General features: G+C 37.5%; 3 protein-coding genes across 3 annotated transcripts; 1 reads left to right on the top strand and 2 right to left on the bottom strand.

Annotated features, from left to right (window-relative positions):
* The first annotated feature begins 60960 nt into the window (after positions 1-60960).
* LOC129261379 (prokineticin receptor 2-like) lies at positions 60961-94336 on the top strand. Its single transcript, XM_054899443.2, has 2 exons — positions 60961-61409; positions 92213-94336. Exons 1-2 carry the CDS (start codon positions 60961-60963, stop codon positions 92973-92975), a joined length of 1212 nt encoding a protein of 403 aa, XP_054755418.2. The 3' UTR covers positions 92976-94336.
* Positions 94337-97866: 3530 nt separating this feature from the next.
* On the bottom strand, positions 97867-102708 carry LOC129260187 (prokineticin receptor 2-like). Its single transcript, XM_054898215.2, has one exon. The coding sequence runs from the start codon at positions 102684-102686 to the stop codon at positions 101967-101969; it is 720 nt and encodes a 239-aa protein (XP_054754190.1). The 5' UTR covers positions 102687-102708; the 3' UTR covers positions 97867-101966.
* A 38239-nt stretch (positions 102709-140947) lies between these two features.
* LOC129261380 (prokineticin receptor 2-like) lies at positions 140948-141813 on the bottom strand. Its single transcript, XM_054899444.2, has 2 exons — positions 141272-141813; positions 140948-140984 (listed from the first exon to the last, which is right to left on the bottom strand). The coding sequence occupies exons 1-2, from the start codon at positions 141811-141813 to the stop codon at positions 140948-140950; spliced, it is 579 nt and encodes a 192-aa protein (XP_054755419.1).
* Positions 141814-144179: the final 2366 nt, after the last annotated feature.

Here is a 144179-nt window from a genome sequence, read left to right as displayed (position 1 = left end):
AAAAACTTTGACGAACCGGTGTACAACACAACACCAGTGGTTTTACATTGATGTTTAACTTTTAGTGTTAGTTCAACACCTGTTATGTGTTCTTACAACACCTTTGATATTTACACTCTTTGACGTTACGCTCAAACTCTAGGGTGTAATTTGAACACCTCATGGTGTGGCCCTATAGGGACACCAAAATGGTGTCAATTTTAACACCACTGAATTGACAGTGTAGTAGCAGTTCATCAGACTCAATGCCATTAAATTAATGAAGTCGTGGACAACTTACAGCCAATGTTTATTTCCTAGAACCTGGAATCCCGTGGGTAAAGCCGTCATGTATGCTCTTAAATCTTATTGCATTGGACAGGACAGCATGCTTCCGATTCCAAAAGAAATCCTGTTCTGTCTCAAGATGTTATTGTAATACATGACCACGTGACTATTTCGTCACATGACGCAACTCTTATGCTACACTGTGGTAGTCATAATAGTAGAAATTGACATTTGAAGGGCACAGTCGACAAGCCTCGAAGCATGATCAACATAGTAAGACAATTACGTTATATTCATTGAATTAAAATATATTATGATAATAATGATAATATCAATAATAATAACAATAATAATAATAATAATAATAATAATAATAATAATAATAATAATAATAATACCCAGGGTAGCCACTTAAGTTCCGAAAACTGTTCTCCCAGCGGGCCCTGCTATTATTAATACCCCGGCTAAGCTAGGCTACCTATTCAGGTGCACACAGCTTTTTTTGAGGAATTACTTCCTGCCGGTACCCATTTACCTCACCTGGGTCGAGTGCAGCACACTGTGGATGAATTCCTTGCTGAAGGAAACTACGCCATGGCTGGGATTCGAACACACGACCCTCTGTTTCATATTAACATGAATTACCGAATCATCTTAGGAATACATAGGAAGAGAGGATAGTTGAATTGAAGATAGGAATCAAACTAGTAATAATTACAAGTAAAATAATAAACCAGGTATGGAATTAATTAGAATGATCCGGAAGGGTATTATCATCATTACACAATCATTATTAATAGTTACACGAATTTAAAACAAAACAGCTAAGTTTTAAAGACTGTGTATCATATGTGCATATCGGCTGTTTGTCAGAGCTCTCGAGTAAATAAACGTGTAGAGTCTAACATGCCCATCGTCTAGTGTATCTGGACTGTAGATTAGAAACTACGGGGTTCGAATAATCGAATCCCATCACGACACTACTTAAGTCCTTTGGTAAGGCATTGATGCACATTTGTGATTGGATACCCGGCGAGAGTTTCTTTAAACTTTAAAAGCGCTTTATGGACAACTTATTTATATATATCAAAATTATCAAAATCATCTATCAAAATTATCTGTGGTAATAATAACTAAAGACACATCGCCAAAAGTGTCATAACTGGCAGCTGAGCGAGACACCGGGAAAAGAATATTGGTGTTGATTGGTGTGTAGAGGATTACACCAGTCATTTTACTCCGGTGTTAACGTTGGTGTTAGTTCAAAACCTATGGGCGTTATTACAACACATTTGGTTGTTACTTTTACACTCTTTTGTGTTATGATCAATCTCTAGGGTGTAAGATTAACACCCAGTGGGGGGTCCTCTATACTGCAAAAGCGCCGGTGTTAATTTAACACCAGCCTTGTATCTATACCGGTCTACACCAGAGAGGTGTGTGTTGTTTCAACACCTCTCTGGTGTGGACCGATATAGATACCGAGTTGGTGTTAAATTAAATTAGGTGTTTTGCAGTGATAAGGATACAAACTAGTGTAAGTTTTAACACCCCAGTGTAAGAGAACTCACCATTATAATATTATTGATCTTTATGTTAAAGCATTCCAGGGGCATGTCGAGTTTTTTGGATCGATTTTTAGGTGATCGAATTGGGGTGGTCTTTCCGGTCACTTAATTTGTCACTTTTTTGAAGCACAAAATATTTCTTTTTTCAGGAATTTATTTTCACAACATATCATTGATCCAGGAGATTCTTCCTTCCTTCCTTCCTTCCTTCCTTCCTTCCTTCCTTCCTTCCTTCCTTCCTTCCTTCCTTCCTTCCTTCCTTCCTTCCTTCCTTCTTTCTTTTCATTCTGTCTTTTATTACTGTTTTCTTTCTGCTTCTTTCCCCTTACTCCTTTTACTTTTGCCTCCTTTAAGCCCCACATCAAAGTGGCACTGGGGCACTTGCACTCCTCGCCGCCCCCCCCCCCCGATGCTGCCGAGTAAATGAGAAAGAGAGAGAGGGAGGGGGGAGAGGGAGTCAGGTAGAGTGTATAAGCACGGAACTATATACATGGTATAAGTAAGGAATCAAAGAAGGGGGGGGGATGAGAAGACGATCCAGGGCATAAGTCAGCATCTGTCGGTATGATGGTAGTGTTGCTATATAGGATTAGAGAGCTAGGTGGTTTCAGACCGCCTCGAAGTTCGCCAGTTCCAGGTATTCTCTGATCGGGAAATTTACCCCGATCAGAAAATACCAGGTATTTTGGCGGTCTGAAAGCAAACTACGCGTAATATCCCCGAAAGAAAATACCCGATAAATAGTAGGTACTTGGCGAAATTACGAGAACTTTCGCGGGGATTTTTCCAAGGTCGTGGGTATTTTGGCGGTCTGAAAGCAAATTACGGGAACTTTTAGCCCAGCGTGTCGTTGGGTGCGGCGCCGTGCATGGGTTGCTGCTGGGCTAGTGATTTTGAATTTCGCGCCTTGCTGCTTATCAGACCATACTGCGCATGCTCGTAACTTCAGGAACTTATCCCGAAGGGTATGTTTCAGGGCGGTGTGAATGCAGGAATAATTAATGGGTATTTTTCAGCCTAAAAAAGTTCTCGTAATTTAACGGGGATTCTTGTGATCGAGGCGGTTTGAAACAAAGAGGCCTTCGTAACAAGATCCGATTAATTGATGAAGTGTAGTATCCATTCATTCAACGTTCCATTGACCCCAGAACTTTACATCCTATCTTCACTTCTTCTTCTTCTTTTTTCTTTCTTTCCTTCTTTCTTTCTTTCTTTCTTTCTTTCTTTCTTTCTTTCTTTCTTTCTTTCTTTCTTTCTTTCTTTCTTTCTTTCTTTCTTTCTTTCTTTCTTTCTTTCTTTCTTTCTTTCTTTCTTTCTTTCTTTCTTTCTTTCTTTCTTTCTTTCTTTCTTTCTTTCTTTCTTCTTCTTCTTCTCCTCCTTCTCTTCTTCTTCTTCTTCTTCTCCTTCTTTTCTTCTTCCTTTCTTCTTCTTTTTTTTTTCTTCTTCTTTTTCTTCCCTTCCTCCTCCTTCTTCTTCTTAATGTTCTTGTTCGTCCTCTTCTTTTTATTTCTTACGTCCTCTCCTTCTTTTTCTGCTTCTACCTCCCCTCCCATTCCTACTATTTTTTTCATAATTTTCTCCATCTTTCTCCTCCAATGTTCTCATCCATGTTTTATTCCTCATTGATAACTGAATCGGGTGCATATTTGGCCGTTTTATTGATATATTGTTGTTGTTTATGAATACTCATTTTCGTTTATAATTTCAAATTCACTCCAACGATAAATAAAAATACAATTACCCATGCTTCTGGTTGGCATATAAACCCACATCTTCCCGTATAATATTTTGATTTTGAAGTCGAGGAGGAAAGGATTGATTCTTTTGGGAGAGACTAATGGTGTGACCCGAAACGTCCTTTCATCAATAGAGATTAATAAGGCGATATCCGATGATACACCACGATGGGATATCTATCTACTCCCAGGGACGAGGAGGACGAGTCAAACATTGGACCACGTGACACAAAGCGTTGCGATCGATTGTATGGCTGATTCTAAGACTGATTTCATTACATTGGTCACTCTGCGTTATACGAATCAAAGGTTAACAAAAATCTAGCGTAAACAAAAACGTTAAAAGCGGAGGGATTTCAGCGCTCGTCTTGGCGAAATATAATATAAAGTTGAAATTATGTTGCGAAGGCGAAATATCATAATTATGTTATAAAGGGGCGCAATAGCGTCGAATGTTGAAGGCTTAATATTTCTTGATACATCAGTGAATTCACCCCCTTCTCTTTCTATCTCCCTTATCTATATAAAATCATCATTTCCCCTCTTTTATACAATGTACATGCATTTGTATGTCCATCTTTACCTCTTTCTGTTTTTTAAAAGTTCTTTCTTCAATTAAGTATTTTAGATGTGGAACATTTTTTTCGCATTTTGATGGCATGTAATTGAATGGTTATAAAGCTAACCTTGAGTTACGAATATAAATTATTTCTATTTCCTCCCTCATTTAATTGGTAGAGATTATCTCAATTAAACATGTTATATACTGCGCAACACATGTCGGCTACCACCTTCCTCTATTCCGTCTGCATGCTTCCAGTTTATGAATGTACACGTAAGTCCTTGCCTTTTCACATTTCATAGTAAGATCTTAATGGAGTAAAACGAAGCCTGGAGTATTAAGACCCAGATAATCATAATCACATCATCTTCCTATTACCCCCTCATTCTCGTTTTAAATGTGTTACCTCTGTATGAACTATCCCATTCCTCCATACCCTTGATAACCTGTATCGCCATCTGCAGATGTTCAGCCTTTCCATCTGTAGGATCAAATTCGTTTAATTCCTTCCCGCCAAAGATGCGAGCCCCGTAACGAGAAGACACAACAACAACATAGGAGCTGACATGGGGGTGAACTGAGGGGGAATGTGGGGGGGGGGGTGCGGGAGGGGGTGCACAACAAAAATACTGTGGTGTTGTTGATTAGTGTACAGTACACAGAGGACTACACCTGTCATTTTATTTCGGTGTTAATTGTTTGGTGTTAGTTCCACACCTATGGGTGTTTTTACAACACCTTTGGTGGTTACTTTTACACTATGTGGTGTTATGTTCAACATCAAGGGTGTAATATTTATACCTCAGGGGCACCTGACCGGTGTCATCTTTATAATACTCCAGAATTTACAGTACGGGAGGGAAGGGTTGGTTTGGCTGACTAGCGTGAAAATATGTTTTGTTCTAGCAGAGATTCATAGACATGATAACAAATTTCAATTCCTGCTATTTTCTCCTTTTTAGGGGGGGGGGGGTGTAGAAAAAGGTGCTGTGGAGGAAGGTTTTCTTGGTTCCCTTTTCGCTTGATACGCCACAAACAATCGGTGATGCAACAGAGCTTAGTTAGGGCGCCCTCGTTGAGACTGTGGGCTGTAGGGCACGAAACGAGACACGTCGGATCAAGTGTCTTGAACAATATTTTGAAGAGGGTCCATATTGATAATGTAGATTAATTGCGGTGGGAGTATAGATTTTTTCCTCTCTTTATTTGATAATGTCAGACCTAAGATCCCACTCGTCACGCCTCTGTTATGCTTTAAGGGGGTGTGGGTGTGCAAGCGTGTGTGTACTAATTATATTCCTCTTAAAAACAACCCATACTATTCAGTATTTTTAGGTGAAAAGTATTTTTTTCACGAAAACAGACTAAAAATAGTTAGGTTTCTTACCCTTTTTCGATGTGTGATACAAGATGATGGACCAGTTTGGTTGAAGCCGGAAAAACAAGAAAAGACAGACATGTACACTCTAAAATTCTTTATTACCCCATTTTCTCTGTGATGGAGTGGGGGGGGGGTGTCTCAACTATTTCCATTGGTGTAACTTATATTTATGTTTTAGTTGTATTACATTGATATAACATATGCTTGAAATTATGAACAATGTTTTATGACAAACAATTTCAGTTTCATTGGTGATTTGATGTTGATGAGATTCAAAGGGTGTGCGCAGAGATTGACATCTTACCAAATACAGTGCTATATTGGGATTCGAACGCAATACCTTTAGATTGTACGGTAGAAGTCTGAACCACTACACCACGGTGTTACATTTCATTTTAATAATGCATATACCTTATTTCTACTACTCAATTCATCATGTAAAAGTCCGGTATGAAATTGACTAACCATACCACCCTCCCCCTCTTATTAACCCCGAGACATAGTGTCACGTCGCAATATACCATCGGAAATTTCAAAGTGAATAAGGGAAACATGCTCAAAATACATTTCCTCAACGCAGAGAACATTCTGAAAATTCATATCACAGGCGAGGGATGAATGAAACGAATATTCCAGAAATGTTTTTTGAGGTCGGTATACCTCGCTGCCCCCTTCGTAAAAAGTACACAAAATATGATGTGATGTATTTTTTATTGGCCTACCCCCCACGCAACCCGAACTCTCATACTGTAAATTACTTTACCAAATATATTTTGGGGAGTGGTGGAGAATGTGATATACCATTATATATTCATAATGCAATCTCTGCTTTATTCGCGTTGTTATAGAATTTATCCTTGTTCTTCAATTAATATCATTGTTATCATTATCATCATTATTAACATTCATATACTTTATATTATAAAACTATCCTAAACTGTTATGATACGATTGATTATGAAATAAAAACAGGTTTTTAAGTGGATGTGTTTTGCTATTTTACTTGAAGGGTTGTTTTTTATTGTTTAAAAGTAAGTGCAGACTTTTTCTTGATTTTTAGTGATTATAAAACTACTTCTAGAGCGTAAAACGGGCTGACAATGATAAAATGTTATCTTTCTTTGTAATTGTCTGATACACAGTCGCTAAATTTGTAAGGTAAGTGATAAAGTTGTACCTCCTTTAAAACAAATAAAAGCGCCCTATCGAAAAAGGGCGCTAGGCAACATTAAAACTAATTTAAAGGGGGGAAAACTCAAGGGTGGAAAAGAGAATTAATAGTTACTAAAGGGATCCTGGTTACAATTTTAGAATTAGAGATTACAAATTCTTTAGTCAGCCTTTAAGCAGAATGAATGTGTATCAACTATCTGTCAAACTGTTAACAGATTGATAAATAAAATAATACATGAATGTTCTTCATCTCCACCTGACAAATAACTATTCTCACTTTCCATGTTTGCGCCGCTATCTTAATCCTGGATCTCAACATTATTTGAATTGTCTCATGGTATCTACATGAACATGAGGAATGTGAATATCATAGAACACTGATATTCATCAGTCAATTTCATATCATTCAATCGGTTTTCTAATTTCTTTTTAATTCAATTGTCTGTCACAATAATGACGTGTCTGTCGTCAGTGGTATTAGGGATCAAATACACGTATGATAATACACGTGGACCATAAAATAATTGAATAAAAAATCCACTTATTGAATGTTTTGCTCATGAAACCTTTTTAAAGTTTTGTTTGATCAAATAAATCTAATGTCACTTAAGTTTAAAGATATTCTTGTGGATCGGCAGGGCCCCCTTTGTTATTATTCTACACAATTATATAACTAAGTCAATGGATGAACAAAATACGATTTCTTAAAGGAAAAAAATAAAGGTCTTTAATTGGGCGGTTTCTAGTTCCAACGTTTGAAATTTGTTGATAGTGGACTGATATGTTCGCGATGATATTCAGATTGAAAAAAAAAGTTAAACAAATGAGTTTGGAGTAAAATTGAAGTGTGACTGTGCAATACTAATGAGAGGGACTCAATGGCAATATTCCAAATAAATGGATTATAATTGATATAATATGAAAGATAGCATATCAAATTGGTGACATGAATTTGCCACAGAGACACCTGAAACCCCTGTTTTCGATCATAAACACCCATGTATTTCCCCCTAAGATGCTGCGAGGAATGATTCAATAGATTACGCATCTTTGTGCATTCTTTCTGCTGAAAGATCTTGAAATATTGACATGGCTGGATATGAATGTGAGATGAAAATTTGTGATTAAGTAACAAAACGAGTGACAATTTATCGCAGTTAATCGAAACGTAATGACAGATTGGTATGTTACAGAAGTGGCATCGGCTGTAAGTAAAATGGGCTAGAGGCTCTATAGGAACGTCAGGTTGGTAACAGTGGCGCAACAGGGAGGGGGGGGGGCTCGGGGCGATGTGCCCCAAGTGCCCTCAAAAAGCTACACGACAAAGAAAAGGGGAAAGGAAAAAAAAAATAAGAGAATAAATGGGAAAGGGATGAAAAAATATATCTTGTTTAAAATTATGCCAGAAATCTCTGCCAAAATAAGATTTTCTTCATAGAAAAAGACGTAAAAGAGAAAGGAAAACAAAAGAAATGGGAAAGAAATTCAACGAAATGAGATGAATTGGGTGTGAGCAATGTTTTCATTTCATTGACAGAAAGGATGTAGGAATATAGTGGTTGGAATATTTTTTGAGAAAATGACATTTTGGGGAATATATATCTTACGACATATGAAGGACCTGATTGTCTGCGACGAACAAAGTCAACATTTTACAAATTGATAATTCCATTAATTCATAATTCTATTATTGATAATTCTATTGAAAATTCCATTAATTTATAATTCTTATAATCTTTTGACGGATTTCAATCAACCTTCACCAATCTCTCTAATTTTTCTGTTTTAATTCAAAGCAGCTTAATCGGCAGAGTGAACTTCTCCTTTAAATATTTTGTGAAATTTGCGGAAAGACTATTATACATGGTTTACGTGTTTTGATTTATGTAAAGAAAAAAAGGAAAAAATTCATGAGAAAATAAACCTGAAAAGGGTCCTCACCGGAATATCAGGCTTTGGTTCAATTTGGTTGGTTAGATCTTTACTCTCATTATTGTTCTTCCTATTTATTTCTCTTGGTATGCTATAGTTCTTTTGATTAAGCCAAGAGTTTTCTTAACAGGGGCCCGTTCCAATAAAACGCAACCCAAGAACAGTCGCGTGCCGTTCGATCTACCTACCGCGTATTAATTCAACCGGCACGCGTACATCAGATCGCTCCAAACAAATTATGACAGTAGTCCATCTCAAAGACGTCTACAACTCACTCTCCTTCAACAAAATATTTCGGTCAACTCCAGCGGAGAACGCGAGGGGTCAAGAGAAATATTTTCGGCAAGATCATCTTTCAGTTACCCAAACTCGTTCTCTCTTTGTTTCTTCGCATTTCGCCGTCTTTATACTTTGCTCCTTTCGTATGCCGTCAAGATAGTCTTGACAGGCCTGTTATAGCTGGGAGATGTGTTTACAAAAAGCGTCTCGAAATTCTGACAAGTTAAAAGGTCCTGATGTGCTGGAGAATTTTGTTTCATATACATCAAAGCGGAAAAGGAGTTGAATGTTTATATCGTTTGAAAATTCCTAGTATTTTAAAAAGTTGTTTTATTTTTGTTTAAAATATGAAGATTTGTTTCTTGAAGATAAGATGTAATTGTTTTCACTTTATGTTGCTGGCGGACAGGTACGGGTGCAGAATTGAAATACAAAGATTGCACCCTATCCCCTAATAGTAAAGGGTATGTGTGTGGGTGTGTGTGAGGGTGTGTGACAGGGTGTGAGAGTGTATGTGTGTGTGTGAGGGAGGGTCAATGCATAGAATTGACTCATTTTAAACTCAATGACTACATATCTTATGGCTAAATCTAGTTCAAAAGCCCAGATAATCTGCATCTTTTGATTTGCTCAAATAAAAAAAATAAAGAAATGAAACCAGATCGAAATAATACTTTGGTAATATGAAACCACAAACCCGGCCTTCTTTTGAAATAGTGTTAAGACGACCTACTTTACTTTACGTCAGACGGGAGAATAACAATCGTTTATAATGGATTGGGCTCGGTTTAAAGAGTCGGGGTTTACACATATATATATATATATGAATTCAGTATTTCTGCGAAATTGAAATGAGCTCACCGTGCTTTGCTCATCTTGTTAATGCAATTTGGAAACATTATGTAGGTTGACCTATTTGCTTTTGCTGAGATATACAGCAGATCTATGATGACCCTCTTTTTTCCTTGTTCTCTACAATGCTTACTTTCCCCTTCTGTCTATCTCTCTCTCTCTCCTTTCGTATCACTATCTCCCCCTCCCAATCTCTCTCTCGCTCTCTCTCACTTTCTTTCCGATTTAAACGATCAAACTGACCATCGTGATCTTTACATTTTCCTGTGCTACAGAAGAATTTTTTTTCGACCATTGTATAGCTTATATAGGTGAAAGTATACATTTTGTGTAAATTTCACTGAAACAACATTAATTTTCTTTTTAAAACTTGTAAATAGATATCCAATCTTCATATTGTCCTTGATCTTGGAACTCTGATAATAGTAATAATAATATGTCCATTTATATAGAGCAGTTACTATGTGCTTTGATACTTGGTATCATTATTACCCCGGCTGTAGCTAAGCCGCCATATGTATAGGCGCTGAAGCGTTCAAGGAATAAATCCTACCGGGTACCCATTCACCTCACCTGGGTCGAGTGCAGCAAAATGTGGACATGGCTAATTTGCCGAAGGAAATTACGCCATGGCTGGGATTCGAACCCACGACCATCTGTTTCAAAGTCCGGAGACTAATCCACTGGGCCACATTGCTCCATGATCATGGAAAAGGAATATATGAGTACGCATTGAAATCGCTCCGATTGATTTAAACAAAAGTCGTAAAGTCATCGGGTTCTCAGACGCCTTAAAACATGCACACACAAACACCCACCTTACACAAAACACACACTCTCTCAGGCACATACACGCATACGCGCGCACAAAAAACGACTTTAATGGCGTTCAAAAGCGAGGATGCCATTTTGAACTAAGTTAAGTGCACCTCTTTCCTCAGCCAAAATCTGACTGATTTATCCTTCCCTCGCGTGCTTTTTGCGATGTATACTTCGTGATCTGGATATCATAACGGCAATCCAACCCAAATACATCCATCTTTTTTTATTTGAAGTTGGAAATGGCAAAGAGCGATTCACATTGAAATGTGCCCTTTCTAGCCTGATTGATTCAAGTCTATACCAAGTTTGTCTCTCGTCACTCCTTGCTTTTAAGGTATTTATTTTAACAGACTTTTCAGAGTTTGCTCAATTTATTTCTTCGGATCTTGCATCGGTAAAAGCGCTGTTCTCCTCTTGATCTTATTCAGCGTTCGCATGGTGTAACGGCAAACAGTTATAAAGGCAGTGGGCTCCTATACGAACATTGAAAATAACCCTAAGACTATAAGGCCCGATTCTGAAGTCTAGTTTAACTCACTCAGACCATGGTCTAACACTGTGCTACAGTTATGGAAAGCCAAGTGTCAAAATTTTTATTACATTGTATATTTCATAAGTTTATTGTGCTTTTTTCTGATTCTTCAATGGTGAAAGCAATCTGCTTATTTATACTTCCTGGAAAATTGAGAATGATTTAAGAGTCAAATGAGCTTAAATATTATATCTCTTCTGTTAGTGAGTTATTTCATAATTGGCTATCCATACTTAAACCCCAACTATAAACCTGAGTTTAAATTAAACCCGACTTCAGAATACGGGCCTAAGTGTTTGCGCGACAAATATTGTTTTTTTTATGGGCAGTAGTGATTAATTCAAAGAGAAATGATGTATTAAATCTTACTGACTATTGCACAGTCTTATAATCGATTTGTATTGACACGACTGGATATTTCCTAGATTTATATTTCGTTGTAAATAATGAAATGATTCTGCAATGCCCGTTTCTTATAATAGCATGCTTAAGTTGAAAAAAAAAAAATTGGTTCGTGTAGAATTGACTTCTGTCCCGTATTCGCGAAAAAAGGTTTTAAAGAACATCACGGGTGTGATAAAATTATGATACAGAGACAACAACAACAACAACTAGTACTCGATATCAACCCTAGCGCCAGTCTTCGATCATGTCGGTTGTCAACTGTTTCATATCTAACCATGATGTTGAAGTGAAGGCACTGTTAGGTTTATTTTCACTTGGTCCAATGCCAATTCGTCCAATTGCCAACTGGTTTACTATCATTTGGTCTTTCATCAGTTTATCCAATATCCGCATGGTCTAATTGCCATGTCGTCCACTCACCATTTCGTCTAATAACCAGTTGTTCCAAGCCATTTTAGTCTATATATATATATTTGGTCCGATTAGACTAAGTGTTAATTGGGCAAAATGAATTAAAAAAACAAATCTTAGACCAACGGTTATGAGACGAAGTGGTCATAGACGAAGTGATGATTTGACCAAATGGTTATTGGACTACATGCTTGTTAGACGAAATGTTGATGGACGGAATGGCATCAGACTAAATAAAGGTAGACTTTGTGGTGAGTAGACGAATTGGCAGTGGAAGAATTGGCAATTTACAAGAATTGATGGGAGGGGGCATTATGGGCAGATGTGAAAGGGACGGGAGGGAGGGGGGCATTCCATATGGGCAAGGGTGAACGGGAGGGGGTCATTAAATATGGCAGGGGTGAAGGGGGAAGGGAGAGGGAGAGTAGATTCGTTATTGCTGGGGTGGAAGGGGGATGGGGGTCATTACAAATCGGAAGGGGTGAATGGGAGGGGAGGGTGATTCCATATGGGAAAGGGAAGAAGGGACGGGAGGGGGTCTTTCGATATGTGTAAGGGTGCATCCAGGATGGGGCACGCAAATGACCCCCATTTTATTTATTTTTTGTTTTACTAATCATTTGGAAAAGAAAATAATTAATATTTTCCATTTCTAAAAATATACGTATATAGCTGTCTTCCCGGATCTACATCCTCTCTGAATCAAACAAAACAATGTTCTTTAATACTCCGAGAGGAGGGGTACTCTAAAACATTGGAAGCATAACGTGCAATCTTGGGCAAAAGGACTGCATGGGGGCACTGGCGGATCCAGGGGGAGGGGGTTGGTGGTATCGGCTCGTGCTTACCCACTCTTTTGAGAGCCATAATCAACATTTGTAATGTAAATAATTATGACGTTTTGCTGAAGTTATACACAGGCTTTTTGCTTGTCAAATTTTTAAAGGGAAATGTGTCCCCCTCCTCTTTTGGAAAATCCTGGATCCGCCCCTGCATGGGGGAGTATAGTCACAGTCCCTCAGTCCCGCATGAACCCTTGCCTGGGCAATGCTGGGTGTAGGGGGTGTCAGTCGGTATTTCGCTTGATCTGATTTTACGATTCCATTTCGCGGGGTAGAATGATAATATGGGAAGGGGAAAATATGTCAACGTGGACCATCTTGATTGAATATGGCGTGAGGAACGCGAGGAAGGTCGTTGACTAACGCCCTCTCCCGGGGGAGTTCAGAAGTTGAACATTATAGGGCACACATGAGTATTACAGACCCCCATTCACTCACGTGTTATATCATAGCTCATCAAAAAATCATTAAAAATCAATCCCTCGATAGATTTTGCTTTAATTCACTGACATTAGTTACAATTAACAGTACATTAAGACTTGATATGTTAATCAGGTACTTGCCCAGCTCAATCAAAATTTAAATGGCCTGAAATAAGACTAACCATAATTTCGGCCAGTTCATTGCCAGAAAAACCAGAACTGCATTGTGGGTAATAATAATTAAAATGAAATACAAAAATGCAGTCTAGCCTCCCCAAACGCCTTAATTATGAAAGAGTATGAACATAGCATTATCTCTATCGTTTTTCTTTTGATATACAAACATTTGATCTATATTTTTAATGAATTATTTTAATCAATAAAGTCATGTGATCTTTACTTACGCCTGTCCGACATGCTTTGCGCGCAGATGAATTACTCTCGTGTGCCCAATGGTGTGCTACAACAAGATGGGGAGGGAGAGAGAGAGAGAGAGAGAGAGAAAGAGGGGGAGAGGACTGAGGGTGGAGAGACTCACAGAGGGAGAGATCATTGGTTATACAAGCTACACGGTGAGCAAACGAATGATTCCAATACAAGAGAATTACCAGAAAGCAAATCTGATCAAGTTCTTTGAATAGTGTTTTGATATCATGATTGCTACTTCCACTTAACTTTATTTTATTGTGGTTTATCGTAATTTTAGAACAATCCGTATTTTTTTAGATGGGTACTTTTTAAAGACACCAAGTGGTCATCTTATTTTTTTTTCGTGACTTTTTTTCCATCAGCAACAAATGTACACTCGGCAAAAAAAGTTCTTGGACACTTATACAAGTTAAAATATTCCAGATAGATATTTTATTAAAGGCAAATTATTGTTTGCAAGACAATATTCCTCTTCCAGTATGACATGACATTTTCATGTGAACAGTCATGCATGGGTGGTTAAATGCTTTAAACAATAGCAATGTCAGTAAAAGAAAATTGCAAGAAATTGATCAGTCAGTGCATGGCTGGTTACAGGCATTAAACAATAGCAATGTCAGTAAAAGAAAATTGCAAGAAAACGATCAGTCATTCTTTCAGTTGTGAAAGTTTGTATGGCATAAATATCCATTAAACGATAAAAGCAAACTTAAAGGCAAATACCACTCTAAAAGTGAAGAGAAAGTTATCCACCTTGGATGCATCACTATTCCACTGGAATTTTAAGTCAAAGTTAGTCGATGAAAAAAATGTCAAACTTCAGTATCTTGGCATAAGCAAAATAAAATTATCCTTATCCTCCTATCTTCTGCAGGGGTGGTGGCCCTAGGCCGACCACTCCTAGGGCGGTCTCTAACTTCATCAGTACCCAAATACTGCTGGTTCAAATTTGAAATTGTTGTTGGTGAAACTTGGAAATATCAAGCCACTTGTCTAAATGACTGCCCAGACTGCAACATTCCGATTGCTCTTGCATGTCTTGGTTGGAAAGCTTCATCTTGAAAGTGAGTGTCCAAATGATCCATCTCAATTTGCGTCTCATGATGCATCCCTAAGCATTCAATTCAAATGATAACAATCTGTTGAAATTGTTGAATGTATGCCTACAGAATGGCCATGATCATTAGCATTTGAATGGTCCATTTCTTGTAATTTTCTTTTACTGACATTGCTATTGTTTAAAGCATTTAACCACCCATGCATGACTGTTCACATGAAAATATCATGTCATACTGGAAGAGGAATATTGTCTGGTCATAAAGACATACAATAATTTGCCTTTAATCAAATATCTAAATGGAATATTTTAACTTTTATAAGTGTCCAAGAACTTTTTTTGCCGAGTGTATATAGCAACAAAGATGAAGCCTTTAATCTATTCTACACAAAATCTAGCCATTCTAACTCAGATTTTGTTGACTTTTTTCTTGAAAGGTGTAAGTCAGGCAAACTTTGTTTTTACTAGAGTGGCACCACTTCCATCTGTGAATTGCACTCGGCATAATTCACCGGATCGATCCCTCTAAGACCTTTATCTGGGGGTACATGCGTGAGAGCCCTTTCTCCATCATCGGCTCAGTCTACCAATCACTTTCTACAATTCGAAACAAAACATCCAGAAAGCGCCCGCCACTTAACTCATGCGCCTTACAAAAGCCTTTCCAGAACTCTGTAACGTTGGATACTTACTAGATGGAAAGAAGCGAAAGAGTATTTACAGTATTTAGAACTTTGGAATCTCGGCGGAAGACACTTATCCACACTTTAATGAATCAAACATTTCAGTTAAGACACTTTACTTGATATGGTATAGATAGTCGTACTAACACGCGCTTTGCTTATTACAAAATAAGAAGAGTTCCAAGAGAAAAGAAGTCTGGTAAACCGGGTGCAGAATGTCATTATTTCCTATTTCGTTTTCGTCAATCTTATTTTCCTCTAATTCTTAGCGTTACGACATATTCGGGAATTATGTTAGATTTTGGGAATTTTCTTTTGATCGTTCCAAAGCCTTCCAAAACGAATATGACCGAGAAGTAGAAATTGATAAATGGATAATTTTTTTTGTACACATCCCCGTTTTGAATTGTAGATTATGCCGCAGATCCTGAGTTTATTGTCATGCGCACAACGCACATCTCTGAAGTTTATCGTCTGCGTTTGCTGAAGTTATACACAGGCGCCCTTCTCTGAGAATTCTTTACTTGCCAGCGAAACAAGAGCGGTAACTATAGCCGAATCTTGAGGTGATAATGTACATCATTGTATATAAAATATGGAATGGAAGTGGAAGGTTGGTATCTCACAACTAATTTGATTGATTATTTCGATATCAAGACATTAAAATATCGCAGCAACCGGGACAATAACAAAATCAACACGGCCCTTCAAAGGATAAAAAACGCCTTTAGCTCGAACTCACACTATTTCAAGCATGTAAGTCATTGTCGCACATGCGTATTGAATTCTAGCGCCAAACCCCAATGGTCCTTTACCTAGACAGTACACCACGCAGGTGCAGTAACATACACCCCCTCAACAGCAATGACAAAATATGGAGTTATGATGTTTTACGATGATATTTAATATTTTAACAAAGACATTATTACCGAATAAGGGCGGATCGATTATAGTTGTTAGATTTCAGTGTTGATTTGTCGAGAATTAAATTCTGGTGGAATTATCTCAAGTAGATCGGATTTCGATAAGCATGAGGAGGGAATTCATGTCGAAGCAAAAAAAAAACTCCGCAGTGAAACTATGGCCTCAAGGTCAACAACCTTAAAGATGCAGTGCACGTTGTGGGTCGTGTGTGTGTGGGGGGGGGGGTGCGTATGGGTGGGTGTGTAAGTGTGGATGGGCACATGGGGCGGCTTAGAAAACATATTCAAATTAAAATTTTAAAAAATGACGAAAACTACGCAGATTTCAGAAGGAACATTAAAAAAAACTATTGTTATCAAACCATAATTAGAGGGGGTGCCCCCTTTGCACAACTACCCGCTCTACGCCATAATATCTTATTTCAAATAAGTGTCGAAATGGCAACTTGGGAGGTGACTTAGTTTCCTCCGTACATCTTTACTTACTTGACCAATTTCATGACGATGAGTTGCGACGTACTGCGTCCTTCCCCCCTCCCCTCCCACCCCACGCGATCATCGTAATCAGGGAAGGAGGATGTTGGAGGTTGATCAACCTCTGCCTTACTTGTTAAGGGAGCCAATGGTGGGGGTTTAACCCCTTAAACCCCTCTCTGGATCTGCCACTCTCCTATAGCGCTCTCATCATGCGCCAATGTAGCTATCATTACGAACTGGTTTTCGATTCCACGTCCCTTTCTTCCTCTCCTCACCCAAATCGCCGCCGGCCCGCTTATGATACTGCTCATCCAAAACTCAATGCAAATCACCACAAGGCCATCGCGCAATGAACTTAACAAAACAGTAATTTATTTCATTGATTTTCATCCTAATTCTTGGATCAAATGTCGAAATAAAAAATATGTTCCCTAACCAAATATGTAAGAGTGATAGAGGGGAGTGATATGCCTTAAAGGATGTATCGTGTGTCTATCAGAATGTCTTGAGAACCTTAATATCCGTGAATGGCGTTATCATGAATATGCGTTACTCAAATGCACTGGCGCTGTTGAGTATTCGAACTCCCCCGATTGTTGCATTAAGTTATGCCCTTCTAAATGCTATCACTTCAACATATCTTAATATGCAATGTATCGCATATTTCTCTTTATTTAAGTATATGACTGAATGGTTACGAATAGATTAAGAAACCGAAGCGAGGTAACTATTGTGGTTTTATTTCACCAGGAACTCCTTTCGCCACTGCTTGATAATGCATGTTAGCTATTTCCTCTGAATACGGTACATTTCATTCATTGTAAGTACATGTATTATAAACACAGACAGAAGAAATCGTTTATATTTCTATAATTGTAGATCGATATACGAAATAATTATTAAGTCTAATGCATTAATAGAAGATTATGTAACACAAAGACCTACTTAAATTTGAGAGCCCATGTGCGTAGGCCCCATCCTTTGAAAATAACCAAGTATTTTGACTGGGCTACAATAAACCTAGACAAGTCTTAACCTTTAAGCGGCGTTTAACCTGGGTGTGATATGGAAAGTCCTAAATTGATAACCATCACTTGGCTCTAATGTCCCTTTTTATTCTCTCCTCGAAGCAATGGTTTATGCTTGTGTATACGAGTTTTAATAGAGGCCCACTTGTAACGGGGCAACGCATAAGGGTGTGGGGGTAATCATTCTTCCGCTTCTCTGGCATGTTTGACGAGCAGTAATGGCCCTTCTAATGTTAATTTGGCGAGCTCGTCGGGTGCTAACTTGAAATGCAGTGTTTTCATATCTAGGCAAGATAGCCATACATTTCCACACTCTCAATTACAAGGATTTAATATTGACTAACCGAATATTAGATTTATATTTACACATTGTGGATTAATATAGAGCTAGAAGATTTGAACTTAAATCTTTTGAGATTTAAAAGTCAGTTTTTAACATTAAAATCGATCAAAATTTACATTTTATTCAGTTCGAGTCATTTATTCAATACTTTCTTTTAAAAGAAAATATATATACATAAAAAAAAGATGGTATTGGCATCGACTTCGGTTAGGAATTTTGGCTTTAAAAATCGCCCAAAATTCATAATGAATTTATAAATCGATCATTTCATTTATCTTTTTGTTCAAACAGGTGTAAGCGTTGATTGCAAGGATACCTATACGGAATCAGTATTAAAATTAATATGGGAAATATTGACACTAATTAAAACAATAGGGCTGCATTTATATAAAAATGTGATTAATACGATACTGTAAGAAAATACACATTAGAGAGGAAACATTATGGTATATTAATATCGAAGAAGAGGCCTATGTTAAAGTAATTTCCATGGTCCAATTTCAAGGCCAAACGTTTATGAAACATGAATAGCAGGTACAGTAGAAAAGTTTATCAAAACAAAAATCAAAAAGTTTGTAAACCCCACAACCACACATGCTGTAATTCATTATCGACTAATATTTTAGTTATCGTGAGAAAAACGTAAATTATACACACATGCGTGGCAATGTAATGTCACAAAAGATTTATTCCGCTTTAGCAATTAACCTTTAATTTCAGTGCAGAATGTACGTCTGCTGTTTTTCATCTCTTCTGTATGATGGCATGATTTTAGTGATTCGTTATTGTGAATAAATGCAAATTGTGTTCAAATAATTTCGAACATAATTTTATAACATAATTTGAAACATTTTGAACACAATTTAAACAAATTAAAGACTCGCCTTGTTGTGAGACTACTTGTTACTTTGATTTCCAACTTAAACTGCTTGTGTAATTTTTCTTGTTAATTTTGTTTATATTTCTATTTATGTATTTATTTCGTTTTCTTTATTGTACACTGTTGGTCATAAAGGTGGAATAAAATATTTTTGAATAAAAATCGACAGTTTTGTTGGTATTTGAAAGGCTACGCGTAGACAAAATGGTAATTGAGTGATTACATAATGTTTCCCCATTACACAGGTGACATTATAACATGATAAATTTGGATTTAATACGTAATAAATTATTTTGTTGTAGTCTGTAGACTATAAAAGCCTAAGCATATGATATTCTGTCCCTTTCCCTGATTTAGCACTGTGTATAAGAAGGTTGCATTTTTTCGAGTTCCTTGTACCGTTTGAAATAAAAATCGGTAGAGACGTTCCCTGGACTATGCCTGGTCCAACGGCAACAGCAACACGCGAGAGAGTGGTAGCACTGCGACAGGAGGGCTACAAGCAGACTGATATCGCAGAAGTCCTAGGGATATCACAGAGTGCAGTCTCTAAGATCCTGAAACGTCAACGTGAGGCGGGGAATTTGCGGCCACGGAAATCTCTAGGACGTCCCAGATTGACCACAAGAAGAGATGATCGCCAACTGTTGAATTTCAGCCGCAGAAACCGGAAATTGCCCACGAGCCATCTTCGTCGCTTGTGGAGGAGATATCATGGTCAACCGTTAATCACAGATTGCTCCAACATGGTTACCGAGCACGACGGTTGACCAAATGTCCATGCCTGTCTGTTCGCCACAGAGTAGCTCGTCTTCTTTGGGCTAGGGAGCACAGAAGGCTTCATCCAGGACATTGGCAACATGTGGTCTTCACGGACGAGAGCCGGTTCATCCTTGACCGAAAGGATGGGAGACAACGAGTTAGTCGATTAGCCGGGGAAAACCTTCGCGATGAATGTATCCACGAGACGACTCAAGGCGGAGGCGGCTCAGTGATGATATGGGCCGGCATCCATTATGGAGGGAAAACGCCACTGGTGGTTCCGGACGGAAACGTCAACGCCGCCGCCTACAGGGATATCTTGGAGTTCCACTGTCTTCCATGTGCAAGACGAGTGTATGGGCACAATTTCCGACTGCAGGATGACAACGCTAGACCGCACAGGGCCGCTGCAGTAAGGGAATTCCTGGAGGCAGAGGGCGTCGTACAGTTGCCATGGCCAGCATGTTCGCCGGATATGAACCCCATAGAGCATGCATGGGATACCCTATAGGCCGAGCCATCAACGACAGAGAGGTCATTCCTCAAAATCTGCAGGAGTTGGCAGATGCTCTGAGGAAAAAATGGGACGCTATTCCTGTTGACGTCATCAACAAGCTAGTGGACAGCATGCCACGACGTCTGCATGCGCTGGTTCGTGCCAGGGGTGGACATACCCGATACTAGTGACTGAGTAAGAACAATGACTCAAGTTTGATGCAAATTTGTCCATGAAATCACAAAAAAGAAGTCATCTGGAAAACTGAGAGAGATTGAAAATAAATATCTCATGATCCTTTAATTTACTGTATATTGTCGTCATTGTTCTATGCTCATGACATCCATCGCTTAGGACATAAACTTGTAAAATATCACTGTCAAACGTGTGTAAAAGGCAGAATAATAAAGTAAAGTGGTTATCATGCACCATAAATGCCATATTCAAATCATGTTGTAATAATTACGCTGTGAAAATTTGGTTAAAAAAAATATTCCACCTTTATGACCAACAGTGTATAAATTTTCTTGGGTTCATTGTGCGCCTTGAGTGTCATTATCGACAGATATGAGAGCTATATAAATCTTAAATTATTAATATTATTATTATTATCAAATGAAATCGTCGGCGAGTTATGAAGTTAATTCATGAATTATGTCACCAGAACCACGAATAACCTTTAATTTTTGCCGAAACGTTTTATTTCCACCGTACTTTCAAACCACGTGGAAAATATGAGAAGATAATGACAGAAAGGTTAATGGCGGCATACAGCTGCTATTAATCGTCACTGAACGAGCCTGATAAAAGACGCGCGCTGATAGCTTCGTCTGGGCAAGAAAACAAACGATACTGCTATACATGCAACAATAAATAAATGCAAGTGAGTAACTGTGGTGTGTAATCGCGGGAATTCATCGAAGAGACGAGGTTGTTCCGTTCATTAGAACGTAATTAATTATTGGGTGCGAAGTGAAATAGTTTTCCCCCATTTACATAACCAACTTACAATTAAAAACTACCCGCAATAGCAGTATGGTCATTAAAAGCTTTACTAAATGGGACACTTTAATTAAGAAAAATCCGCATATTGTTTAGTCTCATTTATGTTTGTTTTTTATTATTATCATATAATATCTTACTTTTAGTACAAATTTGGATATCCATCATGCTGTCATAAATAGTTGCAATGTGGCTATTTATTGATATTGTCATTGGATACTTAAAAAGGAATAGCCAATGCGAAGTAAGTTTGTCCATGTCGATACTTTAAAATATGAAACACCCACCTGGAACCACTGGCGTACCAATTGAGGACGGACTCCGCCCCCTCTCCCCCAAGAAAAAAATCGTGACAAGAAGAAAACGAATAAAAAGCAAAGGGAAAGAGATGGGTATGTTATTTTCTGAATATTATGTCGAAATTCGTCACAGAAATAAGTTTTTTACTAAAAAGGTACAAATGTCAGCTCGATCGCTTCGCTTGCTCACATGCCCTACACGCCATGTCTGGACCCCTCAATTTTTGTTTTGCTCATCACGGAACCGTCCCAACCATCCACTCCCAAAACAACTGTAATAGCTCCATGCCCCAAAAACATCCCAGCACCACGCGCCAGCGACTGACCTGGATGCAGAGGTTACAGTAATTCAATCATCCACCAACTCCTTGCCTATTCTCCCCAGTCGTATGCCTGCCTCACCGAGTTCGGTGATAGGCTCTTCTTGCTAGCGTTAATGAGTAATGAACGTAACGACTAGAGCAGACCCTTCAAACCTACCAAGTTATTTACCATGCATTACATACCGTGTTTACATGTGATCGGCTTTTGCATCGGCTCGGGGCGGTTCTGTACCGCGAGCCGATGCAGCATCGGCTTTTTCATAGCGTGTAAAAGCGATTAACTTGTATCGGCTCTCGGTTCAGAATCGGCAATTTTGCACCATCAAAGTAGTAGGTTCCGAACCGCGAGCCGATGCAGAATCGGCTTTTTTACTACGTGTAAACAGAAAGCCGATTCTGCATCGGCAATTGGTGCGCATTTCATTTACCATTTACTATACCATTGTGACGTAATTGTAAGCGCACGGATCCAGCGCGCGTTGTCTTTTCAGTCGGAGTCTGTGTGGGAATGCATCCCCTCCTATAATGCTTTCGATCATTGGACACCCATGCCCTTCCCAGCACGTGCATTGTGCAGGCGTTCTTTGTAACCTCCCCCCCCCCCCCCCCCCGCCACGACCATTGACAAGGCAGTGGTTTAGTCTTGCCACTCTCAACCCAGGTGCCAATGGGTGAACCATGAGCGTCAGGTACTTAGTGCATGGGGGAATGATGTTGGATTAATGTCAAAGTGCGAGCTTCACATCGCGATAAATTGTTCTTATCGCATTTATTAGCATTATTGACATTACATGCATTTGTATCATTACCTTTATTATCATTAATAATGATAATTATTATTACCATCATCATTATAATTATAATCATTTTTATAATATATCATAATTTTTATTATTATTGTTGTTGTTAATATTATTACTATTATTATTATTATCGTTATCATTATTTACAATATTATTGTAATTAGTATCATTATCGTTGTTGCTGTTATTCTTTCAATAATGTTGAAAATATGTATGTTCTGGATTTAAGATCACTTTTCTAAACGGGCAAAACCTCGAGTATCAAAAATTATATCCAAAGTAAAAAAAACACAACCAAAACATGCTTTTAAACAAAATCATACTTAATGTATAGTCTTAGACCTGCCTTACCCCTTACAAATTATCTTTCCGGTTACTCTGTTAAGCACATCATACAACTCTTAATCTAGTCTCCTTCGTGTTGTACTTTCATATTTCGTTTTCCAAGTAATTCCCAATGACAGATGAGAGGGATGTTGAAGTTCAAACAAACACGAACACGTACCTAATTAATTAACTCCCTCTTCAGCATTACGCGAAAGTCTCGTAAATCGCGAGACGAGATTAACATGATTAATATGAAATGGCCCGTGACGTTCAGACTTCGTCGCCTTGGGTACGTGACCATACAGTAGTACGTGAAATACATGTGTTTCATGATGGATGGATCAGGGGAAGGTTTCACGAAATAAAACAGTCTTTGATTTTCACTGATATCTGTGACAATCTAGTGAAATAGTTTAATTTGATTGGCTAAGAACGAATTAGTCATTGAAAAGCATTGTTTGTTTCATGATATACACCATGACAAAATAAGATTACTGATTTAAAAACGTAACATATTCTTTTTCATCATTTTCGGATACCAATAACGTTAAAAAAAAAAAAAAAAAAAAAAAAAAAGGAGCTTACTTACTGCGATATCGATCCCTGTATTCCGTTTCATAAAGACATGTTATAAAAACAAATGCATCGGTCAATCAAATCGAATGATTTCAGTAGCTTTTAACGGTTATCGGAAATTCGCTATTGTAAGTGCACTGTAAAAAATGAAGTGCTAATTTAGCACTTACAGTGCTTGTATAGTGACTGCACTACGAGTGCTGATCTTCTAGTTTAAATTTGAACTAGAAAATCAGCACTCGTAGTGCAGTCACGAAACAAGCACTGTAAAGTGCTAAATTAGCACTTCATTTTTTACAGTGTGTAAGTGTTACGAAACAGGTGCAGGCTTGACCTTCATGATTGTTGCCAACACCGTATTGATTTAACTTTGCACCTTTAACAAGTCTGGGGACAACGCTTACTGGTGCAAAATGCACCTCTCTGGACTGATAGGTGCAAAGTTACACCTAAAGAAGTTCGCAAAGACCATAAAGGTGCAAAGTTGCACTCTTGTACATGACACACGCCTTTCCGGTTTGGCACATTGTTTTGAATGTATGCAATAAAGCAGACACACGATGATATATGAATCGTAAGTTATTAGTAACTGAGTACATGAGTGACTTGATTAATATATGTCAAAGAGAGTGGATGAAGACGTTTATCATGACCGAATCAATATACGATTTCTCAGATGAGCAATGACATGAAAGTTCTGAATTCGCAGAGAGGCCTATGTAGTTCTCCAGAACTTAAACAAATTACTTTACTCGGTATCGCGGTTGGGTTCAACGTCTAGTATCTCTTGATTTATGTTCACTTTTTTCTTCATCTATAAAATGTGAACTCTCAATGTTATATTTTCTCATTTCCCGTGAACTTGTCGAAACGTAGAACTTAACTACCTGACATGGTAGTGATGGTTCCGGATCGGGTCAGGTTCTAAGACTATTTTAACAGCTGCGGAATGTTGGTAATCATTAGATGTATTGCTGGTCTCATTATTATTATTACATTCGCAGTGATTTCTCGCAGTTCTCCATCAGGAAGAATCGCGTTATATAGGGCGTTTTCGCACCGCATCGCAGAACGCTTTCAAGAACGTAGAAAATGTATTGTCAAATGCCCTTCATGACAAAGACCAACCAACAAGTCTTTGTCAAAAATTAGTGAATCAAAACAGCAGGTTCGTCCTGGGATGTGGACAAATACCATATTTTGTTATTTTTTCGTCAGTTCCGAAACTTAGGACGAAAGTGCTGTTCAAGTTAATCAAGAAAAATATTTACGACAAAGACCTCCCAGCTGTTATTTTTCATTTGACGGGCATTTTAAATACATTTACTGTGTACTTGGGGATCCATTCCGCGTCGCGCATAGAAAATGAAATGTAGCAAAACGAGAAACGCATGTGGCGAGATGCGTGGTGTTGTGATTCAGTGCCTCTCTCTCCAAGAATTGTGATTCCAATTATCGTGGTACTTCAGAAGCACGGGATCTAACTGCCATTTGAGCGATCCCAACATTGTGTGATCGTGAGAAGAGCATATTCATCTTTGAACTTTTAATATGACCCCAGGCAAGGACAAGTCACTGTGCGGATGGGGGACATCTCAGAATTCCAGAACCTATCCATGGAATATTACGAAATTTATTTCTTATCTTTCAAAAAGTACCAAGGTCGATGCTATGTCAGACATTTCCCGGTAATATTTCCTATAGAGATGAGGTTAGATATGGGTGGATATGATTAGTATGTCGCCAATAGTACATCGAAATACATCTACCGTACGTTGTAATGCATCTACCGGACTTGGAACTGCATTTTCCGGACATGGTGGCTCAGTGGTAGAGCATAAGCATGCATGAAATAAAAACTAATAGGTTCGATCTTCTGCGGGGTTATTCCAAAGACATTTTGGCTTCTTCTCAAGCACGATTACCAGAAAAAAATAATAAAAAATAATGAAATATCATATCGATTGTAAATATCGGCGTTAATTGGCATACTGAAAATGTCAACTCACACCCTAGGTTATTTACATTAATTATTATTATTTTTATTATCATTATTATTATTATCATTATAATCATCATCATAATACATTATTATTATTGATATCATTATTATTATCATTATTATTATTATTGTTATCTTTGTCATTAAACCAACATCATTATTATCTACGATACGCCTTTGTCTCTATAAACTCATGGCACCAGAAGAATAAAAAAGGATTTCAATGTTATTACCCATAAATATCAACAAGTTAAAGGTTGTGTTGATATAAAGTGTGTCTGAGTTCAGGCAAATGACCTGCGTGTGGTCATTACTGCCGTTGGGTTGTCGGACTAGCGAACCTTCTATCCACTCTCTTTCTGTTTCAACGCGGATATCTTGATTTCCTTTTCAATTGATTTTTATCTCTTGAAATAGCCTCCAACCACTTTACAACCTTTCTCATCCAATAGGTGTAATTTCGTGTCTATCAGCCACTTCGAGAGGAGTATAGGAATTCTATAAAGCAATCAATTTTGAGAACAATAATATATACCTTTTCATTTGCCAAAGATCAAGCCGGGATTTTTTTAAAGTCTCGAATAGTTCTCGGTAAAACCAATGCGATATATGGCGGAGTGTCATGTGATTCTCTTATTATTTTGAGTACCTAGAAGGAATCAAAGTTAAAAGAGAGACAAAAGGAGATCGATTTCTTTCTATTCCAACCTGTATATGTGGTTTTTGTTTCTATCTTTATTCATGTCGGCTAGGTAGCACTGCCCAGGCCTCTTGAGACGTTTTTAAAAGACCTATGTCATTAAGGATTTATCAAATCATGAATACTTTTTAAATGTTTTCCTCCGTGATGCTTTGAATTGGAAACGCCTCCCGTGTTTCATGTCATAAATGGAATAAAATGTTTATGTAGTGGAAGCTATACCATGTATACCGCATTACTTTACTAGGGCAAAACTTACCAAATGGCTGAAAAGGTAAAGACTACATATAAATACGGTAATTAAAACTAAGAATTAATAAATAGATGAATGATAACGATAATGAAGCAAACACATTAATTAAATCAATTAAAAAGTGAAGATCTAAACATTAGTGCCTAAATTGATATGATGAATGATTACATTTATACAATAAATGAATAGATAATAAATGAATGATTATGTGATTACGATAATGACACAGTACGCCTTGTAGCCATATAAAAATCGTTATACTCTATTGCTACTTTTGATAAAATAATAAAAGTAAAACCTAAAAGGCTTACATAATTGGCAGTGCATTTCCCATTGTCCATAATATCATGTCTAATTCAAGAACAGCTATGTGCTATTTAAACCCCGGTATGCATAAAAATCATGTCAATCATAAATGCAAAGTATCTTTAATCCGATGACCGGGTCAATAATATATCGTCAAAGCGATTATACACGTCGTTCCGATGTATTAAGCGGTATATAAAAACGGATTTATTTTTCAACAAATTTACAAGCCAAATGAACGTCACGAATTCAGTACATACCAGGGGCCGCGGAATGGTTTTCAAAGTAGGGGGCTGAGCCAAAAGTGGGGGGGGGGGGCTGACCATGCAAAAAATCACAATCATATGGTCATTTTTACGTTTTTGTACACGGTTTTGGAAAAAAGTGGGGGGGGGGGGCTGAAACCCAGCCCCCCCCCCCGCTTCGCGGCCCCTGCATATATCTGAAATCATATTTTTGCTTTGCACTGAACAGGTTTCATGAAACAACTATTGAGGAAGAATAGTATAGCAAAGAAAGAGAACAATAACACGGAAGAAAAAATATATACATGTACGTCCGCGGAAAAGGACGTACCAAAATTTACCACGTCATTGTTCGTCTCCTTACGTCATTAGGGTGTGGCACCGCCAATTTCTAATAGAACTTCCCGATTTCATAACGGGCCTACGTATTCTGAAATCATGTAATCCTCAAAAATGGTTATATCGTTATCAAAGCAGAATAGTCAACTAATCATTAATCTGAAGTCCTCCTTGAGCGAGAAGGACGACGACTCCCGGTGACACAATAATTCCCACTGTTCTTTCTTCACTAGAATGAAAAGAACATGAGCGTGATGGGGGGGGGGGGTAATGTCGTTTCTATGACTACCTAAAGTTTCAATGTATTATTTATATACAATCCTGTATATAAGATTTTTTTTTTTTGCCCCTTTCGTTATCTTCATGTATTCCTTTACGTATATTTTAAATATTTTTTCTATCCTAACTTTTTGAGGGGTTCACATTTTACAAGCTTTGCTTTTCAGTGGACCCCTCCATTCTTCTCATGATATATGATTATATTGATTTAATCATATTTAATTATATTGATTATATTGATTTAAATTTGACATGCATGTTAATTTATATTTGAATCACTTATTGAATATGTATATTATTTATTCAATGTTGAATTTTGTTCATGCTTTTATTTGAATTGAATTGATTTATCATGTAATTATTTGTATTATGTTGAAGAATGAAAATAAATTGAATTGAATTGAATTGAATTGAATAGACTTTATTGTATGGTAAAATAACATAATACTCCATAATGGTTGTTTACAATATGCTTGGATATAGGCTTATTACACTGTAAAAAATGAAGTGCTAATTTAGCACTTACAGTGCTTGTATAGTGACTGCACTACGAGTGCTGATTTTTTAGTACAAATTTAAACTAGAAAATCAGCACTCGTAGTGCAGTCACTATACAAGCGCTGTAAGTGCTAAATTAGCACTTTATTTTTTACAGTGTACAGTACCATGGATACTACGCAATTTGCTGCTTCACGTAATCGTGATCAAATTATACACATAATCATACAAATAGCATCTTGATGGAGAATTTCGCCATGAAATGGTGTAGAAGGTTTTAGAATTCAGAGACGAATTCTTTACATTTACTTTGTTGTGAAAATGTCTCTCATATTTCAGTATAAATGAATGAAACAGAGCAACGGCACCAATGTTGATTGTACATCTACACTGTAAAAAATGAAGTGCGAATTTAGCACTTATACAGTGCTTGTATAGTGATTGCACTACGAGTGCTGATTTTCTAGTTTAAATTTGAACTAGAAAATTAGCACTCGTAGTGCAGTCACTATGCAAGCACTGTAAGTGCTAAATTAGCACTTCATTTTTTACAGTGTAAGCTTTACAATGGAAAGAGAAATCATACACTGGGTGGGAAAAGGCCGCTAAGAAAGATTTGAAAAGAAATTTGTAACACCAGTACCGCTGACAACTTCTGAAAATAACGCATTTGTCACAAGCCATATATAAAGTGCATTTTCGTCCCAAGTTAAAAGGATTAGCAAATTTCCTAATGGTTGCATTCAATTCAACAAATATCATATTGGAACTACCATGACGAAGTTTTATTAATTCTCTTACATTTAAAATGGTGATTTATCATTCAGTTAAGCTCTGGAGTAAATAGGCGATGCCAAAATAAGATCATTAAAACGGAGAGCTATGTGTAAAAGATTGAGAGATGAAAAAAGGAGAAAAGGAAAGATGAGGTCTGAGGAGATGGGGAAGGAGCTGACACAAGAAAATAGAATAAGAAGAATATGAAAAAGAAAAATAATATTAATGATAATGTTAATAATGATAAAAAGAAGAAGAATAATAGTAATAATGATAATAATAAGAATACTAATAAGAAGAAGAAGGAGAAAAAGAAGAAGAAGAAGGAGAAAAGGAAGAAGAAGAAAAAGGAGAAGAAGAAGAAGAAAAAGAAAAAGAAGAAGCAGGAGGAGGAGAAGAAAAAAAACAGAAAAGGAAGATGAAGGAGGAGGAGAAGAGGAATAATAAGACGAAGGAGGAGAAGAAAAAGAAGAAGATAACGGATAAAGCATAATATCAATATACAAAGAGGAAGTGAATGGGGGGAATACGAAGAAGATGACGAAGAATGGAAGATAGTTTAAAGAGAGATAACATAGCCGCGGGGACGAGACGGGGGGGGGGGGGAGGGTTCGAGGAGTTTGAGAACGATGAAAAATCAACAGTCTCACAAATTAATTCCATCCCATCGTCCCAGGTAGCAAAAGTCATTTTCTTCTCTGAATTGAAAAAAAAATGAACAGACTGATAGACCATTAACCCTCGATGTTCACCCTAAATTGCTTTTTCCCATTCCAAAGGCGATGTATTATTGACAACACAATCTAATCCGCCAAGTGGTTTTGAAATCATTCCCAGAATTCATTTATTTCCGGGTATAGGTTGGAGTTCACTTATTTCTCCAAATCAATTGCGTGTGGATAAATGGATAAAGTAGAATAAAACAAATTTTGAGGTTTTTTTTTTCATTGTCGCCATATCATAATGAAAATAAAATGTTATGTTATGTTTCGGCGAATCTCGCCTGTCGTATAATCCATATTGTTAATCGAGAAAAGGGGAGAATATAGATTTTAAAATCCTCGAAATATGAAGTTGCAATGGAAATAATTAAAGCCACTCTTTCGATGTTTTGTGCTACACTGTGATGGTATCTAAATAAAAATGAGTATGACAATTTTTTTTTATTATTGAGGTTTACTGAACTTATGAATCATTTATGGATTGGTTGATTTTAAGTATTAGATATACGTATAGCATACACCGTCATCGAATTTGGAGATCATTTATAAAAAATCAAAATCAGAGAATGTATATTGAAACCAGGGGCGGATCCAGGATTTTCCAAAATAAGCTAATTTTGTCCCGCTCAAAATTTGTTTAAGCAAAAAAAGTCCCCATTTGTGTACAACAGTACAAACGACTTGTTCCCATGAAATATTTGCTGTGACTCTCAAGGGGGGGGGGGGGCACTTGTACATGAACGACATATTTAGATTATTAATATGGACTATTGGCTGGAAATGCCCCCCCCCCCTTGGATCCGCCACTGCATGAAAGGATAATCATAAGGTCTTTGAGCTTGAAAACGACATCCATCAGAGAGGAAGCACAACCCTCTTCACTTTTTAAACCATTCTGATTCAGTGGAAGCAAATCGCTTGATTGTACAATAATAATCGTCTTATATTGATTGTATTATATTAGAAAAGTAATTTGATTGGAAGTGATGTTAACACAGTTTGTTAAAAATGATTACTTAAGACATTAAACCTGATGAATATTCCGTCATATTATTTGTAGGAATTTACGCTAAAGATTCGATCATTTATCATGTTTATAAATTGCAAAACGACAAGTTTTTTCTAAAATGTTCATGCAAGGCACGGATTAGGAAAGATTACACCAAGGATGATAAAATAAAAAGAGTAACAAAAACGTAAATATCAAACATTGACAAAGTGTCTGACGCTACTTACCCCCCCCCCCTCCCCCCCAAAAAAAAAAAACAGTGCCAAAAAGAACGGTTAAAGAAGATGCGCATCATATTTTATTTTTAATTTTGAACTCTTAATTCCAGTATATCGCGCGTATCAAATCTAAAAATCATACCCAATACAAGAACAGTCTGTGAACTTGAGTTCACATGACAAGTCTGCGAACTTGAGTTCACATGACAAGTCTGCGAACTTGAGTTCTGCTGAGGGACATTAATCAAGGCAATTTTTTTTCATTAATATCACTAACCAAACATTTACCATGTTTGCACGTGATATTGAAACTTTTACAATTTGGAAGCCATCATAGTTTTTCGATTCGCTTTCTCTGTGCAAGATGAATGTTCACGGATTTTAAATCTTAACAAAATATCATTTTAACGGTTTAAGGGCAATGTTCTAGCGTAAGGCACCAACTTCACACTGAGTATACTATCATATTACATCCATGGCAGACTGAACAAGTACATTAAAGTATTCCATCGAATGTTAAAATGATTCGATTTCACATTGGCATAGTCCACGGGAGGAAACCAAACCTGCCTTTTTCTGTTGTTTGGCATAATAATTCGACCCCCTGCGACAGTTTGGGGGTAACTGAATGGGATGTTCTGCAATTCAAACCGAACCCTCTTCAACATTGAAGTGGCTTGATTCTGTAAAATATTTGGAGCATGTGAAAATTATGGGTTATAAGCCTCATTTTGGGGGGTAGTCGCTAAGCACCGAGGGTAAGTTGAGAGTCCCTTGGTCCACTTGTACTTGGTCGTTAATGATGATCAATTATTCATATCCCGCCCAAAAATGTATGCGGGCTTTGCACATCGTCAGTTTAAAGGTCATGTCATTAGTTTGGGATTGTTGAAAGGATCTGCATTATTCTTGTAACGCCGTGTTAATTCCTTTTAAACATCGTAAACGGTGAAATTAAAAATGTGCGTTAATTAAATATGCACTCTAAAAAACGAAGAGCTAATTTAGCTCCTAAAGAGCGTGTAAAGTGACTGCACTTCGGAGTGCTGATTTGTCTAATTCAAATTTGAACGAGATAAATCAGCACTCCGAAGTGCAGTCACTATACATGTTCTTTAAGAGCTAAATTAGCTCTTCGTATCTCTTCGTTTTTTAGAGTGTGGCCATTTTTTTGTCAAACGTCATGCTAGGCATTGTCCACTGAATTCAATGTATTATGTTAATATACGATTTGTGGAAAGGAGATATATATTTTTATATCTACATGGCAATGACTGCGATTCGGTCCGAAGTAATTATTCAAAATAATCATGATTAAAAAAATATGGCGTAATTTGCGCGATGCTTGACGAAATAGGCAATGTAATGGGGGATTATACCACGTATATTGAAGTGACTGAATTTATAATAATACGCAAGTATATAAGAAACAGTAGAGTAGATGAACAAATACAAACGCAATGCCATAAAATATTAATCAATTGCCAGTTAACTTTCCTAGACAAATTTGTGAAACCAGTTTGCCCCAGTTTCATATCCTTCAGCGAAACAAGTCAATGCAACTTACTTTTTCTCCTTAAACTTTTGATACATTCTTCTAGAAATAGGAGTGTATTTTCGTTTTCAAGTGAAACGTTTGCAAATAGATTGCAAAAACATTGTCGTCGACGACTTCCGCTTGTGTTTTAGGCGTGAACAAAACCCAGATCGAATCGAACGACCGTGGGCTGCATGACTTCGGTGGCGTATTGGAATCTCGCAATGCCTTAATCGTCTGCTCATTTGACCCTTAAGCTGTAAGCAAGAGTGAGCGCCACATCGCTTGGTAGACTGCGAGATTTCGTTTTACACAGCAGCAAGTATCGTCGGTTGGGAATGCTACAGTGGCAAGGCGCGGAGGGGTGGTAGAAATCCAACACTACGCGTGGCATTGCCTTTCTTCGGGCACTGCCGCCGACTGTTTGGAAGTACACATCGTAAAGAAACTTGGTATCAATTTCCTCCACGCTTCGTGTCCGTGCTATCTACCTTTGATGTGAACGACATTGCCAACTTTGTAGTGAAATTAGGAATATGGACAACAGATATCTTGATAGATGCAATCGTGTATTCCACGACATTTTATGCTAGAGAGACTTAGATTTGATTTCAGTATATTTTCTTCAAGTTTTGTACGTGGACTCCCGTGGCCATTGTGTGTGCACAGACTTGAACCAGCTAGGCTAGAGGACGAATGTTAATAACATTGGTAAGTTACACAACAATTAAAAGTGACCTGTTCACAACAATCATTGGATCAATTTGTGTTCACCTAATTTCATATCAATCTGAGATGACATGCGTGACAATTATATTGATTTTCATAACAATTTTGAAAAAGTTAATTAATTTAGGGCTTATTCGTTCATTTTGTTTATTCTTATTTATGTATTTATTATTTGTTTTATATTATATTGTGTGCGTGTGTGTGTGTGCGCGCGCGTGTGGAGGGGGGGGGGTATTATAATAATATACACGTCTCATAGAGCTATTGTAATATAAGAATATCATAAATTTTGGTTCCATGATGGACGATTTTCATCCCAAGGGTAACTTTTATCATGGCTTTGATATTGTTTGAGAATTATGCCGACGTTTTTTTTTTTTTAATTTAAATGTATGTTCAGATTATCTTCTGTTATCTTCTGCTTTCTTCTGCTTATTTCACGATTTCTAGTAATTTTGATTAAATTACAGAGTACTAGGAGTGAAATATCGACTCTCTTTCTGAACATTTTCGTGGCCTTTTTCTGTGTGAAACTAACTTTTGTGGACCGTCCTTCTCTCTATTCTATGCACTGCAAAAACACCGGTGTTAATTTAACACCATGGTATCTATATCGGTCCACACCAGAGTGGTTTGGAAACAACACGGTTAGGAATCAAACCGATTTTTTGTTTAACACTAATTGGTGTTGCTTTAATACGAAATTGGTGTTAGCCTAACGCCAAACCGGTGTTGTTTCAACGCCTCTCTGGTGTGGACCGATATATATTAATGTAGATACCAGGCTGGTGTTGAATTAACACTCGCGTTTTTGCAGTGTGACATTGGTTAGCGACAAGACTGGATTGATAGCCTTATAGACCTACGGTGTATCTTAAATGGTTAAGGTTGATATCAGCATGTCTCAGTGTGCCTCTTATTTCTAAGATATATATTTTGATATTTATAGATTTTTATCATCATTAATCATCACTCTGAATACTACTACTACTACTACTACTACTACTACTACTACTACTACTACTACTACTACTGCTGACTACTGCTACTACTACTACTACTACTACTACTACTGGTACTACTGGTACTACTACTTCTACTACTACTCAGTGGCGTACCTAGGATTTTCCAAAGGGGGGGCAAATTCGTCCGCCAAAAAATTGGACAAGCAAAAAAAAAAAAAAAAAAAAAAAAAAAAAGGTCTTCAACCCCTAATAAAGGATTTCGTACCAGAAAAAAAATTGACAAGCAAAAAAAAAAAAGGTAATCAAGATCAAAGAAGCCACTTATGACTCATCAGGGGGGCAGGGATACATGTACGTCCCTTACATGGGTTGTGACTCGTCAGGGGGGCAGTCTTCCCCCTCTGCCCCCCGGTAGGTACGCTAATGCTACTACTACTACTACTACTACTACTACTACTACTAATGTACTAATATTAATATGATACAATAACAGTGACAACTATTATTCTTATTAGTAGTAGTAAAACTGGAAAAGAAGGAATAAGCGGTGATGAAAATAATTACGATTTTGACAATTATAATGTTGTCATTGACGATTTTAATGATGATTGTCCTTTCTATATTTCCACTTTCCTCTCTTTTTCATCTCCTTCATCAATGCCATCATTTGTCATCATCACATCTTTTCTCTCTCTCTTGAAAGTTATCGTTTCTTATCAATCCTCACCATTTTAAAAAGTCAATTCTTCTTCTTCTTCTCCTTCTTTATCTCCTACTCCTCAGCCTTCTTCTCCCCTCATTCTTCTTCTTCTTCTCCTCCTTCTCCTTCCCCTTCTCCTCCTCCTCCCTCTTCTTCTTCATCTTCTCCTTTTTTTCCTCTTCTTCTTCCTCTTCTTCTCCTTCTTCTTCTTCTTCTTCTCCTTCTTCTTCTTCTCCCCTATATCCTCCTCGTCCTTCTTCCCCCTCCTCCTTCTTATTCTTCCCCTCCTTCTCCTTCCCCTTCTCCTCCTCCTCCCTCTTCTTCTTCTTCTCCTTCTTCTTCTTCTTCACCTCCTTCTTCTTTTCCTTCTTTCTTTCCTTCTTCTTCTTCTTCTTCTTCTTCTTCTCCTCATCCTCTCCTTCTTCTTCTCCTTCTTCCTCCTTTTCCTCATTTTTGCTGTTATTGTTGTTCTTCTTCGTTCCCCTCATCTTTCTCCTTTTCCTTGTTCTTCTTCTCCTCCTTTTTCTTCACCCTACTCCTCATCCTGTTCGTCTTATTCCCCCCTCTCGCCCTATTCCCCCACGCATCGAACCGCACCAATTAACATTCATCGTGATTGTGCTTTTTACAAAGTGATACTCCAATCATCTATTTGACCTGCTATTGTAAAATCATTGAGGAGTATCGATTAAGAGCTCCATAGCCTTTCCCTCAGGCTCATGTCGCCCTGGCCATCTGCGACGGATGAAGTGTGGCATAAACCAGGTCAATATCGAGATATTAATGAAATAAACAGGGGAAGGGAGTGGAATGAAGACAGTATAGGAAACATAGCGAGAAATAAAGAGAGTGGAGGTAGAGAGATGGGAGGGAGAGGGGAATAGAGAGAGAGATACATCGAGAGAGAAAGAAAGAAAGAAAGAAAAAAGAAAAGAAAAGGGGGAGGCAGAAAGCAGAGCGGAGGAGAGGGGGTGCTTTTTTTGTAAATCGTACCTTAAAAGATGAGTTTTGTAATGAAAATCTCAAAGATTTAGGGGTATTTATTTTTTTTTTTGGGGGGGGGGAGTGCCAGGTATTCACAATCAAACGAAAAACAAATGATTATCAAATCAATCATAAGTCGTGAAATCGATAGCAAATTTTCAATTGATTGCTGCATTGATTCAAGTAACAGAAGTCTATTTGTCTGTAATTGAAAATTGATCGATTGACTGCAGATAGGTTTGTGTAAGCAATCTCTTTGACTCGATATAGGTATGGGATGTATTCATCTCAACGAGCATGACTGTTAGGGACCCCCCCCCCCAAAAAAAAAAAAAAAGTCCAATAAAGCAACACAGGACGTGGTAGTGTTGGTCGATTGACGGGGAAAGGAGAGAATGGAAGGGCCGTTAAACTTTAAAGAGAAGTTGAAATGAATGTGATGAAAACTATTCAAAAGAAAATACAAGGCAGGGAAAGAGCGAGAGAAAAATAAAGAGAGAGGGGGAGGCGGAGGAGCGAGGGGGAGAGAGACAGTACCAAACCACCCCCCATTTATATTTTTACGCCTATTACGCGTCGTAGTACTACTGAGACAGACACCATAGTTGAAAATCTACGGAATTCGACTGTTCAAAGAAAGCATTTATAGGATTAACACTATTGTATGCCTTGGACCCGATAGAAGGCCTCTGTAGCCTTGGATTCGAACCAATGACATTTGCTGTGTAGACACATGCGATCTTCCATCATTGCATTAAAATATACACACCCACACCAAGACCCAGACCTACTTTCTAGTCAGTATATACAGAGTGAGGCAGAAAAAATACACTTTTTGAATTGTGTATGTTTCTAAAGTTGTGGAGTATATTTGTAGTTTGGTGATATGAATTGAAATTGATATAATATGCAACATTTATATCGCGCTTAGTTCACTGAGTGTTTCTAAGTGTTGCATATTATTACCCCGGCTTTAGCACGGTAAACCTGATCGGACGCTCGAGCATTCAAGGAATTCCTTCCCACCGGGTACCCATTTACCACACCTGGAAAGAGAGTGGCAAATGTAGATAAACGCCTTGCCAAAGGACAGGAGTGCTGCGTTGGGATTCGAACCCCGGACCCTTGTGGTTCAAAGTCCGGAGGCTTATCCACTGAGCCACAGCACCTCTGTAGAGAATAGATCAAACGTCCTTCATTGTGTGGTATCATTTCTGTTGGGTATTAGTTCACGGTTGAAGGCACAGTGGACAAAGTCAGCTTACAAATCATACAACATGCACATGATGCAAAAAAATCATCTGGAATGGATGGAGTCTAAGGTCAAGTAACTATTCATGATGAAAAATCTGCGATCATTGTGCAACCGCTCAAAATCAGGCAGGACATTGTTTGGAGTTGGCGCTAATTGGTTTTTAACCAGTCGACCTGGTTCAATCCTGTTTTTATCAACCGTGAATGATTATTTTAATAATTATGATAAAAATGGTAATAAATGGGATTTATTTTAATGCGCCAAATCCACTCTACAGAGTGCTCAAGGGACAGAATAGGACCCCATTCCCAACAAATTTGGCATTGGAAGAAATACTGTCTAAATACGCAAAAATAATTTTTAAAATACAACCCCCCCCCCTTTTCATTACCGGTTGATTCTATAAGTTTAATTTTTTTCTGACTCAAACTTTAGTGTCTGTTCCCTCATTCAAGTCCGTCTTAAGTCCGCACAATACTTGACTACTAATATAAACTTTAATCGTTCTATTATTTTGATTGACTTGTGAGTGGGAGCGGTTGTTGATCGTGCACCTGAAAGCGAGTGTCGTCTGTTAATCATTTGCAATTGCCAGAAATGTTAATAAACTCGACGAAACCTTTCAGAGTCACATGCACTATAAAAATAAATAAAAGTATGGAACAAGACACTTGCTGTGGTGGAGGTTTCGGACTTCTCAACCAGCGGACATTTTTCTCCAAATATATCATTTAAAAAGACCGAAGAGTAGAATATTTTGTTTCCCCTTCCCCAAACTGGAACACCCCTTTAGAAGAGAGAGGAAAGAGAATTACCTGTAACATATGAATAAACGAAAGGAACCAGCAAGTACGGTTTTTCTTCAATCAAAACAAACATGAACCGTAAATTATGGAAGCTTAAAAGTGCCACCGAGATGTTGAGATAATTATCTTGGGAAGTCGACATCATGATAGCAAAAGATCAGATGACGATATCCCGGATCTCATCGTGTCAACATCTTTTAGAAGAGATGATGAGATGACAAGATCCCGGATCTCGTCATGTCGACATCTTTCAGAAGAGATGATCAGTTGACAAGATCCCGGATCTCATCATGTCAACATCCTTTTGAAGAGATGATCAGATGTCAAGATCCCGGATCTCATCATGTCGACATCTTTTAGAAGAGATGATCAGATGACAAGATCTCGGATCTCATCATGTCGACATCTTGTAGAAGAGATGATCAGTTGACAAGATCCTACACCATTCATTGCGAACATAACGCGGCGCTAAATTATGGAACGCCAGGCTGGACACAATTCGTCACCAACAGTACATGGTACATCCGCCAATTGATGTGTCCAGATAGCGGAACATAGTGTGATTTTGTTGAAAGAGTAAAAGAAGAAGAAGGAGAAGAAGAAAGAGAACAATAAAAAGAACAAGAGGAAGCAAGCGCGGTTCTACGGGTGGGCTATGAGGAATAAAGCCCCCCCCCCCCCCCAATAAAAACAGGACCACAAATCCTCTATAGGTCGTGAGTGCTCTTGAAAACATTTACAATTCACATTCGAAAATTTTCTCGCTCGGTTGTTACACGTTCCCTCGCAAAATAATATCTAAGCTTAAAATACATTAATGCTCTATTGATGTGCGACTATAGTCAGCCGATAATTTCCCTGTACGTACAATACAGTAAACTACTGTGGACACACCCTGTTGGATATAACCGAGTGTCAGCAATAAGGAGTGAGAAACATTTTTTTTTCAAAGTAGCTCTCCCCTCCCCCGTCCCCGAAAATCAAACTACATTTAGGCCTACCAATGTAAAATAGATGATTAGACCCTTTTTTTCTATCTTGGCCAAAAGTGCTGTGAATTTTGCCATTCTTCAGTAGTTTCTCTCACGACCCGTTCGCTATCATGCTCTCTGACCTACTATTAAAGTGCCCGAGGACATGTCCCATTGAGACCTGTAGGCCTACAGCATGGGCGAAAATCATTTTTGAAAAGCACCCTAAACGGGATATCAGGAGCGATAGTTTTGTTACCCTAAATGGGAAAAATCACTTTAAATCACCCTACAGGATCAGTAGTTTTGATACCATAAAACCGGGACCCTAATCGGGGAAAAATGTTTTCAATATTCAATTTAATACCGGCCCTCGACGGATAGTTTATCTTGAGTGTTATTTAGTCAAGCAATTGCTCGTTCGCTAAGCTTTCTCGCGTATGAAGAAGTTGAACGCCTGGAGAGGGTAACAACACAGACCTCCTCATTGCCAGTCTTGCCCCCCTTATCATGGAACTAAATCACTGGTCCAGGGTGTTATACATGTTGATGTGATTTTATTTCGCTCGGTCGCTACGCCCCTCGCATAACAACTAAAACTAATTTATCACCGGGACGTGATGGGCCAATTTTCCTTGTATTCAAATGACCAACGTCACGCATTTATCTAGAAGACCCCCCCCCAAAAAAAAAAAAAAAAAAAAAAAAAAAACCTTTTAGTCTAGAACCGCGCCTGGATGAAAGAGAGGAAGAAGAAGAACAACAACAACAAGAGGAAGGAAGAGGAGAAGAAGAATTAAGAAGATGAAGAAGAAGAAGAAGAAGAAGAAGAAACAGGAAACGCAACCAACATCTGGGATTTGTTGATGTTTTCGAGTAGCCTAACACTTTAAATATTTTTTATTCTTGCATTTTCCAGCATTCTCTGGAAGCCATTTCAATCAGACTCTAAAAAGGAGTTTAATGTGATTGACTTGTATAATTTTAACCAAAGATCAGTGTAAATTGTTATTGTTGCAAATCTAAGCAACTAGTGTCCCTCTCCCGATTTTTAAAGCCTTGTATTTTTTACCAAAAAAAATGAAAAGGTATAATCCCAGTTATTCAAAGCAATGCAAATATATCAAATTCAACACAAAACACTGTGGAAACAAAATCAATTTGGTGCATTTTGATTGGTCTGTTAGTTATAACGTGCACAACAGGGATGTGGGACCGATTTTTTTTCCTGGGGGTGCTGAAAGCATGACAATGTATATTGCATGTCAGAATTCTCTGGCAAGCAAAAACAAAAATCAGCAATTTTCGGCCGTGACTCTTCACTCTTCCTCTGAAATTCACGGTTGTCCTGAAAACAGATAATGTCTGGTTTATCAGCAATTTATGGGGCAGCTTTGGGTCTGAAACGGTCACTCTTTTAGGCTACAATGTTTTATATATCTTTTACATGTTTTAATAGCCCCCATAATATAATCACACTATGTTCCGCTATCTGGACGCATCAATTGGTGGATGTACCATGTACTGTTGGTGACGAATTGTGTCCAGCCTGGCGTTCCATAATTTAGCGCCGCGTTATGTTCGCAATGAATGGTGTAGGATCTTGTCAACTGATCATCTCTTCTACAATATGTCGACATGATGAGATCCGAGATCTTGTCATCTGATCATCTCTTCTAAACGATGTCGACATGATGAGATCCGGGATCTTGACATCTGATCATTTCTTCTGAAAGATGTCGACATGACGAGATCCGGGATCTTGTCATCTCATCATCTCTTCTAAAAGATGTTGACGTGATGAGATCCGGGATCTTGTCACCTCATCATCTCTTCTAAAAGATGTTGACACGATGAGATCCGGGATCTTGTCATCTCATCATCTCTTCTAAAAGATGTTGACGCGATGAGATCCGGGATCTTGTCACCTCATCATCTCTTCTAAAAGATGTTGACACGATGAGATCCGGGATCTTGTCATCTCATCATCTCTTCTAAAAGATGTTGACGTATTGAGATCCGGGATCTCGTCATCTGATCTTTTGCTACCATGATGTCGACTTCCCAAGATATTTATCTCAACATCTCGGTGGCACTTTTAAGCTTCCATAGTAAATCATTCCAATGATGATGTTAACATACTCCCCCGGCATACTCCCGATTCAACGATGAGCATTTAAACTCAATACAATTCGAATTCTCACACATTTTTCTTTTTCTTCTGATCTCCTCTCCATTCTTTCAAATAGAAACCTTATGTTTACTTTCTCAACCGTATCTTTAACATATACTGTTATGGGCGTCAACCCAGAGGCGGAGGGGAGGGGGGGGGTCGCTTTACTTTTGTAAAGTATGTTTGGATGAGGGTGGAAAACATAGGATATTATACACGTAGCTTAATTCGTGATGAAAATAATACCCTTTTTATCGTGGACTTTGCTCTCTCGTAATATCTAAATCAAGGTAGTTTCGACAGCGGGTTGTTGCCCCATACCCCACCCCCCAAAATGAAACCGGACTGGCGCCCATGACTAAGGTAGCGAAGAAATATGCCGTGTGACGTCCACGATACTGTGTTGATATATTTCTTTCTGTCATCAAATCGGCGATTGTTGCACGTGCGATTTCATTCTATCAATAGTTTGGGGCAAGCGACCCAACCAAGTAGGCGTGCACGATGCGATCGATTTTTTGAAATGTCTTTCATATTTTTGGAGGGTGCGTTTGAGGTACAGCTGAAATACATCGTACCACAGAAACGAATGATCAAGAGGATCCTAACGTTCAAAACATTTACAAGGGCATGAGGGGTGGTCGTTGGCTGTTGGTTGTCAGATAAACTTGTGGAATTTTGGGAGCAATCAAATTACGTAAATTACTGTCGCCCTGGTAGTGTATAAAGCATGTTCATATGATTATAGAGTAGATGATTCTTGATTTTTTTTAATTGATTAGAGTTATTTACGCTAAGACACTCCCACTATTAATGAACCGTTGTGATAGTTCATTTAGCATATTGAATAGGTCACTAAGTGTTCGTTAAATCGTTTGTAATTCATAGGCGTTAACCCTAGAAGTTGTATTTCCCGAGGGTCCTACATTTATCGCCAAACTTAAAAGCTTCCATACAGGATAAGAGCGTACTTTACCTTTCCATTTGAAAGAGGGGAGAAAATATATCAAATTGTCTTATTCATTTGAAGATGTATATTGTACATGTATATTTGAAAGGATTTGTCCTGAACTTTTTTCCTTTGTCATTTTTTGTTTCCTCCTCTGGGTAAAAAACGGAAAGAAAACGATAAAAATTGGTGTTTTGACAGAAAAGGTTTGTACAAGAGACTAAGATTCGAACCCAGGACCTCTTTATTCATTGAGTCATGAATAGGTTTACCACTATACAATGATAGTAAGACTTTTACCGACCACTCAATCTGCACACGATTGCAATGGTTACAAATTGTCGCACGACTAATATTGAAGATGCTTTACACATCTTGTCACACTTAAACCCCCCTCACGTTTCAACCCCCTTCATTTATTTCTTTAAAAGTATTTGATTCCTCTAATCTTTATCAAATATTCACTATGATATTAACATGTATAATATAAGCCTTTGTCATTAAATACAAATGTCACCACTATTACCGTCATATATTTCTCTCTTTCATCTTTCAATAACAAAATATATTATCATAAATGACAAGTAAAATTTACGCCTCATTAATCCCTTGCCATTATTCAACGACTTCAAAAGGATGTCTGCATCCATTTCTTTTCTGTATATCTTCAGATCTGATTCGAGCACCTCAAGAAATGACGCAACCATTGACGTCATCATGTCCTCAAAATAGACGATATTAATTGCAATAGGATTATGTACAGTTTTTTTTTCCTAATAGTTGTTGTGATATTGAGATTAATTCACGAATTTTACATATGATGGTGGGCCCCAAGTCTGCGCACCTAACAATTTGAATTAAGATTTAACATGAATTTCTTCTTATTTCACAAAATATTTCACTTAATAATGTTCCTTGTATTATCATGAGTAAGTGTACCAGATTTCTCATTAAAAAATGAAAGAAAATATAGGATTTTCTTGAAAAAACCTCGGGCAGTCATTTCAGATTGAAAAAAATAATGGAACCTCAAGTCTGCGCACTCATTCACTTTGCACACGATTCGGGGATTTTGATGAGAAAGGATGCATTTTGAGGCCGTCACACGAAATGCCCTAAATTCATTATTTTTCCACCATTTTGAGTCGGATTTTTTTATGAATACCTGTCTATGTATTGCATGTGTAATGTTCGTGCTCGTTGCGTATCTTCTTCTACTAGAATCGCGCAGATACGCGTGTGCGCAGACAAGGGGGACTGCGCAGACTTGGGGGAACTTGCCATACATACTGAATGTCACAGCATGTTACTTCGTTTCAGCGAATGTAATTCACATTATTTTCAGTGTGTGTGTGTGGGGGTGAATGGATGGGAGTGCGCGCAAATGTCTGTGTGGGTGAGGAAGCCTACGTGTGTGTGTGTTAGGGTGAGTGTGTGTGGACAATGTATTGACTTTAAAGAGATATTGATGGTTACAAGCACATTCGTCACGCCTTAATATCATTTCCTTGCATTATCATTATGTGTAAAAAGTAACTCTTACAAAGTACTCTGAAAAAAGTGAAGACCGTAAATGTTTTGCTCATCGAATCATATCCTATCTCAAAATATGATTTTAAAAAATGAACATGGGCTCTACAACCTATGCGAAAAGTCGGATTAATAATTTGTTGGTGTGTAGATCGTAAAACCGTGTGACAGGTTAAGATCATAGAAATGCTGATGCTAGAAAACATTCTGACGAAGTCCGGTGGATTCTTCGATTTCCTTGGCATTTCATCGATACGTGGTGTTCGATTTTCTTTGACATTTAAATATTTACCATTTAGAGGAGAAGGAAGAAATAAAGGAATAAAACTGAAAATCCCTTTTAATATCCTGTCAAAATGATTCATGTTATCTTTAAAGGGAATATCCTTCAGTCATATTGAATAGTGGTAGCTTGGATCACGTATTGCTCAATCAATTCCTTGTTCCTTACCCATAATGCAATAAGTTGTCTCATGAAGTCTTGAAGCCTTTTAAATTAATTCATATCTATACACTTGGCTATCAGTGTTATCATTACTATAGTGTTATAATCATTATCATCATTGACACAATTCTTATTGTTATCATTACTATTCCTTTGTCTAGTAGTAGTAGTAGTAGTATCTTTTTAATGATTGCGTTTTCATTATTATTAATAATAATATGATAAATCTGTATAGCTTAGCCACTATACGCTTTGGTTACCCCTATTGCTTATTACACTGAAACGCTTCCCAACACACATGTGTCTTCACAAAAACAGGTACAGATTGGGCCATTCTAATTCCAAGGGGAAGTTGGTTCCTCAGTTTTGGAGCTGGGTAGCTAAATTTACAGTCTCCAAGAGTTGCTTTGATTTTAGAGTGGGGTATTTTCAACAGGAATTTATCTTTATCACCTCGCAAGTTGTGTGAGGTTGATGGCAAACTAGGGGATTGGCCATTCAATGCTTTAAACACAAGTAAAAGCATCTTGAATGTATATTCTATAATTAAGAGGTAACCAATGAAATTCTTTCATAAAAAACTTGGGTGGGTTAGTCACGAGTCTACCACAGGAATTTTGAAGACGCTGCAATTTTGAAATTTGTTAGTATCATTAGTATGGTTATTATTAATAATTTTATTATTTTGGTTTTATCATCATTACTATTATTATGCTATTATAATTTGTACTATAAAGTCGAACTCTTAACCCAATGTTAAGTTTTTGAAATGTCATCATAACGTACATGAACCTAGTTCATACATAAGTGTAATCAAGGATTACTGAACATCCTGCCTGAGTGTCAGGCCACAAGGTAATTTAGGGTCAATGAACTTAGGCCATGTTGGGGGAGTCAAAACGGAGTCTCAACCAAGGTTAAGATTTTAATTGTCACAACTTTAAAAGTATATGGATCTATACACAACAAAAAAAGTAACTCCCCCCTTAATCGAATTGCTGTAACTTTTGAACGGAATTATTTGGAGATATGATATTTCGTAAGTGGTTTTCTACACTCATTAAGCAACTCCTTGGGAAAAAATGAAATTGATCGGTTGAGTCATGCATGAGTAATTAAAGATTGAATTAAAAATGACAATTTTTGAAAGTCACAAGAGTCGTTTTTCAGATTGTGTAAATACAAAGTTGGGCAAAAATTGTTTTTAGGTGAATTTAATGGTGTTAATGCTGTTTAACTATCCATCATTTAGTATAGCCACTCCACACACAATTTTGATATCGTATGTTTATGGTTGAGTGAGCACAATGTATTGTGACGATAGGGGTTTATGGTAGTATCCTCTGCAACTTGTAAGAACATGTTAAAATTTGAAAATGTTGGTGGCTCCCCCGATTATAGGCCCCTCCCCCATTCTAAAATTCTGGATCCACCACTGATTTGTCCATAAATTCAACTGATCCCGAGAAATTGTTCGGAAAATAATACATTTATGCAGTATAAAGAGTATTCATTCCCAAGTTTTCGAATGTGCTCGCTCAACCATGAAAATGTCAAAATTTCGGAAAGTGTGTGGTGATAGAAATGATGGATGATAAAAACAACAGCGATTAAGTCACATTTGAAACCGAATTTGCCCCCAATATTTACTTTATTACCCTTTAAAATGAGTCTGTGACATTGAAAATACCCCTTTTCCCACTTTGATGCGTGTTCACTCATCCATAAATAAACATATCGATTTCATTTTTGCACAGAAATCTGCCCATAGGTTGATAAACATTACTGCCAAATGACATTGCTAAAGACAGCCTTGAAAAAAGTTCCACCATATTGAATAAGGGGTTCCTTATTCTTAAACATATTCACCCATAATGTACACAATGTCTATGAGAGAGGAAGTCCAAATTTTAACAAATGTTAAATGAGGGCTTGTTTCATGGACGGTTTTTGTTACTTCTGCCAATAGTTATTTCATGAAACTTCGCACATGGCTTCAGAGTAACACTATCCAAAAGGCGCGCACACCAAACTAACCATTTGATACGGCACAGAGTGGGGCCAATGCCTTGAACTTTCTTCTCATTTGCATAATTTTCGAATATTGTGTGCTCACTGATGCATTAGACGTCGGGAATTTCTTAAAAATCAAATCAAATGAACTATGCAAGGAGGTTTGTGACAGATATCCATAGTTAACAATTGCATTTTTTCCAATTACATAAAAAAGAGCTAATCACATTCCACATGTTCATTCAAGCGTGAATATTTAATTAAACGCGTTTGAATCATTGAAGCATTTTAACTGGTCATGAACATCACGAAAAAGTTGAGAAAATATCATTTTCAGTTTACCAAAATTAAACAATACTTGCCTATGATATTTGAAAATCGTATTTTTGTTTTCAATAAATGTTCATTGAACCGTGAAATGATGAATATTGTTGTAGATACTCTTCCCAAAAATAATTGTCATCATATTTGATCATTTTTTATCGATAGAAATGTGTACAAAATCCATTTATAGCAAATTTGGACTTGTGATTATTCAACCGTGAAATTTAGCCAAATAAGTTGTATCGTCTTTTAGAAAGTACCTTTTGACTATTTTTCATGATGAGAATGTGGAATTCGTTCCAAAGAAGTGAAATCAAAGTCATGATATTTGGTTTGTGACTTTTGAAAAGTGACATTTTTGCCTTCTGGCGGTGCTCACTGAAGCATGACGTAAAATACGTCCATAACAATTACTCAGAGGGTAGCTTATAAATTACCTACACGCTCATGTAAAAATATATTAAAAACTCGCATTAGTTCGGAAATTATTGATGTTTGTTTAAGGGGGACTTATTTTTTTTTGGTATAGTTCATGAAACTTAAACATTAGAGCAATGAAGAACTATTAGTAAACATCCTGAGTGATTTTCAGGTCACATGACCGAGGTCAATGAACTTTGACCGTGTTGGGGGTAATATTTTGTTGAATTTCCATCGTAACTTTGAAAGTTTATGGATCTAGTTCATGAAATGTTGACATTTAGGTAATCAAGTATCTCTAATCATCTTGCACAAGTCTCCGGTCGCATGATCAAGGTGAAATGTCATATAGGGTCGATGAACATAGTAGGCCCTATTTTATTGATTATAATTATGAATGTTGTTTTTGTGAAAAAAAAATTATTCTATATTCGTTTTCAAAGTCAGCACTGCTGCTATATTGAATCGCGTAATGCAGGCGAGACTACCAGAGGCGTTCCACTTGTCTTATTAATAAAGGCCTCTAAGTGGGTGTGTTTCCTCACAGTTACCACAACTGGAGTTTTCATTTAATGTTTTTGTTGTTTTTGTTTCCTCAATTAATTATTCACCTCATTTTTTACTATTCATTATACACGATACGGTTTCGATACCTTTTGATCATGTTTCAAGGCCAGGAAATGTGACCTGTTTGGAGCGCCGAACTCAGTGATTGAGCGATGAACATTAATGAATGATAATTGGAAAGAGTAACTCATTTCCCCCTTTCACAAGGTGTAAACATTACCAATAAATAATGGATGAATGAAGCGGAACATTAGACAAAAGCCCCCAAACATTAAAACATTGAGAAAATCAGGGAAGGTTTAATATCCCGACGATACACCGGACAAGCTATCGTATCGCCATCAAGGGAGACATTCTGAGGCTAACCCGATATCTTGGATAATTTCCATATGTATGGCTTGGCCCAATAAAATCGAATTGGAACGTTGAAGATGTACACATTTCGGAGCTCATTTTCCACATCTGTGTTCCTCGATTCTAAATCGAGTCGAAGTCGCCCGGGAGCGAAATTCGATTTGGACTCTAGGTATATCACAACGATGCGGTATCTACTACACGGAGGTACCAGGCATGCTTAGCCGAAAATTAAGACACCATGGGCTCCATAGATGCAAATTGTGGGCTTCCTCAGAGGGGCACGAAGGGGGAGAGGTGGGGGGGGGGCACGGTGATCAATTTGAGAGGTACCTGGTAGGGGAGTGATGTTTTGCCTTGGAGAATCGGGGAGGGGGGGGTGGGTGATCAGTGAGGATGGGGGACAGTGGGGAGTGCCAAGTCTAAAAAACGGTGCCATACATGTAATTTAATTGACTTTAAAAAGTATTTTAACGCCTGCACCGACTCGGTACCGAACCCAGCTCTCTGCATCCCGAGACCGTCGGGTGCTAAACCACATGAGATTGGGAAATGATGTCGGACGGGGATGCATAGGCCTATTCTAATAAGTAGAATAATTTCGTAGAGCAGGCTTTCCGAGAATTTGTCACAACATAAGGATGGCGTATAAGGGCATGGGAGAGAAAGTTAACTGGATTTCACTGATAACAATAAACTATTAAACAGACATGACAGGCAAATTATGTGGGGAATGTCCCACGTTATGACATGTGGGCCAGACTATACGTAATATAGTTCCAATATAAAAACAAATTTCATTGATTCATTCATTTAGTGATTAAAAAAATTACAAAACAGGATATATAAATTTACAGCAATATTCAAGTTTAATACGATACAACTTAAAATAGTTAGGGGCCCAAAAAGCAGGTTAGGGCACCCAACACATACCAAATACGAGTTGATTATCAAAGGCAAGAATTGTAAAAAGCAAACTGATCTACATACAACTTGACTGAAAATGACAACAGGAAACTAGGACGAATATTCCGGGACATATGCCGATCTATGCCCCCGAGTTATGAAATTATCTACCCAAGAAACCCAAAGGCCAGAATGAATAATATCGTTTTATGCGTATATGTACAGTACATCTCTACGACATTTTTTGTATTGATTTTCATTTATATTGTATAATTTCCATTCTCTTTTATACATAAAACAACGAACTACTAAAATGTTTTCTAGAAATGATTATTATTCATATAAACGAATGCAATAACATTGTTACAAAACATTTACTCAACAAAATTGACACTACGCTAGTAATGATCGATTTCGCTGATTTTATCAATGACGTCAAAATAATGACCGTACTTGTTATTACGCACACCACGCAGGAGACAGGGGTGCAGGAGAGAGGCATTTAGCGGCTAAGCACTATGGGAAATAATCGATAAATGTCATATTGGATGTTTGGCATATATCTTTTCATCCAGGGAATTTCCCCAGCCAGCACACCTTTACCCTCAGGTGTCGCTCAAACTGGAGGCTCGATTTGAGATGACCGATATACTCGGCGGAAACCTGGTAACAAGGTGCAGTTTGATTCTCTGATCAGGCAAATCGGGTTTCTCTTCAGATTAGCCAGGAAGATTGACTTTTTAAGACTGTGGAGGAAGGAATTAGTAGAAGGGGTAGAGAATGGGGAGAGAGAAGAGGAAAGAAAGGAGAAAGGTATTAACAAGAAGAAAGAGGAGGAGAAGAAGAAGAAGAAAAAAAAGAAAGAAAAAAGAGGAGAAGGGGAAGAAATAGAGGAGATGGGGGAAGAAGTAGAACCAAAGGGGATCAAGAATAGGACGAATATTAAAGAAGAATGATATGGAAGTGGGTCAAGAAATGAACATATAAATGGATATTAAGAAATGAACATATAAATGGATAGACAGACAAATAGATAGTTAGATGAAGAGATTCTAATTTTAAGAAGATGAAGTTATAAAAAGCAATTACAGAATGTAAGTTGTCTTTAAATGATCGTAAAATTCAGGTTTGTGGGACGAAAAAAATCGAATAATCGGAGCGAGAAAAAAAAAAAAAGATGGGGAAGATAAAAGATTGCAAAGAAGTGTCTCGAAGGATCTTTGAGCAATCTGAGATGTCCATTTCTTTGAACTTCTTGCTGTATCCCGTCAACCCCTTGTTCATAAATAAACACATCGCTGGTAATCAGAAATCAAGTTTACTGCTTCTCAGGGAAATTCCCAAACAGAAGTTTGAAAAACTACATGATAACCCGTTTTCACTTGTCAAGGACTCCAGATCAAGCAATCTTTATCGCCTTAAGAGATACACATGTATGCACAGTTGTTCTCGTTTATCATCCTCGCTCTTGAATTTTTTTTCGGGAAAATTTACAAATTCAATATTTTTTTTTGAGGATTTTCGTCAGTTTGTTAAGCGTTTGTTTCTTTTCATTCGTTTGATGAGATTCTTGGGAGTGCTTGGTTAATGCTATGATTGAGATACTCGTTAGTGAAAGACAGCTGCGAGAAAGTAGAATGACAAACCAAATCACATTATCTGCCAAGTTAAATGTCGAGGGATTCCAGTACAATGTCTACCTCGTTATCAATTTGGCGTTTGCCTTCATCTCTCATTTCATTCGTGTCATGTGTCTTCCTCCCCTCTCTCTTACTCTCTCCCCTTTGTTTACCCCTTTCTTTGGCTTCCTTATCCCTCTCTTCTTTTGTCTATCTCTGACCCCCCCCCCTCTCTATGAATTTCGCCTCTCTCTTCCTTTTTCCATACCCCTCCCCTCCCCTCTCTCGTTCTCTTTCTCTTGTATCCCCCTCATTCGCATTCACACTCCTATCATTCTCGCCCATGTTGATTTGGTAATGTATGAGGATTCAAACCTTTCGGAATGGGAAGGGGGTGTCGCTCTCCTGCTACCCATCCCTGTCCAACAACTAATACACCCTAAATGGCGTAATCTACATAACCAAAATTACGTCCCTAAATGGTGTAAGGCATGGGAAATGCCATCCTAAATGGCGCGAACAGGGAAAAAGTGGTGTGGACGGGACCTCCCTATATTGGTACATAGTAAAATCGTGGAATTTGAAACCCTACCTGCCCTAAAAATACCTATCAAAGTTTTCATCTCACGTAAAACACTTAATTCTGGGGTTTTCAATAAGTTTTGTTAGGTGTGTTATTTTTTGGTCGAAACTCTGTTCTGTACCACCATCCAACATTGTGTTTACGAGCGAACGAGTGGAACCTCAGGGCATTGGCTACATGGGCACGCTCAAGGATCACACAGGGTTGGGGGGGGGGGGGACAGAGCCCATGTTGAAGCAGAGTATGAGACCTTTTGTGAAATTGCCCCAAACTGATATTAATGTAGAAAAAACATTAATCTAAATTCATGAAAATATATATTGTTTTCTTTTTGTTATCGGTTTGTATTACTTTGGCAAGTTGCAAGGCTTGAAGTGTCACAACTCGCTCGCGATCCGCTAATTGAAACCCCTTGACTTAATTTATCAAGACACAGCCGATGGTACTAGTAATAATATTGATGAATAGTGTTCTTGATGAACAGACATTAAGTTGCACTCTTGGATGGGGCAATCTGCATATTAACCAAATTAACAACTTACGATTTATGACGGTGGTGGCATGAGAGTAATTTTAGATTTAATTGTGCTCAGTGAAAACCAACGGTGTTTTACACACAGGTTATTCACGGATGTTTAGCTGTTAATAATTTTTCGGAGTACGGAAGCCAATTTCATAACATATGAGCATACAATTAGTATGTAAAATTCTTTTAAAATCCATCTCTTATCTTTGTTGTATGAGACAAAACGTGAACTCGTTATATTGTTAGTTTAGGCCGAAGGGAGGGGTGGTAACACTCGCCCTCTGACCCCCTTGTTTACCCCCCCCCCATCTTTCTGATGAACATTCCTATGACATATTGTATATTGTTGATAGACTTATGGATTTTCCATTGACCCCCCCCCCCTCCCTCTGCAGTTTTGGACATCACCCCCCATACATTCTTACCACCGAATCAGGTTCATAATACTACTAACCAACCTACCGATTTTCACTTCATATTGCACGCGATAATGCCCTCATGATTCACGATAACTGATTGAAAGAGAGACCGTGTCTCGTTCATGGGCTCGTTGAATGGAATGCGACGTCAGCTGGAATCGCATTTCTCATCGATTAGGCGTATGGCAAACGGGGTTGCCAGATGTCCATGGGACCATTATCTGTTAAAATACAAGTCAGTGGCGTATTGGAACTCCCGGGTCGCTGTGCGCACCCTTCCCCAGTTCGCGTGCCCGGAAAAGTGCAAGTTGATGAGGAATAACGTTTTTTTGTCTCGCCTGCATTGCAGAGGGAGATTATCGGCGCCGCTTTTCCGACGGCGACGGAGACGTCAACATCGATATCTTAATCAACGTTAAGTTTTTGAAATGCCATCATATCTTAGGAAATAAATGAATCTAGTTCATTAAATTTGACATTAGAGTAATCAAGTATCTATGATCATGTTGCAAGAGTTTCGGGTCACATGACTAAGGTCACAATCATTTAAGGTCAATGAACTTGGACCATGTTTGGTCATTTGAGTTTTAAGTTTTCATTTTACTTCTTTTCAAAGTCAGCTCTGCTGCTATATTACCAGAGGAGATCCACTTGTTCATAACCCCTAACGGAGTGAGTTGAGGGATCAATCAATCCTTTCGGGAGTGAGATTTGCACCTTTTTGAGAGTGGATTTTACCGCTCTCTGGAGTAAAACTTCACAGTTCACGGCAAAAGGGGCTGTATTGCACTCTATACTGATGCACAGTTCACTCCAAAATGACTGGATCCGACTGGTCACTCCGAGAGTTTGATTTGGGATTAGATCAGCTCTTTCGTATATATATAGAGAGTACTATCATACGACCTTCTTATTTCCTTCTTTGAAATTGGCTAAAGATCTTCTAAGGACAACAGTAAAAAAAAATCCATTGCCCTGTCGGTAATAATATGGATTAGGTCACGAAAACTATCAGCACGGAATATTCGATTTAATAAACAGAGAATTCTCTGGGTTCGATGGAACACTTGATCGAAATCTACGTCAATGTGAGAAGGGAGGGCTTGAGCTCCAGAACTCAATGAACCTTGAGCTTCTCAGAATCATTCGTCAAAGTCAAATGGTAATTCGCGATGAATTGCCTTAGAGACTTGCACCAATGGCAAGGTCGTGTCATGCTCTGTGGCGTATCAAGGTAGGGGTGAAGGCCCGGGGGGGGGGGGTGGCACTCAGTATATAATGCATAGTGGGTATGTGCCGCGGAGGGGACCCCCATTTTTACACCCAAATTTCCGTTCCAAGGCATAGCATTTTTGTCTTATTGAGACAAAGAAAAAAGAAAGTCGCTCCAAAGCATAGCATTTTCTTCTTATCGAGGAAAAAGAAGAAAGAATCCGCTCCAAAGCTTCGCATATTTTTCGTTACGCCGTTCCGGCCGCATTGATCTGCTACGATGAGCCGCAATTTTGGTGAAAAGCGGCCGCAAAGCGCTGTCCGACCACCCGGCGGGTGCACGTATGCCCGTTCCATAGGAATGAATACGCACTCACGCGAAGGCGACCCGTTCCAAGGACCCCCGTTTTCACAAACATTTGTAGTTCCGAAGCCCGTTCCGAGGACCCTCCTTTTTACAATAAGCCCGCTCCAAGGCCCCCGTTTTTTGTCTCGCCCGCGGCACAGGCCTACTACTTTTTTGGTCGAGTGCCCCCCCCCCCCCCGGGGGTGAAGGGTAGGCGAGTTGCATTATGGGCATGGTAACCCGTGCTCATAATATCAAAATTGAACAGTGTATTCAGGGGGCACCATGAAATGTTGTATGGGGTAAGACGTCTTAAAGGTGAGAGGTGACGACATTCTGTAAACGTAGTTCCACGTCCGAGCTCTTTAAAATATTATTATTTCTCTTTATATTCTTCCGTTTCTTCCTCCTACCGGTATATATATTTTTACTGAGGGGTCATCACTCAAAAAAAGGGGGGAGAAAAGAGAGAGAGAGAGAGAGAGAGAGAGAGAGAGAGATAAAGAGGTGGTCGCACCTGCCTTCAACGGTGTTACTAGCCTGTTTATTCATATCCCGTGTGAGGGACAAAGGATTTGATGGTAGCGATATGACCCCTCCCTTATGAATCACATCCAATGGTAAGCGACAAAATTCAGTACTTTTTTATCCTTAAGATATCAACACAACAACACGCTAGAACAACGCTTCCTCTTTCTTGCCAATAAATAATCCTTCTAAATTTGCATTATGTATATTCATTTAAAAACCGAAACGATAATATATGTAGCCTACACTCGCATTTCTCCGCTAGAAATGCCGCTCCTATACTGGAAGATCAAACTGCCAAGTTGATGGGTAATGCAGCGTGTATAGTTAACTAATGAATCATATCATGACTCTCATATACCAGGAAAAAGATATTCATCCCATGGCGTACATGAACATGCAATGCATACCACCAATGTATTTCGGTGTAGGATTAAATTTGTCTTACCTAGAAACGGCGACATCTGGTATGTCGTTCATTGACCTCACAGAATTATCTTCATCTATTAATCTCTGGACATGATCATAACCGACATTGTAGTTTACTGCTTGGTTAAAAAACTTTAAATCATTTCCCGTCTCCCTTTTATTGCATCTATCCCATTTACCATCATGTCCTCTGCCATTTTCTGGCTCCCACTTTTCTGGATTGTGAACAGTGCAATTAGGCCTAATGATTTCCTATTATTTACTTTGGAAGGAAGTTCTTTTATAGAAGAAAAAAATCTGCTTATTAGTAGGATAACATAAAAGTGAAACTAAACACATTTCACATTCATACTATCTGACCACGAAGCGTGGGTGAGTTTGTAATTCCGTAGTTCAATAGTTTAATGTACTGCCTTTCGAAGTCATATCAACACTGACACAGTGGGGCCTTTTCAACGTACCTTTCCTTGCTTTTGTTTTCAACCTCCACATTGAGAGTTACATGTAGGGTAATGTATTAAACTGTAGATGATTGCCATACTGAGTAAAAGAGTTACTTTGGACGGATGCGTTGGGTAAAAACAAATCAGGAAGATGAAAAGTGATTGCTGAACAAAATGTGATATAAAAATACTGTGGTTGAGTAAGAGAGAGAAGAGAGAGGGAGGGAGAGAGAGAGAGAGGGGGGGGTCAAATTAGTCCTAAGTAAAAAGAGTTCACTAAAAAATGAAAGTCATTTTGGTTATATTTTTCAATTTTTACACATATTCCAGAGTACCTAGGGGTGCTGCCTATGGGGAATAATACACGCAGCACCCTCAAGGAATTTTTGGGGGGTGCTTCAGCATCGGCCCAGCACCCCCTCTTCCCATACAGGGCCACGGAGAGAGAGCGAAGTCGACGACGAAGAAGAAAATGAATAGTAGCGTACACGAAGTCATACCACGAATTTTCATTGCGAACATTATCTTTTATGAGATTTCAGTTTTTAGTTTATGGCTCAATGTTCGTTCTTTCATGACTTACAGTCATGCTCCCCGAAACTTTTAACCATGCCGACTATTATGACTAATTACTGTCGATTTCCAGATCGATAATGCATAATAACCAATCTATCGATGCTTTAACGTCATCGTAAAAGTTTGCATAAAATCGTGATGTCAATACCAAGTATGATTTTACCTTCCGATTTGATGGTACAACGGCACTGCTCTAGACTAAGTGTGTGCGTGTTTTTTTTAAATATCCAAAGGAACAATTTGTTTCCAAAAGCACTGGAAAACACCATATGAAAATACAATGACACATTAAAAAATGTCCCTTTTCCACTGCGCTTCGCGCAAAATTTTTCTTTTCGCTTTTGCACGCACAATCTGAAAATGAAACGATGCCCCTGTTCTGGGGCTTGAAAAATGTGTGACGTTGGATTTTCAAATCCGCGTGTATTTATTTCTACCAAAAAATATTATAAATACAATACATTTCAATATAAAAAATGGCTAACTGTTCCAACTAACATGAGGACTTACCGTCTCGTATCTTTCTGATGTAATTTAAGAGATGACGTGGGTGTTGTTCCAATTAAACATTTCATTGTTCGGAAGAAAAAAAACGCTGCAGGCGATACTGCGTAAACGTCATTTTTCATCATGAATGTCGAAGGAGCACTCAGACTGGTCGTAAGGGGCCGACGCCAGATCTAAATCAAACGAACATTTCGAAGATAAAGTGATGATGTCGCCATGCTATGAAACTGTGAAACGTGACATAATTTTCTCTTTTTTTTTCAAAATAACCATGAAACTTTTTCATAAAGAAATGAAAATCAGTTTTCATTTGTTTTATTAATTCACATCTGTATTCATAATACAAACGTTATGAGAAAAGTTAGTGATTAGTACCCAGACGACAGGTGACTTACCGTTAATCTTATATAACCCTTGCATTTAGAGACGAGCTTTTCCAATCACGGCACAATCATCTAAGTAGGTTTTTCTATATGTGCCATTCTCTACCCGGTTGTACATAGAGCAAGACTGATGGTCCTGGGAAGTGAAAGAGTAAAAAAAAACATGAAAATGGAATAATTTGAATGCTGAATCGCGGAGGACACATTGAGAGGCATAACTTGTTAATCAGGTAGTATAATAATAATAAGTAGTCGCGAATAATTATTGCAATAAGTAAATGAAGTCAGACAGCAAACATGACAAACCCTTTATACAATTATACAATATCACAGGGTACGAGTAATCCTACTGAAATTTGCATATTATGCACAAACTCCTTTGATTTGGCATTTTTGCGATTGTCATATTCAAAATAATGTATAACAAAATAAAATAGGATGACTTGATTGATGGTCTTGTGTTGTGTATTATATGGCAACTCCTTGCATATCGCTTTCATAATTACCCTAAATAATCTCTGCTAATGTACCGTACTACTCCAGAGATGCCGTTTGGATATTACTTAAAGAAGGGGGAAAATGCAATCATTCAAACGAAAGGGGTGGGGGAGGGGGCATACGAAAAGCTACTTTTCGTATTATTTGTTAAATCGACAAATACTGCCGTAAATATAAGAAGATTGAACATAAAAGTTTTACTTAAAGTCATTTTTCTTTAATATGTTTTGTGTTGTAATTAATTTTGTTACCTATTGTTAAATAAAAAAATGTTACTTTTATTTTGGAACAAAATCAATAAACTTTTTTAACTTGAATTTATTGTTTATTTGTGGGAGCATTCATAGTGACAGAACATTTTTTTTTGAAAAAAGGGTGTTATTTGAGAACTCTTTCCTGTTTGCATTGGATATCCATTACCACTAAGACAATAGAGTCTACACATTACATAATTGTTTATAGTATTTTTAAATTTTGGACGGGGAAGCATCTGGGATGGAGCAAAGGTTCTGGCGGGGGTGGGGGTTATCTCCATCCCATCTCCCCCCTTGGTATTTTGACTGCAAACGAAGTCTGTTTTTTCTCTAATTTTGAAAGGGCTCCCCTACAGTCTCATACATGATATATGACAAGTCCTCAGTGCAGTGACGAATTCCTGAAGCGTGTATGAATTCATGCGATTTGCAAGAGGCATTAATGTCAGACATAAAGAGGATATGATTGATATCATTATTGGTTAATATAGAGTAGAAGATAAAAGGAAAGAAATTGACAGACAGAGAGAAGAGGGTGTAAAGGAAAGAGAGAGAGGGGGTAGGGGCAGTTGCCCTCTCCCAGAAATATAGAAAACATAATTTTTCATAAAATTCACTGAAAGTGTGCATGAAATCTTAGAATTTTACTATAGAAAATGACAAGCGCTCCATTACAAGCACGGTCGCTTCGCTCACTCGCTTTCGATTAAAAAAAATATAAATACGTCTTGCTCCCCCCCCCCCCCTCCTCCAATGAAAGAAAAAATGTGCGTACGGGAAAAGGGGATTCTTGTATTCTTATTTTCTGAGTAAAAGTGACGTAAGCATAGCCAAACGTGACACTTATTTCTGAAGGGCGGAGCCCCCCCCCCCAACAAAAAATGAACCTACAGTATACACCTATCTCCCTCTTTGCTATTTCCTTGGTTGTGGTTTATGGAAACACTATTTTGGTTAACCTGCTTGCAGATGGTGTAGATTCGATTCCCTGGTTAGAAATCAACACATTGTGAGCTGACTAAAACATTTTTTTATCGAATAGACACGTTTAGTGGAGACTGGGGTAATTGTAGCCCCTGGGTATTTGTGCCCCTTTCTATTTAAAAACTTGAAAACTAAGGTCTATACTGATCAACACAAACAGATACGCTTCCATATTCCTATCTTGATAACAGAGGTGCAAAGACAAAAGCCGAATCAAATTAAACATGTAATTCCTGGTAATTATGAATAATTAAATCAAAATATGTTTGGTAAATGATGATAAAGAATAATCTGTTGGTTTTGACAGTATGTCTCAATACAAAAAAAAATACGATGCAGACAAGACGAACAGTAACTTTTCAGCACAGAAATAATAGAGTATAAAATGAATTGAGTTCTTCAACTGAGTAAACCGTCACAAACATGACTTCAATTAGCTGCTCCCCTAACCAGCTTATGCAATATTTAACATTATTTTATAAAAAATAAAAAAGAATTAAAAAAAATCATCGTTTTCGAAATTCTTATGGAAAATTAATATTCCTATGACTATTCACAGCTAAACCTTGTTACCTAATTTCCTAACCTTAAATACATCAGACATATTTGTATAAGTGAGACATCATTAATACGTTCTTGTGGCGGATGAAGCGCTGCCCGATTTCTCATTTTTGAACCACATTTTGTCTGAAATAACAAGATCATTCGACTGCTCACGCACCAAAACGGATTACTTTCAATTGTCGCATCCTCGTTTTTTCTCCCTCTCTATCTTTTTGTCTCTCTTTCCCTCTTCTGTCTCTATTTTTCTCTCTCTTTCTGACTCCCTTTTTCTTTTGTATCTCTCTCTCTCGACCTCTGATCTTCATTTACATCCGTTAAAATGCGTTAGTGTTTCGATCTCTAAATCCTGTGCTAAAGATTGTAGTATTTAAAAAATAAATTGTACATTTTCATTTCTCACATTTTTCTACATTATTTGGGCTATATTTTTCAATATTCTTTCCGATTATGCAGCGTATTTCATTAACAGTGTCTTCCAAAAGCTGTTATCGTTCACTTTCATATAATAAAAATTACGAAGTTGCCACAAGCGATTTGACGCCTTTGCAGATTTGTAGTTAAAAGGGAAAGTATCCCATCATTTCACTGTTGTCTATTTTGTTTGTTTGTGTTTGTGTTTAAATATGTCTGTAAGCGTATGAGCGCGCGCGTGTGTGTGTAAGTGTGCGTGTGTTTATAAGGGTGTGCGTAGAGAATTTTATGTGCGTCTGAGGTTGGAAGATGTTAAGCGCAAATATTGTGTGTTTAGTCCTACGAGTGCATGGAAACTACGTATTCATACCTCAATCGTTTGTGCAAAAAAAATGCATTAAAACAATGCAGTGAAAGGTAAAAATATCTCCAGAGACGGAGTCAATTATTGTTACAAATTATGCCCATAAATGGCTAGGCAGCTCTTGACTAGCAGGGACTGAACGAACACGAATTGGCGCCATTTTGGATATAAACTCCAACAAGAGCGAGCGATCATACTTCCTGGATAATGGCACTGACCCAAAGAAAAACATATTGACAAGGTGCTGTCCAAACTTCAAAGCAACTCTTAAAAAAAGAACAGTGACTGCCAGCGGGGTTCTAAAATACAAATGCATATGAGCCCCACACCGATGCATATTCCTACGGGACAGTGACCTCACCTATCCCTGTAAATATGGCGCCACGCCCGGTGCCTGCGTTGATTCTCTGGTAGAATATGTGTGTTAATAGGACCGTAAGTGGGTAGCAACGGGAGGTCGAGCCCGTACCTATACAGTGACCCCTGAAGGCCCTTCCAGCCAGGTCATAGCCCAGTAGCAATTTTACCGAGTTGCAATGGAGAGATTACTACGAGATACACACCCATACACACTCATCTTACTTATCTGCACGTGTCTGCATGAACTTGATTTTTTTCTTTCCTGGGTGTTCTTTTTAATCAAAATGAACAACACATATCAAAGTTTAGGTAATTAACTAAGGCCTTTATAATGTGTACACATGTCGTTTAAGTGGCTACACCGAGAATTTAAATTCTACACGCTTTATTCACGTACAAAGTACACAGCTACATTTCATTCAGCACTATATATTTATCTAAGTTAAGATAGCTGTGATTCATTTTTCAAGGTATGATTTTTAAAGAAAAAAAGTGGATTTGATAATCTTCGTAAATAATTACCCCCGAATGAATAAGTATAAGTAACAGATGCGTAATGTAAAACATTATTTTTGTAATGTTTTTTGTTTTCTTCATTTAATGTCACTGTATGAAACACTATAGAAATTCACTGTTATTTCTAGTCGTCTATAGTGATTCTTAGAAAAGTTTGTGATATTGACAATTTATGAAAAATGCACCAAATATCATCAATTTAACAGCTATTAGGCCCATAAATATCAATTCTTCTAGCCATAATGATGCATGTCTCCTTGAAGCAGGTTTCTTAGGAAATTCACCACGTTATCATACATCTTCAGTAATGACCGGATGTTAATGTCCATTGAATGTACACAATCAAAGATCTCTTCCAATTAGCCTTGTCAACTGTTTTTATACCCTCCTATTAAAGGAATGGCGATCCGCACCAACGGTGAAGTACGAGGAAAGGGCTCTTGCCCGACTCGTGATTTAAGCCAATGTCAGATCGTAATTTTGTTTATCAAATTTCCTGCAATCACCGCTATTCTATTTTTTCGTTTGTACAGAGACGGGAGGGTGCTTGACCAGAGCTGCGCTACCAACGGCTTGAGTGGAGATTGGTGATGACTGGATGAAGTGTGGTCTTTGACGGTAATTATTGTATCGAACAAGACGGTATTGAGGGGGAACCACACAGCGATGATGACGTAATTGACTTCCCCTCTGATTCAAGTGAAAGCGATGATCTCAAGTGGACACCTCGAGGTAGACAACTTCAAGTGGCTAAATTAGGAAAATTACGGTGGCTGTATTCTAGTTGAAGTTGACCGAACGAACAGTCACATGGGTGACCACTTCATCACACAATCTGAATCCCAAAACATAGCGAGCATGAAAGACGATATGGGGATCGATTTCAAGGACACATCCTCAGCTTCTATGGGTGCAAGCTTTCCAGACTTGAACTCTTCGGTCTGGGACAACTTGGACTATCCGTCGTCCTCTGGAGACGAACGCGGCTGTTACGCAACGGACTATGACGTCTCTGAAGGCGTCAAAGTATTTCTCACAGTGTCTTTCGTCTTGACCATTGCCGTGTGTGGTGTTGGCAACTCCTTGTTATGTTTCCTCATCATTAGACACAAAAGGCTTCGGAGCGTCACCAATCTCTTGATTGCCAACCTTGCAGGATCGGACGCGTTGGTGGCGCTCTTCAGCGCGCCCTTGTCACTGCATGTGTATCTTCAGCAGAACTGGACGTTGCCTTTCACCCTATGTCCTATTGTCGGGACAGTCAAGAACGTTTCACTCTATGTGTCTGTCAACACACTCCTGGTCATTGCCATAGACAGGTAAGATTCACAAACATCAATCATTCCACAGACTTTGATCTAAATTAGTGTTATGAAAGTAAGTTGTCCATCATTTGGCCCTGATTTAAGGCCATAATTACTCTGTAACATTTTAAAAAGATTTACAGTTAGAGCATGTATAGCGATAAAAGTGCCAAATAAATATTTGAAAGTTTGATTATTTAGCAGAAATCAGTGGTATTGTAAAATCAGTGGTATTGTGAACATAATTTCATTTTGAAACCCCCAAGGTCTTCACTTTTGAAACGCCCTCTATAGTTTTTAATATTAAAGTTCAAGTCACACTCCAGAAGAGCTCGAGAAGAACTTAATGTCGATAGTAAACAGATGGTGATAAAACTGGGGTGTTAAACCGACACCAGTTCGTGCTTCGATAGGAACATACCCTGAGACTGAACATGATACCAAAGAGTGTAATCATAAAATAAACGACCAAGGGTGTAATGCCAGTCAAAGGTGTTGTAATGACACCAAAAGCCGTTGTACAAACACCCACGAGTGTATAACACCATAATGAACACCGGAGTAAGTTGACTTATATGTACATCATTCAACATCACAATTTCTGTTGTGTATATATAACTTAAGTGTAAGAGTAACCTAGTGTTACGGTGTAAACGTGGTGGAATTAGAGGGATGGGGTATAGGGGTAGTTATGAAGTGAGAGAGACAGAGAGAGGAATGGAAGGGATGAAGTAGAGGAAGATTGAGAGAAAGACAGACCGATAGAGATTGAAAGAGAGAGATAGAGTAAGAGGGATAGAAAGAGGAAAGAGGCGTACAGAGTTGATAGATGAATTCATATCTTTGGTAGACAGTCGATTGTTTACGAGGGCAGTCGGAGATCATTCAGATTTTGCTTTGAACTCTGTTCAGGAATGGAAGAGATAGAGAGGAAGAAGTTCTAGAGACAGACAGACGGACAGAGACAGAAAAAAGAAAGGGAGGCAGACAGAGAGGGTGGGGGTACTGAGTTACGTGATGAGTTCATATCTTTGTTAGACAGTCGATGGTTTATGAGGGCAGTCAGGGGATCATTCATATTTTGCTTTGAACTCTGTTCAGGAATGGAAGAGATAGAGAGGAAGACGATCTAGAGACAGACAGACGGACAGAGATAGAAAAGAGAAAGGGAGACAGACAGAGAGGGTGGGGGTACTGAGTTACGTGATGAGTTCATATCTTTGTTAGACAGTCGATGGTTTATGAGGGCAGTCAGGGTATCATTCATATTTTGCTTTAAACTCTGTTCAGGAATGGAAGAGATAGAGAGGAAGAAGATCTAGAGACAGACAGACGGACAGAGATAGAAAAGAGAAAGGGAGACAGACAGAGAGGGTGGGGGGTACTGAGTTACGTGATGAGTTCATATCTTTGTTAGACAGTCGATGGTTTATGAGGGCAGTCAGGGGATCATTCATATTTTGCTTTGAACTCTGTTCAGGAATGGAAGAGATAGAGAGGAAGACGATCTAGAGACAGACAGACGGACAGAGATAGAAAAGAGAAAGGGAGACAGACAGAGAGGGTGGGGGGGGGGGGTACTGAGTTACGTGATGAGTTCATATCTTTGTTAGACAGTCGATGGTTTATGAGGGCAGTCAGGGTATCATTCATATTTTGCTTTAAACTCTGTTCAGGAATGGAAGAGATAGAGAGGAAGAAGATCTAGAGACAGACAGACGGACAGAGATAGAAAAGATAAAGGGAGACAGACAGAGAGGGTGGGGGGGGGGGGTACTGAGTTACGTAATGAGTTCATATCTTTGTTAGATAGTCGATGGTTTATGAGGGCAGTCAGGGGATCAGTCATATTTTGCTTTGAACTTTGTTCCGGGATGGGAGAGATTGAGAGAAGATTGAGAGACAGACTAAGAGAGGGAAACAGACAGAGATAGAAAGAAACAGAAAGAGGGAGAGAGAGAGAGAGCGGGAGAGATGGCGAGAGTCGAGAGAGGCACACAGAGTCACAAGATGAGTTAATATCTTTGTTAGACAGACGATGTTTTATGAGGGCAGTCAAGGGACCATTCAGATTTCGCCTTCTATTTTGTTCAGGGTCTTATTAGAAGGTCGATAGTCAATGCATTAATACCATCCACTGGGGTAGCCATGAGGGTAAGGAAATAGGTTTTGATACTACGTATGCAACATATTACGTTCAGAGACTCGTTGCGCAAGAAGTTGTATAAAAGATAAACATTTGTATTTGATTTTGGAGTTGCGTTTGGTTGCAACAATAAGGAGTTTTCCTCTCAAGAACACAGTAAATGTATTGAACATTCCCACCAAATGACAAACAACAGTTGAGAGGTCCAAAATTGGCGAACCGGAACAGTGTCGTCCTAAGTGCCGGAGCTGACGAAAAAAATGCAAGTATGTAGTTTGTGCAGAGTCAAGGACGAAACTTCTGTTTTGATTCACCAATGTTCGACAAAGACTTCTCGGTTGTTCTTTGTCGTGAAGGGCATTTGACAATACATTTTCTCTGTTCTAGAACCGCCTGTACGTTGCGGAGCAAAAAATCTTTTTAATGCAACCTGCAGTTGTTGATTTATTGAAAGCTAGTGAACCTTAATCTAATTTTCGAATATTTGTAAAGGGTCAGCTTCGAGTAAAGTTCAGGTGTAAATACACTGGTTTCATTTTCCAGGAACAAACTGTATTCAAAGTTCGCGAAATTTGATTTTTTTTAATTAATGTTTGATGTTTCAATAAAATTACTTATCAGAAAAATAAGAGTTACAGTCATATCTCGTGACCAATCCCATGTTGTGCTTTGGGGAAGAGACTGATGTTCGATTTCTTTTTTAAAACTACAGTTTGTTCAAGGGGTAGTAATATTTTCTGCAATATCTACCTTTCCCTAGCGATTCCTGCTTTATTTGATTGGAAGAAAATAATCAGATCATTTCGGGTGCCCCAGTTAAAAGCAAATCATTGCGCCGATTTCAGAGTTACTACCTCTCTAACCCTTTTAGATTATTATAGGCCTAAAAATTTATTGATTTTTCATCTACAACTTAAATTTTGCCGGTTTTTTTTTCATCCTGGCACCGTTTCTCGTCTTCATAATACTTTTTGTCTCCTTCTTTCTTCTTTTTGTATAATTTAATTTAGAACGATGGCGTTTTCTATTCATCTTTCTCCTCAATATGTCCATATCATTGTTTCTCCCCCCCCTCTCTAACTCTCTCTCTTTCTCTTTCTCGTTAGTCCTTCGGGTTTTTGCTTTCATCGATTATTTTTCTCCTTCTCATTGATATAATCAGTCGTTGTTCAATCGACCCTAATATCCTTTTTATTTAAATTGAACTTTTGACAAAGTAAGGATTTCTTATCACGCTTATACTTAATGTCACATCCGCCAACGATATCCGCTTCCTTTATTACATATATATGTGTGTGTGTGTGTGCGTGTGTGTGAGGGTATAAGGGTGTGTGTATATATCTATATAATTAAGTAAGTTATTACTGAGTTAATTATCATATATTCCTTCTAATCCAATACTTCATATATCTTATTTTAATTTTCTGTTGCCGACAAATTCATGGTTCAATATTTCAGACCGAAAATAAGATCGACTTCAATCTGTGAAACCATGCTGGTTGTAAATTGAATCCGCGATTGATTTTCAGTTTCTACCTGAAAAGGAGAACAAAATCGTATTACAATCCCGACTCCCCTCGATAACTCCACTAGCGGTCATTCCTCATTTAATAACACCCGTGCTTACTGCGCGCCATGTCGTTGAAATCAAATTTTTGGAGGGTTACACTGTGTCGTCTGCATGACATATTTTTCGGATTGTTAACTCACGTGTACATTGGCTGGGAGACGCCTCGCTACTGACAGTTGTTGGTTGATTTATGACCCGTTTGTATGGATGGATGGCTGGATTAAAGGTCCGAGTCAAATTAGATTTGGAGGCACCTATACGGAAGAGAGATCGATTTAGAAAGTATGGAAATTAATGAATTATTACTGCAATTCAACATTGCTAATAGCGTCAGTAGGCCCCTTCAAAAAGTAAAATTATACTAATCCCCAACACCCCCCCCCCCGCAACAGAAAAAAGGTTTTCAGGCTTATGATTATTGATATTTGATAATGATACAGCCTTACAATTAAAGGATTAATTAAATATACCATACCCTATACTTGAGCAGCGCCAAAAGATGTGACAGACACTATTCTACTACAAAAGAAAGCTGTTATCATTATTATGCCATGCATTTAGTCGATCTGTACATTAAAAAAATTGTCACTGCATTAGCCCATAAATCGATCTGGCATAGCCTACCAGATATCTGCAATTCTTTGCCACATAGTTTTCAAAATTGAAAAAAAAAACAGTACATGAAAGTTCATCTTAGTGTCATAGCTCAGCGTTATTAGTAGTGATAAGACGAATAAGATTTTTATTTGATGCCGGTGATGTTTTTCCGTTGTTTCCACATACATTTGTAAAACTTTTCTTAATTTGTTGCAGAAAGTATCGTGTTTCGACTAAAATTTTCACTGTAAACACAGTGATGTTAGACCTGACACCACTCTTTGTTTTAAGAGTACCACACCATTAAGTGTTAACTTTACACCCTTGCGATTGAACAACACCTGAGTGTAAAATCAACAATCAAAAGTGTTTTAAAACACCCATAGGCGTTGAACAAACACCTAAGATTTAACACTAGAGTGAAATAAATGATATGGTCATGTACAACAATCAACGCCAGAGTTCTTGCTGGATAAAATGAAAAAAAAATGCCCAAAATGCACAGTTCTAATTGATTGACAATCAAATTGTGATTGATTTTCAGGGTTTAGTTTGATTGCAACTATTTCTGCAACAGGGCCGTCAGAAACTGCTTGCAACCTGAAAGTATTGTAGAAACCGTAACTGTATTGCCAATTCAACTTAATTGTGATCAGTTGATTTTCCACTGAACTAAATAGTTTTTTTTTTTTTTTTACATAATATTCAACATGCAATAGAACATTTAAAATGGAGGGGGGGGGCTCTCAAGCAATGAATTACGCAACTAACAAATATATGGACAAATTGTAAAGAAAAAGAAACAAAACAATTACAGTACTTCATGTAATGGAGAAACTGGTTACGAAATACACAGGATAAAAAATCAATGTGTGTAATGACAAAAATCAATGAGGGGATAAAAAGACTGCTGCATAAGACATCCTTGACCTTCTTTGCCGCAAGGTGGACTTAAGAATAAAATCAAAGAAGGAAATAATAAAATCTTCCGGCGCGCTATTAAATATTTGCTCTTCGTCGAGTCTTTTACATGTTGTCCCGCTTTTGATTCTAAAGGACGCAAGAATTTGTATACCGGAGTTTCCGTCAAATAAGATCTATCGATCAAGCATCCTCTTTTTCGAGATAGACGTCTTTTAAATCTGATTTCTACCATTGAACATATCTATTTTGATTGTATCGCATTCGACTTCATATTTTTCATTTCTGGAAAGTTAAGTGCTAAAATACTCCCTCCTATTTGACAACTCGTTAGATCTAGGATGAGGAAACGTTAGTCGTAATTCTAATTCATTGAAGAAATAGTTTCTGAACGTGACAACAAAAATATTAAAAAAACATTTGCCCAAAAATGGGGAATTTTGCATAACATCTTCAGTTTTCCTCATTTACTTCTTTATTAGGCTTAATGCCTGTTTTTAGTTTTGAAGGGTTTTACCTTATAGTATGATTTAGTTGTCAAATGGAATAAAACGTATGAAAGACTTGATGTTAAATTGATAATCATGGGTGTAATTCTCTGTTAATGCTGTAATATTCACTTTCCCTTGGCCTGCGTGCAAAATCATCGTTATTTGTTATATTCTCTGCAAGTTTGTTTTTTTACTTTTTATATAATTATATACTTAAAGGTTATCCTCTTTCAAGTTATAATTATCCGGGATTTATTGTAAATTAAAGAGTTGTTATGATAATTGAAAGTAAGCCACATTACACTCATGCTATAGATGGTAACAATGACGCACAGATGGGGGACTTTGGAGCCATAGACCCCCAAAATATTCACAAACAAGAAAACGAATGAGAAAAGATAGAAAAGCAAAGGGAAAATTATGAAATATTGTATAATTTCTCTTAATGTAAATATCAATCACAAAAATAAGATTTTAATATAAAGGTCGGACATTTTTGCTCGCTCACTTCGCTCGCCCTTTTCGCCATGTCTGACTCACTCAAAATTGTTTGCTCATTACACCACTGAATGATAACGATTTGTCCACTTTCACTCATATATTAAATGATAAAAATAATAATTACAATTATAAATATATTCATTTTTATATCATTCAAATGAATACACGTGCCATGGGCATATCACATTTGTAAAAGGGTATAGGTTAGAGCTGAAAGTCAAGATTTATGTACGTCATAAGAGCATGTTGTGAGCGTCTGAAACATTATCCCCTTTATACTAATGTAAACTAACCGTCGTCTCAATGTACAACAATCTACAAATCAAAGTCAATGCATGGGACTACAGATTCCAAGCAGACGACAAAAAAAAAAACAGGTCACACAATACCGATCAATCGATATTCGCAACCGCGAAACGGGTATCCTGCAATGTATAGAAAATGTCTTGGATATTGCGATATGCCTTCATGGGACTGACATCTATAACACATATGACGTCGAGACCGCTACCTATGCACATTTTACACCAATTTATAGAAACTTATTTTTAGATGACTTAAAAGATATCGATATTTGCAAGAAGCTAGTATCGCTGAACTGCGTGTCAGAGATATGCCGCCTTTTCACTTGTGCATGAAATGCTGTTGACATTATCATATAAACAATGCTTGATGGTCACATATCTAGGACCGATATTTCATGACGAGAGCAAACACCTCGTAAAACGATGCTTTGTACAATGTAAGTGGCGCCAGACTGATTATCAAAAAAGTAAATGATCACATTAATATAACTCCGCGCAAAGTTTAAAGGTCAAGTCCACCATAGAAAAAAGTTTGTTTGAATCGGTAGAGGAAAATCAAACAAGCAGAACGCTGAGAACTTCTTCAAAATTGGATGTAAAATAAAAGAGCTATAACATTTTAAATTTTCGCTTATTTTTCACAAAACAGCTATTATGCACAAGTCAGTGATATGCACATGAAAGAGTCGATGATGTCCATCACTCACTATTTCTTTTGTTTTTTTTATTGTATGAATTATACAATTTTTCAATTATTAAAAATTTGACAATAATGACCAACTATACCGAATAAAAAATGCTCGGGGAGGAATAAATCTTTGTTTCACATGACAATGAGGAGAAATTCAAAATATTTCATGTAATAAAATACAAAAGAAGTAGTGAGTGGGCGACGTCATCATATCCCCCATTTGTATAATGACCAGGATGTGCATATGACTGTTTTGTGAAATTAAACGGAACTAATAATGTCATTGTTTTCTTATTTTACATCCGAATTTAATGAAATTTTCAGTGCACGTTAGATTTTTATCCTTTTATTCAAATCAACCTTTTTTTGGGGGGTGGACTTGTCCTTTAACAAAATAGGTTAATAGTGATGTTCTAAGAGTATGTTGTGCTTAACTTGTGGTTAATTGCCGTTAAAGAGGCATACCTCACGGCCAGGGACCTGGGAAGCAGGGGTGCTTCCTGGGGGTGCTGCGTGTATTATTTTCCATAGGCAGCACCCCCACGAAATCAGGTTCCCTTTGTATTTTTTTATATATGTTATAATGTACATAATTATCACATCCGACAATCACAAATCATTTACATACTCTTTTACATATTCCAATAACATCCCTCCTATAACGCGACTCAATCAAGCTCCGGCACTCCGATACAGACGTGGTCGCGCGCGATACGTGATAACCATAGTTTACACCTTACACACTACTCGATAGCAGGGAGGGGCATGGGTGTGGTTGGACTTGAAACTTCCAGGTTTTATGTCGAATCAAGTGTGCGCGCGCCAGACCGCCCGTGTTTTGTATTAACAATTACAAGTCAGACAATAGAAATCAATTTTCACAGTCTCTTTCGCCCTGCCCCATGGCCCTGGGAAGCGGGGGTGCTGGGGGTGAAGCACCACCAAAATTTGGGGGTGCTGCATGTGTTATTTTCCATAGGCAGCACCTCCTGGAAATCTAGTGGTAAGTTGATAGATGACAGAAATGTAATGAAAATGAACGACGTTTTGTAGACGCCCCCCCCCCCCCCCTTCAGAATTTTCCGACACAGTACTTAAAATAGTGTTTAAATTCACTCTTTTTCAGATCGGAGTATTTTCAGATCAAATGTTTTCTGCTCGCGCTTCGCGCTCGCATTATTGATTTTTATAATAAAAAATGTATTAACAATGCCCAGATACTAGGTCTTACTCTAAACACGCGCTCGCATGTTTATTCAGATACGCAGCTTGTTTTGGGGCTACTCCGGGCTGCAAATATTTATATCAAATACAATTTTATGAAAATCTGATAACAAATAGTGAAGTTATTTAAGTCTAAAGTTTAGCAATATTTTATGAAAATGGTGATATGCATGTCGTCATGAATATTTAATAGGTGGGTTGACTTGTGTGGAAATCTGTCCCCAAAGGTAGGGGAACCAGGGCCTGGAAAATTTGACAAGCAAAAAAAAAGAAGAAAAAAAGTTTTTCACCCAAAATGTAAGGTCATTTAGTCCAAAAGTTATTTTTTCGATTGTGAAGTGATGTATTTTTCTCCATGAAAGACCCAAAACAGTAGGGGGACATTTTATATTGTGTCCCCCTACTATTTTTGGTAGGGGGGACACGTCCCCCTGTCCCCTCTGGGATTTCCGCCCATGTGGGTTGAAGATGTCACATCCCCACTATCCTGTTTCTTGTGTTATTACATGGAATCAAAATTGTTTCATTTTTTCATACCAGTGTGAATGATATGTCTCCCTTATAATGAAATAAGTTGCAGCAAAGTGGGTTTACATTTCATTTTTCATTTAATACTTGTTTCTCCACACTTTTTCCAAGCTTGACAATGATTAACAAAATGAAAATCGAGCCTAAGCCATTTCATGTAAATCACAGCTCAGTGTAAAACAAGTATCGTCATGATGGCCACGGTGTGTGGGGGAGAGGGGTGGGGCGCAATGCACTCTTTGAAGTGTTTTGGGCAAAGAAACAAGTTAAAAGGTAAAATATATCTTCAAATCAATTTTACTAGCTAAATTCCACGTGTTCTTCATGATTAAGTTCTACTTTTATTCTCATAACTATTTCAAAGTTCTGCGCAAATCATTTTTCACTCACTTTTCAAAAGTAAGTGGTGCTCACTCAAGCGGAAATATTTTTCGACAGTTATATCGTCATTTGTTTAAATGGATCTTTTGTTAAAATGTGGAAAAATCTTCAGGATATTACAAAATAATGTATAATTTTACAGGATTTTTTTTAAGTGTAAACATTTTTGTGATACGCACTGTATAATCGGGTACAATAATATTGAAATAGGGCGATAAAAGTAGACTCTGTAACCCCCCCCCCCAAAAAAAAAAAGAAACAAGAGAGTGAAAAATTATCAATAATATTGAAGAAATATGAAAATAATAAAGGAATTAAATGAAAAAATAGAATGTCTATCAATTTTTTATTATTATTGGAAGAGATAGAGTATGATGTAAGTACTATAACAATTATATGCAAATAATTACCGTTGCCAAAGTATGATTATTTGCTTTATATTCCACATATAGGTAACGATGTGACTATAGAAAAGGAATGAGCACACTCCTAAAAACGTATATGAATTAAAATAGCACACACTGCACACAATTTCAGTGCGCGTACTTCAGATAATACTGAGTTTTCGATTCCACAATGCCTTCATCCTACGTATTGTTTTTAGTTAATACATCCTATTTTTGACTAGCCACCCCAAACCAACAATAATGAGAAACAAGATTTGAAGTTCGGGGTTTACTCAAGCATGAGATTTGCACACTCTGCTATCTCGGTAAACTGCCATGCAGTCTGCAAAAAATGAAGTCAAAGAAACTCTTTATCTCACTTGTTTTGTATTCAACTTTACAACTTCAAATTTTTACAGTATGCAGAAAAATAATTACTCTTTCAGATTAACAGATTCTTTTCTTCAAATATTTCCTTCAAATTTTCAAATTTTTCCTTGCGAATACCAAATTATTTGTTATATTTGGGTACAGAGAACCTTCTTGGCAACTTATTGTAGGTCTTACTTTGGGTGGCTGGTCAACGTTCTCCTTTTACCATCTCTTCTCTTTACCCTGCTCTCTTTCTTAACTTTCCGTCCATTCATCTGATTTACCAATCTCAATGCAGCATCCCGTGTATTCACGCTGTCTATTCATTATCAGCTTATTCTCAATTTAACACTATATTTCCCTCCTGGAGCGCTTAGGCAACGTCCATACTGAATATTGTTTCTACATAGTTATTGATATAAATTGATTGGTGCCTGTTGTCGTTGAGGGCCGGCCGACTCTCTGGCATACAGCTGAGAGCTGGGCGAGCTTCGAGCATGGTCAGCTGTTGCACCATCTTGCACGAACTCCACATTTCCCCGCACGCGATATACCACCACACACTCTTAAAATTCCCTTTTTGAAAGAGTTCGCGATTGATTAATAACTTGTATTTCACTATTAAACTTGAGATTTATTTCACAAATCTTTAAATCGTCTGCTTAAAATACAGTATAACGACGTGCAGCGCTGACCTAACTTCTTGCACCCGATACAAGCTTAGTTCAACTCTATCATGAAACAAACCCCGATCCTCTTAAACAATGGGTCTTTAGCTGCATGGACTCTACATGATAATATTTAGTCATGTGGTCTGCGTAAGTTTTATATCGATTTTTCAATATCATCATGTCATTCATAAGTACTGCTAAAACTCTTGAAACAGTTTTGCTCAGTGTTACCATAAATATTACAATCATGATAATAATTCTAATCAGAGTATAAATTACTGTTACTGAATAATTATTCATTTTAATGTGATTACTGTGTTTCTCAAATACACTATTTATAATACACTAATTATGTGTACAACCAACCTTGGGCATTTCTTTTGAGCATTTTTGCCCATTCTAAATTAAATGCTGCTTATTTGTTTAACCTTACTGGACAATATGCTTCCCGCATTGGGTAAAATACTTACCCAAACTGGTTGGACACATAATTACCCTCGTTCTGGTTGAAATTTTACCCAATAGTGTTTACAGTGTAGAAGTTGTCTGTAGTTCAAGAAAAGTAGCGAACATGAAATGAGTCATGAATGAAATCATTAGAAGGGCATAAAGCTTAATTGTAGTTCTGCATAGTGGGGGACGTATAATACCTGTATTCAAAGTAAATCATCTCACAATGATAAAGGAACATAATTTCATTCAAGCGATGCAGGTAGACTGCAATTTGCACTGTAAAGATGTCAATATATTGTTATGATTAAAGCAACGCTTTTGTCGCAACTCGTGCAAACTTCTTAAATCGTTATGTTATAGAACTACAACTTTGTTCCTTGTTTTGATTGTCAGATATTTTGTGTATACTCATATTGCATTTTCTATATCAATTTGTATATGAAAAAGTTGCATCAATCAATAAAATGAAATTGAATTAATAAAGAACAAAAGGAAACATTCGAAAACAAATATAAACAAAGCATAATGTATGAAAAATGACTAGTAACAATGGTAAAGAATTGTACGTTCTAAATCCCACGGATTTGAAATAAATTCAGATACGCTGTGAAAAAGAGTCCAGTCGAATATTACATTTAAAGGTTAACCTTGTGGATTTGAATATAGAGCTTAAAGAATTGAATCCAAAAGAAAATAATCTTAGGATTATCATCAAAATCCGAAATTCGGCTGGCCATTATTCACAACTGATCTAGATTTATTTTAAAATCCTTGAAATTTAGAGTGTAAAGGTTGTGGTGTGAATGGGGCCCAAATAGCGGGCTTTTCGCGGGTTTCTTTAGAATATCATAATGGACAATGACCGAGGCGGGCATATGTCAGAAAACAAACCTCCCAGGAGAGATGGAAAATGGCGGGCATATTCTGAATAGCTCACAGAGATCTCCACGTCGGTTACCATTACACGTGCTGGCTAACACTTCGCCTCCAAAAGGCATCCACAAATAAATAGAAAAACAGCTGAACCATGAAAAAAGATGATGAACTAGTTCGAGGGGGATTCGGGACCGTTTCAAAGAGTGTCTTGAGAGGAAGGGGATTTTATGATTTAAATGAAATCCGGGCGGCTTAGGCAAGTACCGAGTGCGCGTTTTGTATCGGTTTTGGGAAAGGTTAAACGGTCAGAATTTGTGCAGGCTTGATTTGAGCGGCAGAAGGAGTTAAGCAGTCACTCCAGTCCTTTTAGCTCTCTATTGAGTTGTTTGACAAAGATTATTCCCTTGAAATGAAAAGCGGCAAACGAGCGCCTTTGAATACCAATGGTTGCTGTCAACGGTTGCCTTAATCATTGTTGTCATAATGCGTAATTATAATTATGTTAACATTATCATGATCAAATTATAATTATTTTGATAACAAACCTGTATATCCATTACCTGTAACGAAATCTCGAAATCAGTATTTCTGAAATGCTCCCAGAATCTGAAAATAATAAAAGCATGGTAGTGACGATCACTGTTTTTTTACTATCGAATTGCATGCATTGGTCTCAATTGGATTTGAATAAAACTGTCTAAAGTTCCATGCTTCTTAAGGCTAACATGTTCCCGAATCATGACAAACTGTTGTATTTCAAACTCAAATAGGCCATAAACTCTTTGAATTCGTTTTCAGACCGATAACAACTTAAAATGTATTTTTTAAACAATTCGGAGGTTTTATTTTCACTTTAGAATGCCCTAGACCGAACCATAGCGGCTCGGCAAAGTTACCATTCGGCAGGTAATCTATTCGCACCGTGGCTCACCAGTGCAAACATACATGTACATCCCTCACAAATAAATAAATGGACCCACATCGGTCTGCTAAAGAGATTAAATACTTCCCCCTTAGACGGCATGTATTTCATCTCTTTCATGTCTCGAGTGATAACCGGTGATTATTTTTACGTAGTGGGCGTTAATTGATGGGGATTCTGGAAGAATATTTTACCAGTGATAAAAATAATGCGCTTATCTGTTTATGTGGAGTTGGGTGCGACTTTGAGGCCTGGGCCGAATCGGAGGGCGGGTGGAGATGGAATGAGAGAGCTTACTTAACCCTTTGGGTGCGACCCAGCGAGTACGTCGGGCTTCTACAGAAGGCGAGATTTGTTGAGTATAACCAAAATCGTTTCCTACACGATAAAAATGTTGGGCAACATACTGTCCACACAATTGGTTAAAAATGGGTAGTCTTAAACCAATAATGTGTGCTTTGGTTGAAAACTACCCTTAGTTGAATACTTTTTTTAACCAATGTGTGGACAGTACGTTGCTCAACATTTTAAAGAGTGTACGTATACAGTAACAAAAGAAACCCTTAATATTGTAAATTTATTATTGAACGAATTTTCTTTTTCACCTAACACTATTTATCATGTTTATGCACGTTTCTGCTCTGACCTATCGAAAACAACTGTTGCTGAACAGGTTTTGCCGTGTTGAAATAAATGAAATGAAATGATAACTCCCACGGAATCTTTGATTTTGATATCATGTAAATTCATTTCAACATTAGTTGTGATTGATGGCAAAATCATCATGGACCTATTTTTTTTGGGGGGGCAACGCACTCAGAAACCACTTCAGTAGTTCGTATCTTTCTTTTTTTTTATAGAATCGCATATTTTTGTAAAGAGACATAGCACTCTGTGTGCACGATTTTCCTTAACAGTGTTTATTTTACGTTTCATTTACATATTAAGTTTTTTACTCATACATGAAAAGTTCTGACAGTAATTTTTTTGACAGTGTATAGACCTGCTAGATTGCAATTGATGAGAGATATGTATACATGTATTAGAGTCATAGATTATGTTTATGAAAGAAACAAATTATCAGTAACTCAATTACGAATCGTAAAGTGAATTTGCCTTCAACTATGTTAAAACCGTAGATACGCCGACGAAACATTGTGGACGGTCGCCATGTTGTAATGGCGGCGGAGGAATACCAGTTGATTTTCAAACCAGGGAACTCATGCTGCGCTATAATCCTAACGACCTCTGCACGCCAACTCAAAAACAACTCCACAACTATCGAAAATGACGGATTTATCTGGGGCAATTACACAAGGACAGACCGTATATGAATTAATTGTCCTTCGCAACGTCGATTTCAGATTCCACAAAGTAAATTTATAGACGGTTAAGGCCATTGCAAGCGTTTTTAATCATTCCTGTAATCCGACATGTCTGTATGCTGCCAACTCATTGGGTATACGATGTTGATGGCATGTTTTTCTTATTGTAGCCTCAACAGGAAGGATGAAAAATTGATGAGAACTTAAATGATGTAATGATAGGGAATATCTACCTGGCAGATTGAATGAAACCTTATTATGTGAAAAGCTTGCTGTATGTTGAGACTTCAGTAGGTTTCCACGATTTACAAACAAAATCACTGTCCCAGCTGGTAATTCAGTCATTATTAATTACAATCATTTAGACAGTAATTACAATAAATTAATTCATGGGTCCACTCCATTTTTAAGAGTTCCTTAAATCATCTTTAAAATACTAAGGAGATATTCAACGAATTACTGTATTTACTTTGAATCAATATAAACCTTATGAAACAGCACCTGTTTTATTCATCTCTCACAGATATAGCTTGAAAAACCTAACATAATGGTTCTACAAACTCTACGTAAATATATATATATATAAATTGCATGTGTTATTGGAATGTGGGTTGTTAAACCAATTTCTGCTAGTTTTATGTTTAACCCACATTAATACCCTGGTTTTGACAACAATGAGAGTGTGTTGTTAGCTCTTCGATTCTTATGGTTCTGATATTTATTTCTATTTTGTTATTCTTTGAAATTAAATAGACTGAAGTAGAAATATTGTTGGGTGGACTTAAAAATACCCCGGTAAGATTCGTCGGTAGGAATATGACTTGGCTATGACAGTATAATGAATGCTTCATCAACCACAAAGGAAAGAGAAGACGATTATATGACATAAAGGGAGATAAATTAAATCGAATTACAAGGGTAACGATCACAAACTAGTTTTCTTTGAAAGAAAACTTATCTAACGAAGATGTGAACCGAGTTTGAGTTCAGCAGTTTCCTATATTGACCTATAGATGGCGCTCGTCCACTTTGCGAAGTCATTTTCTTTTCCAAATCAATTTCGTGGCACACCATAATTAATGATTATATAGCAAGGTGACGAAATGTCGAACTTTCAGGATACATAAAACCAATTTGCTCCTGAGCAGTGAAGAATTGGAATTAATATTTCAAAGGATTTTTTAAATAAATGAAACATCGCAAACAATAATTATTACAAGGTAGTTTATTTATGCTTAAAATACAAAAAAAAAACATCGAAACTGCTAACTAAAAATAGTCATAATCCTGTTAACTGAAAGAGAAGAATTTGGTGGGGAAATTTTAGCACAGACTACTCTACTTCTATGTTATTTTAATATAAACATACCTTTTTTTGACGGTTTATGAAATTAGATATAGTAAGGAATTATTGTTTAAACATAATCAGAAAAGGAAGTAGCCTGATACGAGTACACATTATAGAAAGAAACCGTTTTATGGAAAATATAAGGCTGCATTTTTAATTTTAAAATCAGTTTAAAATCGAAGTGCTAGGTGGAATATGAAAATACAGAACCGAAACGTTAAATAAATAAAAAATTAAGTAAATAAATATTTTTTGCTTGATTTGCAATGATTAAACCTATTTAAAGGAGCCATTACGTTTACTCTCTTTTATATACAAAACATACTGATTTTGTTTTAATCACTGAGCAATACGCGTAAAATCAAGTTCATTTACAATGTGCCGCTTTAAAAACAGCTGCTGGGAAGTGAGACAGAAAGTAAGAGTACTTAAGATTCTTTAGATTGCTTCCCAGCAGGGATAGAAGAGAGAGAGGAGGACAGAGAGAGAGAGAGAGAGAGAGAGAGAGGGGGAGAGAGAAATTTCTAGATAGAGAGGGAGAGGAGGGAAAGAGGAAGGGGCGGGATGGACGGGGGAAATAAAGGGATAGAACATGTAGAAATAGGAGAGAAGAACAGATTTAAAAAAGATCATAGAAACAAAGAAATACATCTGTTTTTTAATGGGGGAAGAGAGAGGAACGAAAATAGAAAGAAATAGGATAGAGAAAGGGAAAGAGAGGAACGAAAATATAAAGAAATAGAAGGATAGAAAGGGGAGAGAGAGGAACGAAAATAGAAAGAAATAGAAGGATAGAGAGAGGGAGAGAAAGAGAGAGAGATAGATAAGAAGAAGAATGCAAAAACAATTACAGGGACAGAGATGGATATTGAGTGGGAAGGGGAGCGAAAGGGAGAGAAGGGGAGAAAAATATGAAAAGGGAGAGAGAGGATAAGAGGGAGGGTAGACGACGTTATGCTTTATGGTAAAGGCAGATGAGAAGGATGATGATGGAATACTCATCATGTTGCTAGGTAGAGAGTATAAAGGAGAGAGATACAGGGCTGAGTGTACTACTGGTGGATGAATTGAAGATGAAAAGGAACATCTGTGAATTAGAGATAATGATAGATGGCTACAAATACAAATAAAAAAGGCCGGTATGGGTTATGAAATGTGTGTGGATTTGACTGCCATATGAGAGATAGACAGAGAGAAAGAGAGAGAGAGGGGAGAAGGGGAGAGAGAATAGGATGGGGAGGGGGAGAGAGGGATGGGGTACGTCTGGGGAAGACAATGTAAGTAAGAAAGTGACAGGGCGATGAGGAGGAGAGATGGAGGGGGAGAGAGTGCAGGAGAGGGGAGGGAGAGGGAGGGGATACGGGCCCTATATAGAGCTAGGAAGGGCTCTTGTTTTTTTACATTCAATATAACATCCGGCTAGTTTACTCTAGAAATCGTAAGATAAATAATCGAAAAAAGAAGAAATATTAATGAATGTAGGGCTTTCATCAAAGTCCCAGACATCTGCCGGATCTTAATACAACATGCGCACAAAATACCCAACAAAGTTCATCAGCCAATCCAAACACCGAATATACATTGGTATAAAAACTTAAACTCGACACACTGTATTACTTTCTAAAGTCATATCACTGCAGTGTGACGTCATTCTATTCATCTTTATTTGTATAGCTTATTCCGGTTTAAAGGTAACTTAATTTTTTTTTTCTGTTCTAGAAATGTTCTTAATTTGTTTCAAGATTAATTTCATCACATAGTTGACTTTAATCCCAGTGGAAGGGGGAAACCACCCGCTAATGGTTTTCAAAGTATAGAGATTAATTTAGGGGGGGGTGGAGGGTTTCAAAAAGAGGGATTTCAGTTGTGACCTTTGTAATACCCCTATTATTAATTTGAGATGACTTCATCCCACTTCCTGGTCCCTCCATTCCTAGATGAAAATACACCTTCACCATTCCCTCATGCTTATTATCGACATGATCGATAAATCTATCAAAATGGGATTTTCATATTGTATTCTTATATATATTTTACTTTGTTATATCCGTGAGATTTTTCTTTTAAGAAGGTGCCTATTATTCTGTGTCCATAAGTAAGGCCACGTTGGTTTTAAGTAAACTCTTGTACGTCATACAACAAAATGATTGATTGAACGATTTATTTTTGTGTTGAATTCTTAGAGTTTTATCCCATCTTCTTCTACACTAGGGAGACATCTAAACATGAGAGATAAAATATGAAACCATTCCAGACAACTAGTACGATGTCATCGGAAACAAAATCTTCCAACGCTGACATTTTAATGTAAAGACAAAATGGATAATGGAACCCTGCATCCGGGGACTTGGGATACGCGCGATGACGTCAGCAATCTGGCGGGAATGCGCCTTGGCGCGATAACGATATTTTATCAATCGCCTGCTGGAGATGTTTCATATCTCTGATCCCTCACCAGCGTAAACAATGGTGACATGGTCGTTTTTTCTTTGAAAGGTGAGAGATGGTTTGAAATGATCCATGAGCAATGCGATGCCGTGATAATTTTATAAAGCTAGACCAATTAAGCAATTAGAGTGCCCGCTGTTTCTTGTCGCGCCATTTAAGCAAAAAGTGTTCACAAAGACATACGAGTCCCTGTCGCTCATGACCAATACAAGAAATTAATGGGGAGATATAACAAACGGGAAATGTGGATGTTAGAAATGAGCCACGTCAGCTTTCATGGGCTATCCTGCCCTTGCATTTTGATACTTCGTTATACTTTTACTTGTTTTTATTATACCTGAAAAATAAATAAATCAATTCAATCAATCTATCAATCATAAAGTAGATTTAAAGGGGGAGAGAACTGTGTGTGGTCTATCATTGACTGTGTGTTATAAATACATAGTCTTAAAATATACGATTTCGGATATCTACTAACACTACAGAGAATAAATTGATCTATAATTGTATTTGTATAGAGAAACTAAAATGTTTTGAGACTAAAAGTAATTGCTTTGCTACTTGGTAACATAGTATTGCGGTATAAATGCATTGAGTAGTTAATTAGCATGTTATCATTCAAGTGGGTCTATATTACTTGATTATACTGACATTATGGCATTATGGGTCTGGAAACTGACCAGGTATGAGTAGTTGAGGACTCGAGATGGCGCTGTTGGTTCGTATCTGCTTTAAACAAAGGGGCAGCGAAGACAGATTTACTGATATATTTCTAAAGATGCGATTTGATTCGAGGCTACTTAATTGTTAATTTACGATAGCTTTTAAGTGAGCGATCAATCCATAATCCGGTTTGATCAATCCATAATGGGGTGGGGGATAAAAGCTATTAAAAAATTCGCCGCATCATAATAGCAAATTTTGCATGCGAATCACGCAGACAAGTTTACAATTCTGTATGTTTATTAAGAGTATTTTAATGTCAGATTTATAGTGCATTCAAATGCTTTTAAAAACAAGCTTTACATTGCATATTATAGATTTTGTAAATTTTCAAAATTGTTGGGGGTCAAATTGATATGTTTGCCCCCTCCCAATGTTTTCATTAAAAGGACTGTCGCCCCACCCCCTACCTGCCACAAGTAATGATGCCTCTGTGTTGGTTCATTTCGGTTCTGTTACGAAGCAGAAGAAGGTTGGTTTTTATTACGAGACGATCATGAATTTCAATCGGTCAATTTCATTGTCTGCAAACTTGTATGTTCACACAAGCTAGGTATGGCAATATTTTGTATCACTATAGTTACTGCTTATTTCAATTCCCATGATTCCTGGTATACTCTATGAAAAAAAATGTAATCTAAAAAAGAAAACAGCATGGAATATATATATATATATATATATATATATATATATATATATATATATATATATATATATATATATATACATATATGTGTGTATATATTTATATAAACCACGTCCACATACTTGAATCAGAACAAGGTACATGCACATATTAAAACGCGACCGTTTTCCACCTACAAAATCCATGTCGGAAATCTAAATTATTCGTTTTCAATCGGTATACATTTTGTCTCCAACGTACCTATGTTTGGGGTTACACTGATTGATTTTCGAGTGTGACTTTAGATTTTGCAGATCATTCTCGTGGGAGAGAATGGTTCTTTTATCAAATCCAATCGATTCATCTTCACTCGTCGAGATGGGACAGTTCTTGAAAAAAAAAAGGCGCCACATTTCACCCGGGACGGCGGAAAAAAATTGTGATAGTTTTGTAATACTACCACAATAGGTTAATACGGTATACCTTTCATCGTTACTGCTGCGTGGCTATATTAAACGTCGGTTGTCCATGATGCCCCAAAAATCGAAATAATCTTGAATATGTACTGTGAGTAGAAATGTGTTATATGATGTATTGCTTGTATCAAGATGTATATAAAACCAATTATTGTAATAATTGGAAGAGGAAATAAACGAAATGAAATGACTGAATAAAAAAAATAGAGTATACATTGTGGAAATAATCAAAATGAAATGTAATAATAACTGCAGATTAAAAAAACCAATGGAATATGGAATGGATCATGACCGAATATATTAAAAAATAATGTTTACATAATCGAGAACGACCAAGAGTCCCCTTACTCTTTCTTGCTTATCTCTTTTAACAAATTGGCTATACATTTCTTTTTGTCTTAAAGGGATTATCATAGACATTATTGATCGTAAAATATATAATTCAAATTAGTGAAATGTAAGAAAGCTTTACCATCACATATAAACTTAATATCTAAAATCGTCAACTATGGTCATGTCTTAAAATCGTCATGTACGCCACTTGCATCCTGTGCTGTGATTATTATTTTCTTTTACTTTGCTTATTTTCTTCGTTCAACTGTTCCAATGTTATCGTCTTCCTCTCTCGCACAACTGTTTATCTGTACTAACCAAACGAATGCTTTATGTGGTGTCTTGTAATCAACGTATTCGGAATGTCTTCTTGATTAAGCCATTAGGAAGATAAATGAGTAGCTTCATAGGCCTGAACAGCTGTTGGCGAACCAACCTCCGCGGAAAATGACCAGTGGAAGAAAGGTTCACTGTCCGTTACCCTTTCCACTAATGAGGAAATAAAGACCATTTGCCCTTCCTTCTACAGTTCCAACCTTAAGATAGAATCCTTTAAGCAAGGACCTACGGCGCCGGTTAACGTCCGAGCTTTCGAATGTGTAGTATGTAAATCTTCTTCATCGTCATTTGTGTGTTGGCGACCTCAGGGAGGTCAGAATTTGACTAATGAAATGGTGTGTTTTAATGGTCTCGGGACATTGTAGTAAATCATTGCCCTTAATTGGAGGTTAAGTGTGGGCAGTCATAGCTCATTCTCCAGTAACAGGGTCGTTCACTAACTCCTGCCCCATTTTATTACCCATAACACAACAGTACTTCAAACGGATTTAATTTTTTTTTTGTAATTAACAGTAATTCAATTCAATTCAAATTGCATAAATAACACCAGAAGGTTTTGTACCAGGGGCGGCGGAACCGGGGGATGGGCAAGTGCCCACCCAAATTCCCCGTAGTAAAAAATGCCTTTTTTCAAAATGGAAAATGCCCTTTTTTCAAAATGAAATGTGCCCTTTTTCAAATTGAAATACCCCTTTTGAAGTATAACATAATACATTTTAGGTTAGAAAATCACAAATTTTTCTGGCTCGCGCTTCGCACTCGCATCAATTATTATTTAGTATAAGGTATTCGTCCTGTTCATGGTTACAAACAGTGCTTAGAATATCCAGTTTTCAGGTGAGAAAAACACAATTTGATGGTTTGCGCTTCGCGCTTGCATCAATAATTGTTTAGTAACATATTCATCTTGTTCATACAAGAATGCTTAGAATGTCAATTTTTCATGTTGGAATATCACACATTTTTGGCTCGTGTTTTGCGCTCGCACCAATTATTGCTTATTAAGGTAGTCATTATGTTCCCGGTTAAGTAAAATGCCTCGAATGTCCAGTTATCTGGTTAGAATGTCAAAAAGTTTCAGCTCGCGTTTCGCGCTCGCATTATTTGTTTGGTGAGATATGTAGCCCGTATCCTATTCATGAGTCACTTAATGCGGTCTTTAAAAGGTTCTTTTTCTGGTCGGTACATTAAAAATTTCAGCTGGCATTAATTCTTCAGTTAGAATCACATCCTTTTTTTTTCATGATTACAATAACTGATCGGAATGTTTATTTTACATGTTTTATGAAATTTCCAAAAGTTTGAGCTCGTGAATCGCGCTTGCAACATTTCACAAGGATGCCCTTTTAACAGTAATTTGGTCCATAATTGACCAAAAAGCGACTTTTACAACTTCAGATTTGAAGACTTTTCCAAACCGCTCGCTCGCGTAAAACCTAAATATATATCTTGTCAATCAGAAATTACTTTTAAAAAGTGCGCTCAACTTAATTACTACAAAACACACAATTTCTTAACACAGATGATAATATCATGGTGAAAATATTCGTTTGCACCAAAATGCCCTTTTGGCATATAAGTGCCCTTTTGGGCTTTGTCCCCCCAAGAAAATACGTTCCGCCGCCCTTGTCTTGTACAAGCGCAGTTCCAACAATAATCCCACAGCAATCATGTCACTAGTATTCCAGTATCAATTTCTTGTTCTATTCAAATTGAGTACGTTCATAGCGTCATCATTTACTATGTTTACATCTTCTCCTGACGAATATTCCTTATATTCATAGTTATAACCATGGTGATAAGCTATGCCAAAGCAGGAGTTAGATTTGAAATACAGGATATACGATTAAATAGCCGTTCATAATGATTATCCAAATTTAGGATGTTTCCAGCCCCATCTCACTTCATCTCCTTAATTATTTCATTTTCCTTTTAATTGCCTTATACTCTTTTCCTCGTTCACACACACACACGAACATCCACCCAACGCGCACATACACATACACATATCTACATACACATTCACACGCACGCGCATTCTCCCACTAACCCCATATGCATTACACTCTCACTCCTACACGTATTAAACAAAATGTTCACCCACACTCACTCACCTCCCAAATGCAATACACACGCGCACACACTTTTTTTTCACACACACCCATCACCCACTCCCCCACACACACCATCCATGACACTGATCACGCTCTCTCATCTGCTATCAGGCACCATAAAGAGGGGGTAAGCTTGGTCCGGCGTGTGCCGCGATGTGACCGAAAAATACCAACCGAAATACACTCCGCACGACAGCCGGGTGTACAGAAGACAGGCTTTCTTCACCATTGCACAGGTGGACAACGTCCCAAGTCGGAGGACTAATCAGCCGACAGAGACAATATAAAGGAAATCCCGCCTCCCTCTGTCCCATATCAATTTATTCTCCTCCCTTGTTCAACATCTAATTTGACTCCAGCCCCACGTCACCATTAACCCCTATCCCAAGAGTGACGTAAACACCAACCCTTTCAAAGAAAACTTTTGCCTTTGAAAGAAACAAAGGCTTACGATATATTTTTATCGTTTGGTAGCGATAGTAAGTTTTAAATACCACTAGCCCTTTGAGGAGAGTAGTGAAAATTCTCCCAACGAAATGGTTGAGATAACAAAATTCCATCTCGCATCTTCAACTGAAAAATAATTCAATGCCTTATTATAGTTTCGTGTGTCCTGTTCGGTTGGAGGGAGTTCGGGACAGTGAGATTCTATTTTAGACCTATAGGTCGGAGATCCGAGTTAATTATTTCAAAGATTCGAGTTCTGTTGATAATACTTTTCACATAATAGGTATAGTAAATACACAGAATTATCTCTGTTGTAAATTGAAATTAGTGATCCTAGGCTTGTGACATTAAGACTGCGAAATACCTTTTTTTTGTTTGAAATTAACTCAAAGGCATGAATTTACCAAACTGAAAAAAAATATCGTGTTCTAGTAACGCTTAAAGTTTATAGTATCAAAGAGGGAACCAAAAGACAAGAAAAAATGGAGACGGGTAAAACAGTATAGATGGACGATTACCCTAAATATATGGTGAGTTAGTTTCGAGCATTTGTAGGGGCATTTACTGGAAATTAGCTGTCAATCAAATTTGCGCAACGAGGTAGCAGGGACTTAAAAATCTCGTTCACTTTTTCGCTCATCCTTAAAACACGGAAATGATATGGAAACAGTAGATCATACGTCAATTAATAACCACTCGCTGAGCAGACGATAACTTACAACGATGGTACATGCGGGTCATTGAACATTTTAAGTAACCATTTTCCCGCTCGATGAAAAGCTCTTGAAGATGGGAGAAGCCTCGAAGAAATACTCGAGTATTATATCCATATCGAGTCGAGAAATTTACTTTGTATATAGGCCTACGAATAAGGCGAAATCTTGGCAGTCATTGGGCAGGCTTCTTGCAACTTACTATCTGTCATTGGAGCAGCATATTACCCTTCATACCATACTAATTGAAAACACAATTAAGGCAGTCACTTAGTGGACTATCGCGCGATAAATTTTGGGGAAAAACAATTTGATATAGTTGAATAACTTGTTATAGTACGTTTGTTTCAATAATAAGGAAGTCTAAGCATGACTGTGGGTGTGTTTGTGTGACTCTATACAGGTCTTATGTTTGTTCTGCGTGTTAGATAAATAAAAGAAATTAAATAGATTGAAGGGGGTGAAAAAAAAATGAAATAAAAAATTGATAGTAATTTTTACGTTTTATGTACACTGCTAAAAAAAGTGGGTATAGACCCTTACCCTTTCCCATTTGGTAGCGAGTCAAAAAGTCATTTTTACTCATCAACATATTTGTGACTCAATCAAGAAGTTTTGTCGATATGTATTTAAAGATTGTTGATTACAGATTATTTCTCGTGAATAATCTGTAAATAATTCAAGTCGATGTAAAAATAATTAAATGGTCCTGCACGAAAATGCGAGCAAGCATGGATACACGAGAAAGGATTTGCGCCATCTTCGATGAAATACTGCTGAACATACTCGTTGTCAGTTCAGTCGTTTACACGTACGTCTGTTTTTTTCTATTTTTCTGTCTCATTAAAAAACTTACATTTAGAATAGAGAACGTTCATTTCTTAAAAGCAATATGATATTTAAATGCTAAGGGCCCCAGGTGGGAGAAAAAGATTTATGCGGACATTGTCTTTAGAACTACAAATCAGATCTATATACAAATAGGGAAAAATAATAATAGTTCTTATTTACCCAGGGCAGCCACTTCAGCTATGGAGAACTCTTGTTCTCTCAGCGTTCTCACAGCGTGCCCTGGAAAAACAAGAGTTTCAAAGGACATTATCGAAATTGTGTCTCCAGAATGAAGTATACTTTATATCTAAATCTAAATCAATACGAAAAATCCATGTTCACCATTCTTCAAATCACGTGAATGAGAATGAATTGGAAGAAAACGTGCCGTGCATTACATGAGGGAAATAGTAATATTGTGCAAATGATTGCTTACTTGCGGACAACTATGATCCCGATCGACTGGGAGGTGGGCGGCGTCGTATGGTATATAGGCAGGGGACCGCCCCTTGTTTTGATTGTCAATCTACAAGAAAAAAGGGATGCAAAATTAAAATAGCTATTAAAGGGGGGGGGGGGTGGTATTTGGGGAACATGATTCGTAGAGAGAGATAAAAAGAAAGTGTACAAATAATAATAAATAATCATATATATTCTGTGCCCCTATCAAAATCCCCGGCCCCGCCCATAGAAGAAGGGAGTTATTTCACATTGGTAAAATCGGATTATGATAGGGGAATATATAGGGCCATGGGTTATCAACCTGCTTCAAGTAAGGACCCTAATGTTGATGGTGCTCATGTTGACTATTGTTTAGGAAATTGTGAAGATTCTGAACATAAAAAGGTGATAACAGTTGAGTCTCAAATTTTATTACTTCATAACTTTTTGACGTCATTTGCAGATTTTTCTTTTAACCGAATATAATTATGTTATGTTACCCTACCTTTTAGACGAAATTATTTAATGTAAAGCGTTAATTCCATCAGTTCTATCATTTAACATTTTCTTAACGTATTCGGTTGATAAAAATGGTGCTACTTCTTTGAAGAAAAATTATACGTACACGTGTTTTAGCCTCTTGTAATGTCCCCAGAATCAACGCCTAATCGAAAAAGAAAAAAAAAATACCAATGCATTCCCATCGATAATGAAATCTACTGGATTTATTCAAATTTCCTTCAAGTGGACGTGTGTTTTTACCTCGGACGAAGAAGAAAAATTATTTGGCGGGAAACTTCATCCGTCCTCCTTTTTTGCCCAATTTCATCCCATCGTCCAAAATTTCCAATTCTTCCTACAGTGATAAATCGGTTTCTATGCATAGTCATCTCATGTGCTTTCCCCAAGGAATGTCAGAGAATCCTCCCTAAATATATATTCTTCTGCATTCTTTCCTCGACCAGTCTCAGAAAACGATCTTTTGAATTCAGTGGACGTTGTTTTACTGCCGGTTAATTGGAGAGAACTTGTTTTTATCTTTTTATTACCTTCCTTTCCACGTTCAAGTCTGGGAAGCATTACATTCATGTATTTATAGGCCAAATCCACCCCCCCCCCAATAAAAAAATGTTGATTTGAATAAACAGAGAAAAGTCAAACAAGCATAATGCTAAAAATTTAATCCAAATCGGATGTAAAATAAGAAATTTATGACATTTTAAAGTTTCGCTTATTTTTCTCATAACAGTGATAATGAGAAAGGCGATGGTGTCCCTCCCTAAGTTTTTCTTTTGTTTTTTGTTTGAACTATACTATATTTCATTTTTTCCTTCATAGATTTGACAGTAAGAACCGACTTCACTGAAACATAAAGTGTTAAAACAATGGTAATTCCCCATGTTCAGTGAGGAGAAAATTCTGTTTCACAGGACAACGAGGAGCAAATTAGAATATGTCATATAATAAAATACAAGATAAATAGTGAGTGAGTGACGTCATCAGTCCCCTCATTTGCATACAGACCAGGACAGTGCATATAACTATTTTGTGAAATTAAGTGAAATGTCATAACGTACATATTTTACGTCCGATTGATTAAATTTTAACTGCTGTGCTGGTTGAATTCTTCTCTTTTTATCCAAACAACTTTTTGTTGGGGTGGATTTACCCTTTAATGAACACGGTACTTATTTTATTCCAATGAGACAAGCACTGACTATCCTCGTTCTTTAGTTCCACTTTTGTCTCACCTGCATAGCAGTGTGAGACTATAGGCGCCGCTTTTCCGGCGGCGGCGTCAACATCAAATCTTAACCTAAGGTTAAGTTTTTGAAATGACAGCATAACTTAGAAAGTATATGGACCTAGTTCATGAAACTTGGCCATACGGTTAATCAAGTATTACTGAACATCCTGCCTGAGATTCATGTCACATGACCAAGGTCAAAGGTCATTTAGGGTCAATGAACTTAGACCATGTTGGGGGAATCAAGATTTTGAAATGTCATCATAACTTAGAAAATGTATGGACCTAGTTCATAGCCATGAACTAATACCATGGTCACATTTGTTCTACGGCGGCCGTACGGCGAGTCGAAAACAGCCGTTTTAACATTTTTTGTCCAACTACATTTAGGTTGTTTGAATCAAAATTAATAAAACGGCTGTTTTCGACTCGCCGTACGGCTGCCGTAGAGCAAATGTGACCAAGGTATTACCATCATATCTCTGTAAGTGTATTGGTCTAGTTCATAAAACGTGGACATAAGAGTAACCAAGTATCACTGAACATCTTGTGCAAGTTATTTGTAGGTTTCAAAGTCAGCACTGCTGCTATATTGAATCGCGTGATGCAGGTGAGACCGCCAGAGGCATTCCACTTGTTATGTTTTTCTTGACACATGTCACAGGACTTCGTATTTCATTTTAGATGGTCCATGGAATGGAAGCCGAGTTATTTTTCGTGAAAGCATTCCTCGAAATATAGGCCAGCTTATCCAGCCGATTTAACTAATGGCTCGAGTTTTAAACGGTTTAAATGCGCGTCTACGTTTCAGAGAAAATCGATCACAGGTTGAGAATATAGCTCCAAATAATTATTCCATAGCGTTTGATCCTGTCGTGGTATTTATTTGGTGATGAAAACAATCGCATAACGTTTGAAAATGAAGGAATTTTATCTGCACTCTCAAAATTTAACAAACACCAAAGTTGGTTGAAATATGAACCGACCAATACGACCAACAGTTGGTTAAAAAGAAAAAAAGTCCCAATTAACGTTGTATGCAATTTTGTTTAAATCAAAAGTTGAAATCTTTACATTTGGAAAAATCTATAAGTTGGTTAAACAAATCAGAGAGTGGGTATGAGATGTAACATAAGAATCGAGATAAACATAGGCTGAAATCTTGTTAGTTGTAAGGCTATGGATCGAAATGTGAATAGAGCGGAGTAAAAAATGGAAATTCAAATTGATTGATTAGAAAGAATTGATATATGCAATCAAATCACAGAAGCATAAATCTATGAAAAAAATGTTCTCTTGCGTTTTAATTAAATACAAAACGCTGATGGCCTGGCCAAATTCCGTGAAGCTTTTAACACAACTAAACAAATTGCTGTTGGCTTAACATTACAACTTATGTGCCTATATTTAAAATAGGTTTAGCGACAACTCTAAATGATCTCGACATCCTTCAATGTTATAGCAAGGCTTTGCGATTATTTCTTTCTTATGTAAATTACATTATCGCGTGCGCGAAGGCCTCATTCAAGATGCTGTACACGACTAGACGACATAGAAACGTGCACTTTCCATTACGTAATGTTCATGTGTACACCCATACAATCTTTCAAGAACAACTCGTTCATGTCTTAAGTTTTAACTCATCTCTGTTAATACTTAAACATAATATTTCATTTTGTCACTTGGCTTAAAAGACAATGTAACCCATTAATGAAAAGATACTAAAGTAATTCTACTCACGTCACCTGGCTTGTATCACGAAATTAGACGAAAATAAAGACAACCCAGGTCAACACTTTCCCACGACGAGGCAAACTAGCGACACGCCCCCAAGCGGTCAAGTTCAAGTATATTTCATCGCCGCTTCTGTCTTTACAAATTCGCATGATTGTTTTGATTGTCATGAAAGTCACAATCAAATATCGGATTATGAAATTTCACTGGAAGCACCCCCATCCCCTCCCCACTATAAAATGAGATGAATTCGTTACTCGTAACGTTTCAACCCCGATGAATATGGATGAGAGTGCCAAATTGGCGTAGGTCGTATTGTTGTTTAGTCAGACTGTCATATACAACCTAAAAGATTTCATCTGTAGAAAATTGAACGCGATTACTATCATGCTATCATTATTGTTTTTTCATTGAAAAATTCCACAAAATTACAATAATCATCATCTTGATCGAATAATCGAAAATTCCATGTCCCGTAGGGAATAGCTTGCTCTTTATTTTTTATATAAATCATCAGATTTCGCTTCCCTTAAAAAAAACATGAAAGGTATCCACAAACCTTTCACAAGTTTGGATCGTCTATCAAACATTTAACATTACATGGTGCGCGCTTGAACGCTTACTTCATTCTTAAAATTCTGTTCATGGTCTTCAATAATCATTAAGAAGGAAATATGTATCTGGTGAAATGTCTCTAATGTGATTAAAGGTTCAAAATTAATGTTCTAATGGGGACGTATGAATGATTCGATACACACATACACACGGGTCGTGCGGTCCAGTGGTTAGAGCAATGGACTCATAATCGCAAGGTTGTGAGTTCGAATCCCAACTCTGCCATTGTCTCCACTTTGATAAAAAGGCCCAAGAGTGATATCTGTCGTCTATTACGTCAGCCACTATGACTGATTAACCTAGACGTAAAATGTTTCCAAGGTAATTGGTTATATACCAGCTTGGCGTTTACCAGCAAAAAATGCTGTCCTGCCGAGTTCCTACGGGAGTTACCACAAACAGAAACAGAAACAGAAACCTGTGTTACACAATCATGAACACACACATATACCCTCAATGTGCTACACATAAATACACGAACACCTGTATAATCGGGCTGTACTAAAAACACAAACACACAACACCTGTGCTACGAACACACACACTCACACACACACTCCTTCACACCAGTGGTATACACACAAAGACACAAACTTCTGCGCTACGAACACACTGCAAACCTAGGAGTAAAACGAGAAGACTACGAAATAAAAACGATTGCAAAAGATCTTTAGAAACAGTATGTACTTATTGAAAGTTAACTATTAATCATAATATTTTCCTTATTGCGTCGGTAAAGAAAACACAAAACATATATAGAAATAGGTTGATACCTGATACGAGTCAGAAAGAGAAAATTCAGACAGAGATCGGATGTTGAGATGGGGTAACAAAACCTGCCCCCATTTGGTGTTCGGAATATTTGTTTCCCCTTAGTTGACCTCCCCCGAGACTCTTTTTCTAGTTGAGCCCACTTCCCTTTCCTGTGCCATCGACAGACTTGGCCCAACTTCATCCAAAGACGTTTGTTGATCTTGAAATTCAGGGTCGTCTTGCGTAATGGAATGAAACTCTACAAATGAGACAATAGTCTGAATGATTCACCGAGGGTTTTTAAAGTATAATTATTTGTTTTCCAGTCAAGTTCACAACATTGACAAATATTGAACATAATCATAAATGAATTCAAGGGGTCGAGCCAGTGTTTTCACATTTTAGAAGCAGCTAGCAAGCCGTATAAAAGATTATATGTGTATAATGAGAGGGGGAGGGGGGAGAATAGAGAGGGGACAGATGGGTTGGGCGGTTATCAGATACAGTCATTACAAAGACATGTTTTTAAAAGTTCAAAACTTGTTTTAGGTGCATGAATCTGAAGAAAATCGACTGTGAATCCTATACATCATGCACCTGTACGTTCTAAATTTTATGTATCGTTGCATTGATTTGAATACGGTAAAAAGAAAATCACGATGAAAACATGCCGATTATACTGATAGATTTAAAACCTCACTATTTGAAAGAACCTGGATGTCTTTCCTCCACTGAACAATTGTTCTTTTTTCTTCTTCTTCTTCTCTCCAGGTACATTGGTATTTTTAGACCGCTGCGTCCTCGGATGAAGAAGTCGACGCTTTGCGCGATCATTGCCTCCATCTGGATCGTGTCCATCTCGGTAACGTTACCGACACCTCTAAAAACCCAGGTCACCACGTTCAAGAACTGCCACACCGGCCAGATACAGAACCAGTGCTTCGAGTTATGGCACAACCTCTTCGCTGGCAAAATCTACATCTCTTTCATGACGGTTTTCGAGTTCCTGATACCGTTCTTTACCATGGGATCCATCTACCTGCAGATCGCTATGCAGCTATGGATGCACCGGACGCCACCGGGTAACCAGACAGAGCGACACCGTGAAATCACATTCGTTCGCAAGCAGAAGACCATCCCTATGCTTATCACCGTCGTCGTTGCCTTTTTCGTATGCTGGGCGCCATATTACGCCTACACGCTGGCGGTGTACTTCGCAATGGACACCCTGGAAAACTACCCGGGCCACATTGCGCTCTTCTACGTGGTCGAAAGCATCGCCATGCTCAACTCTGTCATCAGCACCATTATTTATTTCTTGATGAGCCCCAATTTCAGATCCGAGTTGACCACCATGGCTTCCAATCTCCTTGGACGGAAGTCATCAGGTCGGAACAGAACAAGCGACATGGACAAGGAGAAGTTCAACACACCTAATAATACTCACAGTAACATATCTCAAGGACGCAACGGCTACATTCAGGTAGGGCTGGTGCGGAAGAGCTCTGACCAAACTGCCGAGGCTCGATTCTAGTCCGGTAACACGGAAGAGAACAATATTGATGCACCTTGTAGAAGGATGAGAGATGACTTTCCTTCATCAAAAATGCCGATCAACGAACGTGGAGAGCGTCAACACCACATAAATACAATAGCCAACACTAGAACAACACTGCAAAGTTTTAACGCCCTCTACGTTCGTTGGTGCCGATCAGGACTGACCACATTGTTACTTACGCCACAGACTTCATTTCTTACTATACATTTTAAAGTCACGGGTGCAATCAAAATTGGGGGGAAGTGAGAAGGACGAGACATGCAGGGAATACCCTGACTCGAAAGAGGTTTGTTGGGAGACGTTTAGTTTATTGCTCAGGAATACCGGATGATCCGTCATCCTACTTGAGGGCGGACCGAAGCTGATAGATGTCAGAGGTTCTATTTACGAAAGCCCAACATTTTTCATAAACATGACAGTTAATAACTGAAGACTGATACACAGAATGGCCTCGGTTCATGTCAACTTTGTTGTCACAAGGTTCTTTTACACCAGCCCAAATATCAAATACCCTGTTTTGACAGTGTGAAAGCAAAGTACTCGTAATGTGTGCAGAAGGATGTACCTGTAAATTAGCAGGACAGGTTAAATAGTGTGGGAGCTTTCGCATTTTCTTAAATTTACGGAAATGGCCGTAGTTACCGCGCCGTTGTCTCCGACCGCGGTACACATATTGTTGGTAGATGCGACCGCGGTGTAACGGTAATAATGCACGTTTATCATATGAAAACGGCATCATTGCATCGTCCATTTTAGATTCACTGCACGTATGATATAGGTCTTATATGGCTCATGATAATACCACTGTGGCAGTGCACTCTTCCCTCATCAAAACCAATGACGATGGAGTGCGACTGGTATGCGCATGTGCACACCATGTGATGGGGAAAAGTTGTATTTGAATTATACTGTGTAAATAGAAACTACGTGTATGATGCACAGCGCCTGCCATAGTCACTCACCATGATTAAAAGCACCATGCCATATACAATTTTACCATTTCTACTTGTGAAGTCTGTTACCCAGGGAGTTTGCAATGCTCTACGTATTTTTGCACTTTTGTAGCAAAAAAACAACAACTGTATGTAGAATGAAATCGGTTATATAACATCGAAAATAAAACCAACAGACAAAATCGTCGTTGAAATCTAAGTGTTTATTTCTTATTAATGATGAATGCAAGTTAGTTGGCGCGCTGCATCTTAACTGTGCATCAGATATTTTGTAAGTACTTGTCTGTAAATTATTTAATGATATTTATTACTTCTTCTAAAACTCTCAATAAGTAAATTTACTCCGATATTTTTTCTATCACCTCATTTTGTTTCAAAATCTCTTAATGATTATAAAATAATAGAAATTATGATACTAGTTGATTTTAACAATGGTAATAGTGACCAAAATAATGATATTTATAATAATAATAATAATATAATAATCCAATTCAAAAGACATTTCATATAGCGCCTTTTCCCTTCGGTTATAATGATAATGATAATAATAATAATAATAATAATAATAATAATAATAATAATAATAATAATAATAATAATAATAATAATAATAATAATAATAATAATAATAATAATAATAGTGATAATAATAATAATGATAACAATAATGATAATCTCCTTGTGATTGAGACCACAGGGGAAAATTCTGTGATTTTCTGCCTCTCTTGAAATTTCCTTGTATTCCTTCCACTTCTCTTTTATCTCCTATTTCTCATTACCTTCTTTTACCTCCTCCTCCTCTTCTTCTTTTTCTTCTCCTTGTATTCTTCACATAATGAATATCATCCTGACATGAAACATCTGTCGTTTTAACGATGTCTGGCGGACATCATAACATGGGAATGTATACAGAATTTATCAAACCGACCGATATACTTACGCTTCAATTTCAACGCTTGCCATGCTTTTGAGACGGTATATCCACTGAAACCTGACTTTTAGATCAGATGACAGTCAATATAAATGTATATTTACCTACACTACCAAAAACCATGGGCCATCTTTGTAAGATTTTATTTTTATTCATTTTTTTTCAGGGCGGAAACAAAATTATGGAAAAACCAAGACAATAAACCATACGTACTTTTGAAACTAGACAGTGACTTTCGCGATATCTCTATGACCAAATTGACATTAATGTATTTTATCATTTAAATATCTAGAATTTCTTATGCTTCTTTTCTTTCTATACATATATATACGTAATTCAGGTGCTTACGTTATAAACCTTATCATGCTTATGTAAGATTTGATTGTGATAGTAATATATTATTATTGACTACGTAACAGATGTTTCATTATTGAAAATACATTGTACTTTCTGATATAACTTGTTATAAGTTTTTAGTGAATTTTTATACTTTATTAAGAAGCATGATTGTATCTTCATTGTTTTGTTTTCATTTGATATCCATTTGATTTCCCAAGTCACACTTATACAGTCATGGTAAATTCAAATAGTTTTGATACGATGCAGAGAGTACTAGTTTTGATGTATGGTATTACAAATAAACGAGTGTTTACACAAGATGGCTTACTTTGTCACGTGTGTTTGAGACGTGGTTTCATTGTGCCGAATCGACATGATCGTAAGGCGATGTGAACTTCAATGAATAAACACTATTTAAAACTTTAAGCACTTTGTTTAAGCCCGTCACTCGAAGAATAAGTTGTGTAAAGTTCTAAAAAGGTTGTTTAAAGTTCTTTTTGTTAGGTCTCTCCTGATATAACTGATTGGGGGAGTGCAGGTGGACCACATAGGGGTTTCCCCTAGTCTTATACGAATAGTGCAGTGGGTTCTTAACGTACAAAGGTGGTGACTCTCCTCTACACGGCGCCTCCATTTAACGTCCTATCCGAGAGATGGAGTATTTTCCATTGTAACATAACCTGCATCTATGCATGAACAGAGGAGAGAGGTTTACACACAACGCAGTCTTCGGTCATCTGCTCGGGGTGGACTCGAACTCACGACCTTTGGTTCGACAGGCAGACGCTTTACCGACTGAGCCAACTCCGCCTTCAAACAAGTTCTTTAAAGTTTCAAAAAGTTGTTTAAAGTCTTAAACAAGTTGTAAAACCGTTTGAGCGATTTAAAAGAAAGTTTTAACTATTGTTTAAAAGTTTGAACAACTCTTTGTTCGAGTGACGGGCTTAAACAACTTCCTTAACATTTTAAAAAGCGTTTTTACAATGCTGTAAACGCAAACTAAACGCAAATAGATCCATTACTTTGCAGAATGGTGATTTTGTTATTGATAGATGGTGATGATGGTGACATGAGTATTCTCTGTCGTTGACGTTTACGCTGATGTTCATGATGATAGCATGATAGTGGTGATGAATGAATGATGATGGCACTGCATAATGATGTTGTTTGATAACGATTATGATGATTGTGGTTGTGGTGTAAATTGATGATGATGATGATGGTGATGATGGTGATTATGTTCATAATGTTGTTTGATAACGATTATGATGATTGCGGTTGTGGTGGTGGTGGTGTAAATTGATGATGATGATGGTGATGATGTTGATGGTGGTGATAGTGATGATGATGGTGATGAAGTTGGTGATGATGGTGATGATAATGTGATTTGCGATGGTGATGGCTAAAAACCTGAAGACATTAATAGTGAATGGGATTTTATATTGCGTTATTGTAATTGCGATATTCATGTTGATGACATTGATGATGGTGATGATGATAATGGTGATGATGATGATGATAAAATCTGTACCATTTGTAATAGAAAACGCACTAATCAGCATTTTCTTTTGGAATTGGGTCCACTATTGTGAGGAAATTATTACAGAAATCGAGCGAATGGTATGTTTGCCCCCCCCCCCGGGGGGGGGGGTGGGAACTCAACTATATTGCTGAACACACGCTCGACCACAGGTTTTACAAACCCACCCTAAACAAGTTTTATCCATTGGTCAATTATCTGTATACCATTTTCAAGTATTTTCGGGTGCATATTTCGTGATTTTGCCCCCTAGACAAGACAGTACAACCCGTAAAAATATACGTTTTTTAGCCCCATAACTATATACCTTTTTTGCAAAATGTTGGCCATTTTTGACACGTCACACTCCTGATACACCATGATCAGCAAAAAATACCCATTTAATGCGTTTTTTTAGTCGCGCGTGTGTACCTCAATATAGGTGAGTGGCTCCCCGGTATGGTTGAATCCATAGTTGCCTTCAAATACTCAAACACACATTATACCAAACAAGAAATGTGGGAGATGTAATGACGTCATAATAAGATTTAGTATAGGCTTTTATAAACGCCGTTTAACGAGTATGGTATGAGACGTGACTACCGCGTAAACCCTGGGGAAAAAAAAACACTGGCTGACTCGTGCCATTGGATGTTTGGACGATTGAAACCTTAATCTTACTTTAAATCACTAAAGTGGATCTCATTGATAATAGACATACCAGATTCTTGACATTTCAGTCACCAAAATAAGTCATAATCATTTGCTTTGAATAAGAATATGCGTTAGCAAGGACTGATTCTCGAAAACTCGGAACAGCAGTTATTCAAATTAACTCCAGATCGGTGTGGTTAGTTACCATCCGAACATTAAGATATTAATAATTTTAGATTTAAATAATCTTAGAGATTGGAGATAAATACGAGCCTTACTCTTGTAATTAATCATGTCCGATTTGGATTTACTCGAACACTTAGATGACTAGGGACTGATTTTAATATATATTTTTTGGTGATAACTTCGTAATCGGAACAAAGGTTCTTCCATCCTAGACTCAATTTTTCCTCATCATATAGAAACATTAAAAAAATAACGAGAGAAAAATTAAAAGTCTGAAACATATAGTCACTTTTCACAATTTATTCATATTCAAATAAAAATAAATACAAATACCATATTAAAAATAATTACATGTTGATGCAACAAAATTTCTAAGACGATATTGAAGATCTTTCAACGTCATTGATACTTGGTCCAGCTTTGATTGCGCAATAATGAAATTGTTTGGTTGGTCCGGTGTTGAATCTTTAGCACCGAGAGACTAAAGCAAGAAGATTCCAATCACAATCTCGTCAGGAGTTTATCAATATTTTACGGAACATAAAAGTAAAGGAAGTGATTTTGGCATAAAGAAGTATGTCAGTATGGCCCTAAGCGTAAAAAGCATTACTTTCGAAATGTGTGTTTGCATTAAAAAAAAAGAGATCGTAAAATATTCATAAAGATTACAAAGAGGGAAAATAGCCGTAGTTATAAAATGATTTGCGTGTAAGGAGAAAATTAGGGAGGTATAGAATAGTCTTAACTTATTTTGCAGTCAGAATACATAACACTTTCGTTTATTGTTTTTTACAAAGATGCATGCTGTACAATGCTAAAAGAAAGTAAGTAACATACCAAATATGTTTACATTACTCCTGAAAAAGCGACACTGGTAAAGTTATCTTCTTATCTATCACATGTATCATTAAGTTCAATGGCCTCGTTTGAAATTCAATTGCATCAGCAATGCTCTCGCAAAAGATATCATGAATACGCTTGCCTGAATACGTTCGCTGGATTTTCAATACAGTGAAACTAATTCACCATCCATAAAACAAGCACAATTTTACATTCGTTTTGCCGACCGATAATTTGTCTTGAAATTTTTAAATTAGAAATACTGTTACAAGCAGCTTCGGATTTCTGACGCACCTTATCAAGACGAGTTTATCTGCCCAAACTTCTTTCATGCGCATGTGTAAGACAAGGATTGGCTGTTCTGCGCATGTACATTACGATATTCTACTCCAAATAACCACGTCACAGATGTTGCGTCCCAAATGCTTACTATAGAGCACCGAAGTGTGACGTCAGTTGCCATGGTGTCATGGCGGGCTGGTTCTAAACAGAATCACAGCTGACGATCGTCTGTACACATTTGTATGACTTTGGCTCATCTGAAAAATAGGTTGCAAGCGATCAAATTCCGATAGCAGCCATTTTCTCCTATGAGAGACACACGCTTTCATTCGTCGGGTTCATTTGTTTAGAACTAGGCCGCCATGACACCATGGCAACTGACTTCATCGCTTCGGTACTCTATTTAATTAATTAATTCTTTTTTTTTTTTACAATTGCAACAATTATTTGAGATTCAATAGGAATTTTAGAAACATGACGAGGAACTCCACAGCTCTGACTCAGATAAATAAATCAAATCAAATCAAATCAAATCAAATAGATAGCAAACCTAAACGCATATTGCGCATGCGCACGAGCGAACGCCAACGCACTTCGTATCAATGTTTTTCTTAAAATTATCCATACGAAACTAGGTCTGTGAACATGGTGAACAGGGCATGGCTGTTGCAAGCAATGAGTGAGGCGTGCATGTTCGTTTGGTTCCCATATCACTATAGGGAGTTCTCACTACGTTGGGTACGGACGATGCAGGAACAGAGTAAATCTATTGAAAATACCCATCAAATGACAATGAACAGCTGTAAAGTATTTGTCAAAACTTGATGAGACAGCAGTTTCGTCCAAAGTTTCAGAGCGGACGAAACATTGCAAACATGTCGTTTCCGCCAGAATGAAGGACTAAACTGCTGTTTTGATTTAACAATTTTCGACAAAAAGGCTTCTTTGTTGCTCTTTGTCATGACGGGCAATTGGCAATACAAGTTATCTGTCTTGAATCGTCTGTACGTTGCGGAGCGGAAACTCCTTAACTGCCACGGAGGTTGCTGTCCAGTTTCTGGCAACTCATTACAAATGGATGAACTGCCAGTGGACTATTTTCTTTGTGCTTTCATTGTTTAACTCCTCAGGTCGTGGATGCCAGTGCAAACTGTTGCAATATTTCCATTAACATACAAGTCCATAAAAGACAATGTCTACAGTTGCTTGGATTTTCCCACGTGGTATACATACATGTATGAACATTTAAATTCCTATGCCTGAAACGAAATATTGCTCAAAAGTTAACGAAAATGACGTACATGTTTTGTTTATACTGAATAAAAAAATAAATATAACATTACCCAAATTTCTTGAATACCAATTACAGATATCATACAGCATTAAAGCGACCTTTCATTGACAAATCATGGGGAAATCAAGGCTTATCTCAGAACAGAGAAGGGATTCAAGTCTTTCACTCGGCCGCATGCCTGGGGGTGTTATGTAATAGACACCGGCATGTCTGGGAGGTCTATAGGAGAGCAATAGTTAGTAGACTAACCAACCAGAAGTAAATTGCGTGTTTTCACTTTGAAACATGTAACTTCACAGAGGTTATTTATTTTCGTTTAGCAATCAAGAGACCTGCAATGAGTCTAGGAATTGGGATTGTTGGAAACTGGAACTGCGATGATCCGAAGTAAATAACCATCACGAGTTCGGTCAAATTCGTGCTGTCCGAACTTTTATCACATTAGTCCGACGGGCGCTCATGACGGACGGATTATGTAATGCAAGTCAATTGGCCTTTTGCAAACTTCATATTGATTCAATTTCCCCATGATTTGTCAGTGGCTGGGCCCTTTAAGTATTTATAGCCCACATGTACGACCAAGGTGATGAGGTGATGTGCATTATGGTTGAAGTAACACTATATTCAATGTTTGCATGGTGATTGTTAAAGTTCAATCCATTCCTGTTTTACATTTAGAATGACAAAAACAAGTAGACGTTTTATATTCAATGTTACATTGAGGTCGTATAGGATAAATTGATGGCGAAATTTTGATGGGAAAAATCTTCTGAAAGGAGCAAAAAAAAAGAGACACCTGTAAATATGGCCTCTGTAGTACAAGTATATATGAATGAAGTTGATCCATTTTGTTTAGAAAGAAATATATATATATTCCCACATTCCAGTGATAACAAACGACCAGTTTCCAACCATTAAAAACAATTTCACATGAAGCCATATTTACATTATCATATCTAAAAGCCAGTATAAGAGAGGCAACTAGCTCTGACTGAGTTTGGCCGAAATGGGGCGCAGGGGGCCAGGATAAAGACCCATATCACCACTAAAGTGACAATAATGCATATCTTTACAACATTTCTTAACACTGATCAATCATTGAAGAATATGCACATTATACAATTCTCATAGCCCACGATGCAAAATACAATGCAACACGTGTTTGTATCATTTATCAATATTCGAATAAAGAGTTAAATATATATTTACAAAAGACGAAAAATAGACCCATGTTCTCATATTTACAATCAGTTTTTTCTTGCTTGAAATAAGACAAACTCCATCGAAGGCACGCAAAGATTCCATTAAATCTAAAGATTTGTTTGAAGCTAAGAAAATAAAGTAGACTTTCATTCACACAGTTCTGTCAACCCGTACGTTGAATACTATACACAAAATATCTCTTTCCATCCTTTCTCTTGTCAAATAAATCAAATAAAAATATTTTAGATACATAAATCTAAGTCCTTTCAAAGTTAGGACACGCGTTTGCATAATATACTGAATTATTAGCTTTCATAAAATCAAGACATTAATCATGTAAAAAAAACTCTCTTCAGATTGGCATAAATTGTTCTTACTTATATCAAAGTTCACTTTTCATCAACATGATGATGATAATAAAACAATCATTTCCGACAAGAAAACACTGTTTCAATGAAAGTACAAAAAATAGAATTCCAGAAATTGGCTGTTACAATTAAATTCTGACAATTCACAGTTTGTTCGACGTGTGTTGTCCGATGACATCATGATGTCGGGTTAAATAGGTTCTTGACGATAAAGATTGATAATGTTGTCTTTTACAAGTGCATGACAATAATCACAGTGATATGAACAAGAGTTTAGCAATACTGAGTGCCCTCTTAACTCTTTCGTTAGAGGCTCCCATGAAGGATCATCTGACGTCTTACTCTTTACATCTTCACACGTGATCCATGTTGCGTTTAACGATTGGCCACTGACGCAGTCATATCCGTGTGTCTACGGTCTCAACGGTAGGTTTCCTTGTCCCATTGATGTAGCCGTTAAGTCTCGGGACATTGGAGGACTGACTGCCATTGGATCTGTGTGACGTCCGAGTCTGGGAGACGCCGATGGATGGCAACTTGCAACAGACAAAGGCTTTTCCAAACATGTTCACAAGCTCCTTGCGGAATACAGGGCTCAGGCCAAAGTAAATGATGGTACTGACTACGGCATTGAGCATGGCCAGACCTTCAACGGCGTACATGAGGGTAAGGTAGTAGGGTTGTCTCTCTATGACCTCGTACAGGAATACGACGACGATGTTGTAGGCGTAGTAGGGAGCCCAGCAAAAGCAGAAGGCCACCACAACTGCCACAAGCATCGGGATCGTCTTCTGCTTGCGGACCAAGGTGATCTCTCGGTGGCGGGCCGTCATGTGGCCGGGAGGATGGCGGTGAAGCCAAAGCTTGGTGGCGATGCTCAGATAGATGCAGCCCATGATCAGCATGGGCACTAAGAACTCCACTAGTGAGAGGAGAACGACGTAGATCTTCGAGGCTCGGACGTCGTGCCAGTATTCGGCGCAGAAGCGGAATTCCCTACCGTTGCACGTTCCGTTGTAGACTCTGGTGTAGAGGGCGGTGGGTGTGGCGACGAGAAGCGATGCAAGCCAGGTAGCAATGACGATGACCACCAATGTCGCTTTCTTCATCCGAGGCATCAGAGGGTTAAAAATACCATGGTATCTGGAAGGAACAAAGAAGAAACGCAGGTTTTAATGGAATTGTGTGTGTGTGACTATACCCAAAGAAAAGAAACAATAGGGAGTTTTCGCAACCACAGTGACGGGGGCGGATTCAAGAACACAGTAAATGAATGGAAAATGCCCATCAAATGACAAAGAACAACTGGGAGGTATGTGTCAATATTGGCGAACCGGAACAGCAGTTTTAAATGACGACAACTGGTGTAGGTCTTTGTCGAAAAATTGGTGATCCGGGACAGCGGTTTCGTCCTAAATTTCGGAAATAGAAGAGAAAATTACAATGATTCACCAATTTTTGACAAAGATTTCTTGGTTGTGCTTTGTCATGAAGGGCATTTTACAATAAATGTTCTGAATCCGTCGTTTGCCGTGGAAGCGAAAACTTCATATTACTATAGCTAAAGGGACATGTTTCACAAAGCTATCTGTAAAGGCGCGCATGAGTTTACGTACGACTGGAGTGTGAAGCGCTAAACTATGAACCGAAAATAGTGAATGGCTTAATAACAACATATGTGTGAAATTTCAATTAATACTTTCTACGATGGAAAGACATGCTCAGAAAAAATAACTACAGAAAATCGTCTCTTGGATATTTCAACTTCAGCAAATGCAATTGAATCGCATATTGTCTTGCCATAGGCTTTCCATATTCCAGTCGATCGGAAGATTGCGAGTAGTTTTAAAGAACATGTTCAAGAAACAGCCCCTAAGCCCCCAGTCTTGTCAAGATGCAGAGCCGGAAATACGACAAAAGAAGATAAATGAAGAAAGAGATTGGAAAATCAAGGCCATCCTTTTATTCAAAAGAAATAATCAGACCAAATCCAAACTTTGAATTCCGGGAAAGTGCACGCCAATAGGAGATGTAATATGATATTATTAGTCCAGGATAGGCCCCATAGAAACTTGACCAAACCGTGTTTTTTTATATATACAATATTTTTTAATGGTTTCTTGTCAATTCGAGGGTGCTGATTACGAATCTGGATGATGCCACTCGTGTAACCTTGAGCATTTTCCGCAAATTGGCAAAATCCAATATGGCCGCCAAAATATGCAAATTACTCATGAAAATCCTAAAATTGTCCGCACATTGGCTATGAAATGCATGAAATCGTGTGGCAGGAGTGAAATACTCTCTGAAAAAATAATTTTTGACAAAATATTTATTTTCCTGATATTCAAAATGGCCGCCATAGGCCAGTGTATACTCCATTTTGTACAATATGAATAGGGAAAACTAATTTTCACAAAATGAGCACTAAACTGCAAAAAATCGCGATGTATGAACGAAGTGATATATGCAAATCATCATTACTAACGAGATATATCATATATTATGTCATATATGGGAACATTGCTGTATTTTTATATCTAAAATAGCCGCCACTGGCCCAAAGAGTATTAATAATAATGGCAATGGCCGGGGCCAAAAAAATTTCAAGAGTGAGCACTAAAATGCATATTATTAAGATAAACGAGTGGAATACTGACTAAAGACATCATTGTTAATATGCCATTTATATGATAAATGCTGTATTTTGACATTGAAAATGGCCGCCATAGGCCCTATATTTATCATGTACAATGCGAATGGAGAAACTAATTTTCACACGAGTAAGAAACATAAAATGCATGTAATTGTGATCTACGAGTAAAATATTGTCTGACAACATGTTTTATATATAGCAAGACATATCATTTCTTTTGTCATGCATGAGATAAATGCTGTATTATGAAATTCAAAATGGTCCCTATAGGTCCTAACATTAGTATCTATAATGTGAATGGGGACATATAATTTTGTAAGAATTTGGATTTGCTTGACTATGAGATCCATATAATCCTGTTGTATGAGTACAATTTTAGTTGAAAACATATATATATTATTAAATTATAGCATTTCTTCTGCCATATGGGTGATAAATACTGTATTTGACATTCAAAATTCATATAACTGTGATGTACGAGTACAAATATTGTCTTAAACATGATTTCTAACTAAATACATCACATATTGGTCGTGGAGGTAATAAATGCTGTACTTTGGCTGCCATAGGTCCTAAAAGTATTGTGTACATTGTAACATGGGACAAATAATTTTGACAGAATTTGGCTTTGCTTGACTCTAAATATAGCATATAATTGTGAATTGTGATGTAAGGGTGAAATATTGTCTAAAACCACGGTTTCTAACTAGATATATCATAATGTTGTGTAATTAATGTTTAAATGCTGTACTTTTAAATTGAAAATGGCCACCATAGGCCCTTATCGTATAATATACAATTTGAGTGGAGACAAATAATGTTCACAAAAAGTGCATATGGCAGCCATTTTGAATGTTGAGATACAGTATTTATCACCTAAATTACATAAGATATGATATATTTTGTTATAGATCATGTTTTCAGACAATATTTCACTCATGCATCACCATTTGGCCAAGCAAAGCCAAATTCTGTTGAAATGATTTGTTCCCATTCACATTGTGCATAATACCGTAAGGGCCTGTAGCGGCCATTTTGACTTTCCAATAACAGTATTTATCACCTAACTGGCAGAATAAATTATATATCTTAATAGAAATTATGCTTTCAGACAATATTTTACTCATAGATCACTATTACGTGCATTTATGGTGCTCACTCCTGTGAATATTGGTTTCCCACTTTGCATTGTACATGATACTGTTAATGTCTATGGCGGCCATTTTGAAAGTCAAAATACAGTATTTAACACAAACTTGAAACCTGAATGATATATTTCGTTAGAAAATACGTTTTTAGACAGTATCCCATTAATTTATCACATATTTATGCATTTTAGTGCTCACTCTTGTGATTTCTTTGCTCCTCTTTCTCATTGTGCATAATACTTTTAGGGCCTTTGGCAGCCATTTTGAAAATAAAAAAATACAACATTTATCACATACATGGCATATTAATAATATATTTCGTTAACAATTATGTTTTTAGTCAGTATTCCACTCGTTTAATCTTAATAAAATGCATTTTAGTGATCACTCTTGCGAATTTTTTGGCCCCCATTGCCATTGTACGCAATACTGTTTGGGCCAGTGGCGGCTATTTTAGATATCAAAATACAGCAATGTTCCCATATATGACATAAGAAATGATATATCTCGTTAGTAATGATGATTTGCATATATTACTTCGTTCATACATCACGATTTTTTGCAGTTTAGTGCTCATTTTGTGAAAATTGGTTTTCCCTATTCATATTGTACATAATGGAGTATAAAAGGGCCTATGGCGGCCATTTTGAATATCAGGAAAATAAATATTTTGTCAAAAATTATTTTTTCAGAGAGTATTTCACTCCTGCCACACAATTTCATGCATTTCATAGCCAATGTGCGGACAATTTTATGATTTTCATGGGTAATTTGAATATTTTGGCGGCCATATTGGATTTTGCCAATTTGCGGAAAATGCTCAAGGTTACAAGAGTGGCATCATTCAGATTCGTAATCAGCACCCTCGAATTGACAAGAAAACATTAAAAAAAGTGTATATATAAAAAAACAAGGTTATGCCTCTTCTATCCTGGATTATATTCGTGACATTGGTGTACCGGAACCTATACAGAGAGGGTAGAGGGAGAAAATCTTTCCATTTTAAGAATAGTTTTGATCCCTTTTTTTTGGGGGGGGGGTGGGTGTTTTATAAAAAAAATATACTTTATCACTCAAAAAGGGAAATCCCCTCTTTTTTATGAAATTTTTAGTATTTTGTTTGTCCGATCTTCAAATCTGAATATTTTTTTAGTCTAGTGTACGCCTTTAATATCACGTAATTCACTTTTTAAGCAATCACTCGTTCACATCTTTCTTCCGACATTGAATTGGTTGGTTTATTTTAGCAAGGGAAGGGGTGGATGGAATGGGGTTAGCTATTAACAAACCAACATACTTTCTGCGAATCACCATCGTGATTCATCCCGTGGCAACCTCGTCATGAATGGGTTTGTTGGTTTATAACACCATTATCCATCATTTCTCCCTCTCTCACTTTCCTCTTCATGACAGGGAGATGGCACAAACAATTCTGACGTGAGCGCTCGCCAGGCGTTTGCTAAGCGATAACCCGCATGCCCTGATGGAAGCATGCATGGGTATCTGACCAGTTTGCTTTTCCGTCATTTTTTCTTTCTTGTTGACGCGGTGACAGCCGGCCATACCCAGGGAATGTCGACTGACGGATGACCCCGGTAAACATAAGGTATCACCAGCCACGCACTCTTGGTATCATCATCCTTAACTGTCTACTCCTGCAACCATGGCTATCCGGGATGATTTTCAGCTCTTAAAAAGTTCACCGGAAAGACAAGACAGCGCCACAACATCACGTTATGACGAGATGTTGTATGCGAGGCTATAATTGGGAAAGAGGGGATGATTTCACGAAGTGATTTGTCAATGGTTGTCACTGACAACTGTGATAAGCAACTTAAATCCTTGCATTCGATTGGTCATGGGCAAGATACTCCCTAAAATGCTATACCTTAATCTGACACTTTGGGGTTAGTTCAAAATACGGTGAACCCTTGACAAATCGTGTAACTTAGAACAGATCATCGTTGTTACCGGATGTCCAGTCAACTGCCAATATTAATGTAATAAAAAAGGTGCAAGATCAAACTCTGAAAGTTTCACAAGCCTACCTAGTAAAACACTAAATGTAAGCAAGAAAACAAGTGTGTAATTTTAAAGAAGTAGGATTCACGGAGTTTTGGATACGGTTCATTACTAGTTTGGACAATGCGAGCGATCGATGAAAGCCACCCCCAAAAAGATCACGACAAATTTATATTAATACATGTAATAGTGTCACAAATTTCGAGAGTAAAATGTCGAACCAGCCAGAAATGACAGCTTAATTATCATGAAATATTAATTAATTTATTTATTTATTATCATAACTATTTTTTTTTTTGGGGGGAATAGCCTTTCAAAACCCCGAAAACTTTTCAAATGAGGTAAGATGATAATGAATGTTATGGGAGTAGCTTGTGATGGTGTTGAAGTTTTTTTTTATTGTCATGTGATCTGTGACGTCAGTGACGATTGGAAATCCATCTGGAAGGTATGAGTGTAGGGTTGACCAGTAGGTCACACAAACCGCTTGGTGAAGACGAGAAGGGGGGAGGGGGCATCTATCTCCCGGCATGCATTGTAATAATATTAAGTTTATAAAAAAATGGCTATTGCTTTCTTAACTACGTCGATCCTTCTATGCCAGTTGCAGAGTTTTGGGAAGTAAAGTCCTATGATCTTTATCAATTATATTATAAAACACAGATTTAAGCTAAACTATAAGGGAATGGCGCATTCGTTTTAACGTATAGGCCAAGATACTTAAAATCTATGTGCTTGTATGTAATGTTGCAGTAGCAAACAGTGTTAAGAAATATGTTCTACTCTTAACATAAAAAAATACACGTGAAATACGGTATAAGCCATATGCAAATCCTATATGTATTATGCAATGTATGTCATTATGCTTTTTTTGCGTATGGCTTTACTCTTTCAAATTAAGATTGAAGTAGGGGGTGCAATTCGACTCCCACCGCACCCCTTGTCGAATGGGGCCCAAAGACATCCCATGTAATAAAACCAACGTGTTTTCCTCCATTCGAATCAACATTGACTTGTTCAGACTAGGGATTTTCTCTCTGCAACGCAGAACAGATTCAAGAACGCAGTCAATATAATGAGAATGGCCGTCAGATAACAAAGAACAGCTGCGAAGTCTTTGTCGAATATTGGTGAACCGGGAGAGCCGCTTCGTCCAAAGTTCCGGAGCTGACGAAAAATTGCAAGTATGTCGTTTGTCCAGTGTCCAGGACGTAACTGCTGCTTTTGATTCGACAAAGACTTCTTGGTTGCTCTTTGTCATGAAGGGCATGCATTTGACAATACATTTTCTATGTTCTTGAAAGCGTTCTGTTTCACAGTACGAATACTCCCTAATGACTTGTTGAAACTTGAAGATCCCGTTTCATAACAAAATCAGCTAATGAGGTTGAAGGATTTCAGTAGCTTATAACTGTTATCGCATATTTGTTATTATTACAAGTTTTATGACACGGGCCCCAGATCTTAGTTGAGATTTTAAGACGGCTGCCAGGGTGGGCAACCCTATAGGCTTATCAATCAGCATCCGGGTACTGTCTAGGTCAACGAGCGTTTTGGCCGTTTGCTAATTGATTGCTGATTGAATATGTGATTGTCTGACCTGTCTGTTTGTTTGTTAGCTCTAAAAACTTGTCTTTAATTCTACAAGTTTCTTCCAACATGTTAGAGAACCTAACACAATCTGATTTTTAAAAAAAAATTCTCAACATCCGACCGCATTTAAGTAAAATTCCTAAAACTTGAACATAATGTCATAAACGACATAAAACCGTTCTTATGTCTAATTTTCAACGCTCTTTCATGCTTCTAGGCGGTGGTTTCGGACATGTTTGTTTTCGGAATACCGAACGAATGAAACAGTTGATTGTCGATAGATTTTTTGTTCTCAAATATAAGTACTTACGCGTCTAACTATGCTTATTCATAAATGCGTATATATATACATGTACATACATAATTTCAAGAGTAGGGCTCATATTACTTTTTCTAGTATTCCAGTATTGTTTTAATAATGTTTATGTACAGAAGACTAGGTTATCACTGGCTGGCATTACCCCCGACATCAGTGCATGCTGGTATCGCGACATTGACAATATATTTAATTCAGACATGGTACATACCTATTTAATTCAACCCTCAGGCCATACCGGTAACACGACAATGAACTCACCCGCTATACTCTCCCGGGGAATACTCGTGTCTCTCTCGCTTCATACTCCACGAATTTCAAGATATATTTCACCTTGTAATGTGTAAAGTGATATGACACCAAACATCATTGGACACGCTCTGAATACATTGGTGCACACCAGTTTCCCCGATACTTACAAGAAACGTCAGGACCTATTTTACCAACGTTTTCTACAGAATTGTCCCGTATTTTCACCAAGGTGAGTCGAAGATCAAGGGTAATCATGATAATGGTAACAATAATAATGATGATAAATACTATACTACACACTTAAAATGTTGGACAACATACTGTCCACTGTGCATCGGCGGCGGAAGCAAAAAATAATAAAATTTAGGGGGGTCCGCCTTAAATTTTGGGATGGACACAGGTAAAAAATTTGATAAGCAAAAAAAAAAAGGGACCGTCCCCTCACCTCAAATTTAGGGGGGGGCAGTACCCCCGTCCCCCCGCTTCCGCCGCCTATGCCACTGAGTAGGGTAATGTATGTTGGTAAATAAATATATATATATATATATATATATATATATATATATATATTCTGGGCAATTATTATCCAATTGAGCAAATTTATTACCCAATTTGGTCAGATTTTATCTAATAGTTGTGTGGACAGTATGTTGCCCAGTGATGGTTAAAAATTGGGCCGTTTTTGCCATACCTTTTTAAGAGTGTACTAATACTCCTACTTCTTCTATTATTGCTACTACTACTACTACTACTATACTACTGCTACTACTACTACTGCTGCTGCTACTACTACTACTACTACTACTACTACTACTACTACTACTAATGATGATGATAATGATTATTTGAATGATGATGATGATGATGATGATAACAATAATAATAATAATGATAATAATAGTAGTCATAATAATAATAATGATGATAATAATGATAATAATAATGTGTACTTCATTGTGTAAAGAAGTGACTTCTTTATAATTAGGGTACTAATACTTTCGTTTTGATCAAGACCTGTCTAAAAATAGATATAAAACGAACATCTACATGATACACATGGAAAAATATACCGAGAGTTCGTTGTCTAAAAAGAAGCACCATCAAAATAAATCAAAACGCCATTTTGAACTTGTCAGTTTTTTTAATACTTTTTTAAAGTGGCGCCAATCACTCGATCTCACTCAGTCTATCTGACTGAGACAACCCATCATGACGTCACCTCGTTTGGAGGCACGCGAGGAACGTGGAGGTCTCAACAGTGTTAGCGAGAAAAGTAGCTCGGGCAACCCCGGCAGCCGGCCAGCTTGGGAGGAAGGACGGATGTAAGCTGTTCAGAGGATGAGTGAGTTCCGGACAGGCTTGCTTGATGGTTCGTAAGGAATTAGTCTGATGATTTACACACTAAGTTCTCATCGATTATAACCATCCTTCCTCGTTTCACTTTTGCCTACATAACAACATTTTTCTTTTTTAATTTCTATAAAATGATATTAACAATTTCAAGAAATATGAGCATGAACATGTTTTTGTTAAAATTGAAATATCTAATGAGATATCACATCATAATCATAATGATTGTTATTAAAATGGCTATATATGAAAAAAGTAAGAGGCATTTTCTGACCGAGCTAATATACCGGTAATTCGAAATCTATCAAGGTGCTGTAAGTTTTAGAATTTCCATGCAAAAGGGCATGTTAGCAGTCACTTCGCAGACGTTTTCTACAACGCAGATAATCTGTTGTCAAAAGCCCTTCATAACGAAGAAGTCTTTGTCGAAAATTGGTGAATCAAAACTGCATTTTCGTCCTGGACTCTGGACAAACGACATATTTGCATTTTTTTGTGTCCGGTCTGAAGACGATGTGCTGTCTCGGTCCACCAATGACCTCTCATCTGTTCATTGTGATTTGACGGACATTTTCAAATGATGAAGCGGGAGGGGGAAAAAATTACTGCTTAACCTCCGTTTAAAAATTATCTTTTGATTCTTGGTTGACCATCATTCTGATCTAGCTGGTATTTTGCCAATGTTTTGACGTCATATACGGTGAAGGACGAACATTTCCGTATCATGTTCCTTCCCTCATATTTATCGATTAATAAATTATTAATATCTCTGGAAAGATAGTACCTAATTCATGATTATTTAATAAGATAGTTATAGCAGGGTCGCCCTCTCACGTCCCTGGTTATAAATTTTATTGAATGAAGAAACCGAATATTTTCAAAGTTTTAAAATTGATTTCAATCTATTTCTTTTAGACTTTATGTTTGTTTATTTGCTGAATACATGGAAACTGTAGTTCTCATATACCCTGCAAAGATTCCGTTCTTAAAAAAACCCAAATAGAATAAAAATAGACGGATTTTTTTTTTCTTAGATAGAGGCAAGGGATATTTTGATTTGCACAAAGTGGGAACAAGTGCCAAATAAAATCACAAGGGAATGATTAGTTCGCAAGAATCGAAAGTGATGGCTTCTAAAATTAAACTCGGATCTGGGATTTCTCCCGTAGACAACCAGTTCTTACAACAGTGGTACAAAAACATGACCAAAATAGTTTGTTCGCAAAATTTATTGGTTAAGATTTGAAAATGGAAAGGAGAAAAATAACTCTCATTTATGGATTGAAAGCCGTTTTTACAGGATCATCAAGATGATGTTCGTTTGGTTTAAAACAAGTTTTAAGAAATGCAACGAATTTCAACTCCAACACCGTTCAAGGAATATTTTGATAGGTGTGGATGGATATTAATCCAATACAGAGATCCATTCCGTAAATGACGTAACACTAAAAAAAGAAGAGATCTTCAATTTTTCATGGATGGATATTCTAAAACTTAAATCCCTCTTCCTCTATTCTTATAATGAACGATAATTGTTGGAACATTGTCAAAAAGGGTTCAACTTCCATGATGTTTGTTCCGGCGACAATTGCTCCGATGGAAAATATGCACATTAAGCCAAACAACCTAATCCTATCTTAACGCCATTCTGAACGAAAACTTTATTACAATCCTAACTCTAACCCTATGCCTTCTGAGATATTAAGATAGGACCAAATATCGCAGGAGCATTATGTCGTTTTACATCAAAAAGAGATGCTGATGATATACATAAAGTTCGAGAACGGTTCATAAACTTTTTGGAAACAAATTATGTTGATTTATTATCGCCAATCTTATATAGCACTCTAAGATTCTTAGTAATAATGATTTGAGTGTCGAATTTGACATGTATGCATAGTTTCAGAGTTTTCGAATTTCTTTCCAGATAATACTAAACTGCCCCCCTACAACGAATCCCATAACCTTGGATCAATCGAGGTTTTTAACATATTATCAACATTCTAAAAGGGGTTTCTGGCATTCTATGTTCAGAAGCACTCGTAACTAATGTATTCGGACATCAAGTTTGATGAGATTTGACAGGACATGATAACTTTCGCATTTTCGCTTTATGTGTGGTTTTTTCGGAGACTCTCCCAAAGTCTCGCAAGACGCAATACCCGTATGCAAGGGATTTACCTCTGTCAAGTTCGCATGACTTCGGCGTCAGTATCTTCCCCGAAATGGTTGTCCCTTAAGCACCGCTCTTTAACCCCACGTGATACCACTTTTCTCAATTAATCAACGGGAAACGCTCTCGAAACGACGCAGATTTCGCGCACAAAGTGAAAGTCTATTATGGGCGGACCACAGTCTGACATAAGACGAGATAAAACAAGTATAGCAATTTCACAAATGGTATTGAAGTACTTTTCTTCATCAAAATCATCGAATAGGACCTTGGACGAGGTTCTATTATTTTTATACAACGACAAAGCGGGAAAGCGAACCTGATGTCTTTGTAGAATTCTGAAATGAGTAAGTCTAACCATTGGGATCTCCAAGGTGCAACCATCGGGTGACTTGGATAAAAAATAAATGAATAAAAAAGGAAGTAACAATAATTTGGAGCTGTGATTAAAAGAAAAATATTTAGGTGGGGGCTGTAACTAATTGTTCTTCTTTATAGAAATAGCGACAAGGGCAATGAATGAAAATGGGGCAGTTGCTCTAATTCCCCTCTCCCGTATACCACCCCCACCCCCCCCCCCTCTGATTCTTTATGTGTTAGGGTGGGTGTGCGTTTGTGTGTGCGGATGAGAAAGTGCGATAGAGGGTGCGTGCGCGTGTGTGTTTGAGGCATACATAGGTTTGAGCATAGACAAATAACAACGTTTGAGGGTGTGTGTGTGTGAGTGTGTATACGTCCGGGGTTCGATCCCCGGCCGCGGCACCTATGCCCGTGAGCAAGGCATTTGATCTACAATGCTCTTTTATCCTGCTTTCAAATAAATGGAAATGCTATATGCATTATTGGTAACTAGGTGTGCACTTGTTTAAAAAAAGTGTGCGTGTGTATACGTGATTGAGGTGCGTATAAACATGTTGTAGGTCCCTGGTATAGAGAAATGTACCCAAGAATGCTAGAATAATCGATGATATACAGAGACAACGCAAGAAGGAGAATGAGACAGGGAAAGTCCGACAAAGAGACGGAGAGCGTTCACGATTGAATGATAGAGAGATAAGATTCCTATCGTTTTTCTAAGTAGGAGGAAAATCTATATGTTTATCATAATGATAACATTGAACATACCCTTTGTTTATTAGTCGAGAAAGCATAAGATGTTGGTGGTCCAGTATCTTCACCAACACCTGGAATATGAAGTACTAGGTTGTGAGCTATTCTTTCGTGTGTCTGCTTTCTGTAAATTTAGAAAGTAAGGCCTATGCATGGCAGTTCTTCGATTAAAAATCTAATTTAAATTGTGATAAATAATATGGATGAAAAATGCGAATGGCGATAATCAGTATCGGCAAAATTCAAGTCCTCTGCATTTCAAAGTTTCAACAAATTTGTATGCTTTCTACCTTGTACAATATTTCATGTACTCACATCATGTTTTTTATTTCATTGTTTTGATAGAATTGATGGATTTCCAAAGCATATAGAACGAATAAAACACTTCTACCGTGGTAAAACCCCGACGAAGATAATTTAATTTTCGAGTTAAAAATGGCAAAATATTAAATCATATTTTGACTGAATTACTTAGCTGATCGGTCACCCCTAATGATGAATGGGAAAGGGGGTTTGTCTTGATCTAATGTGATAGGAACTATGATGAATATTTTAACCGGGAGTGGAGCGCACTTTACATAAAACATCACCATGGCAACATAGGAACGCCTCCTTGCTTTCCATATTCCCTATGCTGTCAGTATACCATAAACGTAATAATCACTTCACTGTTTCATTGCAGCCGGGCTCACCTTGACACTCTGTTGTTGAGTTGAGGCTTCGTTCGGTGTTATAGATTATAAGGGATAGAGATTGGTTATACACTGCAAAAACTCCGGTGTTGATTTAACACCAGCCCGGAATCTATGTATGTCCACACCAGAGAAGTATTGAAACAACACCAGTTTGGAATCAAACCGATGCGGTTTTGATACTAATTGGTGTTGTAATAAACACCTATCTGATGTTAGACCAAAACGAAACTGGTGTTGTTTAACACTTCTCTGGTGAGGACATATAGATTCCGGGCTGGTGTTAGATCAATACCAGAGTTTTTGCAGTGTACAACGAATCGTCATTCAAAGTTCCATCAGACTAAGATTATCTCTTTTAATGACCAGATAAGAAAAGAGTTCAAAACAATTCCATAAAATAACCAACCTTTTAGTACGCCCGACTTTTTTTTTAGTACGTCCCCCTTCATAATACATGTAATATATGGATACTCTTTTGAGGGAACTATGTACCCCTAGAAATCCATGCTATTACCTGAAACTCCACTTTTTTGTAACTAGTAATCATCTTTGAATATGAAAATCCCTTTGAAAGCGTCACGGTTTTATCGTGGAATTACCCTTTTGCAGACATATCAAGCCATCAAGCATCGTGAAAATAGGTGTTTTCCTATTTAAGTCTCCCTATTTTCGCAAGGTCATCATCATTATCAGCTCCGAGTCTGGTGATGATATAAATCGGATGACATATGGGTCGTCTGTGCCGGAATTCTTCAGTTTGCCCCGCTAATCCCAGGCGCCCTTAACTGTGACGTCATAAAGCGGGCCAGGTTTGCCATCGGATAGGACAAGGTGTCGTGTAGGGTTAATCCTCCCGCCAGGAGTATCTTCCATAAAGGTTGGAGGATGGCGGTAAGGTTGAGAAATAAAAACTTCATGGGCGTGTCTTCGCAAATTTTCAGTTCATTCCGACCAACATGAAGGAAATTTGGAATTTTGGGATTTTGAAAAAAAAAACGGAGCAAAGAGCGTTCCACAATAACCTATCTCATTTGTTTAATCGAAATATTTTCATACCATTTAACACTCGGATATGAATTTATAGCAAGCTTTCATCTCCATTATTTTGTATTATTTCTGCTTTAGATAATATTGTAAGGAATTATAGCAGAATATGCATAATATGTAATAACTTTAGGGGACGGAGTTGTTGCGATTTAATTTCTTTCGACATAGAGATAGAACTGTAATGTAAATGCAAAACTGATCATGAAAATTATTTTGTGTTATGTTTTATTATATATTCTACAGTTTGTTCAAAGAGACGATATTAAACTTGGAGTAAAATATAAGGAAAATTAAAGGTCAGGAAAGAAGAAAAATGGAAGAGGAAGAACGAGAACATGAAGAAGGAGCAGAAGAAGAAAAGGGAGAAGAAGAAAAAGAAGAAGAAGGAGGAGGAGGAGAAGAAGAAAGAGGAAGAAGAAAAGAAACAAAAGATAAAAGAAGTAGTAGAAGAAGAAGAAGAAAAAGAAGAAGAAGAAGAAGAAAGTTCAGTTTGGCCAGACTAGATAGATATGAGTGACATTGACGGGAGTGTCTGTAATGACTTCCTTTCACATCTGTCTGGGTATATAGATCTGGGTAGGTTGATTATATCAGAAACCCTTCTCAAGAGACACGTGTAACTGAAAAGGGATACAAACCAACTTGCGTCACGTTAAAGAGAGCCCCAGTATTGCGTTGAAAAGTAGAGGGTTTTCGTTTCCTCGGCGCACAACGAATTGAAAAACAAAGTTAATGTATTGAAAAATGTCCGTGAAATTGCAGTGAACGGCTGGGAGGTCTTTGTCGAAAAATATTGGTGAAACGGAACAGCAGTTTCGTCCTCCTGACGAAAGATGGCAAATATGTCGTTTTCCAGAGATCCAGGAGGAAACTGCTTGTTTGATTCACCAATTTTCGACAAAGGCTTCTTGGTTGTGCATTGTCATGAAGCGCGACATGACAATACATTTTCTATGTTCTTTCTATGTTCTTCCCCACTATATCAAACGCCATTCCTAAATGCACTTTTCTGATTTGGTCGAAATACGCTTGCATTTGATTGAAACTGTTTCGGCGAGGGCCTCTGGTTTTGCAAATGCTTGAGAAGACCCCCCCCCCCATCCCTCTATGGATTATAGAGGGGGGACCATTCCCCCTAATTTTTTACAACCAATATCATTCTTTTTAAAATCATATTTAAAAAAATCCTGGAATATCTGGCCAAACGAACCTCAATTTACTGTTACTCACCTGGCTCTCTTTCACTTTTATTGAATCAACATAGCAAAATGACATATTTAATAAGTCGTAATATTTCAAGAATCGCTAACTGTTGATTTTTTTGGGCTCTGTCGCTAGTTTTTACAGTTTCAGAAATTGTACACTGCACATAAAAAATACAAGCGCTTAAAACATTTCGTTCATTAATCCAATACAATTCAATTCAATTTCAATTCAATTTATTTATTCAACCATCATCAGGTACAACAATTACATAAATACATACCAATATAGATAATTATGCAAATACTAAAAATAACAATACAATGATGGTTTGGTGAACCCGGAGAAAGCAGAGCTTATAAAAAGGGGCCACCGAGTTAAAAATTACCGTTAAAAATGATCAGAAATCACCGGCGTACAGATGGTAGGGGAAGGCTGGGGGCTTGTGGGGCCTTGCCCCCCCCCCCCCAAGTTTCTCTAACATTTGCTATAATCTTGCTGAAAAAATTAAATCTTGCTCCATGCACTTTATATTCCTTTAAAGCCACTCTTAAAGGAAATATCATTCAATCTTATTCTTCCCATATCCCAAATTAACATAGCTACATACATATCCACATTCGCCAATTTAAATGTCTTATTTTATATATATTTACAGCACCCGCACCTGCACCTGTATTGCACACACTTGATCAGTAAAATATCAAACTCGGTCACGAATCTTTATGAGGCCGCCATCAATTTCAAGCTAAATGCTCACGATGGCGGTCTCCTGTGTTCATCAAGTATTATTATTAGTAGTATTAGTATTAATAAGTTAAGATTATGCTCACATCATTATTTTGTATATTCATTATGTATCATGACTATATTGTTTTATGGATTATTTTGTATGTTGCATATAATTACTGTCACAGTGATATTGTATTATTTGAATGCAGAAATTAAAGCAAGCAAAAAAGAGAAAAAAATAAAAGGAAAGGGAAAAGGGTGCACTACGATATAGATCTATCCCAAAATTTTAATTTTTGTATTAAAAATGTCATTTTCTGCTCTCTCGCATCCCTTTTCTCGCAACATTGTAGAAATTATGCCCAAACGCCATATTTAGCCCCCTCACTTTACTGTTAGTGATCATAAACTTTGAGGTTATCAAAATTACATTAATATGCGGAATATCACGCCAATACATCGATCGCATCAAACGGGTTGTGTTTTAAATGCGTATTTAAGAATAAGAGCATTTTCTGCCGCAACAATAGTACGACTTTCAACTCCTTAATACGGCTCTTCTACAGGGTAATTCTCACATAAAAACGATAGTATAGCAAGCTCATGATATCGTAATGCAAAACAGAGGCAGAGCACATACATGGGGCAGAAAAAAGTACGTCATCTTCCTTATAGTACCAAGTATTCTTCCGTTTGCTACCCAGGATATGAAATGTTTTCCTACAAATAAATATGACCATATGGCGGCCTACATAGTTACAAGGTCATGATTTCAGGCACCAGGGATGCTACAAATTTAAAGATATAGCAAATACAGCCCCCATCATTAGAGTACAAGATTGCTTACGAGTATATGAACACTATTTGCAACACACAAGATAATGCTATATGATTATCATGTGAGTTGCCAATAGTGTTAAAAAAATATCTTTACACATGGCGTCTGTATCAGTGTATAACGATTTAAAACATTAAAATGTAAGGAAAAAAAACGAAGATTTTTCCTCGTCTAATGCCGAAATTTTAATATCCTCAACTATCAACGAATGTGTCCAATTAAAGCCGTGGCACTATTTTCATCGTCTAATCCTCTGATCTCCGTAAACGCTCCAGGACAGTTCGAAAATGAAGCGGGAAAATCCACTTTCGCTTCTAATTTACACCTCTTTTTACAATGACGTCATACCTTAATTGAAACATCATGGGTATATAAGTGGGATTAGGACATGAGGAAGAATTCAATGTGTTCATGATTAATAGATTTTAAAGATAAAGGTAGGTTATTTACAGCTTTTCACCTTTCCGTCTGTTGGATGTGAATGTTAGGGGTAGACGTGTGCGCGTCTGTAAGTTTCCAGGTGTATCTGAGGTACCGTGGGCGAGTATTATCATAACAATCATTATTATTCTTATTATTATTGAAAATGATGATAATAATGATAATAATAATAATAAATGTGATTTTAAAGACGCCAAATCCATAATATTATTTATAAAGTTATAGTAATATTATTATTATTATCATCACCATTATATTATCGTTATTATTGTTATTATCATTTCTATTATTATTATTGTAACAAAAATCATAGTAATAGTAATAATAATACGATTATGGTTTTTTCTCAATGAAATATGTCTGATTCTTTTAATAAAAACAAAAATACAAAAAATAGTAATAGTAATAATAACAATGATACCATATTAATTTCTCAGCACCCCATTCCTCAAATGATGCCGCTTTCATAATAAGACCGACCCCTTTCTGACAATGGAGATATCATAATCAGCTCGACTTTCCCAAAGCCAAAAAAAATTCCTCACATAGACCCGCTCTGGCAGCTGTCATTGCAAAGGCTAAACTTAGAATCATCTTCCCCCATTGAAGAGAGAGATCCGAATTCTAACGTATAATTATAGCTACTGTGGCAGTTTATTTTAAAGTGGCTGTATACTGATTGCCCATTTACTCGAAGTTCGATTGAAGCCAGTAGCGTTATGAAATAAAAAAAAATGAGGGGGCCTGACATGACATAGGGGCAAAATTCCTAGAAAAACCTGCGATCGAGCGAACGAGAGAACAAATATGTTGACCTTTTTAATACAAACAAATCTAATGTTGTGATTGATTTTGACACTATATTCATAAATCATATTTAACCCCCTTTCATTTACTTATCTTTCTTTTTCTTCTATTTTGCTTGGTCGTGACTGTGACTTCTTTCTTTATTTCGGGGGGGGGGGGGGCATGGCCCCTGAGTCCCCCCCCCCCCTATCTGAACGCCAGTGATTGAAGCCCTTTTCTTACAAGTTCTACCGCGGCAAACAGGTAGTGTTAAGAGTAAACTATGTATTTTAGCAGATATTAGTTTTAAATTAGTTTCAGTAGAGATCCAGTAATTTTAATTGATTGATTCGGTGTTGAATTTAAATGTGTCTGTTGATTATATTAAGCAACCTCTTACACGGTAATATTAGGCATTTTCTTTCTTTCTTTAATACCATGTCAAGAACACTGATCCTATGAATTTAGTTCTTTCAGATAACTATATTTCCAGATCCTGATTTTCGCCCCATTCGCTGTTTAATGAGTGGTTTTATGCCCCAAAAGATTTTTGTTTAGGACCCACCCTTTTCACTTTAGATATTTTGTGAGTAAATTTTATTCGCAAGTCATGAGACTTTTGCTCGTAAGTTTCACTTCAGATGTAATGTTGTGTGATTTGCTTTCATTTAATCGATGATTTAACGACGACTCTCCTAAACAAATCTTATCACATTTGACTCATTTTTTACAGATAGACCCGAAAATCTCAAATGAACGAATCCTTGTAAGGTATAGTTCGACAGGACCAACGGATGTGGACTTGTATTCTATTAATCGCCAGAGATTTGAAGAGAGACTAATCCGAAATAAAACTGAATATCAGTGAATGATAACTGAATTGCACCACTGAAAATGGCTAATTAGATTTCAAGTTTTGCCCCTATCTACATGATTTAGCTACAAGCTATTATTTAAAATCTCAGAATGTGAGAAAGTATTTCTTTGTTGCTGGAAAACAATAACATTAATCGGTGTGAAATGAGAGTGGAGTACCGAACCAACGAAAAGTCACGAGTGAGCTAAGGGAGCGAGCGAAAATGTTGTACCTCCCATCTATACCCCAGTTTTCAGTAGTGGTACCAGGAAGGCAATTGTTATTGATGTTGAAAAGTAAGTATTTCATTTTCGAATTCTCACATGATTTCATTAATGGCTAAAGAATTCGTCATTTATGTTAAGGATTGCTTCAACAAGTTCAAGACGTTTAATGCCACCCCTAGGTGCATTGAGATCCATAAAGAACATGATGTTATTATAGAACCAAACGTTATCTCTTCCCTTCTTCTGGAAACAGTACAGGCCACTGTCTGGTGTATTGTCGTTCTATATGAGTAAAATTGAATTAAGAAATCTTCTGATAAAATAACTCTAAGTTGACCATTTTAACAATATCCATAAAAAGTGATAATTTTCACTCATATAATGAAAGAATAATTTTCTTAAAGAGAACACATGTCTGTCTGGAGTCAGTAATGAACATGATGAATAAATAAATAAATAAATAAACCGTCTGACTCAAAGAGATTGAAGTATGGGGCAATATGAAACAATATATGCCTCTTCCTCCCCGACTAAAGTGAGCCCCTAAATTTAATTTGGCCTCCAAGCATCCCCATCCGACCAGTGTCAGACTCTATTATGACGTAGATTGGCAGAAGTACATTGTCAAAGCGCCCAAGCTTTTATATGTTAACAGTTTTGAAATGCCATTCGGGATGCCAATACGTGGATTAAAAGAAAACGTGGAGAAGAAACGCTTTCTATACGAATGATTCCAACGATTGTTAGTGGATGAATTGTTCATTTCGTCATTGATGACGACATTTGTACCTCATTACTCTTGACCGACATAATTCATGTGTGAATTAATGATCTAATCTGCTTATACAAAACGATCAGATTACTAATTTTCATCGTTTTTTTATTTTGTTGTAGTTTTTGCTGTTGTTTTATTTCCCAATTTATATGAAAATTCATAACATGCGTAAGGCATAGTGATTCATAAATCTTATTAAAGAGTGAAAGAGTTTTTTCTAAGAGGGTCCCTAACATAATTCCACACAAAAACACAACAAAACACAAATTGATGTTTATCAATTGCACATATGTCTTGCCGATGCCTAGAACCAAAATGATATCCCTTATTCAGACGAAGTACAATTATGAATAATTATGTCAATCCAGCTTACAGACTAAAACTAATAAAATAGTCTGTCATATTTTTATGAGTAACGAGGAATAATATCCCAACGGAAAAGGGTATAGTCACGTGTTTGTGTTAACCACAATACTTACACATGTCATTTTCCGTCCACTACCTTTACTATTTCCTTTCCTGCATCTTTTTCTCACTCCTTTTTTCTGGGCCTTTCTCTTTTACAGCGATACAGATTGTGATGACGATATCGATGGTGGTGGCAATGGTGATGAAGAGGATAATGATGATGACGATGATGACGATGGTGACGATGATTATGATGGTGGTGGTGGTGGTGGTGGTGATGATGATGATGATTTTGATGGTGGGGTGATAACATGATAATTATTTTTTACGATTTATTTTATCATAAAACAAGATGAAATTGCAATGAAAAAAAAAATTACAATATTTAGATAAAGTCATTATTAGCATCATTAGGGCGTACTTGGTCTTTAAAATATAATACAAGATATTTCACATCTCTCGATGCAATTTATTCAGCTCAAACTAATAAGATTTATTTTTTATCTTCATACGTTTGTACTTCTGCCTGAATGGCCGATATTCTAGCGATATTTTCATTGAAAATACTCATATGATATTTAAATGAATTAGTACAACCATGATGTATAAGGATGATGCAATTGAAGAATGACGTCACGGTGTTCTATTTCCGATTGGATAAACATGAGGTGTACAGTGACTTCTTCATTTGTTTTGATAAGAAAACTTGAAAATATGAAGGAAAACGAGATATTATCACTTGAAAATTGGATAATGAGTTCTGAGATAAAAATACTGAAATAAATATATGGCTAGATTTATGAGAAGGTCAGTCCTATAACAACCAGGATAATTCAGAAAAACAAATGCTTTTTGAAAAAAAAATTCTCTTTAGAGTGTGTTTGTTTTAGAGATACCTTAATTTGGAAATTTGGAGATTGATGATTATTTGAAATTTCTAAGACCACGTCATCTGTTAATCATAGAGAGGCTACATTATGACAAATATTAAAGGGCAGATACTGCAGATATGCAGTTTTTACTTAAATATTTGTGCTTAATCCTTAAGCAAGGTTATGAATTCATTATCATACGGCTTGTCGCCGTCGATTAACTAAATTCGCCCATTAACTAGTTCCTTCGTGAAACTGTAGACCCGAGAAAGAGAGGTCCCGACGTTGCCAATACGTACCACACCTAATTACGTTCAAACCGTTTTCGAGAAATAGTGACCAAGATGAAAGCCACTAATTTCTGAATAAGGGTATGGATCTAGCTTCGTTCACAAATTGTGAATTGAAATTAAGAGTGTGACAAGGCGTATAGCATTGGACATTCTTGCTCCTAGAGCATGTTAAATACATGTACGTAATTATTACTACTGAATATTATCATCTTATTCAACCTCGTTCAGTCGTGGATTTCCTTCTCTCCAAAATAAAATGAAATAAATAAATAAATAAACTCAAAATTAATCAACAAAGTTTATGAAATAAGAACAGAAAGATAAATGAATAAAAAATAAATAAATAAATATGTTAATTACTAAATGAATAGGATAACAAAAAAAAAACAATTAATTCAATTTTAAAGAAATAATCTATTCATTTCAAGAATTTGTGAAATTAAATTACCTAAGATTAAAAAATGAATAAAAAAATTATCAAAAGACAAAGATCAAAATTATAATAGAAAACAACAAAACATCCTTTGATAAACACTGTGTAACTATTCTGCTATAAGATTGTAAACATTATTGAGATTAATCAACGAATGTATCAAATTATAACAAATGTTATTTAATGTGATAGATCCAGAATTTATTAACAGACGTCAATTAAAAATTGGTTGTATGATATATTCTAAAAATAAACGAACAATCTCCCCCAAATATTAAAATAATAAAAAATATGCATTTAATTACTTCATCAATTCCATTCATATTAGATTATCGTTTTTTCCCAAAGTAATGTAATTCAGAACTTAATATGTAAATGTGTTTATTAATTTCTCTTTGTATATATGTTTGATCGTTTTATGATTTCTGTATACAGTGTATACTGAATCATTTATTATTATTATTATTTATTTGTATTCATTATATATATATATATTGTTTATTTCTTTATTTTATCTTATTTTTAATTCGTAAAATGTACTTATAAAAAAGGCCTTCACCCTACAAGCTCTGATTTTTAGTTGGTCTCCTTCCCTTTCGATTTCATGGTATTATTGTATTATAAAAAATGATTTAAATGTTATGGTTTGTAAACATGTATATTGAACTATCATTGTAAATGTAAAAAGATTGAAAGAGAAAATAAATGAATTGAATTGAATTTTATTTATCTTTTAATTCATGCGTTCATATACAGGTCCAGTTGTATGTATTTCTGTTTGTTTTCTTTCTATAGTCATATTGAATTTATCAAATAATAATTTTATTCATATTATTTCATTTTGAGGAAGGAGACAAAACAACAGTACTGAGAGATTCCACCAGATCGTTGCCGACTGTATTTCAAAAGGATGGATTTTAGTGACAAAAAGACAGAAAGTTATAACCAGCACCTGTTTCCCAAATAGATGACTTCATCGACGCGTCAAAGAAAAACAAAAACGGAAACCCTTGATTAAATTTTCTTTCATGTGGGGTTGTTAAGTGTTGACTAATACGTCCAACGATGTCCAAGAAGCACGCTGCGAACATTGGCAAATGATATATTAGCAAAGATATAAGGTTCAATATTTTGCCAGCATTCCCAAAGGTTTGTCTGACATACTTTGAGGAACACCCGTTCATGGAAAATGTGTGAAACATCACATATATTTTCTGAAACTTCCTGTAATCATGATTTATTGAGAACACTTAATTAATCATTTGAAATCTTCCTTTTACACGGAATGAATCACATAAATGAAATGATATTCCGAGAAATATGTGAAAAAACTACTGAATATTTTGAAAGTGTGATTATCACGGCACGATAATTAAGTATGAGATTAATATAACTAGGTCGGAATCTTAGTGCTAATCAGTTTAATCTGGACTTGGCCGCTGACGTATAAGTCAAACATGGAGGCATCAGTTCAGTTGGTCACTACATGATTTTGACAATTCAAAGAATTAATTTCGATAATTTCATAAGTTCATGATTGTAATTGGAAGGTTCCGTCAGGGAATTGTTAGTAAGGAGATGTAGCTCTTGCAATTAATACAAAGGCGTCGATTGGTTCTAACGCGAACAATCAGACATTCTACTTGACTTTGAGCTTCCATGCGGCACATCGTTCACAAAATCACAAATGTTGTATTTGGGGTTAAATCATTGCATTTCATATTACTTTCAGCAACATTTATTTAACTTCTCGCCGATTTTCACTGGTTTTGCGCAGAATTCATTACAAAAAAAGTAATCACTCATCAACAAATTTTCGATTTTTGGCTTGATCGCTTCGGTCAGTCGCATATTTTCCAAGACAGGGCACTGTTTCAAGAACCCAGCCTGCCAAACGATTTGCCCAGGTATGTGAAGTCGTCCAATTATCACCAATGTCGTTTGTGCAAGCTGTCTTAAAGACGGAAAAGCAGGATCGTGATTGGATCATTTCTGTCACATGGGGATCACGTGGATCGACCGTCGGATGCCCCAGGCTTTTGGGGATCGATCCTCGGTTTTGGTTGCCCATAAAGCCCTTGAACTCACAGTATCCCCTCTGCGTGTTTCGTATCAAATACTGTGCACTGAGATGGTGCACGTGAAAGGTCGTTCTATAAACGATCTTTCTTAATTAGATCCACTTTCTAACCAAAATGTTTGGTAATTGCTTTCAGATTCAATGGGAGATCGACACGGCATCAGTAGCATGTGACAGCATCTAGATTTCACCATGGCATAGTCTTGGGCTCTCTACTCACAAGGAACCATGCAGCCGAAGGAACCATTCACCTTTCCGTATTCACTTAAAAAAAATTATAAAAAAAATTAATAGGCCTACAGTTGACTATTTATATAAGTATCAGTATGAGTTAATGATTAAGGAATTTTGTATTCGTCTGGTTTTTTTTAAATGGCCTTTTATTTCCATTTAAAAATTGTCCAAATTAACACGGGTTCCCTGTAATTTATTCGGGGTGTCACGTCGCACAGTGGGCCGCGTCGCCACTACGGAGAGAAATGAAATATGAAGAGCAATGAAATATGGAACTATAAGAAAAAGAGATATAAGATGGACTGAAAAGGTTGGTACAGGGAGATCCCTCTGGCTAATATTTTATGGGAGAATGATTATTATAACAGTGTGTTCTCATCAAGTGTGTACTCATGGCGCCCCGCACTAGCATTAATACATTCTAGGTGAAAATTAGGTATATCTGGTTACCATGTTTACTTCATCCGGGTCCAGTGAGGTCAATGTAGATCAACGCCATGCTAAATGATGCTAGTGCCTGCATGCGGCAGGATTCGAGCCCCTGTCCTTTTGATCCATATAGTTCTGAGACATTGTAGTATAGAACACACACACGAAGCAAAGATATTGCAACAAGATTGGACAAAGTTGGAGTAGTGTCATAAATGGCCGCCACTCCGTAAAAGGAGCGGCTAAGAATTGGGGGACTAAAACGTGGCATAATAAAACGGTTTATTTCCAATTCATCTAATGCCACTTCGTCCAAATTATTGTCAACTCGTCTACTATCATTTGGTCTACCATCAGTTCGTCCCATATCCACATGGTCGACTTTCATTTAGTCTAATGCTATTCCGTCTAATAACCAGTTGGTCCAATAGCCATTTAGTCCATATACCATGGTCTAATTGGACTATGTGTTAAATTGTGCAAAATGAATGAAAATAAAAATGAAATGGACATTAGACCAACTGGTTATGAGACGAAACGGTCATAGACGAAACGGTGATTAGACGAAGTGATGACTGGACCAAATGGTTAATGGACTACATGTTTGCTAGACGAAATGTTGATAGACAGAATGACATTAGACTCAATGAAAGTAGAACATGTAGTGGTCGGACGAGTTGGCAGTAGACGAATTGGCAATAATAAAACATACATACAAATTACAAATTTGTAAAAGTAAGTTAGGTATAAACTATATATCCTTCCTGCATTAGAAAGCTACGACTTCTATGATTCTTGTGTTTACACTACCTGAACTTATATTTAACTAAAACGTTATCAAGTATATATGTATAATCTCACCGAGACATTTAGTCCTTGCTACCAATCGATACGAATTCAAATTCCAAGACATCAGGGAATAATATAAGAAACGGAATTACACTTACAATAATGTGACTTATTAATCTTTCTTAGGGGCGATGCCAGAGACTTTTCGACTTTGCAGTCACCTCAGTGACATCAAAATCCGAATAAGATATAGGAAACATGGGAACGTTATATTAGAGCTTACAGGCAAAACATCGAGAAATAAGGGACAAGCTGCACGTCTATGGTTAGACATTGTAAGAAGTGGTTTAGCTTCTTGATTAAACTGAACGAAGACGGAGAATCGGAAGCAAACTTAATCATCATTCTACGGGGCAAGAAGATGGAGGGAAACGCGATGACGTGACTGCCGATAAACATATTCAGATTAAACGTCTTTTAAGTGGTTATACGACCACATATCACGGCTAACGAGAAATATATGTGCATTTCATATCCCGAGCTCGCTCAAATGGGCTCGCGAAATGAAGCTAGACTGTATATTATTATCATTTAAATACAAGTGTCGAATAAAAAGCCGTTTTCCATACGCTTTGTAAGTAGATCTCGGGGAATTCGTGCTCATCAACTCAACTTCAAAGTGGCTGTTTTCATGAATACAGTTTTTCAAAATTGAAATCAGAGCAATTTGATAAGGGTGCAGAAAATAGCTCGATAACCGGTAAATCTTGAATACATATGAATTTGTATCCAGGACCAAGTCCCCAACTACAAATTGATTTGAATCACTGGCGGGTCCAGGGGAGAAAGAAGAAAAATTAAAAATTTGTAATGAAAAAATGCCATTAAAACAGAGTTGTGCCCCCTCTTTTGAAAGCGAAGACCATTTTTTTTTGCTTGTCAATTTTTTGCCTCTTTTGCTTCTTGCCTCCGAAAAAATGTGCCCCCCTTTTGGATAATCCTGGATCCGCTCCTGATTTGAATAAAAATGAAAATGGTGAGAAGACTGAGAACATCATGAAAATTGGATTTGAAATAACAGATTTCTAACATTTCAAAATATTGCTTCATTAAAAAAAAAACGGTTATAGACACAACAAGGTCAGTATGTCAATGTCCAAAACTTATAAATTATTTTACTTTTCTTTGTATAATTCATGAAAATTTTCGCCTGTAAGTAGGCCTACTCTGAACCATCATTTTGTTGATCTATAAACATTGACAATCGCCATTCATTATTATGATTCGGTCAAGAATGTTGGTATGTGTATAGAATGGATGTAAGTGTGATATGGGCCCCGTTTTTACAAAGAGTTAGGATTGATCCAATCAACCACGACTATGGAAAGCGAGCAACAACATCATCTAAAACACATGTTTGTTCAAAACATTTTCTAGGTATGATGTATATTCATATTACATTCATAGTTTTCTTGAAAATTCAGTGTGCCTTTCTTTGTTTACAATGGATATTGTGCAAATTCTTTAAAGAAAAATTATGACGTTGATGGATCAATCATAACTCTTGGTAAGACGAGGTCCTGGAGGAAACACGGAGAATGTTTGTGTGTTTGAAACTCATTCCTTTGACCACGTATCAATATATCATTATCATACATACATAATCATAAGTGTCGGTTGCTTTAACCAAAAATAGTACAGGACAGGTTTTCACAGCAAAAAATCAACGAGTTTTCGCAACCACTACGCAGACGCTTTCTGGAACGTTGAGAATCTACTGTGAGAAGCCCTTCATGACAAAGCAGTCTTTGTCGAAATCGGTGAATGAAAACATCAGTGTCGGCCTGGAATATGGACAAACGACATATTTGCATTTTTTTGCCAGCTCCAAATTTTAGGAAGATCTGCTGTTCCGGTACAACAATTTTCGACAAAGGCCTCTGAGCTGTCCATTGTCATTTGACGGGCATTTTCAACTCGATTTACTATGCTGTAAAATCCGTCTCCGTTGCAATTGCGAAAACTCGGTAGTATTGTCCAATGACTGGACGTACCTATTCTTGTGGCATGCACGCCACAGGGATCTTCTACTTGTCATAAAAACATGCAGAGCAACACTTAAAGCGTCACACACAAAATCGGTATAATCAATTTGATAGCAGATTTTCGTACAGAGAAGCAATATTTCTATAAATATCGTCAAGGGATTCATTCTTTACCATGTCTAATATTCCCCAGGCCTATTACATCTTCCAAATGAAATGGATATGTCATTTGATAAGATCGCAACTGGTTTTATCGACAGTTTAATAGGTAGAAAGAATATCTTCAATTGTACTTTCTATTTTTGTATCGCACGGTAAATGGGGAAAACTAAATTCGGCCCAAATTTACTCATGGGTGTTAAAACGAGAGACGATGTCCATTGGAGAGATACTATCAAAAGGCGTGGGTGATAAATCTAATGGGTTTATTTTTCTCATTTTTTTCGGAGATGAAATTGATCTTTGCCATTGAACCCGCCGCCTGAACTTGTTTGCAGTGATGGTGGGTTCAGAATAGGGGTGCCAGAAACTACCCCCCCCCCCTATTCAACATCGCATGGGTATGTGCATGTGATATAAATGCATGTGTGGGTTCACCTCCATGGCCGTATCCAACGTTCATGGGGGAAACGGGGGATGTTACCCCCCCCCCCCCCATCCCCGCCAAAAAAGAGAAAATATGTACTTAGTAGTATGTGGGCGCGTCGTGGTCTAGTGGTTCTGACTCTCGCCTTTTAAACAGAGGGTCGCGGGTTCGAATCATCTAGCCATGACGTGTTTTCCTTCAGAAAGAAATTTATCCACACTGTGCTGCACTCGACCCAGGTGAGGGGAACGGGTACCCTCAAGCAAGCGCTATATAAATCCAGCGATAATTATTATTATTATTCAAAATTGTGCACCATTGTGATAAGCCCGATCACTTCAATCCCTAATAACATGCGCCCCTCCCTCCCCCCCCCCCCCCCCAATTCCAAATGAAGATGACCAACTTCTTCTTCTCGACCCTAAAAAAAAAACATTCCGCGCATGACCTTAGGTGACACCGAAAATATAGGTAACATTCCCCCCTCCCCTCAAAAAATGAAGCTGACCACACTAGGATGTTACCCGCCCCTCCCCCAATACAGAATTAGTTCAGAAGGCTTAGATTTGCTAAACCAGCCAATTTACATTATCAAATTAAACTTTTTATTTCAGGAAAGACTTTGGGATTGAGCTTCTTAGATTTTTACCCCGGACCCACCAACGAGTTATTATTAAGTAATTCGCTTTGGAAGCAGTTGCGAATGTGACAGTGCGATTCTTTGTTCAATATAAGGAAGACATCATACTTTGCAATATTGAGACGACATTAATGCCCCTTCCGCGTCGAAACCTGCGTGAACGTGTCATCATTTTTATCGGGTTGCTAAATGTGACTGTGTGAGGGAAATGAACATATCGCAGGACATTCTGCTCATTCTATGACGTGATTGATGATCAATCATTGTCTCCAGGGGGCCGGGTGCAGAAAGAGGTGCAATCAAACGAAACTCACAGAAAATCGCACGCAACTTGGTTTTCATCCAATCAACAGCGCGCATTCAGGACTTGTGCTTGACAGTATGCCTTGCGTTAACTTTGATCGCAACTCTTTCTGCAACGTGGCTCGGTTCAGAATGATAGAGACACCATGACCACATAATACGAAGCTTAGACGATTGATCGCAGGGATGACATTTGAGATTGATTGCATCATGGGCGGATCCACGGGGCAGAAGCGGCCTTATCCACCCCCCCCCCCTCCTCTATGCGAGGTTCCAAAAAAAAGGAGAAAAAAGGGGGAGGGGAGGAAAAGAAGAAGAAAGGGGTTAGAGTGAACGAAACATGGTGAGGAGCATAATGGGAAAATATCAGATTTTCAGGTCATTATACAGTGCGTCCCAGAAAAAGGAAACCGGAATTCCCACATCTTTTTCAGCAAAGGTAAATTAATTATGATATCTAATTTATATTATCATATATTCAATTATTCCTCTACGTTTTGATACCTAATATGTGTCAAACACTTCACGCATTAATGAGCAAGAAGAGTTTGAAATTTTTATGTCAAAATCAGGTTGCGCAGAAAAATTGGACAAGATTAGTTCGTGGTACGACATGTACGACAACCGTGTTTATTCGACGATTGACTCATTAGCATTTCTTTTGTATGCTTGTGAAGTTTCTCTCGCTGATCCCTGAAATGAGAGTTTATTCAGATTCTTACGTGAGTTCCTGCGCAAACCGTTCTGATAGGCCTTACTATTATTGTTTGTAACCTGTCATGCGTGAATGACTTGCTAAGCTGTTGGTCTCAAATTAAAGATGAGATTCCACTCTTGCCATAAGGTATTTAATAATTGTGAAATTTGTCTCTGAAAACGGGTGTCCTTTTTTGGACTGTATATATGAAACCTCGAATTATCACCCGTTTTTAAGTTAGTATGCAGTTATACACAAAATCGAGTTTTCATTATTGTTTCAGCGAGATACGCATCCTGTTTATGAAAAAAAGCGCTGAACACTAAAAAAAATTAAGGTCGCGCTAAGGGCTCGAATTATTTGATTAGTGAGATATGTATTCACGGAAACATCGCTTGAAAAGTCCCATTGTCATGCCAGTATATCAAGTATTTCCAGCTCTTAAGATATACGCATCCTGTTCACGATTACCAACATTTAATATATAGAATGTCCAATTTTTAAAGTTCTAAATCGCCCCAACCGTGAAAAAATCAGCTCGCGATTCGCGGTCGCATCATTTATTTGTTGAAATCCGTGCCCTATTTACAGTTTTCCTACATGTTAAAGGGGAAGTTCACCCTGACAAAAAGTTTATTGTAAAAATAGCAGAAAAAATAATAAAAAATATTGCCGAAGGTATGAGAAAAATTCATCAAATAATTAAAAAGTTATTAGAATTTCAATTATTTGATTTGTGACGTCATATGCGAGCAGCATTCCTACATAGCGAATGGTAAAAAATCAATGAAATGTCATTTTCTCAGAAAATTGAAAATAGTTTTCACTGTACCTTTTGTATATCAATAGACAAATCATTTCACACCCGATCATGAATAGAAAACAAACTTAAGTCATCAGGAACCATACAAATTTTGAAATTCATGCATTTTATATTACATAACACATGAGGCAGCTGCTCGTTTATGACGTCACAAATCCAAAACTTTGAACTCTAATAACTTTCTTACTCTTTAACGGATTTTCCTCAAACCTTCGGCAGTATTTTTTATTATTTTTTCTGCTATTTTTACAACAAAGTTTTCTTCAGGGTGAACTTCCCCTTTAAACAATGTTTAAAATGTTCCTTTCGGGGCAGTATATAAACAATTTCAGCTCGCGCTTCGCGCTCGCATTAGTTATTTATTGAAATACATATCTTGTTATTTATCTAAAACGTTCATAAACTGTCAATTTTTTTTCGGGATTTCAAATATCGCGCTTCGCCCTCGTATCATCTGTTTTTATCAGATACCCATCCTGTTCATGGTAAAAAGTGCTAAAAAGGTCCCGTTTATAGGTCACGTTATTTGATTGGTGAGATACGTATTTTCTTTTTTTCATGAGTCACTGCAAACAGTTCTTAACATATCGCTTTCAGGTCAGTATATTAAAAATTTCCGCTCGCGCTCCACGCTTGCATTAATTGTTCATTTAGACACGCATTTCGAATGGCTATTCTGTTCTTCCCCGGAGTTCCTGGAAGTAAATGAATTTAATTAATATTGTAAAGTCTACAAATAATATATAAATATGATGCATGAACTTGCGCGACGCAATATCAAATCATGTTGTTATACTAATCCTCTTTGGCAAAAATGAAGCAAGTCGGTAATCATGCCGGTCTGGCATTGATTAAGATATGACAGCAGTAACGTTCGGCTTGGCGTGACGTCACTTCTAGCGAATCGGTCTGAAAGTCAAGGCAATGTAATCTCGAAAATGGCAGGAGGAAGAAGAGGAAGAAACATGGATGGATTATCAAAGAAGAAGAGGAAGAATGTAGTGGAATGCCTGGCGGCACGCGACATCACGACCCCCCGCAAAGATAAAGAACGCGCGCTGTCATGACATCGACATCACCCATGGTGTAAAAGGAGGCGCGTGGATAGGGGAATGAAGAGGAAGAGAAGGGGGAGGTGGTGGCAGTGGCTATGGGTAGTGAGGAGGGGGGGGGGGTTGGGGTTATATGGAGATGGATAAGATGGTATAAGAGTAGAGGAGATAGATATAGACTGATAAATTGATAGATTGATATACAGTCAGAAGATGGAAAAAAGGAAAGAAAGAATGGATAGACAGATTTATAGATAGATGTATGGGTGGACAGGTGGATGGATAGATGTATTCATTTATGGATGTAGATATATTCAAACAGGGAGATAGAGAGAGGTAGAGAGAAGGAGAGAGAGAGAGAGAAAGAGACAAACAGAGTGGGAAGGAAACAAAATTAGAGCCAACACAGTGAGGACAAACAAAGAACTGGAGCGATCGAAAGATTTAAGTTGAGATGGAGAAAAGCATTTCGCTTCCGGAGAAAAGAAATAAAGAGAAAGTGAAATTACATGTAAATAGCAAACACAAAAAGGAGAAATAAAAAAGAGCATGGAATCATGTAAAAGTTCATAGAGATGAGTTTGTTTCTGTTTACTTGTTTGTTACTCATCTCATAGTGGGTCCGTGCTCAGCTGGCATGATTATTTTGAATGTTGGCTTTTTGGGGGTCTGGCTGACAGAAATGCCCAAAAGAGATGTATTCCTGATAATGAAACCACACGAATTATCATGCTTATTCAGCAAATATAGCGATCGACCTGATAGTGGCTGAAATATTACAAACAATGATGACGAAGTCAAATTTTACCAGTACATAAACAGTTCTTTCTTTCACATCGCGAAGAAGCGGAACAAAACTTAACAGATTAAATGAAAGAAGTATTGGCAATTCATTTACGCAATCCAGAGACATGCATTACCAATCTCCTGTTTCCGAGTATTGGCCCTAATCATGGCACTCTCCCGTTACCCCCTACACCGAGATCAAACCCGCCGTGACCTTACCGAGGTCAACGACATCGCCGGCTGTCGTATTGTTCTTACTTCGACATCCGCCCCATCCCCGCTGTTTCGTACATTAATGCAGTCTGTTAATGACGGAGCAAAGCCAATCGGCCGATGGAGCTAATCAAGTCAATCAATTCCCAGGGATTCCCGGGGACCGATTGGGTAGTGGTATTCTCTTTATTACCACCTCCCGAGGGGGGCAATGTTTCCCCCATTAGACGATCTTGAGATGTGATTCGTTTTGTCATTAACCCGACAATGTTTGTCGCTCAAAGCTTCTGATTACATTCTCATACTTAACTTTGAAATCAAATTGTATATTGTATTCGTATTAACCGGCGTCGGGATTAAAAGTTTCCCAACTTGACCATGTTGACGGCATGATCACCTTCCCTTGTGACTGATATATGAACCCCCCTCTCCCTGCTTAAGTTAAAAATTAGGGGGGGGGGTAAATCGATATCAAGGGTAAAGACCTTACTGATTTAGTGTACGACATTTCATAGATGTTATGACGAGGAAGAGATAAATTTTCATTTAAAATTGATAATAACGATATACACACAACACAACGCTTCGCGCAGGCTTTTTCTTTGTCTGGCTTGGTATCGGTGTCCTCAGACAAGGCATTGCTCTATATTTACCACTAATAACCAGGGTGTATTTGGGTTCTAATAGGTTATTCCACTTATACAGTATAATAATGATCACTTATGTATAACAGCGCCGAGTGAAAATCTAAACGATGACATCTCGCTCAAACCAAGCGACCAATACCAAGAATGAAAAGTGAAAACCCTCCCTGATGACGTCATAAAACGATCCATACTAGATTGCAACAGAATGTGACACATTTCAGACTATTGAGATTGACAGGCACTGCACTAACAGGTGTACGATGGTATGCCAGGTTGATAGCTGCATCCATGCTCGATAAAAGAGGCACTGCCCTTTAAATGGTTTTTAATTACCAATTAAATCGCGCCAATTGGTTGAATGGTCTACTGATCGGGATGACGTAAATATAGAGGGGATTAATCATGTTAATGTGACAAATTGAAAGAGTTCGATTGTATTAATGGATGGATAAACGATTATTGACACTCTTCACAAAGTAATGGGAGGGTGGATGCATGACATATCGTTTTAACCCCCTGTAAATGCATTTCAACCGTGATCCATGTACATTCATTCATTTATTAATTCAATCATTAATCTCACAAAAATAAATGAATAGATGAATGAATAATAAATAAATAAATAAATAATAAACAGAAAGATAGATAGATTTATAGATGGATAGATAGATAAATAGATAGATAAATGGATAGATACGTGAAAGAAAGAATGAATGAATAAATAAATGAATATATGAATGAATAAATGATTAAACAAACAAATAAATAAATGAATCATAATTGGATGGAATGAATGAATGAATGAATGGATAGAACGAGTGAACGAATATCTAGATGGATTGATTAATGATAGGACGGAAGAATGAATGAATGGATGGATATATGAATTAATGAGCGAACGATTGGTTGCCTGAATGGGTGGATGGGTGGGTGCGTCCTGGTCTAGTGGTTCTGACTCTCGCCTTTGAAACAGATGGTCGTGGTTTCGAATCTAGCCATGGCGTGTTTTCCTTCAGCAAGAAATTTATCCACACTGTGCTGCACTCGACCCAGGTGAGGTGAATGGGTACCCGGCAAGAGTACTTTCTTGCATGCACTGAGCGCCGGTGATGGTAGCTAGAGCTAAAGCCGGGGTAATAATAGCAGCGCTTTGTATCCTCAGGCAAAAAGCGCTTTATAAATCCAGCTATTAATAGATACTGATAATCAGGAAAATTAAAGTCCTATCTTGTTTCCTATCGTTTTTTGCAATAAAATAAAACAATTAAAATACATTCCTGTGATTCAAGAATATTCGAGTTTAACCATTCATCTACTTCGAGACAAGTTTGATACATCTTCAAGATTGATCAACAAGGGTGTGGTATATACATGTACCACAAAACCTATAGTGGTATCATCACGTCATAGAATGTAATGTATACAGTATCTATATATAACGTGCCATGAACAGACATATTATTCACGATTGTGATGACAATAATATCATTATGAGAGATTGAACTTCATTATTATTTGATAGCTCTATTTGTGCTCGAATCAATTACATATCTGACAACCCAGCCCACTCCCCTTTTAAATATTGATCTAAGGACATGCCGACAAGGCGGTGTTACTAAGCACCCTAAAGTTTCGGAGTATAGCGCTACAATTACAGTGATTACCCCCACACAACAACTTCGTAGAAACCAAACTCCCTTTCCGATGCCACGCCCACTTACATACAATACCGCCAAGCTATTAACCTTTCAATGGTAATAGTCGCTCCATGCCATGTTATAATGATTTAGGTATCATTGGTCAAGCCAGATGGTTTTTTGGCCTTGTTCAATAATAGGAAGCAGTCATGGATTGATATGCATATTCATTTTTTTTTCAACAATTGTTTGTGAATATATGCATTTCAAGCGACCCCCCGAACAGATGTTTTCATAGTTACACTATATGGGAAATGAATCAATGAGTCGATACAACATAAAAGGGTAATATTTGATCTCATGTCAAAGTCGAACCCCTAAATGAGTTTGGTACAAACATATGTGTATTTCGGCAACTTCTTCTTCTTATTATTACTATTATTATCATTATTGTTATTATTATCATTTTCATTATTATCAATATAATCATCATCATCTTTACTATGGTCATGATGGTTGTGGATCCTAAGAACACGACCGCAAAGAGCAACGCAATACATGGTTTGGTGAGGGTGGTGAGTTTTTCTTTTGTTATTTGAATGCTAAGAAATCATGAATGATTATCAATCTTCGAAAGATCATGGTTATTTACTAAACACCTTTGAGTCAAGGTATGCTTTATTGACGTAAAGCCTTTGACAGGTTCCTGTTTAAAGAGATGGAAATGTTCTAACGAATCCACCTCGATTAGAATATTTCAATGAGAATTATCAGTATTCAATCGATCTGAAAGAAGGTAAATCCATCTTTCACAAACTCCATCAACATTATTTCTCTTTTGTATTCCTAATTTAAACCTACAATCCATGAGAGAATTAAGTTCGAGTTATGTAATAACTCAAGGAATCCCATCATTATAAAGGGGGAAAATAAAGGTGGGGAGACAAGGAGAAAATAATTCCAAATAGATAATTTAAAAGGAGGGCCATCGTGCATGTCGTGGTCACGATGGTAGCCATTCAAAAAATTCAAGGTTTAAAATCTCGGAAAATGCATTCATCGGATTTTATTCATCCCCTTCACTCTTAAAAACGTTGGGCAACATACGGTCCACACAACAATTGGTTAAAACATTATCCAACTCTGGGTAGTTTTCAACCAATACTGTGTAGTTTTCACCAAAAGCACACATTATTGGTTTAAAGCTACTCAGAATTTGATAAAGTTTTAACCAATTGTTGTGTGGACCGTATGTTGCCCAACGTTTTTAAGAGTGTTCTTGGTGAGCCATACCATCTCGAAGCTTTCCATTTCTTTTTATCAAATCAATAATACCGGTTGCTACGGGTTACGCTCCAAGCACAGAATCCCTTTCTCACATGAAAAAGTAGATAACCCCTCTCGGTATTGATTATTGATGATCTTTTTTTTCTATTTAAACCATGCAGTTGATATCTCTCGTCTAAAGCCGGGACTCACAACCGTAAGTCCATGGATAAAGTTAAAGCAAACTTTTATATCGGGCGATTTTTCTCAGTCAGAGTTTGGTTTTAGCTCGATCGATAAAGGTTTTAGCAGGGAGATGGTGAAATTTTTAAGTATTACTTTAATACTTAAAAATTTCCCCTGCTATTTCTTTCCTCACCTTCTTCCACTGTTTCCTCATTGGCGTATATCAAGGCGGGGCGGGGGAGGGGGGTGTAGTTCCCCCACTTTTCAGGGAAGGGGATGGCCTATATACAAACAGCCCCAACTTCTTCAGAAACGATATGATTTTTATATCACCAAATACCTGATATCATGATTGAGTCACGGATTCGTCTTTGAATGCAACTAATGGCTATTGTTTCCCATTTAAAGAAGAAAAAAAAACTCTCGCTCAGTCGCTCAAGTCACTCGCTTTCATTTAACCACATTAACCTGAACGTTACTTTGCCCGACATATTCCTACATAATGGGGGCTGTTGCACAGAAGAAAGACTCTGGCAATTTTGTTGCCACAGCAGTTTTTTAAACTGTTTTTTTACGTGTCAATGACATACATTTTAATTGATTGGGTTTTTATGGCAAAAGTTTAATGCAACAGCGTCATGGTCTTGTAGAAAACATTTTCTTGAATTCTTTCATAATTATGACTTTCAACTTGATGACCCCTTTTTTTCATAAACTCTACTTTTTCTGGGTTCCCCAAACCATCATTGTGTTTATTATTGTATTATGTGGAATCTTTGATGATGGTTGAGATGGATCAAACTTGAATCTGAAGTTAACACCGAACTTTAAATCACCCAAATGAGTTCGACAACGGACACAACGATGAATACTTTGAAGAACGAGAATGTCAGTGATATCATAAAGATACGGCCTGCTGTCAATGACTTGAAGAAGTGTCTGCGGAACGATATCTCACCCAAACCCTTCTTGCACTTCTGAACTCTGACCGTTATTTGTCTTCATACCCTGAGCTCTCTTCATCATGTTTATCTCTAATGTTAGGTGGTACCAGAGAAGGGTTGGGCTAACTGATTTCCACCACTCCTCATTTCTTGAATGCTGCTGATTCGTTGTCTAATAACAATAATTCGTATTTATCTTATTTACCCGGGGTAGCCATTTCAGCTCTAATGAACTGTTCCCTCAGCTCAGCGGGCCCTGCATAACATAATGTTATTATTAGCCCTCTCCATTCTAAAACGTCAAGCGTCTGGCGATTGGTTTTGATTTTTCACCTGATTGCTAAGAAAGGATGAATGCTTGTAAGCAAGCAATCAGAGGACCGACGACAGCTTAAGGTCCTCTCCGAGAGACCTGGTACATGTGGTAATGAGGATGAATGCCTTACCAAAGGGCACTAGCGCACAAAAAAGGGGGTAGAAGGTCTCATGTTTTGAAGTTATAGGTATGACTCGGCCGGGGATCGAACCCACGACCTCCCGTTCATGAGGCGGGCACTCTACCACTGAGCCACCATGTCCGGTTTCTTTTATATTTTCTAAACTGTTCTTTATCACACGCATCGCGATTTTGCTTTAGATATCTCCAAAACCATTAAAAATCCGCATGACAAAATCAACCAAAATTATGATTTTGATAATCACCCCATGTATGTTTTACTAACTCATACTGAAATCAATTATCCTTAATATGCACAGGCACTCACTTAGGAAAGGTTCACCCCTCTTAAACTATTTTACAGAAAATGTATTTTTGAAAAAGGGGATTCACATTTGTGTTGTGTTCATAGAACACCCGCCGTGTTGCTTATCATATTCCATTCGCATACATAATCTACATGATCTAGTCATGTATGAAAACGTATATTTCGCCTCGATCGTTCATATAATATCAATCCTTTGCACATAGCACCACTGGGATCGGGGAATAGGGTGTGGAAATGTTGAAGACTTTAAACACAACCATATCAAATAATACTTAATGCGCTACTTCGTGCGACTTGCCACTAACTTCTTTCCTCGAGAAATCTTTGATGTGACCTGAGAATCCCCGACCTAACCCAGAAGATCCACCCTTAATCGGTTGTTCTCCTAACTAGGATTGGAGGGAGCTACCTACTTTTCAACACTCTCACCCCTCATTCCTTCGCTTCACCCCCTTGTCGACGGAGTTTGCTCCTGGGGAGGGCTGAATGAAGCATCTTGTCACTAATTCCAACTCTCAAATTGTTCTTAACCAATCAGATGCACTGATTTCAACAGCTTATAACAGCTGTGGGTGGAAAATTAATGACAAGTTGCTCCGTGAAACGAAGCCCTGAACTTGGATCACGGCTCAGACATCGTTAAGTATAGGTTCTTAAATCATTATCACCGAGAGCTTTTAAAAAGTTCTTTGCGCGTGGTAGGCCTATATGAGTAGGCATAGCAGAGTAAAATTATGATGGTGGAATACATTATAGTCTATGCCAGGCAAGGGAATAATTGCTTGACACGGAGGAAAAATCGTGTATGTTAAGACTGAAAATTAGAAATTTTGCAGTACATTTGACAAAATATTTATATAAATCATAGTGATTTCAATCGATTTCATAAAAAAACAGATGCAGTTTGTTTTTATCTGTGTGTGAGAGAGAGGAGAGCGTCGATCACTATGCGATGATATCAATATTAAAATACAAAATCATCAGTCTTACATAAATGTACCTGCAGAACACATTAAACGGTGCAGTACGCAGTCACAGCTCAACATTGAAATACAAAGTGACCCAGAAACTATAAACATAAACATCATAAATACTTAAGGGGAATTATACCATTTTCTGTCAAAGAAACGATGAAGAGCTCAACTTGTTGAGGCCTTGACTTTCGATACTTATCCTTCGAGTTTAAAAATGGACTAGCGTGTGTTACACTTAACTTTGGGAAGTAATGAAAGGCCAAAAATGGGTTTTACGGGGGAAATTGGTTCATATTACAGCCGAAAATTGAGAGGTGTACGGGAAGCATAAGTGAGTCAATGTATAGTCTACGGGGAAACGGTGGATGTGTCATAAACTTACCTGTCGACCGCAATTACCAGTAAGGTGTTGACAGAGACGTAGAGAGAAACGTTCTTGGTCGTCGCCATCACCGGGCACATAAAGTCGGGTAGGACCCAGTTCTGGACGAGGTAATATTGTAAGGAAAATGGCGCGCAGATGAGAGCGACCAAGGCGTCCGAGACGGCTAGGTTTGCGATTAGGAGGTTGGTGACGCTTCGAAGTCGCTTGTGTCGGGCGATGAGGAAGCACAGGAGGCAGTTACCGGGGCCGCAGACCACGGTGACGAGGGCGAAGATGACGCTGAGGAAAGTCTTGGTACTGACTGTCTGAGGGAATATCTCGCATTGGAATCCCGGAGTCTGATTCCACCATGATAGGTAGGAACTGCTTGCACCGTAGTCGATGGTAAAGTTTTCCGGGAGGAAAGAGTAGTCGAAAAAGTTGTTCGACGTCAGGGTGGAATCCGCGGAGACCCTTGAGAGAGGATGATCACCCATGCTCGGGTCGGTGATCGAGGTATCCACGACGCTACTAACGTACGGGACGTTCCTGGGCATCATTTTGACAGATAGATATTGAAGACTTCCTTTAACAGTTAACCCGGAAGATCAGTTGAGTTAAGTTATAGTTCCAAACTTGAGGTTTGAACAAACTTTCCTGTCCGCTGTCCTCAAACGTTATTCTCAAGCTATGTGAAGTGGAGAACTCGAGCGATGATTCTCACAAACAAATTTAAGAAGTAGGGGAAAAGTACGTCAGGGCGATTCCATTTTAAGTTGAGTTGAATCATGTACTGTTAAAAAAAATAAATCAAGTGTTGGATGTTACGAACGCTGTCCAAATGACACGCTAAAGGTTCAAATGCAGACACAGTGGAGCTCATCAAATATCGTAGGCTGGCTAGAAGCAAACGACACGATGAATGACACACTCTTGGCGCGCTCTCTCCGAGGGTGGATAAAATGAAGCGAACGGACGGTAGCCAATAAACTGAGCACTGCAAGTTATCAGCTGAAAACCCAGCTGTGCGTATGTCGCGGGCTCTTGATGATCGTCATTGATCGAAATTTTAAAGAAATAAAATCATCCATTTAAAACTTAAAAAGGAGTAAAAGTGAACCCTTCGAATTTCAATGCCAAATCAGTATTGTTGTTCATACAAAACACATACTAATCAAAGCTTTTCAAATAAATTTGAAGTAGATAGATCTTAAGACGATTGTTTCCGTATTTCTAATTTTGACTTCGCTTTTATCATTGGTTATTCTCAATAAGAAGGTGAGCAAGCAATGTCTAAATTTGTAGATTTAATAAATGCAATTTTCTCCAATTATCATCAATCTTTTGTATTTTGTTTCCAACTTTGAATCATTGTGGGGGAAAATGCGGAAAGCAAACCAAATCAGATTTAACCGAATGGAAACCATCTTCTTCCGGATAAATGAATACAAATGTCGTACTGAGCGTAATACTCTCTAAAGAGAGCTAACCTGGTCTCCAATCACACCCCTACACGATGAGAGTAAGATGATGGACCGGTCCTGATGGAGTGAGGTTTCGGTCTTGCAAAGAGTGAGTTTTGCCCTGGGGGGGGGGGATTAAAAGAAAAACATGCGCATTTTCACTCAAAAAAAGATGGAGGTTCGCTCTTGAAGGATTGAACTCTCGCTCCATTGCGACTGATTAGGGACCAGATTAGCTCCTTTGCATTTAGAGAGTACAGTCACACTGTCGAACCCAACTCTAGACGACAAATACTACTACGTTATCACCAATGGCATACCATTGATCGATTCGGAGTCAGTTTCCTGGGTGTCGCTGTAATAAGGAAATAGTTCAATAGATAAAACAAATCTTATCTGAAATCTAACTTCCCATTGGTCACTCATTTGCATATCAAATGCATATTCAAACTTTCAAAATAGGGGTACATCTAGTTTTTAAAGTGAATGGACAAAAAAGGAGGAACTGTATTCGAATTTCACAGAATTTACGTGAAATTATAACACTGCAGAGTGTATTCAGTTTCAGACTATGACAAATCTCTTTTTAAGGAGAGGTAATCCTAGAAAAAAAAGAAAAACTACACACTTGGAATGATCCACCAAACACCCTTCAACATTTTTAATACAAATAGAAAGAAAAAAAATCATGGAGCAGGATATATTTTTCCTACTGAATGTTTTTCCCCGAATACATGAACCTAATAATACTGTATCGAGGTACATGACTTTGGAAAGAACCATTCTATTGGAAAATAAATCCTGCCCTACGATTTTTTTTTAAGTAAACGTATATTGTTTTTAATCAAGTAACAATTATTTTTGCTTCAGGAAAGTATTGAACAGCGATATCGAAAAAATATTTTATTTCTATTCTTTTCAATGTGCAAACTTGTCAAAGTTTCAAGCAGTCATACACGGTTGGTCGGATAGCTTGCTGGCACCACGCGCCGTTGGACGTCCATCGCGAGCATGATTGCCACCAATTTGAGCCGTGGGGTGCACTTAAAGTACATTGTAGATATGGGAATAGAGGTGAAGGAGTGGTGGGGGGGGTGAGAGGGTTGGTATGGTCAGGGAGAGTGGGAGAAAGAGAGGGAGAGGGGCAATTGTGTGTGTGTGCGGGGGGTTGTGTGTATGTGTGAGAGAGATGGTTTGAAGGAGAGAGAGAGAGAGAGAGAGAGAGGCAGAGGGGAAAAGCAGATGGGTGGGCGGGTATGGGCGTGTGCGTGTGTTTGGGAGAGGGTTGTCAGGGTGTGAGACGCGGAGAAGAAGAAGGGCAAAGGTGTGCAAGGGTGTGAGGGTGTGTATGTGTGTGAGAGAGATGGTTTGAAGGGGACAGAGATAGGGAGAAGGGTGTGAGCGTATGGGGTGTGTTGTGGGGGAGGGGGTTATGATGTAAGAGGGTGGGTGTGCATGGGGGG

Source organism: Lytechinus pictus, chromosome 5, assembly GCF_037042905.1.
Source record: "Lytechinus pictus isolate F3 Inbred chromosome 5, Lp3.0, whole genome shotgun sequence".
NCBI lineage: Eukaryota > Metazoa > Echinodermata > Echinoidea > Temnopleuroida > Toxopneustidae > Lytechinus > Lytechinus pictus.
Note: the sequence above shows the minus strand (reverse complement) of the source record. Positions and strands in the feature narration are given on the sequence as shown.

What these genes read in the sequence shown, in the direction of transcription:
- LOC129261379 (XM_054899443.2), top strand. Translation starts at nt 60,961, where the DNA reads ATGGGGATCGATTTCAAGGACACATCCTCAGCTTCTATGGGTGCAAGC. An exon ending in CTGGTCATTGCCATAGACAG is followed by an intron (nt 61,410 to 92,212) that starts GTAAGATTCACA and finishes TCTTCTCTCCAG; the next exon opens with GTACATTGGTATTTTTAGAC.
- LOC129260187 (XM_054898215.2), bottom strand. Translation starts at nt 102,686, where the DNA reads ATGCCTCGGATGAAGAAAGCGACATTGGTGGTCATCGTCATTGCTACC.
- LOC129261380 (XM_054899444.2), bottom strand. Translation starts at nt 141,813, where the DNA reads ATGATGCCCAGGAACGTCCCGTACGTTAGTAGCGTCGTGGATACCTCG. An exon ending in CTGGTAATTGCGGTCGACAG is followed by an intron (nt 140,985 to 141,271) that starts GTAAGTTTATGA and finishes TTATGTTTATAG; the next exon opens with TTTCTGGGTCACTTTGTATT.